General features: G+C 43.9%; 1 protein-coding gene and 1 pseudogene across 2 annotated transcripts; one reads left to right on the plus strand and one right to left on the minus strand.

Moving 5' to 3' along the window:
- Positions 1 to 17,957: 17,957 nt before the first annotated feature.
- Positions 17,958 to 31,649, plus strand: LOC311165033 (E3 ubiquitin-protein ligase BRE1A-like; annotated as a pseudogene). The gene is made up of 17 exons: positions 17,958 to 18,086; positions 18,203 to 18,370; positions 18,487 to 18,634; positions 18,765 to 18,970; positions 20,237 to 20,355; positions 21,181 to 21,339; positions 21,576 to 21,653; positions 21,974 to 22,112; positions 23,366 to 23,535; positions 23,731 to 23,866; positions 24,532 to 24,653; positions 24,964 to 25,352; positions 25,920 to 26,034; positions 27,315 to 27,458; positions 28,391 to 28,603; positions 30,500 to 30,625; positions 31,599 to 31,649. The product of its transcript is annotated as an E3 ubiquitin-protein ligase BRE1A-like (transcript).
- A 2,891-nt stretch (positions 31,650 to 34,540) lies between these two features.
- On the minus strand, positions 34,541 to 102,991 carry GRIN3A (glutamate ionotropic receptor NMDA type subunit 3A; the record flags this gene model as incomplete). The annotated part of the gene is made up of 9 exons (XM_084225264.1): positions 34,541 to 35,980; positions 39,310 to 39,383; positions 40,125 to 40,289; positions 51,084 to 51,235; positions 53,345 to 53,460; positions 55,236 to 55,381; positions 70,572 to 71,619; positions 77,311 to 77,915; positions 102,299 to 102,991. The coding sequence occupies 9 exons, from the start codon at positions 102,989 to 102,991 to the stop codon at positions 35,644 to 35,646; spliced, it is 3,336 nt and encodes a 1,111-aa protein (XP_084081390.1). The 3' UTR covers positions 34,541 to 35,643.
- Positions 102,992 to 144,179: the final 41,188 nt, after the last annotated feature.

Below are 144,179 nucleotides of genomic sequence, written 5' to 3' on the forward strand. Positions count from 1 at the left end.
AGGACAAGCTCCCTCCTGCCTGGAGCCAAATGCGGGCCTGTGCCTTGGGCTGCCTTTGCCCAGTCTCTTTTTCCAAGCCTTTGACTCCCAGGCTTCTGCCCCAGCCCAGGGACGTTTGTTATTTCCATCCCCAGGCAGTTTTATACAGTGAACCATTGTGTCTGTACCTAAGAGGTGAATCATTAGGATTGTGGTGCTTTCCTGTACACAATGTCCTGTTAAGACCAAGAAGAAGCTGCTCCTGCAGCTTGGTTTGTGCCTATTCCCACACCCTTTATCCCACTCTGCATGACTAAGGAAAGCCTGTCCTTTCCCTTACTAAGTTCAGGCTACAGCTGAGTGGAAATATGTGTTAAGAGTATAAATGCCAGAATCCCCTTACATTTTTCCCTTCCATTCCTCGGCCACGGTGCTGCCTGAGGAGGTTCTAGAGATGGACCACAGCTCTCAGAAAAATAACCTCAGATGGATGTTTCACAGACAAGACAGGTCTGTTACCCACAGCTGGACACATCTGTGAAGAACTGAGTGCCATGGCCTGTCATACACTCGTCAGAGCTTCAGGATCAGTGAAAAAATTGGGGCAAACATTGATGTAGTGTCCTAGGGTGATGTCATGATGCTTGTATCCCCATCTGTGTGTTGTGTTTATGCTGGATATTCTGTTCTGTGCCTTCAAGACTGGCTCTGAAGAATGAATGCTTTGTTTTGGTTTTGCTGTCAGCCACTCCCCCACAGCTGGCGGGACACACAGACAGGGTTGTACATCGTGTGGTTTTTGCTTTTTCCTTGGCTTTTTACTTTGCTCTTGCTTCTGCTTTGCTCTTGCTTTCTGCTTCTGCTCATTAGTTAGTTTAGCCAAGCAGGCCAAATTTTCCCTGGACTGTTTCTCCTTTCCCTTTTCTGGACCTACCCAAACCTGCTCCGCACTGGGACCTGGGAAAAACCGAGAGTTTGCACTCTGCGGCCTGCAGCAGCTAGCCCAGCGCTGGAGGGACTGATACCAGAGGAGCCAGCCCAAAGAGAGACTTTCTGAATTTGTCATCTTTCTCAGAGTGGTGAAAGAGCGGTGTCATCTGCTATTGTTCATTTTGTGTGCTGGGGGGTGCTTGGCCTGTTAATGAAACAGGTTCTTTCCACTACTCTCCAAGGAATCCTTCCCGAACCGGCTGGGGGGAGGGCCTGTGTGGGTTTTCTTTCTGGAGGGACCCCCTTTTGCAGGTTTTCTCCCAAATTTGCCCTCAACCAGGACACGTCGTCACTTATCATGGAAATGAGACATGCCCCAAAGCCAATGTCAGTTTAAAAGGGAAATTCATTACAGATTGCTGCACTACACAGCTTAGACACAGTGGCCACTGCCTGTTACGAGATGGCCACAGAATGGCACCACTCTGCTGACCCTCCATATGAACAGAGAAATGTCCATTTCAGCTGCCAGAACCGAGTATGTTACAGGTTTCTAAGTGCTGCCTATGTATCTCTGTGTGCGTCTGTATGAAAAGAACCAACCATGGACTGAATTATCTGCGTATCCACAGAGCAGGAGTTGTGTGCTCAGTGGAGTCCCGGAGTTTTCTCAGCAGCCTCTGCAGCGAGTTCTGAGCCAAGGTGTGGCTCTGCTGCCAGCCCAAATCTGCGCTTCCCTTGCCCAGCCTGAGTGCAGGTGGGGCATGTGCTGGGCATGGCCGGAGATTTCCATGGCCAAAATCCTCCAGCATTTCCATCCGCTCAAGGCTTTGCGTAGCACAAATCACAGAACACCCATCGCAGCTGACAAATGGCATTTCTTGCAGATTGCCACAGCTGCACTGCTGATCCACAAATACACGAGAATCAATTTCAGCTGAAAAATGTCATTTATTACAAATTGCTACGCCCGCGCTGACAATACAGAACTATACAGATCTCAATTTAGGTAAAAACAGGAATTTATTAGATTATTAAACCCTGTCTTTTTAAAAATATACAAATACCAAGTTCATTTAACAAAATTTGATTTATTGCCAGCCTCTACTATACACAACTCACTATACACAAAGATCAATTAGGCGTTTAACAACTTAATTTATTATATATTACTACAAACTTACAGTCCATATAGAAATACAGAAATATGCATTCCCTCTCTAAAAAGCCCTACACTAAGAATTCAATAGTTATGCAACTATACCCTCCATATCTTCAAATAGAATTAAATACATATGTGCACATATAGAAATACATATACAAGTATAACAATCTATAGATGTAAATATAAATGAAATATGACATAGTACATATAATATACATGTAAATATATATACACATATGTAAATATATATATGTACATATATATATACATATATGTCTCAGTAGATATATAAACCAAACCTATCTATAACTATACAAACATCACCTGTGTCAAGCTAAATATCCACCCAACTGCATCAAAACAAACACAGAGCTATACACCTGGACACATATTAAATATCAATAAATATACAGAAATAGAACAATACACATATAAAAATAAACCTATATCCCAATACAAATTCTAATATACCTATTTAGAAACTACATACCTACACCCGCATCAATATAAATAGATATGTACACAGCTGTAAACCGAGATAATAAAACTAAAAACAGATGTAACAACATCCCTGTATACTTAGATATAAATATACATAAATGTAATTACAAACATATATGTATTTATATGCATACCAATACACCTAGCATACAACCAATATTCCTGTAAAAATAGCAAGGTACATATAAAAACACCCATGTAATTATCACTGCCTACGTGCAAGTCCGTGTATCTTTTTACACCACACGAAGCAGAGGGATCCCATCTGCCCGATCTTCAAAGCCTCTCCCTCGGTCTCCTCCTCCCGGGCAGAGCAGCTCTCCTGGACAGGGACAGCAGATGGGACATCTGGCAAGCAAAGGGAACACTGAGTGAGTATGGGGACGTTTCCCTCGGCAGCAGCTGCACTTCCATCAGGGAAGAGGAAATCTCAGAGCCTCCCCAGGAGGGTCAGAAAGAAAAAGCAGCCGAGCGGGCCAGGCTGTGGTGAGCGCAGCCGCGGCGGGACCGTCCCGCAGCCCCGGCAGCCCGGCACAGCCGGCACAGCTCCCGGCCCGGCCGGCACAGCTGCCTTGCCCAAGGACAGCCCCTGTGCCGGCCGGGGCAGCTGCGCTGAGCAGCCCCAGCACGGGCAGGGCCCGCTCCTGCCCCGCCGGGCAGTGCCCACGGCCACAGCCCACGCCGCCCTCAGCCCCACCCTGCCTGCCCGGGCCTGTGGCCTCACCCAGGCTCTCTCCAGGCTGGCAGCAGCAGGTCCCCGCTCACTGCTCTTGCTGCTGGCCTTCAGCTTCTCCCTGCTGGCTCCCGTCAGTCTCCGGCTGTCCTCAAGTTTCTTCCTTGCAGCTGTATCAAAAGTGGAGGCTCTGGAATTGGTTCCAAGGGCTGGCAGAGCTGCAGTCCCGGAGCCCTCTGTGCTCCCTGCTGGCCCCTCCATCCCCTCAGCCCCGCCATGCTCTCGCTGAACCCCCAGCCCCCTTCAGTTTCTTCAGCCCCTCGCAGTCCTCTCATCCCCCTCAGTCCCTTGTGACCCATCCTGTCCCCCGAGACCCGCCAGCCCCTCAGCCTGTGCCCCACTTCCCTGTCACCTCGGTGCCACCATCGGCCTCGGCTGCCCCACAGCCCTCAGCCCCAGCAGCAGCTCAGGGTCCCCGTCCCTTGAGCGCCACCGCCCCCTCAGCCCCCTCAGCCCCCTCAGTCTCACCGTCCTCCAGCAGCTCCTCAGGGCACAGTGCCTGGGGCCAGCGGCAGCTCCCAGCGCTCCAGGGACAGCCGGGGCTGGAAGTGCTGCTCCACCCGGCCCGGCCGCCAGCTCGGAGCCAGCACAGGGAGAGGGGACCCAGGGGGCACAGAGGGAAAAGCAAGAGGTGAGAAAGGCAGCCAAGGGAAAGAAGAGGTAAAAAAATGCAGCCTAGGCCTACACAGCTCAATGTTTATATCTAAACTTCCACAAACCTATAACTAAATAGCTATGCATATTTATACATATATATATAAAAAATATAAATATGTTACTCTATGCACATATAAATGTAAATCTCAAAATCTATAAACATAGCTACATATATATAAAAATATAATTCCATCACATCTATAATGATATAGATTTAACTATATAAATATATATGCATATATCAACCCACATCTATAAATTTATAAATAAAACTATGTGTATGTATATATATATATATATATATAGGAATCTATAAATCTCTGTATAAATGGAGGGATTCCACCTGCCCGATGGTCACAGGCTCTCCCTCTGATCCTTCTTCTCACGCAGGGCAGCCCTCCTGGCGAGGTAAATCAGGTGGATATCTGGAAAGCAAAGGGAACACTGGGTCAAATATTGGCCTCTGTACATCTTTCCCTTTGGAAGTAACTGTCCTTCTATCAAAGACTGAAAAAATGGCCTGAAATGCAGATTCTGACTTGACAATTTCAGACCTGCTTTTCAAAGAAGAGGGATCTTTCTGAAGTTTTGAAGAATCCCAATAAAGTCTCAGCACTCACAGTGCAAAGGGCACCCAGGAGAGCTTGAAACATGCACTGCCCCAGCTGGCACAAAGAAGCCCAGCCTTGTTCTTTCTCTGTGCTGACACAGAGACCTCAGTCCTCACTGAAATGGCTGAAGCTGAAGGTGCTGGGAGCTGAGTTATGAACCAGCTCCATTACCTGGCATCCACCAACTGCCCTCTGCAGTGAGCAGCAGCTGCTCCAACTCCACCATCAACTCTGGGATTGAACAGAGCTCCCTACCTGGCCTGCAGGTAGGGAGCAAAGCTGCACCAGCTTTGCTCAAGAATGCAGATCCAAAGTGCTCTCTCTCTCCTTTAGCTCTCCCTAAATTAGGTTAATTTCAGTTTTTACTTGAGCTACTGGATTTGTGACTGATGATTTCCTTGGCCACAAAGCTTCTGCTGCTTTTATTTTTAATGTATCTCCCTACACCGATCAGCAGACTGGCACTACATTGATTTAATGCTTGGAGACAAAAAGCTCAGACTTCTACACTGAATATTTGCTGGGGTTTTCCTCTCTTGCTTCCAGAGTCACTCAGTGTTGTCTCCAGAGCACTGACACCCTGCAGCAAACTTATCCATGGACATCAGCACAAAGCTGGGACACCCGGCTTGCTGACACAAGTCCCACAAGGTCAGGTTTATTCCCCGCTCTCTTGCCACAGCAGAGGACTCAGTGTCAGAGCCCCTGCAGAAGCGTGCAGGGCAGGGCTCAGGCAGGTTGTGCCAGTGCAGGATTTGAACTAAAGGCACCAGGAAACACCAAGCCTGCAGACAGGAACTCAACCCTTCTCATCTCCCTTCCTGCCAGAGGCTCAGAGCAGCCATCTCACACCTCTCTAAACCAAAGGGGGCTCTGTCCTTACCAAGCTCCTCGGGCTCCTGGGAATTGTTCCTGAAGCTCTCAGTGCCAGGCAAAGCTCCCTCAGCTGTAGCTCTGTCCACAGGCTCCCCTCCTGAAGACTCAGGGGCAACAGTAATATTCTCCTTGAAAGAGAAACAGAAAGGAAGAAACTCATCTCACCAGTTACACAAAACACCTGGTCCAACAACTCCATGGCTCACACACTTAATCCCTTGTTCCTAATAAGAACTCTGGGCCCCAAAGGCCTTCAACAGACAGAAAGATTTGACTTCTCAAACACAGTCCAAAAGCTGACAAAGCTGACAGTGTTGAATGTGGGGGTGACACTGAACACATGGAATGGCTGCTAAGGAGGAGTCCTGCCAGCTCCTGGCACAGGGATGTGCCCTTCCCTCCATAGCCCTGAGCACAGCAGTCTCATCCAGGCTGCAGCTTGTCAGGGACAGCGTGGGAACACACATCTCTTCCCACAGAGATGCCCAAGAGCAAGGTGGCTGAGCTCTGCAACATGGACAGCAAGACTGCCCAGTTTGCCCAGCTGAGGATTTCCCAGAAGGAAACTGCACTGCAGGCACCAGCTCCCTGAGAGGACAAGAAAGCTGCAGCTCCAGCCCAGCCCCAGCCACAGCTCTGGGAGCACCTACACGCACGGCAGGGCTCACACAGCAGCAGCAGCTGCAGCCCAGCCCTTGCTTTGCCTTGGCCTTCCCACCAAAAGAGGCACAGCCCACATCTGCTGCTGGAACAGAGGCACCTCTGGCATGCACCTCGCTGCATGGGACGCTTGGCCTTCAGTGCCAGTTCTGCAAACACTCTTCTCTTCCTTCCCATCAAACAAAACCTCTTAGAGCCTACAAAGCTTCCACTTCCTCACCACAAATGCCCCTGCACCAGGGATCCTTCCCAGGAAAACAAGCATCCCAACTTGGCCAACAAAGGCTCACACCTTTTCATCCTTACTCAGGGGGGAGACATTTTCATTCTCTCTTTTTTAGGAAGTCTTGCTTTACCAAGCAACTTCTTCCCTGTCCATTCACAGCTGAACTCAAGAAGCTTTTCCTTTTCAGCCATGCAACAACATTCACAAGCTCTCAGTCCAGCCCCTTTTTCCCCTGTCCAATGCAGTTACCTGAGCAGAATGAGCAAACATCTCCTCCAGCGTCTCAAGCACCATGTCCAGATCTGGCGGTGGCAATTCCTCTTCCCCAGGAGTTTTCCACAGCCAGCTGGGAGCTGTCCATGCTGCCAAACCTGCACTGCCAGCTGGAGTGCTGGGGGCTGAAGTGTCTGGGGTGGCTGCAAAAATCCAAACAGGCTCAGGCTCAGTGATGTGTCTTTGGGATGCAGAGCTCTAGTGTTGCCTTGGATCAAACATCACAGGAAGCACACAGCAACCTCAGTTCCAGAAATGTATTCAGACTTCCCAGGGGATTGGAGGAGTGAGTTCTTCCTCTTAAAAGTATTTCTTCTAATTGACATGTACATAGATGAGAGCATGGATTGTAAATGTGATATAGATTTACACACACATGAACACCTTATAATCACAGCCTTTTGCATCTTCCCAGGAGCTTTAGGATTTGGCTGCTTTTGTTTCTCATCACAAGGGATCATAGGAAGTGGATTCACCCAGACACACATACTAAAATTAAACTGGGAGTTTTTTCTAAAATCAACCTGATGGGTGAGGCCATATTCTGCAGCTGCAGCTGTTGTGGGGCACACAGAGCTCATTTCAATGGCACAGCTTGAACTGCAGAGCAGACAGTCTTAAACATCTGCAATATGCTATCACCATCCTAGTCTGGCTTCATTCAAAGAAAGGGGAGAGTACACCTAACACTGACCACCTGATAGGCATTATCTTTCACCTTGCCCTTGTACCCCTATTGAGAGGCTGTCTGGAAAATGCCCAGAACACCCTCCAAATCTTCAGCAAGGAGAGGAAAAACAGGCAGAGAATCTTTCTGTTTTCAAGGTCCCCCTTCCTAGGCGACTTGATACTTTCTACCTGATTCTCACTTGAGATCTACCCATGCTAGAGCACTGCAGGAAATCTCTTTAATGGGTCATTAACCAGGACCTGCTTGGAAAGTAAGGGTAGAAACTCTTTCCCTACCTGGTGGGCTGCAGGCTGGCAACTGCTGCTCTGAAGATGTGCAACTGCTGCTCTCTGGAGAGGCCATGGAAGGGCTGTGATGGTCTTTGGGAACCAGAGGAACGATGAGCTCAGGGTGGCATTTAAGCTCCATGGGAATCAGCGGAATGATGAGCTCATGGCTGAATTGAAATTTGCCTGTGCCTGGTTCCTCCAATGAAATCCCAAGAAGTCCAGATGAGGCAAAGACTTTCTCAGGTGATCTTAGTAAAACATTAGACTCCTGAGCACCTGTACTTAGTCTGGAAGGGCCTGGAGGCAGCTCTAGATCCTCAGGTGAGGCAGCAGCGAGGTCCTGGTAGGAGAGCACTGTGTAGCAGTAAGGGAAGGAAAAAAGAAGCAAAGGGAAGGCTGGGTCACTATTGGTCTTTGGATGCGTTTCCCTTGGTAGCAACTGTACTTCTCTACGGGAAGAGAAAAGCTCCCATCCTCCCAAGCAGGTTGAGAAAGAAGAAAAAAGAGTGAAACATGTTCTGGGGCTATTCAACTAGCAGTTCCCTGTCTACTGAGCTCTCCCCTATTCGTTCAACTGTCTGGGAAAACTGTCCTGCTGCTGGTCCTTGGCAGCAGGCAACTGCCAGAAACCCAACTGCCAGGTCTTTTCCCCACTGCCCCAGAGGGACGGGAGGCTCCCTCTAGCTGGGCGTGACCAAGACCGAGCCCTCGGCTCACGCACTCACCGAGAGCTCCCCAAGCATCCCAGGGCAGGGCAAGGAGCAGCGCCAGCCAGGGCGCACGGCTGGGCCAGCTGCAGCCGAGCGGGCCAGGCTGTGGTGAGCGCAGCCGCGGCGGGACCGTCCCGCAGCCCCGGCAGCCCGGCACAGCCCGCACAGCTCCCGGCCCTGCCGGCACAGCTGCCTTGCCCAAGGACAGCCCCTGTGCCGGCCGGGGCAGCTGCGCTGAGCACGCAGCCCACGCCGCCCGCAGCTCCCACCCTGTCTCACCGGCTCTGGACGGCTGCCCGGCGGGGAAGGAGGGAACTGCCCGCTCTGTGTGGAGCTGCTGGAAGCGGCTGGGCTGGCGGCTGCGCACCTCCAGCCCCGCCGCCAGCCGCTGCCTGTTGGCCCTGGTCAGGCGCTTGATGTGGAGCAGGAGGTCGGGGCGGTCGCGACGAAAGTTGGGGTTCCTGAAGTGGAGCCAGCCCCCAGCATCGTCCGGCTCGTCTGAGCCAACCCGGCCCGGCACCCTGTGGAAGCCGTAGAGGTTGAGCTGCCGCACGAAGCTGCCGAAGTGCGTGGCTTGGAAGGAGTCCGGGGCCGGCCCCGCCCCGTCAGCGCCCGCCCCTTGGGCGTAGCCCGAGCTGAGCAGCTCTCGCTCGAAGAGGCAGCGGTCGATAAGCAGCCCCTGGGCCCGGCTGTCCCAGCGCACGGAGCGGACGCGGGGGCTGTTCGCCAGGCGCCACAGCTTGGCGGGGAAGGTGCTGGCGCTGAGCCCGGCGGGCAGCGGCAGCTCCGCCATGGCGTCGATCGCCGACTGTCGCCGCAACGCCCGCAGCGCAACGGCCGCGGCTGCGCCGGCGGCGCGCGGCCTGAGGGGGGCGCTGCGCTCGGGCCCGCGCGCGCCCAGCGCGGCCCCGGCGCGGGCCGGACTTGGCGGGGACGCGCGCGGCAGAGCCGGGGATGCGGGCACAGCGCGGGCGGGGCGGCCCCGGGACCGGGCGGGCTCGGCTCGGCACGGCCCGCTGCAAACCCCCTCTTTCTCTGGCTGCAGTCATCCTTCTGCCTTTGCTCTGCGGCACAACACCAAAGCACCAAGAGAAGCACAGGAACTTTCAGAAAAGTCCAAATTGAGGAATCCCATCGGAAACTCTTGCCTTTTGTTTACTGAAAGCAAAATCACTCTATGTTCTGCATAGCCGAAGTCCTGAAAAAGGTCTTAGTCTGAATAGCTTCCCTATTTTGGTTGGGGTTCCAACAGTTCCTCACTTCCAAGCAGGCAGGTCAAATGGGAGAAGGGAAAATGATGAAGAAACTTGAAGACATTCTTTTAGACACACTTCAGCCCCTCAGTGTATTTCCTGAACTGAGGGGCCCATTACTGGACACAGCACTCGAGGCATGGTCTCTCCAGTGCCAAAGGCAGTGGGACAATAACTGCCCTGGCCCTGCTGCCACACCATGGCTGGCACAGAACATGCTGCCCACATTCACCAATTCCGACGCCCTTCCTGCCCTGCTGTCACGAACCGTCCTTATTGACGGATTCCCTGATGATTCATTTCCAAAGGATTTCTCAGTACAAAATACCAACATGGCAAAGGGGTTTGCAGTAACAATCAAAACAGTGTACATTATTGAATGATTAGAGCAAAAATGCATGTGAGGGAAAAGAGGGAAAGCAGGGAAAGCATATGGAAAAGTAGGGGGGTAAAGAGAAAAGAGGAGGCTATAGCTACCACCCGTGGAAGCGACAGGGTCCTTCGGGGTCCAGCCGAGGTTCTGTCAGTCGAGGAGTCATTCCAAGAGCGGGGAAGATCTTCGAATTGGACTAGCTAACCTGGGGGATTTTATCCTATGGAGGATTGCGAAAGAGGGGAGGAAAGTAATGCAATAGTTTCTTTCTTGGTCTGGTAGTCTCTATAATCACTACACGCAAGCAGACATCACAGTCTGTACCCGCAAGCAAGCATCACGGTCTGTTCTGTTCCCCCTGCCAGTTCCTCCCAGGTTTCAGTCCCAATCCTAGGGAAGAAAAGGAATAAATATGCGAGGGTTTCAGTCCTTGGAGAAGAGGCTTCTCCCATCTCAGTCAGTCAGTCACAGTGATTGCAGAACAGAGTAAGGGTCTTCTGTTGGGGACCACCCAAAAGTAGGAAAGAGTCTATCCAAGCTGAGAGGCAGGGAAATTCCAAGACTTGCTGTAGCAAAACGGGTCAAGGTGCTCCTTTGCACAGTTGGCAGGCTGGGAGTTATGTCTCGGCCTTGTAAGCTTGGCAGACTTTGGTCAAACCCAGATATCAAACAGGATCTTTCGGTGGTCTCAGTTTCTGTCCTTTTTCATGACAAAAATCATGAGACAAATGAGAACTATTTCGGACAGACTCTCGCACCTGTCCAGCGGGACACAGCTCCATCCAGGGGCCGGCAGGAAGGCGGCTGCTCTGCCGGGGCCGCGTGCGTGCAGGCAGGGGCGGCTCCGTCTGTGCCGCCATCTTCGCTGCGAGTGCCGGTGGCGACGTCGGGCGGGGGCAAAGCCAGGGCAAAGCGGTGCCGCCCCGACTGGTGAGGGTGGAAGGGCGGCCGGACGGGGCGGTGGCGGGTCTGTGGGGAGGGCCGGCGCCAGGGACAGCCGGGAGGTGGCCGTGTGGAGGATGGAGGGGTCGCTGGGGGCTGGAGGCAGCACAAACCTGCGGAGGAGGGACGGGCCCGCGGCGTGTCCGGCTGGTGCTGTGGGAAGATGCCGGGGGCAAGGGGGACTCCCGCGGGATGTGGGAGAGCGGAGGAGGTGTGGGAGCGGTTGGTGGGTGTGGGAAGCTGAATCGCAGAATCAGTGGGGTTGAGATCACCCTGTGCAACCCCCCTGCCAAGGCAGTCACCTCGAGTGGGTGACAGAGGAACACATCCAGGTGGGTTTGGGATGTCTCCAGAGCAGAGGGGGAAACTGGTGTCAAGAAAATCCACAGACGCCAGGGTTTATGTCCAAAAAGGACACAGAGGAGTCCTTCACCTTAGTTTGAATAAAGAGAGAGCGTCCCCCGGTGCACACGGCCGTGGGGTTTTCTCTCTCGGTGTTTTGGAGGGTGCAGCCTCCTTTCATCCTGAACTCTCGGCCACATGTTGCCGTCTGCCTTTGCCCTTTCTCTCAGGTACGGCCTTCCCGAACCGCCTACCCCATATTCCCCCTTGAACCTCCTGTTCTACCTCAAAGTCCCGAAGTTCAGGCTTGTGCAGACCCACTTGTCTGTCTTAGGAGCCAAACTGTCTGAGCTCTACAACAAACCTGCTGCTTAAAGTCAGCCACATTGACCCTTTTCAAAGAATATTATCACCCATTCTGTTGTTTGTAAAGACATTAGCAGGGATCTTTCAGTTCTTCCTCTACTTATTTCTCAATTTGTCTTTACAAACTGTAGTTATTATTAACCCTTTTTCACAACATGAGCATTTGAAACATCCCCTGCTGACTTTTCTATGTCTGGTCCTTGCACCAGATGGGGCAAGTAAATACAGAGAATAAAGTAGATAATAACAGTTCATATTAGCCCATTAATCACTAGAAGTCCTTGTCCATTGTCAAATACAAAGCTATGTTTCGTGTCTGGCACAGAAAGGAAATGTGTGTAGTTGTGATTGCGATATGTGTGGACACCAACCATGGGACGACTGCAAATTCTAATAATAACTGAGGAAAGTAAAGCATGGAAGAAGGCCTCTGAACCTAGCCTGTGTTTGCAATTAACCTGGATTAATTTAGGAGCATTTGAATTAAAGCATTCGGGATGTTGCTCTTTGCTTGTAGTCAGGCCTTAAAGAATGCTGTAACGGTAACCTTTTTAGGTATAATTTTGGAATATTGTTTGTATCCTTGAAACTATAGCTTTGGAATGTATAGAAAGGAAATGTGCTTATTTCACTCCTTAACAAAACTGAGAAAAACAGCTTGAGAAAGGAAGAGGGACATCCTCTCAAGGATTTACAACTCCAAGGGAAGCTGGACATCACTGATAGTCCTTGTAATAACAAGGGGGACCCACATCTGGGGAGCTGAACTTCACCAGATGGGATTCATCATTGTTCTTGCGGAAATTGGACCAACATCTCGGAGGCAGCCACCACCATCTGGGGATCTTCCTTTTTTGGGACACATCCTGAGAAAAACTAGATCACAATAGTGTATAGAATTGTGATAAAAACAAGTAGAAATAGAAACTGCTGAGAAAGCTTATGAGTACCCCTATAAATACCTGTAAGCCCAAATATCGGTGTGCAGTTGGAGGGAAAACTGCCTCCACTGTACCCAGCGCTGTTTTGCTCATACTTTATCATAATTAATTAATAAATTGATTGTTGCTTGAATATTGGCCTAGTCAAGCTTCTTATTCATAACATCCATGGCTACGGATAGCTAAAGTCTCCCATCCTTCTAGCTGAGAAGTCCAAATCTCCAGGGCTTTTGAGACCTTGACTCAGGTGGGATGGGTCCATCTGTGTTCAGCTCTCCTGGCTGCTCTCTCTGCAGTCCCAGTTGGATGTTATGAACAGCAAAGTCCAGAGGCAGAGTCTGTGCTAACTGGGCTTCCTGTCAAAAGAGATTTCACAAGACACAGTGTCCTGGCCATATACTGGTTTAAATATACATCTTCTTCTCCCTGCCACTTTGAAAATGAACAAGGTAAGAGTCCCAAACAATTAAAAGGAGAATAATTGAATATTCCTTTGGCTTTGGCTCTTATTCTTGCCAAAGCTAATGGCAAAAGCTGTACCCATGGCATCTTAGTTCTGACACCAGCTTCAAAGGGTGTTAATTCCTCCATTCATCCTTTGTACTTGACCTGAACGCTCAGGGTGCCAGGGAATATGGGGGTCCCACTGAAATCTCAAAGCAGCCATAATCCCTTGAAGGATCCCTGTGTAAAACGAGCTTTCCCGGTCCAAGTCCACTGCCTTCACAATCCCATATTCAGAAACCATTTGTTAACTAATTGTTATGAATAATTTATGTAGTTGTTGGCTTTTGCTGTTATTGACTTCAGTAAATTATTTTGACATAGTACAGTTTTTAATCTCTTTTTAACTGCTTTTGATACAGTATAATTTATCAGCCTTTTATGGTTAATACCCTAATCCCTGTGTGGATTGTATATCTTGGTGTGATATATATTATAGCTTAGGCTGGGACAAAATACTATAATAGAGGCTATGTAATGTGTATTTATTATAACATTAACTTTTGCAGAAGTAATTGTAGCTGTGAAATAATAACTAATGCCTTTATTTTTGTAACTAACTGACAAGTGGTGAAATATCTAATGTTGAAGTACTTGTAAAATTGGCTAGAACGTCTGTATGATAACTTTGAAAAGAACCAGGCAAGTAACACCGAAAGAGCAAGGAGAAATCTACCACTGATAGGCTATCAATAACTCTAACCACACACCAGGGGGCCTCTTGAGGAAGTAAAATACAAAACTCTCAAAATCACATCTGCATTGTGGCATGTACTCTAAGAAGTTGAGGTCAGGGGTTGAACTAAGATAAAGAATTCCCAGAACATGTAAACTCAAAGGAATGTTTGAATATGTGTAATTGTCATGAATGTGCATTTGACTAATGCAATGAAAAAGTATATAAGAAGAGTTGTTGTAGTTAACCATGTGCAGCTGGCTATGCACCCAGTGCTGTTACTTTTGCTTTATCCCTTACTAAACCTTTAAAAATTTTAAAGAGCGAGCCTTGTTTCTCACAATGATCAAATAGTTGCTGAAGCTGCTAGAAACTCCTCTGGCCACCCTGCCAGCTGGTGTATCTCTACCAGAGGGATATCTAAGCCCTCTTGCCCAGGGCAACTCAGTAAAATATGTCCTATCCCTGGAAAGGACATAGAGTGCAAGGGCACTTCCCTGCCTTGCAATTTCCTTTCTAGTCTGGCTATTAACTTTAGCCAAGCACCCCTCATTAGCTCCTTTTGTTAAAACAAAAAGACCCAATGCAGTACATCTTGAAGGATGGAAAGTCCCAGTGACTCACCCCATGAAAGTCCCAGTGACTCACCCCATGGAGCCACCCCAGCACGTGCAGGGTCAAAGCTCCCGGCATCCACTGTTTACTGCCCTTCTTTAATCAGTTCTCTCTTTCTTGTGCCCCACCCACTACCTTTAATAATCTTCAACTCTTCTGGTGGAAAAGACGGCACCAGCACCACCACTTCCCCCCTCAGGCAATAGCTCAGTCACAGGGGGCAAAGGGGGGATCCCAGAGACCTCTGGCAGAAGCGCTGCTTTCTGAACATCTCCACTGAGCAGTTGATTACCTGTCGTCTCTTCTGAACATCCTGCCTGATGTCCCTTAACTGCACTTATTTCTACCTCTTTAGGCAAATTCACCATCTCCAATAAGTGACTAATTGAGCTCTCCAGAGGGAACTGTTTTTCCCTGCAAGTTAACAAACCTCACTCCTCCCAGCTTTCCAAATGCATGTAAAACCCACGTGCATATGTGGAATCTGTAAATATTCTACTGCCAAGCTAAGGGTGAGTTTGGAATTACAGCTAAAGTGTGTGCTGCTGCTAAGAGAAGGAAAATGGTTCCATGACAGTTGTCTTTTTAAATTTGAGGTGTAATTTAATATTTCAGTTAAAAGATCCCCATATGTGCTTTTTCAATAACTCACTTAGAAATAATCTTTATACTATACTATATACTATATGTATACTATATACAATACTATATACTAATGGGCACTGCCAAGCTGAGATGCCTGTGGAATGCTGAGATTTGGCAAAGCAGTGTACCAGCTTCATCTTCAAAAGGCAATGGTCTTGTTCTTTCAGTAGAACTGCTCAATTAAAGCAGATAAGAACTGGAAGGTTCAGTTCCTAACCCCTGGTTTGACCGTAAATGCCATTATGGGCTTAAATGGTACAGGTCGGGTTTTCCTGGAATGGTCTGCGCTTCATTCACTTCTGGTTTCATTCAGTCTGGCACAGCCTCAGTGACTGTGGGAGAAGAATGCAACTCACCTCTAGTGAAGAGCTAGTTGGTTCCATTTTTCATCTCCAGCTGCTCATTCATTTTGCAAAGTTTTTAAAGAGATTCTTGTAGTTTTGCTCAATAATATTTTAGAGAACTACAGAAAATACTGTTCAGACATGAAAAAAGCCTTTTTTAATGTTGAGGATGATCAAGCAGTAGAGAGGCTCCCCAGAGCTATGGCTGAGTTTCTGTGCCTGGAGATGCTCAGGCTGCCTGGACAGGGCCCTTGGCAACCTGCTTTGGCTGAGCCTGCTTCATGCAGGAGCGCAGGGCAGGTGATGTCCAGTTCTCCCTCACAGCCATAGCTGTTCTGTGATTCTCTATTAGTCTTGTTATAAATAAGAAGCTTGACTAGGCCAATATTCAAGCAACAATCAATTTATTAATTAATTATGATAAAGTATGAGCAAAACAGGGCTGGGTACAGTGGAGGCAGTTTTCCCTCCAACTGCACACCAATATTTGGGCTTACAGGTATTTATAGGGGTACTCAGCAGCTTTCTCAGCAGTATTTCTACTTGTTTACATCACAATTCTATACACTATTGTGATTTAGTTTTTCTCAGGATGTGTCCCAAAAAAGGAAGATCCCCAGATGGTGGTGGCAGCCTCCGAGATGTTGGTCCAATTTCCGCAAGAACAATGACGAATCCCATATGGTGAAGTCCAGCTCCCCAGATGTGGGTCCCCCTTGTTATTACAAGGGCTATCAGTGATGTCCAGCTTCCCTTGGAGTTGTAAATCCTTCAGAGGATGTCCCTCTTCCTTTCTCAAGCTGTTTTTCTCAGTTTTGTTAAGGAGTGAGATAAGCATATTTCCTTTCTATACATTCCAAAGCTATAGTTTCAAGGATACAATCAGTATTCCAAAATTATACCTAAAAAGGTTACCATTGCAGCACTCTTTAAGGCCTGACTACAAGCAAAGAGCAACATCCCGAATGCTTTAATTTAAATGCTCCTAAATTAATCCAGGTTAATTGCAAATAAAGGCTAGGTTCAGAGGCCTTCTTCCATGCTTTACTTTCCTCAGTTATTATTAGAATTTTCAGTCATCCCATGGTTGGTGTCCGCACATATCACAATCACAAATACACACATTTCCTTTCTGTGCCAGACACGGAACACAGCTTTGTATTTCACAGTCCAGAGCTTTTCAGACTGCTTTGAGTTAGGAATAAGATCTCTTCAAACATGTTTGCACCTCTCCTGGTACACAGCAAAACTCTTGGAATGGGTCTTTACCAGCCTTGGCTCTGAGTTGCTTTTCAGTTCCGTAGGATCTGTGAGCTGTCTACGTGCAGGGCTCATTTATTTCCAGGGCGTTGCTGCCCTCAGCTTTGACTGGCTTTGGGTGTGGATTCAATAGGAGCAGTTTGGTTGTTGTGCAGTGAACTGGTGCACATACACACTGTCTCAGTTGTTTGCCAAAGTCTAACCTGGTTCATTTTTGTTAATGCAGAAAAGCAGAGATGGAGGATCTCATCTGGAGGATGAAGATTTTTTTTTGCAAAGAGCATGTTCTAGATGTATGGTTAATTCATGCTATAAGTAAGTATGTGTGTGTATAAAATATTACATGAATCCACTGTGTGCCCTTGACCACTCTGGCTGGGAGCATAGTCCTATTTTTATTCAATCAGTTCCCAGACCTAAAGATAATATCAAGTCCTTAGCTTAAGAATAAAGCCTTCCTGGGCCATGAACGTCATCTTCCTTGAGATGATTAAGCCTTTCAGGAGAAAGGGAGCCAGGAAGAGATTACGTCAGTCATCCCGAAGCACCTGAAAGCTGTACAGACATGAGGCATGCCTTTTGGTATGGACTCAGTTATACATATGAAGAAACACAAGGGACATCCTGTTATTCAGGCCTCAGGGAAAATATTGGGGATATAAGCGGAGGTCGGGGTGAACCACCGGGGAGATGCTGACACACTGTCAGTCAGATCCAGGTTCACCCAGCGCCAAATTCCGGAATTGACGCTGTCTTGGCTGTGGCGGATTTTTGATAATTTGTAATTAATATAATAAATCTTTGACAATTTTTTTTTTTAATTTGGCTGTGGATTCAATAATTTATAACAAGCGTGATAAGGTACAGTGCTTCAATTTTGACATTACAGAGCAGTGGATATTTTCCCCATCACTGCTTGCAGTGCAGATCCTGCTGGTGTCTTTTACTGCTAATGTTGGACCAGAATATGTGAGTCAGCACAGGCTGGCACAATCTCCCAGTTAGAGCACAAGAAGTAGATTTGTTTCTGTTACTTTGCTTCTTGTGGGATCCTCAAAGCAGCAGCTGGGCAGAGGTGCAGTATTAGAGATGTGTGCACCCTTTAAGTCAGCCTGTGCCAGAGGATCACTGGCTTGTCAAGGGTTATTCCCAGCTGCAAGGTGACTTTAGTGATTTACAGTCCTCCTTACCTGTCTTCTACTTTTAATCCATTCCTTCCAACGAATATTTTTCAAGATCTTTCTGGTTCCATGATCTTCTCTGTTTTGGGCATTTTGTTACTGTGATGCATCACCATGTTAAAAACCCCAAATCAAATTGACTGTGTGGATGTGTATTTGGCGTTTTTTTTGATAGTGTTCTTTAATGTTCAGGAAGAACTTGGGGAAGGTGGGAATCTGTACACTTCAGCCACCATGTCTGGAATTGGCAATAAAGGGACAGCTGGAGAGCCTGGCCCTTCTGCACCTCCGGAGAAGAAGGCAGGGGTTGAAGATTCAGGCACCACTGTAGAGACCATTAAACTTGGTGGTGTTTCTTCAACGGTATGTCTTCCTTGCATACCCCTACTCCATCTTTTGGTTTTTTTCATCTGGAGGCAGAAATGTCTCTGGGGTCAGGATGAGCCCTTCAGTGACCTGGCCTGTGTGCCTGTGCCCAGGAGGAGCTGGACATCCGGACCCTGCAGACCAAGAACCGGAAGCTGGCAGAGATGCTCGACCAGCGCCAGGCCATTGAAGAGGAGCTGCGGGAGCACACTGAGAAGCTGGAGCGTCAGCAGGCCACCAACAATGCCTCTCTGCTGATCATCAACTGCTACTGGAATCAGGTTGGTTACAGCTTCTGTTACTTCATACACAGTTTTCTTGTCTCCCTGTACCAATGCACTCCTTTTGTTCACATCCATGCTTTATCTTGTCTTGCCTTGCCTGTCCCATCATTCAGTTTGATGAAAATATCCGCATCATCCTTAAACACTTTGACCTGGGCCAAGGTCTTGGAGACCTTTTGTGTGAAAGAAAAGCACTGGTGGTGCCAGAACCTGAACCAGACTCTGACAGTAATCAGGAGCGCAAAGATGAGAGGGAGCGAGGTGAGGCACCTGTCTGGGGACAGTGGGTAAGGTGGATTTCATCTGTGGACAAGGCTGATGTCTATTTCTAAAGGCTGACAGAATTTTTTTTTTTTGTGATTGTAAAGAGCAGTGATATGCTACCTTCTAGAACTCACTTTTTTCCACCTCTTTATGTTCCCGGGGGAAGGACTGGAGCCAGCATTCTCCTTCCTGGCCACTCTAGCCAGCAGTATGAGTGAGGAGATAGAATCTTAGCTGCAGGAGCGTGTGGAGTCCTCCCACTGTGCTGTTGTCCAGATTATGACAAGCTGCAGGAGAAGGTGGATGTGCTGTCTCATGAGCTGAATAGTGGAGGTATGACCAAGGTGACAGGTATTTAAGAATGCTTATCTGCCCCCACCTTAGACCTGATCCTGCATTGTAGACATTGAGGTCTAGTCCTTTTCAAGTGCATTTATTTTCCAAAATGAATTTGTTTGGCTTTCCAAACTCTTGTTATCAAAACCTCTTCTAAAGGACCATGTGCCAGAAGTGCATTGTATCTCTGTATTTGAATGCTGAGGGCTCTGCCCAGCATGTTGGGTAAGAAGCAGCTTGTTTCTGCCAGTACTGTGTTCATGTGCCTGAGAAGTCAGAGAGCAGTTGAACCTTCTCAGCCAGGTATCCTCAGCCACCACATAAAAGGTTTCATGCTTACAAGTGAAGAAGTGAAATCAGCATTGTGAACTGATGGTGGACTCCCTCTCCTTTGCGGTTTAGTAGAAGGGGTAGGAATAACAAGCTGCTCAGTTTCTACTGAGTCCTGAGCAAAACTGTACCCATCTCATGGCGTGGTGTACTTAGTGTAGCTGTCGGTTTTGAACATAGCAGAGTCTGCAGAGAAAGCCAAATGACCATATTCTAAAAATTAATGTAGCAGATTCACTTTAGACTCAGATGACTGTTGAAAAAACATCATTAGCTTAAGGTTAAAATTTTAATATTTTGAAAGAAACCTTGGGTAGAATATCAGCTCATGCTTGGTGTGCCTTTTGTGTGCTCTGACCCAGCCTGGTGTTGGTGTAGGGAAGTGTTGCTGTCCTTGGCTGGCAGTCATAAACTGTAGTAGCTTTGACACTGGTGCCATGTGAGCCTGCCCTCAGGTGCTCTAGTTTCACCTGTCACCCTGGTATTGTGGTTGTCACATGGTGTCATGGTGTGTTGGCCTGGTGTGTCAGCCTGGGCCACCTGTCTCTGCAGGTTTATGCATGAATTTGGGCAGCATTCAGGTGTCCCTGGTTCCAAGGGCATGCTCTGGGTTGCTGGCACAGACACAGCTGAAATGATCTCTGGTGTGAGGGGATGACCCCGGGTCAAAAATGGGCAGCACTGTTAAACTGCAGAGCCTTTTGCTTATGGAGTACAGGTCAAAGCTCTCTATGGATGGAGATCAGGCCCTCAGGAAACACCTGTGGCAGAGGTAAATTAAACTGAAGTTAGACCCAGAAATCTCCATTTCTCTTTTCTTATTTCTCTCTTTGCTGTTCAGGAATTAAAACAAATTTTCCTTGGTTTAATTCCTGCTGTTCAGAAATTAAAACTAGATTTCCATTAATTTCCTTTTCTTTGTGCACCTTTCAGATATTTCACTGATGGAAGAAGCGGTAGTGGAGCTGAATACCTACCTGTCACATGAGAATGGACGGCTGCAGGAACTGGCTGATGTTCTTCAGGAGAAGCAGAGTGTCATGTCTCAGGAGGTATAAATAGGAGACAGAAAGAAATCTGCTTTGGGGTCCTGCTTACCATAATTTATGGTTCCCATAGATTGGAAGGCAGTTCATTTCCTTGGAGAGGCACAGGAGGAGCATGGATTGAAAGTTACAAAAAGCGTTGTCGTTGTGGAGAGCTGTACATCGATTTTCTGTATAAATCAGATTGATTTGCTTGTTACATCACTAAAAGAAAGGATATAAATAAGTCAGTGAACTGAATGGATTTAACTTTTAAAGAAGAGGGGAGAGTAGAGAAACTGGGGCCTGTGATGCTGAGGTGGCTGTGTAGACACCTGGAACAGTCAAGGTGACATCCCTGTCATTCTCAGTTCCTTGGTTTCTCTGTGTAATTTGACAGTGTAATGATATCAGTTACAGCATGATCCCAGCTGTTAAAGGATTCACATTAGTAGCAGCATGTATTTGAGAGATTTCAGTTCATTTAAAAATTGTGTTTATGCTGGTCTTGCTCAGCATCAGACCTCTGAGCACTTAGGTGCTCTGTGGAGTAGATGGACATAGGAATTGAAAAGATTAAAATCCAAAAAAGCTTTGAATCAGCTGAGGTGGCTGCCTCTGTATTCTGCCAGGTATTACCAGCTTCCGGCTCTTTCTCCATTTTCAGTTTTGTCTGAATTTTGTTGCTGTCTTGAGATTTAGCCAGTGTAAAATTCAGTTCATGGAATAGTCTGTCACCACAGCAAAAGATGAAAAGCACATGATGTGAATAAGAGAAAAATGACTCCTGAGCAGCATCAGGAAAAGTTGGTTCTATGCAGTGTGCTGGCTGAAGCACTCCTTTGATTGCAGTTCTCCAAGCTGCAAGAGAGGGTGGAGACAGCAGAATCCCGGGTGTCTGTCCTGGAGACCATGATTGATGATCTTCAGTGGGACATTGACAAGATCTGCAATAGAGAGCAGAGGCTCAACCGCCACCTGGCCGACGGACGGAATGGACAGACGGACGCAGTAAGTGCTGGCCAGGAGACCTGGGAAGGGGGGGTGGTGGTGGATGACTGTGTGACATCCTCTCTGGGACTCTGCTGTGTGACATCCTCTCTGGGATTCTGCTGTGGGACATCCTCTCTGGGACTCTGCTGGGAGAGCTGAGAACCTGCAGTGTTCCTTCTTTGGTCCTGGACCTGCTGCATCACTCTTGTTGATATTTCATTGGGTCTTGAGGAAATCTCTTGCATTTTTTGCAGGTAAATTCCAAAGGCTACAAGGTGTATGGAGCTGGGAGCATCCTCTATGGGGGAACAATCACCGTTAATGCCCGCAAGGTGAGCTCAGGAGCTTAGTTGTGGGTGAGGGGAAGAATAAATTCAAGAAGAACAAGGGCCACAATTTGAACAGAATTTAGATACTTTTTTAGATAATTTTTAGATCCTGTGCCACAAAGCTGGGTGACTCTGGGCAAGCCATTTTGTCTGTATATGAGTTTTCTACTTAAGAAACACCTGGTGGAATTAGACTCTGTCTGGCTTGGTCAAGTTACCTGACTGCTCAGTCTGTAGCTGCTGTTACTGCATGAACAGATAGTTCATTAGCACTCTTGGGAGACATATTAGCAGTAGGCTTTGCAAGCAGTTTATCCCAAGAGTTTGAGGAGATGAATGCAGAGCTGGAAGAAAATAAAGAGCTTGCTGGGAATCACCTTAATGAATTGGAGGAGCTACGTCAGGATCTTGAGGAAGTAACCACACAGAATGAAAAGCTCAAGGTGAGACATCTGCAGCTGTGTGAGGATGAAGGTGTTCTGTGGGATGGGCTGCTGTCAGCTTTGCAGCACAGTGCTGTGCTGTGTCTGCAGAAAACGTCATTGCAGTGTCTGTTCTGAGGCTGCTCCTTAGCTGTGTGACACTTTGCTCCAGGTGAAATTGAGCGAGTCCGTGGCTCCACTTGCAGCTCAGTGCGTTGGTGACACCGTGTGACCACCACTGGAAATTGTAATGGCTTCCTGCCCTTTTCCTGTCACATTCTGGTCTTTTGAGTCCATTTTAACTATGTCTGGTTAAAACTGTTTTCACCTCTAGTGATCCCTCCTCCACCTTCCCCACATTCCCCACACCCTGTGCAAGTGGAAACCAGAGAACAGAAACAATCAGGGAATTTTTGTGGGGAGAGAGGCTCTTGAAAGAGTCAAAGAATTTCTGTCCTTTCCACTGTGGGGGATAGGAAACATAGGAAACAGCCCATGAGTTTGTGATGTTTTAAAGGTGGTAGCAGAAGAAGCTGTGGCTCTGTGATAGATGAGTATATGGTGGGGAGAATAATACAAATTTCATCTTAGTGGTCAGTGCCAGTTATAACAAATGTCTGTCTCGATAACCTAAATCCCAAGGTGCTGGAAACTGTCTTGAGGCACCTCTGAATTCTGTTTATCCACAAGAGTTTGTTAGAGAGAAGTGGTCTTTAGCTTACAACTTCTTTTTCCCCTCTAATTACTTCTTAGCTGAATGCATGTATATATCTGTCTGTTTCTTTGATGCTAGTCACAATCATTTGCTAGCTATCTTTATAGAGAGAATTCAGTTCTGTACCTCGGGGTTTTATAAAATTTCTCTTTCTGTCAGTCATTGTGTCTTACTGGTAGAAGGCTAACATAATGCCTACTTGCATGTGCATTTTCTCTGTTCTCTCATACTTTTTTATGTGTCCATCTTTACTCGTCTAGGTGATTATGATTTATCATGATTTTCCAAGTTCATATCTTTGAGAGAAACTATTTCAGGACCCAAGAGTCAAAAACTTCTGTCATGTGGTTGTGTGAGAGAAGCAGCCTAGTGCACTAAGAGAACACAGACACTTTTTAGGACTGGTACTGAATCATATCACTTGGACCTACTTCACAGCAGTGCTATTCAAGTTCTACCTCTGTCTTTGCTTGTGGTAGCTCGATTTATTATTCTGTCTTGAGAGACAGAAACCAAATGCAAAGGCAAGGAGATAAATTTTGCTTTTTGTGGCATTTTCTTGTGTCCCAACCAGGCAGGACAGGCAGTGGAAGAGGCTGTGAAGGAGACCCCAGAGTATCGCTGCATGCAGTCCCAGTTTTCTGTTTTGTACAACGAGGGTCTGCAGCTGAAGGCACACCTTGACGGGGCCCGCACGCTGCTCCACGGCACCCGCGCCACGCACCAGCGCCAGGTGGAGCTGATCGAGGTAACACCTCTGCTCCCCCAGCCTGGGAGCTCTGTTGTGCCACCAGCCATCACGGCTGGGTCTGTGTGCCTCTGCAAATGCTCAGGAAATAAACATTTCTGGTAATAATTCAGGCTCTGGTGGTACCTGATACTGATGAGGTGAGAGATACTCCAGGATCAAAGCACTGAGTTCTGTTTCCTTTTTGTTCCTCAGAGGGATGAGGTCAGCCTTCACAAGAAGCTACGCACTGAGGTGATTCAGCTGGAGGACACCCTGGCACAAGCCCGCAAAGAGTATGAGATGTTGGGGATAGAGTTTGAACAGAGACTTGCTGCCAATGAGCAAGCAGGTATGGTGTTCTGCTGTGCCTAAAACAAACACCACCTACCCACCAATGCCCATTAGGGGCTACAGTGCACAGGGACACATGGGTTGATTCTTTTTACTGTTAAGTACTTGTTCTGGCAGGTCTCCTCATCTCAACAAACAAAGCTCTTCATCTGTTTTATTCGGAGGCCAGTTCCATGTTATCTGACTTCTTTCATAAGATGCTGCATAATAGATATATTTTGCTAATGATTTGGTTTATGAGAGGGTATTTTGCATTATTAAAAATTACTTGTTGGGGGACCATTAATTTCCAAATCTGTAAGGACGATCTAGATAGCAAAGCCGTATTTCTTAAATTTCATCAGAGGAAATAAAGTACTTCTGAAGTAGCATTTAATTGGGATTTTTTTTGTAACAGGACACATTTCCCTTAGGATCATGGGTACAAAAAGAATGTTAAATGGGAAATTAGAATTGTGATTTTGCAAGGACTTATGGTTGAGTATAAAACTGGCATGACTTTCCTTCTGCAAATGTTTTGTGTTGCTCTGTTATGTGGCAGAATGGTGATAGTCTTATTTTGTTCTTTGTCATTGTCACTTAGCTTGTTCTCCATCTCCATGAAAGTTCTCAAGAAGGCTGACAGAAGTGTGGTTTGTTGCAGAGGGGTTTCTGTTTTTGCAGGCCCCATTCATCGGGAGATGTGTCACCTCATCAGCAGCCTCCAGAATCACAACCACCAGCTGAAGGGAGAGGTGCTGAGATACAAGTGCAAACTGAAAGAGGCCCAGTCTGACCTGAGCAAGGTAACAGAGCAGGAGATGCCAGAAAAGAGGGGAAAGTGCTTAGGAGAAGGGGGAATGCTGTCACCCTTGCCAGGAATGCCAGCCGTTCTGATACGCTGTGCAGGATGCAGTGACATTTTCTGTGGAGCTCTGCGCTCTGCTGCTTCCTTTGACCAAAAGAATGCTCCTCCTTTGTAGCTGTGTAGTGCTCCATGAAAAGGGGGCATGGAAACATGGATCTGGAAAGAAAAGGGAGAAGGGGTAAGGAAGACTCCTGGCTAAGAATTAAATGTTTGTTTTCTTGGTCATCTCTCTTGCTGCTCCACGCCAGATCCGCTCTCGCAGTGGCAGTGCTCTCCTCCAGTCCCAGTCCAGCACTGAAGACACAAAGGAGGAACCTGCAGAGATCAAGCAGGAGCCTGATGATCCTTCTGCCCAAGTGACTGTTCCCAAGGCTGCTTCTGAAGATGTTAATGAGATGAAGGCCAGGCGAGATGAAGAGGAACGGGAGCGGGAGAGACGGGAAAGGGAGAGGGAACGAGAGAAGGAAAAGGAGAAGGAGAAAAAGTGAAACAAAAGGAAAAGGAGCGAGAGTGGGAAAAGCAGAACCAGGAGGAATCAGAGAATGAGAGAGAGAGTCCAAAGAGAAGGAAAAGGGAAGCATGAAGATGGAAGAAAGAAGGAGGCTGAAGTGATCAAGCAGCTGAAGGCTGAGCTCAAGTAAGAGTTCCTGTTTCTCCCTTTCCTGTGGGAGCAGTGCCCAAGCCTGGGGTGTTCACGTAGTCTTGCTTTTACGGGATCAGCCTCACTGGAGTTTGGAACTAAGAGAGTTTCTTTACACCCTCTGTATCTGATTGTGATGTGGTCAGTGAAGTAGCCTAAAGCATGAATTACCAAAGCGGATACTTCATGGTGTGGGTCATGTAATGTTGATTTGTTGCTGTCATAACCATAGCATAGAAGTTCACAGCAGCAGATTGTTAATAGAGGACACAGCAGTGTTCCCACTCCTACATGGTTCCCAAAGCAGAGGTGGATAGTTTGTAGCTTACTGTTAGGGTACCTATTTAATCTCCAGCTCACTTTTTGCATTTCAACCCATGTGCCTGAGCATGTTTTATTTCTAGCCTGTATTCAGCTGCTGTTCTATATTACCAGGCTAAGATGACCCAAGGATGACTCTGTATCCATGTGGGAGAAGAGAGAATATTGCCAGGCTGTGGTGCTGGCTGTGTAACAGTGGCTTTGCTGCTGTGTTCTCACTGTGGTCTGTCTCCCTTTCTCCAGGAAGGCCCAGGAGAGCCAGAAGGAGATGAAACTGTTGCTAGATACGTATTTCTCTGCCCCCAAAGAGCAGAGAGACAAAGTGTAGCTGATGGCAGCTGAGAAGGCAAAAGATGAGATATTTCTAATTTCTCTTCCTTTTTTCTTTTTAATGTGCTACTTAAACTTCTTTTCAGATATTCTGCGGCAGAACCGTGTTGTTTCTCTCCTCAGAGCTGAGGATTGTCTTCTCAGCTTTGTCACTTAGATATTGGAATGGTCTGGAGATAAACAGGGACTAGTTGCTAGTGCAGGCACACACACAGAGCAGTCTGTAGGTTCATAAGCACAGACCCATTTGCAGATCCCTTCAGTTGCAGCATGTCCCTCTCTTTGGGACCCCTGTGGTTCCAAACCCCTCTTGCCTTCTTCACAAGCAGGTCTCACCTATAGGTAGCATTCCTCTGTGCAGCACACACACATGGGGTAAATTGTTAGATTACATGGTGATACTTAGGAAAATGTGTAATGAAAAGATACAAGAAGATAGGACAGGACAGGCTGTGATGATCATAGGCAAGGCTGAGCCAGACAGATGTGTACTGACTGCCCGTATTTTCCATGGGACTGGCTCCTTTTATACCCTTCTCTGTCTAGCCCCAATTTGTTCATCCTTAGTCTCCATTTTCCTGTACATTGCTCTGGATTTGAGCAGGTCTTGATTGCCACAGCTATCCCAGTTCAGGAGCCATTCCTGCTTTACAGTGTCATCAGTTACAAAGTCCCAGCTGATCTTCCTTGAGGTGGTTCCTGTAGTTTCTTGGAATCTGTTGTGACTGGAGAGGTTTGTTTCCTCTCTTTGTATTTGTTTTGTCAGGCTTGTGTCTCTGTATATTTTATTTTGGGTTTTCTTCTTCTCCCACACTCAGATAACCTTGATGGAGTAAACATTTTTACACTCCTGTGTGCTCTCATCAGTTAGTGTGACTGACCAGTTTTCATTCTCATCACTGCATTCCATACCATTTGTCTGCCAAATTTGTATCTCTGTATGTTTTATTTTACTTCCTCCTTTTCCTGTTATCTCCTCCTTGTATGGAAGAAGGTCCTTGACAGATGGCCTTCAAGGAGCAGATGCTCTCTGAGCACATATCCATACATGTACAATTGCAAGAGACTGATGTTCCTACTCTGATAAAAGATGCTGTGAAATTTTATAAGGGGTGAAGTCAAGATCTTGGGCCTGCAGCCCATCTCAATGGTACATCTGCCTGTAATACTCTGTCAAAACAACCTGGGTTTTTTTGCCATGCTTTGAAGGCAGTCCTGAGTGTTTCAGAGAATTTTGGAGAAAACAGGCTCTGAACAATGCTCAGGGCATATCTTGTGTTTAGTGTTGTTTCTGGTTGGTTCTTGCAGCTTGAAGAACTGAGGCAGAGGGTGAAAGAATTGGAGGACAAGGAGGGAAAGGAGAATAATGAGGATGAGGATGCCCTCTGCAAGATCCGAGCAGTGGAAGAACAGATTGAATATTTACAGAAGAAACTTGCCATGGCTAAGCAGGTGAGAAATTCCTGATGAGTTCTCTTTCAGCTGGGGCAACTGGAGGAGCTGCCTTCAGGTTACATCCAGGAAGAGAGAAGGAATTTATATCTGTGTGGGCCAGAGATGGGAGTTTGGTGCTTGTGTACCAAAGGGGAAGAAAACTGAGCAAGCAAAAGAACCACCAGCAAAATAACCTCCTCCACCCTCAGCTCTGGGATGTCACAGACAGGCCATGGTGGGAAATGTTTGATAGCAATTAAACATTAAAGAAACAGTTAAACATGTGGCCTTGGTGAAGCACACAGAGGAGAATTGGCTTTATCACCATTAGGGGAAGAGATTATACAATTTCTTTTTAAGAGTTACTGCCTCCTCAGTTCATCTATTGAATATGTTTGCATGAAGTGGTACATACCTTCTGCTAAAAAAGGCTCAATCCAATGAGAGAGCAGAACCACCTCAGCAGGGTGGAGGCAAGCCAGTGAATTGACATGTGCTTTCTTAGAATCTGGATTGTTATTGTAGAACAGAACTGCTCTACCTTGTCAGTGCTGAAGTGGCCAAAGTGAGTTTAAGGAGTTTGGCCAACTCTGTTAGTTGGAAGCTGTTGAGCTGTCCACAGGTAGAATTTTTGGCCTGGTGTATCTGGCAGCTGTTCAGCTGCTGGGAATTGGGTGTTGGTTTCTGCCCAGCTCTGGCAACGACTCTGTCAAACCTGATTCTGCCAGACAAGTGACAGGTGACCATCTTTTCTCTGCACCTTCAGAGTATCTCCACTGTGGTGCAGACTTGTAGGGAATGCATTTTTCTGGTTGTTGGGATAATGGTGTTCCCTGACACCAAGAATCTTCCTCCATCTTTGCTAGGTTTGGTGTCTCTGAATAAAATGTTCAGGCTCACTCTAGGGGGTCCAGGGCACAGTTTGGCCGGAGTCTGTGATTCTTTTGCAGGAGGAAGAGGCCCTGCTGTCAGAAATGGATGTCACAGGCCAAGCCTTTGAAGACATGCCAGAGCAGAACACCCGCCTGATGCAGCAGCTGTGGGAGAAGGATGATGCCAACTTCAAACTGATGTCAGAACGTATCAAGTCCAACCAGATCCATAAGCTGCTGAAAGAGGAAAAGGAGGAGCTAGCAGACCAAGTTCTGACACTGAAAACACAGGTAATAGGGAAAAATGAGAGGGGACAAGAGAGCTGGTGGGGAGGTGGAGGTGTGGGTTATCTGTTTTAGGCGGCTGCACACAACGATTTGCTCTCTCCCCCCCTGAGGGAAAGGGGAAAGAATCAGGAGGGACAAAGTGAGAAAACAGGTGAGCTGAAGAAAGGCAGTTGAACAGTTAAAGCAGAGATGTCCATACAAACAAAACAAGAAATTAATTAATAGGTTACTTCCTGGGGCAGGCAGGAGTTGAGCCATCTCCAGGAAGGCAGAGCTTCATCAGGCCTTATTGTTATTTAATAAATGCTGCAGCTCTGAACATCCTCTTCTTCTTCATCCACTTCCTTCTTTCCACCAGCTGATATGCTGAGCACAGCATTGTAGGGTATGGAACATCCCTTGGGGCCAGCTGGATCAGCTGTCCTGGCATCCCAGCTTCTAGGGCACCCTCAGCCTACCTGCTGGTGGGCAGCATTAGACACAGAAGGTCTTGTGCTGTGTAAGTACTGCTCAGCAGCAGCTAAAACAGTGCTGTGTTACTGACAGTGTTTTGCTCCAAAATGCAAAACATAGCAGCATGGGAGCTGCTCTGAAAAGAATTAACTGTCCTCACCAGAATCAGTCGAGGATGGAGTGTTCCTCTCACGAGCTTGGGAATGCATCAGGATTCAAAGGGGGCTGTTATTGTAGGAAACTGAGGCTGCTGTATGAGCATTACAAAGTCCCACAGGTTCACTGCTATGGAGAGCAGATGGGTGAGGAAAAGTGGGAAGTCCTTTTCCTGTTGGGGTGGTACTTCTGCCTGTAGCTGTATATATTGGTAAGAAGCAGGAGGAGTTGGAAACCATGATTCAGTCTGAACTACCTCAGACATGGGCACAGGCTGGGAGAGGAAAGCACTGAGAGCACCGGAGCAGAGGAGGACTTGTGGATTCTGGTGGATGAGAGGCTGGACCTGACCCAGCAGCACACGCTGGGAGCCCAGAAAGCCAACTGCATCCTGGGCTGCATCCAAAGCAGCATGGGCAGCAGGCTGAGGGAGGGGATTCTGCCCCTCTGCTCTGCCCTTGTGAGAGCCCAGCTGCAGTGCTGCATCCAGCTCTGGGGTCCTCAGCACAGGAAAGACACATGGCTTGGAGGGAGTCTATAGGAGCCTGTAAAGATGATGAGAAGAACTGAGCACCTCTGCTACAAGAAAAGGCTGGGAGAGCTGGGCCTGTTCAGCTTGGAGAAGAGAAGACTCAGGGGAGACTTCACTGCAGCCTTCCAGTACCTGAAGGGGGCTTAGAAAAGTGAGGGAGAGGAACTTTTAATGAGCATACAATTACAGGACAAGAGGCAGTGGTTTTAAACTGAAAGAGGGCAGGCTTATATTAGATGTTAGGAAGAAATTCTTCACTTAGAGGGTGGTGAGGCACTGCTAGTGGCTGCCCAAAGAAGTTGTGGATGCCCCATCCCTGGAAGTGTTCAAGGCCAGGCTTGGATGGGGCTTTGAGAAACATGCCCTAGTGGAAGTTAGCCCAGGGAGTCTGGGACTAGACGATATTTAAGGTCCTTCCAATCCAGGCCATTCTATGACCCTGTATCCTGTCATCCTTGGAACCACTGTGAAACTGTTCACTGCCTTACAGCAAGTCTTTAAGCCACTGCCCAAAAATTAAGACATCTTGGTGGCAAATATTTGACTCCTAACTTTTAAAATGTTGACCAGAGAGATGTGGGTACAGCTCTCTGGATACAGGCACTGCTGTTCAGGGAGAAAAAGGCAAGCTGAAGGTGTGCTCCCTGGTGATGGGAAAGCAGGGGTAGTTTTATCCCAGCAGCTGGAATGACAGCTCTGAAGACCCACAGAGCATGCATTCCTTGATTCCTTCTGTTCCCTCTCTGTCCCTTTCCAAGGTGGATGCCCAGCTGCAGGTGGTACGTAAGCTGGAGGAGAAGGAACACTTAGTGCAGAGCAGCATTGGAAGTGGAGAGAAGGAGCTGGGGCTGCGAACGCAGGCCCTGGAGATGAACAAACGCAAGGTGAGCGATGCCTTCCTTTCCTCTTGGGCCGTCAGGGGGAGCTGCTGCCCTGTGGAAGGCTCTGAGCTCTCACTGGCATTACAGAACCTGGTATTCCCTGGTTTTGGATGAGTGTACCAGCAGGCTGAGGAGTCCTGGAGAGAATTATGATTAAAGTACTGGAGACTGATGTTTTGCTTTGATAAGGAGAAGCAGGTTATACATTTTTCTGTGTAACGTGTGGTGAAGAAAGAGACAGCAGCCAGATGAACTGGAGTCAGAGCTTTTGTAGCAAAGATGTTGAAAGCAAAAGGAAATACAGCTGGGGAATGTGAACTTTTAACAAATTCCTAAGATCAGTAATGTAGGTGTGTAAAATAAGACTAAGTCTTATGCTGCCCTTGTTGTTAAAGTTTAGTAGAAATGCAGAAATTACATTAAAACAGGCAGAAAGGAAAGCAGGAATATCACTGTGAAGAGGAGCTGGGGAGAATTCAGCAGAGTCACCTGTGCTTAGTATGACAATTCATGGTATTTAGGGCATTTGGTTATAAAGTCCAAAGAGAGCTGGTGAAGAGAGAAGATTATTAGAAACAGGTATCTTGCAGTTCTATCTATTAACAGCTATAGAACTGCCTCTGAACACTTTAAGAGAGAAGATGTGGAAGCTGGAAGGCTGAAAATACCTTAAGAAGAGATTTGGATGATCACTGGTGTTTTTCTAAGTGATGTGCTTTGCAGCATGCCAAGGTTTGGCTCTGCCCAAAGGAATCTTGAAGCTAAATGATTAGAACTTGTTGATAATAAGGTAAAAACAAGGGACTAGAAACCACTAGAGCTGTGCGTGTGTGTCTGTGTGTGTCTGTGTGTCCGTGTGTCTGTGTGTCTGTGTGTGTGTGTCTGTGTGTGTGTGTCTGTGTGTGTCTGTGCGTGTGTGTCTGTGTGTGTCTGTGTGTGTCTGTGTGTCTGTGTGTCTGTGTGTGTCTGCCCCAAGTGCAACACGGCCTTTGGGGCCAATGACTTCCACAGGATCCACATTGGCTGAGACCCTCTCAGAGCCCCCGCTGGTGCCAAGCCAGCTTCCCTCCCTCCCTCCCTCCCTCCCTCCCTCCCTCCCTCCCTCCCTCCCTCCCTCCCTCCCTCCCTCCCTCCCTCCCTCCCTCCCTCCCTCCCTCCCTCCCTCCCTCCCTCCCTTGTCTTCTGCTGCCTGAACTGCAGTGTCTCCTGGGAGGGGCCTTCAGGGTCTCAAAAGAAACACACTCTGGATCTTGCTTCCTTTCTTGGTCCTGTCTCTTTGGTCTTGCCCTCGGTTTTTGTGTGTTCTTCGTGCCTGAGAGGAAATTTCCCGTCCCTTGCTTTCACACTGCCGAGGTGGGAACATGCAGCTGAAGTGCTGCCTTGGTGGGATGGAAGCTGAGCTGCAGCAGAGATTAGTGAGAGCTTCATTTGAGGCCTCTGCTAATTAAATCCCATCAAGGAATGGCACTGCTCCTGAGAGGGAACAGTTTCCCAATTAACAGGCCCAACAGAGGCCAGGGAAATGAATCCATAGACTCAGTGGAGCAGCAACTCCTTAGGTACCATGTATCATCCTGAGCCAGGGCAAGAACCCGTGAGGGCTGGTGCACTAGGAAACCCTTGCCCAAACAAACACATCTAAATATCCAGAAGGGGAGAAAGGAGAGATCTTGGAGACCCTTAGAAAATGCCATTCCACTGACGAGCCCTGGTTGAGGTGCTCACCTTCCCCTAGGCTGAGGCATTGTTGTCACTGTCCTCAGAAAAGGACTTTCCGTGTTCCTTTGCTGCAGCTTTACCACAAAGGATCTTGTTATGCACAAATTCTTACTAAAGCTGTTGTTTGGTTTATTTTTCTGGTTCTCCTGCCTCTGGTACTGTCTGTTCTCCCATCCTTTGCCCTGCCCAGTTGTTGGAAACTTTTCTCACAAGCTTTAAACTGCAGTAGAGACGTGTGATTTCTTCCTTCCTCTCTTTTCAAAATATGCTCAGCTACAGAAACTTTTGTCCCTTTGGCAGTATCCCCAGCTTATTCCTGACACAACAGGAGGGCCAGGATGCTGCATTTTGTCGTGGCTGCTGAGAATTTTGGCAGGGGTGTCATGTGGCTTGGAGTGGTGTAGTGTTTCCCCTGTAAACCTAATGTGCATGGAAGGTGCAGCTGTCAGAGGTTTGTCTCATGGGTGTCCCTTCCCTGAAACATGGAATCTCCTGCCTTCCTCCATCCCCTCCCTGCAGCAAATACCAGGTACAAAGTGAAAGGAGTTCATCACAGGCTCTTATACTATTCATTATATGAATAAAGCCTTGTAAATGATGAGGAATCCTGAAAACTGAGAAGGAACACGGCATCCTGCCTTTCCAAGGGGAACCTGGGCTGCTGAGAGCTCCTGCCATGGTGTAAGAGCTGTTAGAAGGAATGAGAGTAGAACCCGCTCCCCTTTCCCTGGAAGTTGCTCCTGGGATTACAGGTTTTGGCAGCAAGTTGGCTAAAGAATGGTGTGGTAATGCTGCTGGTAGATTTTGGGGAACAAATGCTTCTTCATCACAACAAGGACCTGGCTGATGAACAAACTGTCTGCATCTTCAAACAGCTTTGCTACAGCAGCAAGAGTTCCTTTTACAGCTGTGAGCAGCAACCTGAACAGCCCCAGCAGAGCTGCAAAGCCCCTCTGTCCATCCCCAGTCTCTCTTGTATCACCTTTCTACTGAATTGAACTCAGTGTGCACTCTGCCCAGGTTGGCTTCCCTCTGCTCTTGGCAGGAAATGGATACTTCAAACAATCTGCATTGGTTTCACAGAGGAGTTTTTAGAAACTCCTGTCCTCCCTTAACAGGAAAAATGTGTTGGTTTTGTTCTAAAGTAACAGCTTATTTCAAGCTCATTTCTCAAATAACTGAGTTTCTCTGTGCTTTTAATTAAACCACTGAGAAACAGAATGTATGGAAATAATTAAAATTTATCAGGACTAGTAAGTATTGGGGCAAAAAGTAAAGTGGTGATGGTATTCTTTATGAAAACGTTCTCTAAATTCAGTGTCTTAGGCAAGAAAGAAAAGCCTCGTCTCCAGTCTCCCGTGCACCTTCTGCCACAGCAGATCCTCCCCTCTGCTGCAGTCTGCAGGCACTGGTGTGCCTGTGGTGCTCCCCTTCCCACAGCAATCTCCTGTCTCCAAAGCATCAGGCTGGAGCAGTGGCTGAACAAGAAAATAACATGCCAAAATATGTCTCTGTTGGGCAGCAGTAACTTGGGTCTTTTCTGAAAAGACACAGTTGGCGGTGCAGTAATTCACAGGCAATCCCTATTCTGCATTTGACATGGGAGGAGCTCCTCAGACAACCACCAGAAATAACACTTGCTTAACAGTAGCTATTAGGTGGTTGACATTTTTCCGTTTATATTTTTGCTCTTAAATGAAATCAGATTTGTTGAAGGATTTGGTTTTTGGAGCTTTGAAGCAAAACATATTTGTTTAAGATATGATTAACATTTTCATTCTGGGCTCATGTGTGTAGAGATAAGGACATAAAAGCCTTCATAAAAATACTTATAAAATTGGACTGAAATATTCTTTCCTGGTGTTTTAACGAAAATAACAATATTCTTCTGTTCTAAACAAGTGATGTTGGAGGTTGTGAGGTACCAGATGCTACACAAAGGAAAAGCTCTCTATAGAAATCTGATTATCTAAAGGGGAGAGGGAGGGGAAGGGAAGGCAACAAAAGTAATGGAGAACACTCCGGGCAACCCCTGCAGGTGACTGGAGGTGCAGGGAGGGTAAAATTACTTTGGTGATTTATCTGGGAGACCATAGTTAAAAGACAGCGTTACAAACTTTCTTTTTCTCTGTAATTTGGGATGTGTTGAGAAGTGGTTTTTAAAAATTAGTAGAAACCCTATTTAAAAAACACAGTCAGTTGGGTTGATGCAGTGTTTATTCAGATGCTGAACAGCTTACCCTTCCTTCCCCTCATCACCCACAAGGGAGAGCTCCATTCAAGTACATTGCCTCTGAAACCACAATTCTCATTCTTCATCCACAGGGTGGTTTTGGTGACTCCTTTTGGTTTGGATGGGACCTTGGTATCTGAATAAATCATGGTTCAGAGCCCCTTTAGTCACCTCATCTGTGAGAAAGGACCTTATTGTCATCTTAAGACAGAGAATATTAAGGGAGTAGTTTCACACTGGCAAATATTTCACTTTTTGAGGTAAATACTGATTTACAGTAGTGCCCCCTCTCCTTCTCATCCTTGTCCTGTGCCACTGTGAATCCATCCCTTCAGCTGTCAGTGCAGTGTTTGCACGGCTTCTCCCTGGGAGGGGGTGGAAGCCCAGCCTAGGCTCACAGGCAGACAGAAGTGATGGTTTGGTTTTTGCCAAGTTATTTTAAGCTGGGTGAGTTCCTTCACCACAGCCTCAGAGCAGCCACACCTCCATTTGTGCTGACAGAGCTGAGGGAGGGAATGGTGCGTGGTGGGTTTGCCACCGGGAATTTGTCTTGTGAGCCTGTGCCAGGAGGGAAGGGACTGCCAACACAGAACAGCACCTGCCATAAAGAGGCATCCGTGAGGAGCCTTCACATGAACAGAGACTAGACCCACACAGAACACAACAAAAATGTACCAACAAAGGGACATACTGCCAATGAATAGTTTAAACCTTTTTTTTTTGGTATCTTTTTCTTTTTTTTTTTTAAATTAATGCACAGAAAGGGCTAAAAAAGTGAAACCTCACTGTACTGTGAAGTGGAGAAACGAGGAACTCTCATTGGGATGCTCCTTGTCTCTCCAGTCCCTTGGGAATGGCTGGTGTTTTTCAGGAGAATAAGAAACTTGCTGTGAAAGGAGGAGAACTCAGGAGGGTGGCAGTGGCTGTGGGCTGCTGCAATTCTGCTCTCCTGAAGAGCTTATTGCCTGGTTTATTTTTGCACCCCTTTCTGGCATTACAAAAGTGTGTTACAAATTTTACAGAGGAAGGGGAGAAAGGAAGAAAAGGGGAAGGGCACAGATATGCTGGCCTAGGGCTCTGCAGTTCTGTTTGTCCGTGCATACTCTTCCAGCTCTGATTTCCTGTCCATGGCAAGTTGCAGCTCCTGCTTGATGACTTCGATCTGCTTCTCCAGCTCTGTCAGCTCTTGCAGCACCGAGGTCCTCGCAGTGTTGAGAGACTCTGCTTTCCCGTTGGTGGTCAAGGAAGGTGGAGTCTCTCTCCTGCCCTGTGGCAGGGGGATCTCCTGGTGCTGATGGACTGTCACCTCATTTTGCCCCTCATCGGTGCAGATGTATTTTTTTCGGTGGCAGTTGCCCAGGTTGGCTGTGTTCCACACTGCATGCTGGCTGTTCCCCACGTGGGCCCTGAACAGAGAGAGGAGAGTTAACACCACATCAGAGCCTGTTTTTGTCTGTGTGCAGACCTCCACTTTGAGCCATCCTAGTGGAAAAATATAAGGCTGCAGTTGCATGTTACATAGAAATATTATTCCTTTATCCCTGAAATTATGTTTTCTTGCAAAGCACAAATCATGAATTTAAATTACTAAATATTTGCGATTTAACCATAGCAGAGGCTAGAACAGAACCCTGAATGTAATCTTTCCCAAAACTTTTTTCAGTAATGAAATTATTCAGCTGCAGCTCAGGAAAATCCGAGTCCTTCAAAGCCTCTGAAATCTTTTGTGGTTGCAATGTGCAAGCTTATTACAGTGTTAGTCCTTTGTGTGTTACTAGTCTGTCCTGGCTTGGGCATTTGCTCTCATAGAGAAGGAAAGAGACTGCCTAGAGCTGCTGTGGAGAGCTGAAGGGGGAAACATTGTCCCTTAGTCTTGAAGTCTTGTTGGGGAGCTGCTTGTGCTCTGGGGGACGGACACCAGTGATGTTTATCCAAGCCTTGCAGGTTCATTGCTGAGCTTCCTGACACACCACAGAGACTTTGGGGTTGTCGTATTGGCAAACAAATTTCAGTCTGGGGACTTTTGGAAATGCTTCAATTACTCTTTCTATTTTTTTGCTTTCCACCAGAAATATTGTCATCATCTATCGCTTCCAGAGATTCTTTTCCTACTTTTTGGGGAACTTCCTTTTGCTGCTCTCCCAGATCAGGCCAATTCCCAGGGCTCCTTCCCAAACTGAGGTGTAGCCCATGGCCTCCACTCTCCAGCTGGAACAGAAGGAAGCACAGAGGTTGCTCTTGTGGGAGAGGAGCTTCTCTTTCCTGCCTGCTTTCCCTTTGGGACAGGTGGGTGTGTGCTCATTTGATAAAGGCAGGTTTAAACTCTGAAGCAGTTGTGTTTCAAACTGCTCCCTCCTCAAGCTCTTCTGTGGGCATCCTTGGACAAAAGGCCTCTTGGTGGGAGCTCCCCGTGGGCAGGTTAAGAAAGAAGGTTGATATTTCAGGGTTGTGACTGCTGAAAACAGTTGGTTGAAGGGGTGGATATTTTTCTCACCTGCCCGCCATACAGGAACTTGAAAAGTGAAAATTTTGTTCAAGAGGTGGCAATTGGGGGTGTTTTGCAAGAGATGGGCTGGCAGAGAGGAGAGGCTGGAGGGGAGGTTTCAGGCAGGAGCAGCAGCCCCTGCCTGGATCATGCTCCAGAGATCTCAGGGAATTCCAGCAGGGATGTGTATATAGAGTTGTTTATTTTTGTGCAGATCAGCTATATTCTCATATTTCAAAATAAAACATGAGAAGACTTAAAGTCTGGGCAGTTGATTTTAACAAATGCCAGTCCACAGTTAGCACCCCAGTTTCACCAAGTCAATAAACCATTTAAAATTGGGCTACTGATGCCGAGCAGCTTTTGTAGTTTTGGTGACCTTAAGAAACCCAACTGATTTTCCTCCATGAGGATACCAGCAGTAGCATGATGCCAATTTTTTCCACCTCTTTTCTGTATCTTTGGTGCTTTTAAGTGTTCCTCAGGGCTCAGCAGGAATGAAAGCACGTGTGATAATGTAAGATATTTGAGAGCTCTGTGTTGTGCTGATGCCTCAGGTTTTAGCTTTTATATTTTTCAGATTCTGTTCTGCTTTAGGGTGTAAGTCTAGGCTTCATTTTAGGGGATTGTAAGCTGTCTTCACAAAATAGGTAGACAAAACAATTCCTTCTCCATCTGGGGACCAAGGACAGCCAATCCAGACCTCGGGCCCAAGAGCATAAACAACAGTGCACTGAAGAGAGAAAACAAGAAGGATGGGAGTTCATGGGCTAAAGTTGTAATTGGACAATTAGCTCCAATATGCTAATGGACTGAAACTTATAAAAGTATGAGAGTGGTCCATTTTCGTGGCCATTTTGGGTTGTGCTGCCCAAGGTGGATGTGTTGGAGGCCTCTTAATAAATACCTGCTTTATTCTTTAGCTCTGTCTGGTCTCTTTTCTAGGTCAGCCTTCACAAGGTATCAGTGCCTTGCCACATGAGCGTTCATGACAAGCTGGACATCCCACTTGTGGCTCTGTCCATTTGAATTCATCCCAATTCTGTGCAAACAGCAGCCCTGAGATGCTGAGAAGAGCAAGCACAGTGGGTGGGTGTGCATGCACGCAGCCGGGGGCTGACTGCTGTGTGGGCAGAAGGTTTTGGACTGCTGTACATCTTCACTCTCCCGAGTTGGAAGATTATTTGCATGGATCTTTTTCTTAGCCATTGCCTGGGGGGCTTATGCACCATCTGCCCCTGTTCCACCCAACAAGGAGGGTGCAGCAGGAGGAAAAATTTGCAGCACTCATGGCCTCTCCTGCTGCTCACAGATCAAAAGCCAGGAGTGGCTGTGTGCAAGGAGGTTCCATACATGGTGTTCTTTGATAAGATGAAGGAATGAACATAGGAGATCAATTGCAGGCATTTTTAGACACTTGCGTGTATAAAGGTGGCTTAGGAGCTTAGAGATCCTTACTCATTTATATTTGCTGCCTTTAGAAGAGGAATATCAAAGAAACACAACATACATTGACAGCTGAGGGTTTCAGTCAGGCCAAACATCCAGGAACATTCTGAAAGACCTTTTGTATTCTATACTCTGAGCCTGAACTTCTCTGCAGAGAAGCAGTGCTGCTGTCTGTGTCCTTAGGGAGTGCACCAGTAGGACCGAGTTTCTGAGCACGTGCACAGTTCCAAGAAATGCCTTGTGCCCCTGGAAGCTGCCCATCCCATTGACTCCTCTGCAGAAGACACAGGCTATGCATACAAGGCCAAGTTGTTACCCAGGTCTTTTTCCCTCAGGACTTGTTAGACACAATATTTTTTCAAAGGACTGCATTTGCCTCTCCTCAGCTTTCTCATTTAAAGAAGAGAGCTGAAGGAGTTCCAGGCATGTGAGTGCCTGATCTCTCTTTCCCTCTGAAGGCTCTGCCTCTCAGAGCCCCGGTGACCTGCCAGCGCTTCGGCACTGGAATCATTCATTCCCTAAACTTCATTCCCTAAACACAAGTGGGCTTCAACTGCAAAGCCTCTCTTTGCAATGGGAATTTTTTTTTATCAGGTGCATGCAAAATCATGAAAGAACAAGATTTCTAGATTTAATACTAGAAAAAATCATTAATTTCTGCCTCCCTCATCTGTCACTTCTATCTTGTTTCCTTTTTTTTATTCTATTACCTTTGGGGCATAACTATATATCCAAACAGAAGGCATTTAATTTCAAAGTAATTTTTATTGTTTGTGTTTTAAGGCACGGAGAACTTCCTACCTCTTTTCTACTCGTTTTTTCTTAGGCTGATGTTTTTCCTCAATAAATGAACTGTTCAGAGCACGATGTAATCTCTGGAGGAAAAAGAGGAACATAAATTAGTAAAAGTGAGATTAAAAATGGCTCCACAAATAGGTAAACAATTTGGGCTTTGTCTGATGGACCTGAGCATAAATTATCTTGCACATTGAAGGATACAAGCAATTGTCTGTGCTTTGTCATTACAACAGATTTATTTTCCCGTACTTTCTCAAAGAAGGGCAAGGTGAAAAGTTGATTAATAGTTTGGGAACAATCCTTGGAGTTAAATTAAATTTAAAAGATTTCTTCCTCTGTGCTGTTTTAAAGCAATGGAAGTTCTTCCCTTTTGTGCCTTTTGCTGTAAAGTAACTTCTTCCTTTAGAGCAAACACCCAGAAAAATTCTGTCCCATTAGTTTCTCTAGAATAATGAGGGAGGTTACCCAGCATTTCCTGCATGCCTCACAGGTTTGGGAACCTGTAACAGTGAGATGAAATGTTCTGGTTTGCCAGTTCAGGATAACAACACTGTTGCTTCCGTCATCCAGAAGAGCTGAGCTGTGAGGCTGCAAGTGCAAATGGAGGGTGTCCCTCTGTAAGCTTTGCAACTGAATATTTAAATAATTTCCTCTGTGCTTCCCATTCTATCCTTAGGTCAGCCTCTTCAAGCTCCAGAAGCTGCTGTCACCATACAAATGCCAACTGTCAGTGCTCTTACAACATTTCATACCTAGTTCTTGTCCAGGCTTTCTTAGTCAGCCACACAACTTTCACAGGGTCCCTTCAGAACACATACCTGACTGGTGTGGAGCCAGTACTTCATCTTGGATTTCTTCTTGATTCGTGGCAGGACCAGTCTGTACACGATGTGTTCCCCGATGGTGGTGAGAATGGACAAGCCAAAGCCAACGCACAGCATCACGAAGAGCCCTGAGAAATGCTTTATCCCCATCTGCAGTGTCTGTGAATAAAATCAAAAGGAAAAGTTGAGGCAGGAGATTGTTAGTGTGCTGAAGCAGAGGCTTTGTTTTTCATGTGGAAATGTGGGCTGAGTACAAGAGTGGTGAAATAATTCAGAATAGTATGGACAGAGTTCACAGCAAAGCCTTTCTGTGCTGCTTTGTGTTCAGCCAGAGCAAAGGATCTGTCATGGGAAGAAAATCAGCCAAACACCAGGGAATTTGAGCCATTCCCCTAATGAGGTGGAGTGCTAAACATGTGCAAGAATACGGTGTTTGCAGTGTCACTGCATTTGTAAAAGCAACTACTGCTTGATAGAATGTAGTCAATGAACTGTAAAGCAAGTCCCACATCAGCAGTGAGCTACTGTTCTATGAGTGTTCGTATTTTCAGGGAATTGATTGTGAACTTTCCCTTTTTGCACTTTACCCTTGATGGAGGGTCATGGAGAAAATGTGAAATAAGTAGCACAAACATGGCACCCCTCCATGCCCTACATTAACAGGACTAAAACTGTTTGTTAGGAACCCTGACTGCAGCTATGGAAAACAGGAACACTCACACCTTTTTCTGCCAACCCACCCTTTTCATGTAGGATAGGAAGCCTTTAATTAATTTGTCCTATTGGCATTAATCATGTTTGAACACCAAGAAACTGTGTAGAGCAGAAATCTGTACCACAGATACCTGCACTGCAATGTGGGGTTAGGTGTGCATGTATACCTTTATTCTCAGGCCTCCATAACTAACTTTAAAAATAACTAAAATCCCTTGTGGAAAATTACTATGGAAATATTTCCAGGAATACAAAATCCAGTTGTGTCTTTCTATTAAAAACAATGTTACTCACCAAGTAAATGAAAAAAAAAAAAAAAAAAAGGAGTAGAGTTTAGGAAGGGTTGTATGTCACCTGCAATGCTGCTACCCTGGACCTGTTGTGTTCCTTGTGTTCACTTGCTCCATGGGCAGGGGTGGGGATTGTGCTTTATTATGAGTATTTCCATAAGTTGGAAAAAGAAACTGGAATTAGTGAAAATATGCATCACAGAATATGTGTGAAGTCTTGTTCTAAGGCCATTTTAAGCCACAGAGCTCGTAACTGATGAGTCCACTGAACCTGAGGGCTTGGAAGTCCCTCTGGGTACTTTGGTTGGGTGACTGTGAGCTGTATTTCTCTCTTCTGGTTTGCATATTGATTTCTGGTTTGCACAGAAAACTGCTCTTTAGAACACAATGGTATGAGATAGCATATCATGGGTTTTTTACAAGAACAGAGCTGCAGCAATCTAGCAGAGTGAGAACTTTCCCATGCTGGCACTGGACTCTTGTTTTGGGGATCCTCTGCCAAAATCAACCTCCTTGTCCCGAAGCACACTGAGCAGAACTTTCGAGACGAGAATTTTTGTACCAGTGAATAAACACTTCAAGGGTGTTGAAGAGTCTAATGGAGGTGTAAAAGCAATTTCTAAAGAAACTGCAGCCTGGAAATCATAAGAAAGCCATAGCAAAATGGCTCTGGGGTAGAAGCATGTCAGAGTTTTGATATGGAAACTGCATCAATTCAACCTCAAGGGAAAACTTGCCTCTCCACATCACAATTTCTTACTGACCTGCTGTCTCATAGTTTTTCCTTTCAGTTAGGGGCATAGGAGGGTGACACAGAGATTACAGATGGTAATGCTTTACACTGCTCAAGCACCAAAGTGTTTGACTGTAGGTCTGGCAGTGAAGCTCAACTTTTTGCCCAGGTAGAATAAAATAAGAATGAGGTCCCATGTCTGACCTTTCTTCTCAGAGGTCTCAGAACTAAGGCCTCAGTATGGCCCATCTTTGAATATGACACGTCTGAAAGCACCTGCAAGAAGCAAAAAACCTGCTATCCCAAACAGCTGAACATGCTGGTTAAAGGTGCTTTTGCCAGTTCTCCAGGAAGCTCTAGTGCAAATCACTCCCTTCCCAGAAAAGGTTCAACGGCAAGTTTGCAACAACTTAGAGATGCAGAGCTACAGTAAACATGAGAACAAACAGAACAATAATTAAAAGGGTATGTGTTTGCTCAGTTATCTGATGAATACACTTACCTACCAATGCTCCCAGGCTCCAGCTGTTGGATATCACAGAGAGTAACAGCCTGTGGGTGGTTCTTGCTATGGGAACTAGGTTTAATGTAATATTATAAAACCCTTGCCATTCAAAACAATAATAGAAACCCCTATTGCAGTGGGGGTTCCTGAATGCCTGGGGTCAGTGTTTGATGCCACTCCACCAAGGCTACAGAAAGCACACTTGCTATTACATGAAAAATAACTCCCTCGTCTTCAGCAAAGCCTCTCTGATTTATGCTGATGAGGGTCTGGCTCCCTGTCCTGTCAGCTCTGCAGAATTGTTTTCTACCTTCCCTGGAAGCAGGTGAAAGAAATTCCAGCACTGTCATCCCAGATGAGTTTTTCACCTGTAATGGATGGCTTTTGAAATTGTCCCAAACAAGAGATCTTTTCCTAGCAAAGGAAGTGCCAAAACAAAGCATCAATAATATTTCATCTAGCAATGAAGAAGGTAATGCATTGGAAGAGCTGCGTGATAAAGCCTGCACAGTAGAAGGAAATTTTTGATACTAAATTAAGAGGGAAAACAAGGTAGGGGAGAAATAATTAAGACAGTGTGGAGTGTATGGAGTGATTATACATAGCAGTATCAGCACATTCACAAACCATTGTAAAATGGCTATTTATCAGCTGCCCGTAATTACTGTAGAGAGACATATGTTAAATAGTACAGGAAATCATCTAATAGATGATTTCATTTTCAACCTCTAATGAAAGCTCCTCTCATTAGAGGAGCAAGCTCTAATACTTATTTTGTTGCTCTTCATGTATTTTAGGTGCATACATAGAATATATGTGGAAAGAGCAGGAAAAAATGATTTCTCTGCATTACTGCTTTCCTCTCTGCTCAAAGATTAGGGGCCAGGGGAGTGGGTGTGTGGGTTGGGGGTGGCAACAGAAAACAAACTGGTGGGTTTCTCTACTGCAATATCTTATTTTTGTTTCCTTTTATTTTGTTTTTTTCCCAAGGAATAAAAGCACACTGTGTGGTGTATTCTGTATTAAGCCAGGATAAAAATGCAGTCCTTGCTCCAAGTTTGTAATCATAAATCCAGGAGGTGGCTCCCTGCATTTTAGGAGAATGAACTCAGTTATGGCCATGTAATAGTTCTGGAGCAATAAGCAGTGTAGTCAATCCTGTGATAATTACTGCTAATGGGTGCTAAGCACGACAGTTGCAACAGCCTCCAAGTTGTTTCCCACTGGCAAATTGGGAAATTGGCATTTTCTAGACACCAACAAATACAACAGAAGATATGTGCTTTTTTTTTACAATACATCCTTGAAGAGACTTTTCCAGTTTATCAACCCATATATACAATTGCTATCTGAATACTTCCTATTGTTTCCACTCTAGTTATGTGCCTTTTTTTTCTTTTTTTAACCCCAAATAGAAGTAAAGGGATGCAGAGAAGGAGTCTGACATTTGTGTTCACTTTGGAGCAGGCAGCAGAGACAAAAACAGCACTTAGTGATTTCAGCAATTGTTTTCATGGGTAGAACTCTTGTTTTACTCCCTACTACAGGAGACTGTAAATGCTTTACTCTCCCTGGCTGCACTGAATAAGTCATCAAATACTCCTGTAGTCCAACTTTGACTAATTAGAAGCTTGTAAAGATTCTTGTGGATAATTTGCAAGATAATTTTCTTGGCAGCTCAGCACAGATCTTGGTGCTACATACTGCTGAACCCAAATTCTAAATATGGGTATCATGTGTGTGTTAAGTATAATAATAAGCTGTATTTTCTTGACTACATTTTCCCTGTAAGGATTTTTAAAAGGTTTGCTGATGTTTGGAAGTTCAGTTTTGCAGCATCTGTGCTGATAAGGAATTAGTAGAGATAAATGGATATGAAGGGTAGAATTCTAAACTCGTTTACACATCTCAGTAGGCTTGCAAAATCCTACTGATGCTGATGCATTTATTTAGTCAGCTAAGTGTTATTAAAATGTATCCCTCTCTCCATGTTGTGGCATTTTTTTGTAGCTGCAGAGAGACTTCTTTTTAGACTTGATTTTCATTCTTATGGCTTTCTGTGCTCTCAAAGAAGTAGCAGCTTAAAAATAATACATATTTAATCTCTTCAGGGGGATTATCCTTAGCAAAGACTGATGACCATGGCTTTAGACTTTCAAGTGACAAATTTCAAGATACTGTAAATACTGTCTCATATTGGCAAGAGAAGTTTCTTTCCCTGCTTGTTGTGAGGGCTTTTGCAAAGAGCTGGGAAAACAGTTTTGTAATAAATGTTTTATTTTCTACTCATCAATTTTCCAAGCCCTGTCAGTATCTCTTCAGACAGTCACCTTTTTCTTTGTTTGTTTTCGGTTTCAATGGATGAATCTAAATCTTTTACTCATTTGCAGGACACACCTTCTCCTGACTCTGTTAACAGAGTCAATACTCATTCACTCCCTTCTGCAGGACTGTTGTGCAAAGTATTTTTTTCCACAGTGCAAGTCCAGAGCCCACTGTCTCTTCCCACACTGAGATGAGCCCTTTTCAACGCAACATCTGTCACTTTGTGAGACCCTTTTTGGAAACATTCCCAGTTCCTCCTGTGGGCAGAGGCCACCTCTCCCCCGCCAGACAGCATATGTGCAGACTGAGAAAAGTGTCTTGGTACAGCAGAACCTTTTTTCCCTGTTCTTTGTGGTTGTTTTTCATGCTCTTGCGACAAGGTGCTGTGAAAGGTGACTGATGGCAGCTGCTATTTATGAGCACAGGGCAGTTTGTTTCCTTTTTGGAAGTGTCTGCATGGTCTTTCCTTGACACCTGCAGTGCACCAGGGACAAACATAAACCAGAACTTCAAGGTTGGAGAAGTCACTGTTGAGTTGTCAGGTGATGGGTGTAACAAAAAAGGAAACTATTGGTTGACCTTTAAGGGGACTAGGAAAAAGAGCAGAAAGGCACAATTTTCTGGATGACAGCTGGGTGAAATCATGGCAAGATGAATGAGGCACTGTCTGATTGTGCCTCTTGAGTGATGCTGAGCCAAAGATCATCAATTCAGGCAAAAGACCAGTGAGTTTGAGCAAGCTCCTTCAGAAACTTTAAAGCTAACATCAGTGGTGAGATCCATCAATGGATCTCACCACTGATGAGAGATTAAAAGAGGATTAGTCACCATCCCTGAAGGGATTTAAAACAACTACAGATGTTGCACTTAGGGACACAGTTTAGTGGTGGACTTGGCAGTGCTGCATTAATGGCTGGATTCATTGATTGTAGAGGTCTCTGCCTACTTAAATTAGTCCATGATTCTAAGACAATTTTTTTTTTTTTTGTGCTGTGCAGCTTCCATCTGGATCAGATGGAAAGCTGTGGTCAAGGACCAATCCCCACTGTTAGCATGGACCTGTCCCTCAGGGAGGAGGTTCACAGCACTTTGCCTTCCACAGCATCACCACTGTCAGGGTCAGTTTGGGCTGCAAGGGTCTGTGTGCTTTCATATATTGTTATTTTAAATGTCAGGTTAGATACCAGTTGTGTGAAGCATCAGCAAGTTCTTGATATTAATAGCTGAGATAACGATATGTGGCAATATATAATTTTTTTATTCCATGTGTTGGTTGTTATCTGACTGAACTGCCAGTCAACATGGAAATCAGTCTAAGTCCTAGAGTTCCAGCTGTCCTGTGATCGTTATGAATATAAAAGGAGAAATACAAACCTTTCAAGTGAAACAGAAGATACAGTTTCAACAGTAACATTTTTTAAAACATAGCTAAAAAGCTGTGAAAGATTGCGTCCACTTAATTAGCTTCTCCCAAAGCATGGACCAGGAAGGGCTCTTCTTTTTTGTGCTGTCTTGATAAACCCTGCCCTGATCATTTCTGCCTGGCCTGAGCAGCCAAACCCACTGACTGCAGGCATTTTGCCTTCCAGGGATACTCCTGCCTGCTGCTCTGCTGGCTGAGTTCCAGAGCTGCTTTGCTGCTAGGAGCAGAAAATTGCAAAATTTTTGATTCTCAAAAATCACAGAATCATAGACTGGTTTGAGTTGAGAGTGATCTTTCAAGGCCACCTGGTCCAACTGCCCCACAATAAGCAGGGCCTTATTCAATTAGACCAGCTTGCCCGGAGCCTTGGATGCCTCCAGGGATGGTTGAACACTTTCAGGGATGGGGCATCCACCACCCCTCTGGGAAACATTCTGCTCACTTTCTGATTTTCCACCCTCTTTGTAAAAACCTTCTCTCTGCAGTCTCTTCTGAGCTTGGGTGGAGCTAATGGGATGGAAAGGCAAGTCCCGAGAGCCTGGCTCCTGCTGAAGAGGCAGTAACAGTAGGGTAGAGGAAGAGCTGAGTGTACTGCATGCAAAATAAAAACAAATTACATTGGTTATGCCCAGATATGATGTGCAAATATAACTCTGTCAATCCCTCATGCCTCCTGCACCATGTTTCACCCTAAGCAGGAAACTCAGCAATTTGGCCACAAAGGCATTCCTTTGAAACTAAAACATGGCAATTTTAAGCCAAGAGTACTCAAGGAATATTGCTAGAGGCTAGCACTCACCAAGAACAGCCACTGCCACCCACAACTGCCTGCAGTGGAGAGGGTAAAGTGCAATTCACTGCAGTGCTCTTTCCAAGACTGGGTTAGCTGCATGCCCCATAAATGATCCAGTGGGTGCTGGTCAGGGTCAGACACCTTGGGTAAGTGGTTTTGCAGGAGAGGTTGATACAAACAGCAGAGTCAAGCACTTCTGACCTCTGTGATATCAGAAAAGAAACCATCTTTATTGGTTTCCCAGCTTGAAGAGCTGCAAGGTTTTTACTGCAAACCTTCCAGCCCTAGGCTGAATAATTTCTTTCCAGGACAACTTTGTTTTGAAATGCACTTTAGAATAAGCAAGGTGCTCATCCACTGCCAGACACAGACAGATGGGAAGAGCTAGCATTGAGTTCTGCCACAAGAAATATAATTTCCCAGTGTAAGATTACTAAAAAATGGTGAGTAGGAAGATGGATCTCAAAACAAATCTATAGAAAAATTAACTCCAGTGGGCAGGAGTGGCAGGTAGATATGAATCAGGCACAGCTAAAGAGGTAATGACCAAAATGGATGATGGATATCCCCCAATTTAAAGGCTATACTGATCAGTATTTCACCTACATATATTCCCATTTTGGCATCATTACTCTTGGTCAACAGGTGCAGCATGTCTCAGACCAAATTTATCAAAACAGCACAGAAGAATACAAAGCCTTGCTGTCGAAAGGCAATTGCTGGTATATAATCCAGCATATATAATTGCTTTGGTATATAATCCATGTGAATGACTACCCACTGAGAGTTGAGACTTTTTCAAAAAACGAATCATCTGCTTCTGTGTTGAGCATTGTCTGCTCTTCAGTGAATCTGCAGAACACTATTGTTACTGAGTGCAGGGAGTAAAGTTACAGAGATTTTTGGGCTGTACAGGAGTGAATGACACAAACCAACATAAAGGTAAGTCCAAGACTAATTCCCATGCTTCTGGCTGTAACAGTGGGGAACCTTACTTTGGAGAGTGTTTCCTGCTTGGCTGTTAAGTTTAGTAAATTTCTCCCAACTAAGAAATCACACATTCTAAAATCCACAAGTTCTTGGCCAAAATGAATGGATGAAGAAGAGGGGATGCATGTAGGAGATGCATTAAAAGTGAGGCAACTCAGGGAAATTAAGCTCTGGACTTAGCAGATCTTACCTCACAAATGACACTGACTTGCAAGGCTGCTTCTGCTCCCTTTCTGATTGCATAAGGGTCTTTTCCTTTATGACTTTTTAGATTCAGAGAATCCCAGAATAGTGTGGTTTTGAAGAGACCTTACAGACAGTTTCAACCCCCTGCCCTGGTCAGGGATGACAACCACCAGACCAGGTTCCTCAAGCTCTGTCCCACCTGGCCTTGGACAATTTCAGGGATGGGGTAGCCACAGCTTCTCTAGGCAACTTCTATCAGGGCCTCACCACCAAATGTTTGAATTTTGACTTTTATCTCCTCTCAACCTGCCACTTTCAGTCTAAAGCCATTCCCCTTATCTTGTTCCTCCATCCCTTCTCCAAGTCCCTCTTCAGCTCTCTTGGATCCCAGTTAAGCACTGGAAGGGGCTCTAAGGTCTCCCGAGCCTTCTCTTCTCCAGGTGAGCCCCCCCAGCTCTCCCAGCCTGGGTCCAGAGCAGAGGCCCTCTGATCACCTTTGTGGTCTCCTCTGGATTCCCTCCAACAGTGCCACATCCTTCTTATGCTGAGGATCCCGGGGCTGGATGCAGCTCTGCAGGTGGGGTCTCACCAGAGTGAGCAAAGGTGCACAATCACCTCCCTCCACCTCCTGCCCACACTTTTAGTGATGGAGCATCTTTGGCTTTCTGGGCTGCCAGAGCACATCACCAGGGCATCTTGAGCTTCTAATCCACCAAAGCCCAAGTCCTTCTCCCCAGGGCTGCTCTCAATCCATTCTATATTTGTGCCCTGCTTGTGTCTGTGCTTGGCATTGCCCCAGCCCAGGTCCAGGACCTTGCACTTGGCCTTGTGGGACTCCATGAACTGAGTCCTTCAGTTCACACACCTGAACCAACTTGTTGGACTTCAGTTTCTGAACAACAAACTCAGTTGTGCACACTGAGTTAGTGCAACTGAAGATGGAGTAAGGACTATGGTCAAACAAGCAGCCTGGGAGCAGCTACACCTGCCCTTCTTTCTGGACTTCACAGGGAGGTTATGCTAAAAGATTTAATTATGTTAAAGCACAACATGTCCTCCATCTGCCACACCATGCTTAGGGCCTCCCACAAATCCTGTGGTTAAAACCTATTCAATAGTGAAAAAAAAAAAACAAACCCAAAGGAATTCCATGGGACTATTCACAGGGCAAAATCTGAATTTTCTTTTCGGACTGTAGCAGATTTTTGCCCCACCTCCTCTCCCTTTGGTGGTAGGTCTTGAAGAATCTTGTGTTGATCATGCACCTCTCTTGGTAACATTTTGAACAAGGACCCCCATATATGTACATCTATTTGCAATTTTTGTAGGTAGGTATTGCTCAGGTTCTAATGCTTCTGCAGCCCAGGGTATCATTTCATGCCCCTCCCAGGAGATCTAAGCACCTCACTCCACAGACTTAAAGAAGCAACCATGTGTTCTGAGAGTAAACTAGTACTAAATAAAATTGTACTTTTGACTGAAATTTATTCTGTGACTAAGAATAGAGAGCCTACAGCCCAAGATGAATGTGGGGTAAGACATTATCAGAGGAAGCTCCTTTTGTCACATCACTAGGGAATTATTAGGAAGGTAAGTTTTCTCTGCTGTAAGGGTTTTGAGTTTTAAGCAATGTTGAGGTCATTTATAACATTACCACCTTGTAAATTCCTGAGACTTAATTCAAAAGACTTCTTAAAATGTAGAGTAACAAGAAGTCATTGAAGGAACTGCTATTTTAAAAAGATAATTTCCTTTTTAGATGATAATACAATCTTTAGATAAGCTAAATCAGAAAGAGAAGTGAATACACACTTCTGTTTAAGTTTGCTTTCATGTGTTGAATTAATCACATAAAAAAAGAAAGAAAAAATGAGTAAGTTGGATAAAAATAAATTGAATTTTCTTCTATGAATGTCTGATATTAAAATATAATTTATTTCCTATTGACACAACTGTAATGAAAAAGTAAAGAATGTAGTAAGACCTGCAGAAATACCCCAATAAATTATGTATTTAAAATGCCAAATAAAGATTTGCTTTGTAATATCTCTAAAAAATGCTAACTTTGTAGTGATTTAGTCAGCAGCCAGAGGTTTGCAGCTGACCATTGAAAAGTGGGAGTCAGGCCTCAGGAAACTGAGCTTCTCTTTGATAGGAGAATGCTGCCACTTCCTTAGGGAACACTGAGTGTGTGTTTGGCATTTGGCTGAACAGTCTGAGAAGGAGACAGCAGATTCTAACTGGTTTTTACCTGTGAGAATACATAACCTATCCCTCCTGGAAGACCTTCAGCTAAAAGAGTATGCTATGAGCTTCACACATTGCTGATGCTTTTGATTCTTCAATACTTTATCTTATTTTTTCACTTGACAGTCTAGGCAACTTGAGGAAAACCTGCTATTCTGGCAAGAGTTATCCTTTTCTCATAAATAATGGCGTAAGTCCTCTGATGTGGCACTTGGATGTGCCTTCATGAAGATTTACTTCCATTTTCTCATACATCTACATGAAGTGAGACCTACTTCCCCTCTCTTCTTGGCATGGTGTCTTAGCAGACCATTCCTAGCCTGGACTCCCATCTTTGGTACAGGCAGCTGCCACCCACGTTTGAACGTGGTCAGGGTGTATTAAAAATTGGGGATGTCCTGAGCTCCCCCTCTCTCTGTGGATGGTGATACACACCCAGTTGAATGGAATCAGAATCGGACAGGTTTGCTATGAAATACACCAGGTCATGATTTTTGCTGCCCTCTTCATGCCCTGCTTGTCTCCAGAGGGGCTCCCTGGTGCCTCGCTCAGCAGCACAGTCCCGCTGACGCGCCCCTCCTGCTCTGCCCTGACTGCTGCCTGGGTCAGCAGCTCTTGCCTTTGAAGCCTCCTCCTTCCTTTCAGCTGCCACCCATCCCTGCCAGGGTGGGATGCCATCAGGAATGAGGGGAAAAAATGGTCAGCTTGCACAAAGCCTCGCTTGGGTGACGCGAGTTCATCCCTTACCTCCGTGACGGCGAAGCTTCGTTTTCCACAGGGAACAACCTTGTACCACTTGTCGTGCAGAACATCCATGAAGCCGTGGGATTTGTACTGGCTGATCAGGTCAGAGATGTTTGAGGTGAGCGGAGAGTTGGGGGGAAGACCAATGCCATATCCTGGAAGGGAGAACAGTGCAATCACCTCTCTCTTTCTTGTCTGGTTTCTGCTGAAGTATGTTCACTTCAGCATGGGAGAGCAAGCTGGCACTCTGTTTCAGCCAGCCAGCTCAAACCTGGCTCACTGTGGTCTGAGAATGCTGAGACAAGACCTTTTTTGGTGCAAAATAAAGTCACCCAATATAAACAGAATACGCAAATTCAACATTATTACGGCCAACGCAAGAAATATGTAAAACTGGAGATTCCAAAAACTTAAAATGGAGACAATGGATTAATAAATATTTTCTCTAGAAACACAGACCTTTTCATGCCCTTGTCATGGATTATTTCAGCAATGCAAAAGAGCCTCAACATTACATAAATAATTCTGTGATCCCCTTGCATTGTTAGAGCAGTGGATGTGACTGTGGTGTCAGATGTGACATTTTCTTTCTATGCATTTTCTGATGAGGAGCTGTATGCACATAAATATATACAGGAGCCATCTTCATTGTTATCACACAGCATTTTAAAGACCAGGGGCTATGCTTTCAGTTCATGCACTTCTGCTCTGGCACAGACAGGGACTTTCAGATACTAATAAATGCAGTTTTTAGCCACTGTGTTGTCTTTCACCATGTTAAAGTGTGGGTAAAGGACTTCATGTAAGTGAAAATAATTCAGTAACTCTGAATGTGGTACTTTTATTTGCAGAATCTGGGGCTTGACTTTAGAAATTCTAAACAAATAGAATTGATCCCTCGAAGACATGCAGTTGCATGCCAATTGCCTGCAGAGATTAATTTCTAGTCCACTGTGGATTTTTGTTTTTCAGTTCAGAATTCAGAATTTCAGACTGTCTCCTTAGAGACACCCACAACAACACAGGAAGAAAGAAATAAACTCTCACAAACAGACAAGTGCTGAATTTTACAGGACAGTGGCTCACTTTTTAACAAGTGATGAGGTGATAACTGTTCCTTCAATGCTTCTCCCTTGCTGCTGAGTTTTTTACATTGTGCCTGTAATTCCACCTGAATAAATTTGCTCACATCAGAGGACTTGTTTCAGAGTTAGCACAGCTAGGACTCATAAATATCACATTTTCAGCATACTTTTTTTGTAATATGTGATGTGAAGAAAGTCCACTCATCCAAAATCATACAGTTCAGTGTATATTTGTTTGTTTCCTTTTCTATATTGAAACTGTGAAAGCTTCTGGTTTTATTTCAGCAGAGCTGACCTTTCTGAGAGGGATTTATCAGGTTTCTGAAGGAGGTTGTTTTACTGTGTGATGGGAGCAGCTGGAGCTATTGCCCTTGGAGGGGAGGAAAGTGGAAGCACCAGCCCTTTTCCCTGTCCATCTATCACAAAAGTGGTTTCTAAAGTCTGCTGCCCATGTGCTTATCCATGCTGGAAGCAGCTTCACACCAGCCTTGCTTCCAGGCTGCCTTCTGGGCTGCCCTTGCTAATTTCTCAAGGCTGCAGGAGGCCAAGCACTAGGGCAGGCTCCCTTCCCAATTAACCATAGATTCAGTGGGAATCTTGAGCTGACCTTTAAATTGAGAACAGGATTTGCCTGTTGTAGATGAGAGTGAAACTGCAGAACCTCATTTTGAACACGTTAGAACTGGGTTTTGAACACATGTCAACAAAGAGCTGGCAGAAAAGAAACCTCATTTCAGGGGCCTCTTTATTTTATGGTGAGCAGGGAAATGGACTCTGCCTCCTACTTGTCTGGAGACACACTGTCTGAGCACTTGGAATAATTTCTGTATGGAGCATGGCAACAGATCATGGAATCACAGCATGGTTTGGGTTGGAAGGGACCTTAAAGAACATTTCATTCCAATGCCTGCCATGGGGATCTTCCACTAGACCAAGCTGCTCAAAGCTCCACCCAGCCTGGCCTGGAAACAGGTGGTAAAAGTGATATGAGATTCAAAAAAACCCAACAAAACCAGAAGAAAAGGCCGGAGCTTTTGTTCTGTTCAATCACTGAGGATTTTGTCATAATTCTCAAGGGGTCCTCAGTTTCACCTCCATATTTTCACTGAGAATACCACAGCACAAGAAAGCAAATTCAGCACATGAGGAACAGAGGTGTGTTATAAAATGGGTTATTACCTTCAATGGCAAAGGGTTTTCCCACAGTTAGGAGCTTGCAGTCAGCATCTATTGACACTTCATAATCTAAGAGTGCTTTATCCATGATGAAGGCATCAAGTTTCTCTGGATCATGCCTGTATTCAACACCAAAGTCAGAAACACAATCTGAGTCAGAAACATTGTCTGAGTGACACTGAACATTTGTCTATGCAGTTTTCTGGAAAATTACTGTATGAAAACAGGGATGCTATTTGCACATCTGCACTTAAATTGAAAACTGATTTGTATTTCAAAGGACAGAATTGTGCATAAAATGCAAACTCTGTGCATTAAAAGCAGTCAGTGTGTTTAGGACTTGTTTTGTTCCACAAAATACTATTGTTCTGAAAGACAAAAATCACTGCAAAATGTTGGACTTTGACTCAATTGAAAGTGGCACAAGGCTTTAATGGAGAAGATCAGAAATTGCTAAAGTACTGTTGCTGTCTTTGTTTCTTTGTGATGTTAAACTTGGGGGATTTTAGAGCAAAAAACCAGAAGGATAACTTATTTAAAGGTATTTCTCCTCTTTTCTCCTTGATTATGAGGTAAATTATTTCCTTCACCCAAGGAAGGAAATCTATATTTTCCTTGTGTTGTCTTCATAAACACAATGACTGAATTTTACTAAAATGATCATTTCTGAACAGCAGGTTTGAATAAAAATAATGATATAAAAGAACAGCTGCAGTGCCTCTTCTCATCTGACCTCAGGACTGCACCCTCCATTCCTGTCCCCTTAAAAGTCTGGGTCTTTTCCTGATGGATTACTTCACTGATTTTAATCCATTTACTCCAGTTTGACCAAAGAACTGACATGGGTCTTCATTATCAACAGGATGGATCTGGGGAAAAATATATGAACAGGAAGAGACTTCTGGGGAAAAGTTCTCAGGCCATCTGCCAGGCAACTTTTAAGATAAAATGAACAAATGATTTCAGGCTTATTACCACCTCCCATGTTTCCTGGAAGAGTTGCGTGACTCCCAGACTGTTAAGCACAAATATCTCTGAGGCACACTGACACCATGATTCCCTAATTACTTAATTAGTAATTACTTTATTATTACTTTTTTTTACTTTTTACCAGTCTAGCGCTTCTTTTATTAATTTTAATGATAAATTAAGGTTCCTCTCCGAGAATCTCCTTTCCTCCCACCACACTGAGGAAGCTCATTGGCAGCTTTTGCTTGGACTGGATGTTTTTTTCCTGAATGTCTCTCACTGCCTGATGAAGGGCTCCCAGGCTCAGGAACTCGCCAGGAGTTTGTACACTGCCCTCGCCTGATGGCACCCCCACAGCCAGGGGACATTCCTCCATTCAAGGGGATGGTCTGCAATGCGTTTCTCCTAGGTTCTCTTTGTGTACAAAAACAAGGGCTACCAGAAGCAGCTGGGATACACTTCTGTCTTTTCAAGCAGAGCACAGATCATCAATACTTTGCTTCATGCCAGACAAAGCAGTATCATGGCACAAGCAGTACTACAGACCAATGGAAGCAAAGCTGATGATTTTTACCCTCTATGGACAAATGCAGAAATAAGAACAAGACCCACCATACAGGTTGATAAAGAGGTGGTAAGGGTTTTAATGCCATAAATGGGTATTAATCCATTGAAATCCCGTGTTTTGTGGGACCCTCAGCACTGGGAAGGAGAGGATCAGTGGGACATGGCATGCATGGAGGGGTGATATTTTCTACATCTGTCTCTCTGTCACTATCTCTCTCTCTCTCACACATCTACTGTTAAATAAAACCCGTACTATTGACTTTAGCCTCATTTTCCCTTAATCCAAGCACCTCCCTTAACAGCTTTAATAACCAGACCATGACCAGGGGCCGGGGGTGGTGCTGTTTGCAGGGCTCACTTCAGGAAGGCCACGCCGTCGGTGGTGGCAGGGACGTTGTAGCGCCGCATGTACTCGTGCATCTCGGGGAAGCTCTGCCGCACGTAGTCCTCGGCGCTGCTCTCCCGCACCGTGCCGAACCGGAACCCCTGGGACGGGTGGTGGAGCTGAGGGAGCACAGCAGAGGGTTGGTTAGCAGGGCCATTTGCCTCCCATCACATCTGGGGTGTCCTCAGGAATCTTCGGCGTTCGGGGGCCCGGGTGTGTTCCTGCAGGCAGCTTCCCACCCCCCAGGAAAAGCCTGGAAAGACTTACCAGGTGGATAAATAGCCTGTCTGTGTACACTCAGGGTTTTCTTCAAATACTGAAAATGACCCCCATGAGACACCCTGAACACCCAAATGTAGGTGTTTTTTGGGATTATTTGTCTCTAGAACAGACAATGTTTCAGGAACTGTTGCGAGAAGCCATTGGGCTGGCTACAATCCACCTTCTGGGCTCTGGGTACCCAGCAAAGGACACACAGCCTACATCTGTTTTGTCAGAATGCTTTACGTTGTCCTTAGGGATGAAATTTAGCCTTCTGCAGAAGGGTAGCATCCTCAGTTCATTTCTAGAAGACATATCTAGACATTTGGCAACCAAAACTGTGATATGGTGTCTAGACATTTCTAGACACCATATCACAGTTTTGGTTGCCATTCCTCACAGACAAACTGAGGACTGAAAAGTCACCAAAAAGTCACCTTTCAGTCTCCCCTGGCAGTGAGGAGGGAGAATTCCCCTTTGCACAGCCCAGGCTGTAACCATGGGTATACACACAGAGAGGCTTTTTGCAGTTCTGTGCCCTGCCCTTTTCTGAACTGACTCCACAGTCTCTAGCCCCAAGAAGCCCAGTTCAGGTTTCACAGACCTCTCCTCCTGAAGTTTCTGTTTGCCTTTGGAGCATTTAGTGACTCCTGGGGGAAGTCTCAAGCTACCATGGAGGAGTCAGGCAGCATTTCCACTACACCAAGCCCTTCCTTGAGCTGGCCAAGTGCTGTCAAGCCACACTAATTAAAAAGCCTTCAGCAATCCACCAGCCTCTAACAGGCCAAGTTTTCAAAGCACAGGAAGCCAAACAGAGCTAAGGATGAGGCAGTCATGCTGTATTTGCTTCCCAGGAAGCTCATGGACATCACAGCAGCTTGCAGAGATGATCTCATCACAGCCATGCTCTGCTTGGCAAAGACCAAGCAAAGAAGCATTCTGTCAGTCCATCTGGCCTCTGCATTGTCATCTGAGCAGAACAGAGTGCAGGGCAGCACAAAGCCATAAAAAGACCTTTCCCAGTCTTCTCTTCAAAGACCCCATGGATAAAAGAGGGTCTGTTGTTTTTTAAAGAATGGCAAAGGTAGGATGCAAACTCACTGTCACCCAGTTTAATCTGAAAAGGAACAGAAGAAGGTCTTTTGGATGGTGTTTCTGCTGTCATGGAAGCTATGGACATTCTGTATTTCTGTAATTTTCTGTAAAAATTACCTGAAATTGAAAATTAAAGTGGGCAGGTGTTACCACCTTGTGGTCTTCTGATCTGGTCCCTGTGTTGCAACCCAGGAATGAGACCTGCAACTAATTCCAAGTCTATGGGTATGGAGGGAGAGTCCTGTGGTTTTTGTTTTTTGGGGTGTTTTTTTTTGGTTTTTTTTTGTTTGTTTTGTTTTGTTGTTTTGTTTTTTTGTTTTGTTTTTTTTTTTTAATGTTTTCTGGTGTAGATGGCTGTGGGACAAGCAATGCAGGGTGTGCCTCCATCTGGAGCTGGCCATAGCGCTGTGCCAGAAGGACTGTGGGCACAGAGGGAAATGTTCTTGCCTGGGAGTGTGGGAGCAGCATTCGGGTGCCAGAAGACATAAATAACAGGAGCTGGGCTGTGACAATACATCATGGAGACTTCCAGCACAATGCTGCCAGCCCCAGTCTGGAGACACTGAAGACGACCTGCTTAAAGAAGGAACTTGGAGTGAGGTTCACGCACTCTCTGTCCCAAGAAGATCATCTCCACAGCCAGGACTAATTTTTGTAGGTTTTCTTTCTTGGCAGTTTCAGTGAAGAGAATGAAAACCCCATTAAGACCCAACACTGAACCACACTGGCATTTTGCAAATCAGCTTAGGTGCTTGTTGTGAAGTTAGTGGCCGACCTAGTGATGCCAACTGCAGTGCAGCATCTGGGCTGCAGATGAAGTCTTCACTGGAATGCATCTCTCACTCAGACTGTCACCAATGTCTGCATTTGGCTAAACTTTTAAGCCTGAATGAGAAAGGCTGCTACAAAAACTGTAAACTGCACCTCCATGCAATTTTCTATCCTAAATCCTTTACTGAGAACTGCCCACGCTTTGCTTTGTGTTGGGCATGCTGTCAAATTTCACCCCAAATGATGACAACACCGGAATATTCATTAGATCAGAAGTCCATCTGGCTTAATATCTTGTCTCCAGCAACACCATATGCTTGGTGGGAAGTCTTGGGAAGTCTGTACAAGGGAGTTGTTCAGCCATCCCTTGTATCCAGTACTCTACCTGCTTCTGGTAATCTCTGCTTTTTCTTAAGCATCATTATGTGTCTGCAGCTTTGTATGTGATCAACTCCTTTTACAAAGGACAAATGTTAACAGTTGTTTTAACCCTCTATGTCTTTCAAGGATTTCTATTTTCTTCTTAGTGCTGCTTACCCACAGGAGGAAAAGGTTTGCTTGCAGCTCTGTGGATTGGCAGTGCAGAATGCTGCCAAAAGTACTTCACTGATGATTGGCTTAGAGTGCTAAGGGTTACTTGCTTCAACAGAAGATAAAAACTTCAGGATGTAAACAAGACTCATCACTTGTCATTGCTGCTTTCTTACCTTCTGTAGTCCTCTCCTGGGAAGATTATGTGACAAGATGGAAACCACAAATATCTGTGTCCTGACAGGATAGGTAAATACCATAGTCTCGCTCTGAATATTGCCTTATTAGTTGCCTCTTTTTTCTAATCTTTTCTGTTTCTCATGCTCTCTATCTTTTGTCTTACGTTTTGAAAGCCCTATACTGAAAGAGTCTTTCTGTTTTCTATAAACCAACAATGGAATGTTAATGCCTAGGGCTTCAGAGAAATCATAAGGTCTGAAAAATCAGCATTTGAAGAATCAAGAATGGATTCTACGTTTTTTTTTTTTTTAACTTGTAATTCAGGGGAGGCAGTTACTTACATTTATACCAGTAATTGCAAATATAAGGACCAGCTTACTGGAAGAAATAGCAGTTGAAATCAGAGTAATTTATGCTATGTGGATTCTCTATTTCTGTGTATATACTATGTTTCTTGATTCAACACTCGGTGTCAGAGGCGAATAATCACCACAAAGCTGGTAAAGGGCACTAGGAAATGCTGACACTTTTGTATCCAGAGTGCCTGGAGGTTTGCTGGTGACTCAAGTACAATTAAAAATAAATGAGTGCAATAGCTGCAGATCCATCTCCAGACATGAGTTTTCTAGGCACTTGGTTTAGACAGCCTTACAAAGTCCCTCCAAATTCAGATATCTGTGCTGTACGAAGTGGAAAGAACAGGTTTGTTCAGAGCTGGACGAGGCTCTGAGGTAACAGTGAAGTGGGGTTTTTTGGCACTCTCAGTCCTGAGAAAATCATCACCACAATTATCCTGGCTTGACAATTCATTGAACAAGACGTGAGGATTGTCATGGGTACAGATATTGCAAAATAGTGGTATCTCAAATAAGGATATTGCAATTTCTTCAACTATCAGATCATTGAATCACAGAATCATTAAGGCTTAAAAGACCCTAAAGATCAGACCCCAACCACTAACCCAACACTGCTGAGCCCATCACTAAAGTATGTCCCCAAGAGAACCTCTACGGGCCTCTTAAACTCCTCTGTGGATCATGACTTCACCGCTTCCCTGGGCAGCCTGTTTCAATGCCTGACAACTCTTTTGGTGAAATTTTCCCTGGATCTCTCTTCTGGAGACTCATTAGCATTTGTCAAGCAACCAGCCCTTGGAGTGTTATCTAGCAAGGCCACTGCAGCCAACTGCAGTTGGCTGTGAGCCTCAGCAGGGAAACACCAACAGCCTGGGCAGTACAACAGCAAGGGTAAGAATATGTCAACTGAGTAGCTATGATAAAAGCTATTAACTGCTAATGTATTTTAATATTTTATTTGTTAGAAGCTAAAAGAGGTCAAAAACTTATTTAGTGCTGGGTTAGTGGCTCTCCAAAAAAGGGGTGACAGCTCCAGCAGCCAACAGTATAGTTTTTGCATCTCAGATAGTGTAGATCATAGATTTCGTATCAGTGAACTGTTTTATACCTGAAGCGATTGTGTATACCACGAGGGGCCATTCTTTAGGTACACCCCAAATTTTAGAACCAGCTCCACACTCTACTGTGAGGAAGCTGTTGCACGTGAAGTTGTGATGATGGTGATATCCCATTTGGACCTGGTTTAGTGTTTGGGGCAGACTCAAGAGATGAGTGAGGCATGGAGCCAGAGGGGCCTGAGCACTTGTCTTGAGCACTGAGTGCTTGGATTTTACAGGTTCAGGGCTGTGGAATGCCAAGACCAGAGGATCTTGCTGCACAGGACAGGGATGGATAGCTCAGGAGCATGTTCCATCTTCTGTGAAGGCAGAAATCTTGAGAGGAAGGACTAGGACATGCTGCTGGGAAGCAGAGGATGAAGATGCAGGAGAAAGGCTAAAGAGCTGTGATTTCTGGAACTGGTGTCCCAGTGAACACTGCTGTCCCTGTGACTTCTCAGGACAGTATCTACTGTAGGACACATGGATTGTGCCCAGCATTTCCAAGAACGAGTCCCACTGCTGAAGAAAACGTATCACGGGTAAGGAAACAACCAAAAGGCACTGTGTAAGAAAACAAAGGAAATGTGAATGCTGCCAAGCACTGAGGAGGTGAAATGGCTGGTGGGTCCCTTGAGACAGGGAGGCCATGCAGTGTTAAAGAAAACACCAGAGCTTTACAGCACATCCAACTTCTCTGAGAGTGCCAGGACAAGCTTTGGGACTTCTCAGAGTCTTCTGTGCCTTGCATAACATGGTGCTCCCAGACAAATGATGTTTGTGCTTCTTGCTGCTGAAAGCAAACACTGCAGCAACCAGCTCCCTCAGCTTGGCCCCTTACTTCCAGAGCTCCTTGGTTTCTGTCTGCTGTTGTTAAAACATCTGCTGAGTGGGAAGTGAAGAACTTGTTTTATTTGGGAAGATGTTGAGACAAATGGGGCATCTGCATGCATCTATGGCTTGGGGTGCCAATTATGCACGAAAACACCAACATGATAAACATCAATGTGATGAAAGCACAGCAGCAGAAACAGGAAAACACAATCCTGAATGACAGGGGTTTTGCATAACTTGGCACATTCCATTTTATGTAATGCATTGCCATTGCACTCAGTGCTGTCAGCTGGGGAGAACACCTAGATGCCAACTTGAAAGGAAACAGGCCCAGAAATCTCCAGTGCAGGTTGGGATTTAAAACTGAAAATGCAGCAATTAACCTTGGCACACTCAAGGCTGTGGGACTGTGGGGTTTTGAGGTCTTTCTAGCAGGTTCTGGCTTTTGTATGACTTTTCAGTGCTGCAAAACCAAATTATTTACCTCAAGGACTTTTCTCCTCTTGATGCCCTGGTTTAGTTTAGTATCATTTTGAGGTTTACATCCCATTCAGTTGCCATTTATTTTTGCAATAAGAACCCAGGTACAGAAAATCATGGCCTCAGGTCCACAAAAGCAGGCAGTACTATATTTCCTGCTGATCCCATGGAGTTTGAGCTTGCTAGGACCTGCGAGGAGACAAGGAACATCTAAACAGAGCAGCTATTGGGAAGGGAAATGGTGGCTATTTTCTGCAAGCAGTGATGTAACTGAAATCTAGAAAACTGATTGATGGGGTGCAGCAGCTGCCTCACTGAGTCTGGCTGAGAACCCTGCTGTGAAATGGGACTGGAGGAAAAGGGCTTTGGGAGCTCCATTTCTAATCATGATCTCAACTCACGAGAAGCATTTCATCATTCCTTCTCTTGTTCTCTTCAGTGCCCAAATTCAACTCCATGGACTATTTTTTGCTGGAAATGAGAAAAAGGCAACCCAGTAGGTAGCTGAGGGCAGTGCCAGTGACCGCTCACTTCAGTGACAGAGCTAATGTGGATTTAGATTTTACCACTACCTATAAAGGTGTTTTAAAATTTAAATAGGGCATAGAAATGAGAAACATGGCTGAAAGCACTTTCCTAACTTTTATAACAGCTTCTGAGGACAAAGGTTTTAGTAGCAAAAGGATTTAGTAGCTGGCTTCCACAACAGTGCTGGTTACCTATTATAACACCTAGTGCAGGGCTAATGGGCACCTTGTGTATCACCAGAATTGCCAGCATGATCTCTGCCAGGCAAGTGCTGCAGAATCTGAAAAATCTGCTCAGTTTCACTTCCCAATCACTAGAGAAAGATATCATTAGTTAAAGGACTGATGTGGTTTTAGAAATCTGCTGGTTTACAATGACATTTCTTTCTCTGTCACATAAAGCAATAGTATTTTACTTCACCTTATGTAACCCACACATTTAGGTGGTTTCCCAGCCCAGTGAGAAAATATAAGTCATATAAACCAATAGATTTCCCATAGCCCAGTGAGAAAATATTAGCAATTGGAAGTGATAAGCAAAGTTTCAGGGGAAAATGAACAAAACAAATGAAATAATAGTAATAAAAAAAATGCCAACCACAAACCAATATAAAACTATTCATGGGCTTTTCCCTTCTTATCTGCAGGAGTTTTTGAAAACTAACTAGTGAAACTAACTAGTGAATATTTATGGGGTGCAGAGGAAGATGAAAGAAAATTATTCACAGTGAAACACATGAATTTCAGATTTAAACAGATGAAAATTCACAGCTCAACTTCTGGAAGTGGAGGTTTTGATCAGGAACTGTCCTACGTGCTCAGGCTTCGGCAGCTGAGCCGTTCCCAGGCCCTCCAGGAGAGGGTGTCTGCAGAATGCATTTGAACCAAGGCTTTCGCTTTCGCTGCTCTGCTGCGAAAAGTGTCGGCGGAGCTCATTCTTTCCTTGTCAGGATAATGACAGATTTCCTTAAAACTCTGTCACTTTGAATCCAGCTCAGACAGGTCATTAGTTGGCATAAAACCTGACAGCTGCACTGAAGTCAATGAGCAGCTCCAATCAGGACACAAGTGCAGAGTCCACTGCTGGCAGTTTATTCTCTTCACTGCAACAAGGGAATGCCTGGGAGGAAACTGTGACTTAGGTCTCTGCTCAAAAATATGAATCTTTGTGTTCATGGTCCCTGTGTGAGCACTGATAATTAAATGTAAGATCTCCCCTGCTCCTTTGTGTATTGGAAAAGCTGTTCAGCTCGGGGATGAGACTGGGGACTCAAGTCTGTGGTTAATTTCTGAGGGTTGCCCTGATGATTCAGGTGCTGGGCAGTGAAAAAAGCTCTGTAAGAAGAGCACTTTGGAGAATATGAACTTGCAGGTGTGTTTATCTTTGTTTCTTAATAGCATTCTAAGAGTTTTCTGGACAGAGGGATCTCTAAGCTGTGATTTATTCTGGGTGAGCTGAGGACTGTAAGGGAGAAAGTGTAAAATATTGTAAGGAAAAACAAAAAAGGGAAGACTGAGGGAAAAGAAGGGATGTAATTCCCAAAAGGCAGTAGATCACCGCCTCCAATTCCACTTCAGCAGAAAGCAGCTGTAAAGATGTTCCAGATGGACTCACTTCATCCAGCATGTTCTTCTGCTTCCTCCCTGTAAAACATGGCTAATGCACTGTCAGGCAGGTGAAATCCTTTTCAAATTAAAAGCAAGTGAAGAAGAGCTGTGTGGCTGAGAACATGTTCAAGCCACCAAAGAGATACCAAAGAAGATTTCTGGTTAGAGAATTCCTCTTGTCCTTCCATCCTGAGTCTCCTGTCGCGGTGAGGGAAGTCTTGGGACTCTTAATGTAAGAATCAGCAAGCTCCAACTTTATTGATAAGCACCAGACTTTTATACACAACCAGTAATAAGTTCATGCATATTCTGTAAGCTAAGCAATCTGTTGGTTATACTACAATACCAGCTCTTCCTCATTCCTGAGAACTTACATTTCTGCTTCTCACGTCTCATCCTCATTACTGTTATCGTACTACTGCTACACTCAGGGACACAAGTTCTTGCAGGTGCAGAAACTCAGATTAGCAGGATTTGGTACTTTCCCAGTCCTTCCTTGGTCAGCTAACAAAAGTATGTCAGAGTGACCTCTACCCTGTAACCATTCCTCCACAGTCTCCAGCCTCTGGATGAAAAGCTATCACAGATTTCTACAAGCATCTGAGGGCTGAAGGAGGAAATCTTACGTGGCAGCAACTTTAGGTGTAGGTAGTTTACCATCTTCAAAACCATTCTCTTTAAAATCCTTTTTTAAAAAAAATTCTTGTGCTCCAGCTGTTGCTGGTTGAAGGTCAGTCCTCCTACCCCCTGGCCATGTGGCAACTGTCCCCTGGCTGCCAGGGCTGGAAACAGCCCTCTGCCTAAACCTGTAAGGCTGGAATAGTGCCCTATGCTTTCCAGGAAAGGAACAAACAATGGCTGGTGTTGTAAAGGGGTTGTGAGTGACCAGGATGAAGAGGTTTCCAATTGGCAGTGGTGGAAATGCCTACCTGCACTGCCCTCATTTCTTCAACACACTATTTGCAATTTGCTTTGGGTTAAAGAGCATCAGATGAAGGTAAATCAGAGGGAGTCCTGTGTTATGGACAGATCCAACATGGGAACAGAAAGGGATTTTTTCCTTCTTGGAATCAGTGAGGAATGTGTTAAGCATGAAGGGTAAACAAAAAATTAAGGCCATATTTGGATACCCTCGCCTCTTGCACAGTGAAATATAGATAATTAGTATCTGATTTTACCTGGTGTTCAGTCAAATCTTAAGGCACTCAGTGAAAACCACTATTTCTTCCAGAGGACTTGGATTGTTGTCATCCCTGAAATCCAGTGGATCAGTGCAGGACTTCTGTGTCAAGGAGGGTGAGCCAGACTAGCACTCTGGCCTCTGTAGATCACCATGGCTGTGACTTTTGTGAACAGAAATAAACATTCTCCATGCTGCTAAGTCAGCTACACAATGACATTCCACCTGTCAGGCAGTAGGATCAGCTTGTGCACCTTCACTGTTCTCTGCTACTTTTTGGCAGTTACTTCAGTAACTTCTTGTAATTCTCCACTTGCATTATTTCTGGCAAGGGTCTGAGCCCCACCTGTGATGCAGGTGCTATTTCTGGTGGTGGGCTCACTTTCCTTTTTTCAAAATATGATATGACATTTAGGTATTTAGGTATTTAGAATAAGAAACTGACACCCACATAGATGGGAAAATGCTAAAACACATTAATTCCTTCTGGTGCTTGAAGAACAGCCTTCCTGCACCACACAGAATGAAGACAACAGGACCTCCTCTCTTCCACACCTACCCCTAAATTCTTTGTCTGAAACAATGAGGGGAGGTGAAGAGTGGCCAGGGCAGCTGGTGACAGAGTGAGGCAATGTGTGAAGGTAAAGACCTCAAGCAGTAAGGGTTAATATGCCAAGATAACAAAAAGATAATTGTTGGCAAGAAGGCATAAAAACCATGTTTCATTGGGAAAGGAAACTTGATTTGCAGAGCACTGCAGGCATTGTCTGATAAAATGGGTATCAGCAGAAAGAAGCAGATCTGAGTTGGACAGATTCTGCACCTCCAAAGCTGTAACTTTAACAAGAAATCTTTAATGAGGTGATGGGGAAGCTAAACAAGTCAAGTGTTCACCACCATAAATTGCATGGGGAAGCTAAAGAAGTCAAGACTGCACCTCCATAAATTGCAGGTGCCTTTCATTCCTATAGGAGACAGCTCTGCAATTCTTTATTCTGGCTGGAGCTTGATACTCAATTTTGCCTTTGTCTAAGAATTTTTCACTTTCCTCTCTGTGACACTGAAAGTCCTTTTGAGTTCAAATCCTTCATTGACTCATTAATACTCAGAAAAGCACCATGTATTAATTAGCAGGCTGTGATGCTGGGAATCATGACCTTCCTGTGCCCAGTAACTTCCTTCACAGAAACACAGCCTCTGTAGTTTCTTCTTTTAGTTGTAAAAAGAACCCTGTGGTCCTGTACAAATACTAAACCCCATGGCAGCAGTAAGATTTTTTAAAATTCCACTGAGTTTGTAACTTGATTTTTTGCTATACAATTTAATGCATTTAATGCATATTTAAATAAATGCTACTTTATTATCTATTTAACACATAGCAGTTCAAGTGGTGCCCCTTATAATGATTCATCTCAGGCTGCTGCAGTGAAAGACCACAGCAGTAATTTCCATTAGTGTAATTCCTACAAAAATTCCTTTTTCAGGAAGAAAATTTACCAATAAACACACAACAGTTGTGGCCTCACTCTAAAAATTGCTGAACTCGATGGAAAATATCATTAAAAGAAGGAGTATTTGAATCATGCCTCTAATGAGGCACCACCTATACAGTAGCTTGACCTTCTTTTTCTGTGATTTGGTGTTGCTAAAGCTCATCTGCAGTTGCTTGCCAGTTTTATTTCTGGACAGTTTTAATACAAAAACCACAAAGTATTCAATTGATATAATAAGGGCCATAAGGCCTCTAAATTAACTGAGATGCTCATAAATCAGAAATGAGAGCTTGCACCCTCATGTTTTATATATCTAGATACAAATATCTGGGTGGTTGCACATACTGAATTCCTGATTAACAAAACCTCAGAAATGCCTTGCCTGGCTCACTCAAAGTGCTTAGTTTTGTAATAAAAATATGGCCACCTCAAAAGAGCAAGTCTTCAGGCCCTGAACCAGGAGAAGAACAGAGATTTCTGGGGACTGATCCCAATGCACACCAAGGCTGTTTGAAGTACTTGCTGGGTGGAAATTGCCAGAGTGACTCTAGGTGTCTGCAGTGTATTTCTTGGGGCACTTTTTTCTTTTTTTGTGAGTTTTGGAAATGCCATCATTAATGGCAGAGAGAGAGAGGCACTTTGAGGGAACAGTTTAGGTGATCTTGTCCTGAAGTCAGTTCCTTAACAGCAGCCCACCTGTACAAAATATAACTGTAAAGGTATAATAGACTGATTAATAATATCTTATCTCTTTGTTGCAGGCATGTAAAGTTACAAGAGACAATGCAGTGAAATTGCTGGAGATGGGACCCAAAGGAGTAGCCCTTTTTTTGGTTAAATGAAGCTAAATAGTTTCAATATTTTATGTCAAAATATATTGCAGAAAGGAACTTTGCCACTGACAAGGGATGCTTTTGAAGGTAAAGTGATGCAGAGTTGTAAAAAAACATAACCAGAGTAAATGGCTACTCAAGTGCGTAGAAAAGATGGGAAAGAAAAGCTGTCAAGGTGTCACAAAAGCCACAATGGGATAGCACCCAAAACCCTCATTAAATTGTTGAAAGAGCAACACTTTTTGCAGAAAGAAAGGCCAGGTGTTGGACTACCTTATGGAAATTCTGCCCAGCTCCTCTCCCTACTGCTGCTGTTTGCTTCCATCTTAGCACATTTGAAATATTTCTTCTGTCCTATGGGCTTCCAGAGATCTTTAGCCTCAGATAACCTGAACTACCCAACACACTCAGGACACCATGCTGTATCTCCAGTATGAGTTCTTGCATGAAAAACCCAAAAGCCATTCAGGTCCTTTTGCTGCTAAAAGAACTCCACCCTGTGGGGGATCCTGCAGAATCCCTTGCCATGAGTTGTTCTGCAGAGTAAAATATCTTCTTTCTAGGGCTTACACAAGGCTGCACCAAAGACTAAAACACATATAACTGAGCACCCTGGTGGAGGGCATTCCTGCCCATGGCAGCTGGGTGGAACCAGGAGGTTTTTAATGTCTCTCCCAACACAAACCAACATCCCCAAGGCAAGCTCCTGGTCTGCATGCCTGGAGGAGGAATATCTGAACCTTGGAAAGAACTCAGCTCTGGTTGTGTACCTGGCTGCCAGGCACTCTGACAAAGAATAATGGTATAATATTTTTGTGCAACCTCAGAGGTGACATTAGGAGAAAAAGTGAAATGAGCCTGTGTGATTCAGATGAGAGAAGAGATAAAAGTAGAGGAAATGATACAAATACAATGCTTTTTCTCTATGTCCTCTGTCTGTAGACAAGCTTTTAAACTTCTTTGCCATATACTGCAGAGAGCTTCTTAAGAGGGGTTCAGGACATGGACTCATGTTCCATCTGGGCAGCCAGCACATTTATCCTGTAGCTATCTGGTCTCCTTGTCCTCAAACACGAGGCTGAATGTGTTCCAGTGGACACAAAAGCTGTATTTGCCAGTTTCCACTGGCAAGAGATGATGTCTGAGACCTGTACAGTTAGAAAATGAGGGGGGAGGGGGCAGCTCTGGCCCAAACCCGCCCATGTCTTAGGAGAATTAGATTTTAAGGTGGCAGGACATTGCTTCAAGACCTCTACAACCTATTGGCTCCTGTTGTACCTCCCAGGAAAGAGGACAGCCACCTTTGGTGGACACTGCAGGAGTGTGGCTTTAGTGACCTGGCCTGGTTACGATTCTTACACAGAAAATACATGGCAGGTTTCCCAAATTCAAGACATATCCCAGTAAATTAATTCTCATTCCTCACACTGCTTTCCTTCTGCTCTGGTTCCTGTCTCGGTGGCTGCTCCTCCTTTCAGCAGCTTGATGATATTTCTATATTCTCTTCTATATCATTAGTGCATTTAAAGGTCCAACTGAGATAGCTCTAATTCTGTCCTTCCTGACTGTTCACAACCTTAGATGGGATTTGCCATTTATGGCTGACAGCCTGAAGAAATTACATGTCTTACATCACCTCGAGAAAGCTGCTCCTCTATTTTGGGCTTTGTTTCTTAAATAAATTTCAAAAGCACAGTACAAAGGGCACATGCATACTGAAAGAAGCAGAAGGATGTTTAGAAGTATATTTAAATTAAAAAGGTTATTTCTCCCTCTTGCTGCCTTCTTTGTGAAATGAGTCTCCACCACTAAAAAGAAAGAGGTAAACATATCTGGGAAGAAAAACCCAAGCATAACATCTTTTAGTCACATAAAAAAAAGCTTTAAGTAACTAACTAAAGTGGTGCCTGTAAATGGGTGACTGCTGTGGCCCAAATATTTCTTAAACCTAAGCTGTAACTTTTAGAGAGAACTTTGAGTAGCCGTAGCTCAGGCTCTTGTGTGAGTAAGGCTAAGCCAGCACTTTCTATTACAACCACTCTTTCAGGCTAAGACTTCGGAGGCAAATGCATGAATGACACACACAAAACTACTCTGCAGCTCATGTAATGGCAGGCAATCTTCTTTCCTAGAATCTGTGTTGTCTTATTCCTATGATGGGAGCTGGTAACTACTCAGAGGCTTAGATTTATTCCATAAAGCAGGGAAGTGCTTTTCTAGGAAAGGCTAGTAATCCCCCTGAAGTAATGGAATCACTGGGGCTACTAACCAGGAGTTATCATCGGTATTTCTGTTCTGGACCAAGATCTGTGGCTGCAGCACCTGATGGGCTTCAATGTTCTGCACTAAGTTTCAATGGGCACAGCTTTAGAATAATTTAATTTTCCTTGGAGCTGCAAGAATTTCCCAACACCTGTTTTAAAAACACCAAATGTGGTCACAGCAGTAATACTGAAAAATAGGATGTAATCTGATGCAATTTGATTTGATGGATGAGGAGATGCCCATGCAAAGAGTAGAAGACTAACCTCATTTTCAAACCAACATTGTGGCTTCACACAATGATGTAACAGAGATATCCCTGGAACTGGGGAAATTCAGCTGAAAGCTCTCATCTGCTTCTTCAGAATGCTTTGAGGAAATCATATATAATGGACTTCTATGCCTCATATTGATGAAGATATTAATGCAATATTTATGATATTTTTTGTTGGGAAGGGAATGGCAGATTATTAGAAGCAATTTGCTTTTAGCCACATATCAGTTTTAGAGCGCCTTGGGTCAGCCACAAAACTGTTGTTCTTTGCTTATATCATATTTGGTAGAACCCATCCAGTTAACACTGCAGGGAGTGAGTCAGGCACTTGCACAGTTAAAACTGTCTGGTCATCAGCCTGACTGCGAGGTTTCACTAATGGAACAGACAGAGCCTGGCCTTTGCTGTCTGGAGGGGCATATGTACCATTTATTCACATTTACAGAAGCAAGATGTATGCCCTGTTCTTGTGTTATTAAAGTTACTTTTTCATAGTGGAACAATCTATCAGTTCAGTCCCTTGAGACAAACACATGGTGGATGCTTTCTGTACCAGCAGTTAGGTCACACAAAACTGTGGGTAATACAGTCACACCTTCACTGCAGAAAGTGCCACAGGAGCATGGGAAATCTGCTGCTGCCACTGTGTCCCCTGGAGTGGCTGTCAGGTGCAGAGGATCATCTGGCGTCACCTGCAGCCATCTATTCTCTCTGAAAACCACTCTGCCCCTTGTTTTCCTGATCACTACTTAGTGACAAATAAATTAAGAATAGTCTTAGAAAAGGACTGGACTAAAATTCCAACTGAAGACCTCTTGGGAAGGGGGAGAGAGCAAGAGGAGGAAATTCTGGCAAGTCGAAGCTCTTTCCAGATGGGTTATCTACAACATGCTCATCTCCTCCCATGATGGCTCCCCAGCAGAAACTGCACTGCAAATCAAATGCCTGACTACTTGTAAAGTGAATTCCACTGTTTTGAAGCATAAGGCAGGATTTCTCAAAATATTTCAGTTTTGCTACGTTTCATTTAGCATTCATGGGGAATTTTGCCAGCACTGCCTTTGCCAGCAGCATTATGACCAGTGAAATACTTGAAAAATCCTACGTAGAGAGAATCTATGGTTTCATCTTGTTCTGTGCAGTTGTTTTGTTTGAGTAGATCTCAGGATGGCCTGAGTCATCCAACTGATTTAAACAAGTCTAATCAAAGGAAACTTGGAACTGAACTCAAATCCTTAATCTGCATGTAGAACCCACTATTCTTCTCTGCAGTGGACAGTACCAGAATATTTCACCTTTCTCTTCACCTTCAATCTTTTAAATCCTTCTCCCTACACTCTTATGGGTGTTTAAGGGTCCTATCTCACTGAACTTTCCTCCTGAAATGGCACCAGGTTGAAAGTAATTGCAACGACACTTTTCCACAAAGATTACTTTCTGATTTTGTTAGAAACAATGAATTATGCTGCAGTGAATTCTGAGTGAAGAGAAGAAAAGGCTGAGTTAACAACAACAGACATGCTTTACCTTTGGGTCATGTATTCCAGAAAGTTCTTCATAGATTTTCTCTCCCACCATGACAGCAGCTAGGTTGGCTGTGTATGTTGACAGGCAAAACAAGCAGAAAATAGCCCAGAGATTCATTAAAAACCTTCCAGTCCAGCACTTTGGGGGTTTGATGGCAGCTGTTCTTCCAAAGAGGATCGCGTAGCAGACATTGAGGGCAGAGGAGAAGGAGAACACTTTGTTCCTGTTCCTTCCCCTAGGGGTCATTCCAAAAGGACTTTTCCACTCATACAAGGTGAGGAATACAGCTGTGATGTGAAGAGCAACAAATATCCCCAGCCACATAGTCCAGTGAAGTGGCCACATAAAGGCTCCAATAGGAGCTGCAGTGTCTTTGGTCCTCACCAAAATCCCCAAGCTGGTTGAAAAGAAAGGGCTGGTGAAATCAATCACTTGGCTTCGGGCAGTGTTGATGCTGAATGATGTCACTGCCATGTGAGCTGTACCAGCAAGAAGGTCTCCCACCAGCCCAGTCCAGTGGCCATTCTTCCAGGCACCATATTTTCCATCCCCAACAATGTACAAGTCAAAATCAAAATTCATATCTTCGGCCAGCTTCTCCAGCAGGTCAATGCAGTAGCCATAGCAGCACTTCTTCAGCTCATTGGGCACGGTGTCGTTGCCCCCTTGGAGGGTTTCAAACAGGTTGTCCAGCACACCTGAATCATTGGTCAGCGGGTCCAGGCACAGCTGCCCTGCTGGGCAAAGACCTTCATCATCAACATCCCTTGTGAAGACAAAGGGATGCTCGATCAGAGTCACCACCCTCAGGTGCAGCCGGGCAGGGTGTTGCATGTGGCTTTTATGTCTCTGTGCCTGTTCTGGCCATATCCCATAGTCCATGATGATCTTCCCTTCTTGCCAGCTCCCCAGGCGTGTCCACATCGGGTTTCCAACAGGGTCGTGCTGCAGATTCCAGATGAAGAAATTATTTTCTGAGCTGACAATGGATGAGCCCTTCACCTTAATGTGGCCACTGAGACCATCAAAAGTTGTGTTGGCTAAAAACCTGTTGGAGAGAGAAAGCAGGGGAATCAGAAGCAGACAGGTGAACCATGAATTTATGTTGAAGGGAGTAGATGGGGATGTTGCTGAACACCTGGACCATTAACAGAACATAGATTCTATGGTACAATGAGCCAGCCACATAATTTATGACTAAATTATATGGGGATGCTCCCCTACGTATCTAATGCAAATGAAAAGTCCTTGGGAGAGATGTATTTTTTTACTCTACTAGAAAAAATAAGCACAAGAACAGTAATTTTTTCAGTTACCTTTGCCTCACAAACTGATGAAACACAGGTTAGTTCTAAGCTGAACTCACCAGATCCGCTGTCATTTTCCTAGATAAAAATACATATGAAAATGGAAGAGTGGAAATTATGTATGAAATGTCCTTCCAAGAAAAATGCTATAATCTCAGTAAGATCTAGCTTACATAAGAGAGGCTACTGAAGTGCTGTCAACAGCTTTCAAGCATTCTCAAGTGAACCAATCTGGATTCAAAAATGCAAATTTGGCATTGGTAAATCACTGTTAGACACTTCAGAATAAAGTAAGGGAAGAAAGTGAAAGATGGTTGCTCTAGGACAGTCAGTTTCAATTCTTAAAAAAAAAAACCTGAAAAAGCAGTTTTTAAAAAAAATGCGCAAAAGCAATGTTCTTAAAAGTGCAGTGCTGCCATTGAAGCGGAACTCATGAAGTGTGCCAGTTTTGCACTGCACATTTTGCATTGAGAATTTCGGGCTTTTACTATTCCAGACACTGACAATAAAGTTGCGTATTTCCTTTGTATCGGAAGGCAGTGTTTGCTAGTAGTTGTCCTCTGTGCCTGTTGAATTCAGCTTCTGGCAAGCCATCATCAAAGAGGCTAAAAACGACATGGATAAAGGAGATGAGAACTCAGCAGGAATTAAGTGTTTGAAGCAGAAAATCCTTTTCAGTGTGAGCACCATGACTAGCTGAACTGCATGCAGCTAACAGTGGAGCTGCTCTGCTTTTGGCAGGGGGTGCACAAGCCTTAAAACACTGGTTCCATTAAAAACAACTGAGTTAAATTGTTGCCAATATGGTGCAAGGCAAGTCATGTGCATTATTTTTCAGTAAGAGGCATTCAGAAGGCAGACTACTCAGCTGTCGTGGTAGAATATAGCACTTCACATTAATCCTGAGAATTGGATGAAAGTAAGCGTTGGAAGAAGTATAAAGGCTGTCATTCCAGCCTCAATAAGGAAGACATAAACTTTTAAGTAGAGTTAACTGTTTATCAATAGTTACAGAGGATAAAAAATAACCTTCAATTGATTTGAAAATGATAAATCAATTGCAAGTGTGTGTACGTCCATACTTCTGTTCAGTCTCTAGACTTTGTTCTGATGACTTTTGATGATTTTTGATGGGGTTTCAGCCGTTAAAACTCTGCACTGGTTAAGTCTCAGGGTCATATAAATTTTAGCCCTTTGCAAAGGTAAATTTAGGAAAGTAAATGCTTTAGTTTTGCGTGTGGTTGTGTCTGTAGCCTTCTCCAAGGCAGCTTCACAGTTCTTGAGCAGTCTCCTTTGAGTAGGTTGAGTTTGGAGAAAGATGACACAGACAATACTCTCAAAAGCAGATGATCTGTACATGTGCTAGCTTGGGTCTGGAAATCACGTCTAAAAACACAGATAGGTGTTTCTAAATATAAACGTATATAAACGATAAATGCAGTTTTCATGTTTTAAATCCTTTACTATTTAGTCCAGTGTTAAAGAACACCATAGCTCCAGTAACCAGTGGTATCTGCCACAGTTTGCCCACTCCTTCCCTCCTAATCCGTGCTTCCTACCTGATGGTATAACTTCCCTGTTTGTGTATGTAAACACTATCAAGACAAAGTTTATGGGAGCAGGCAATCTTTAGCACTAAAGGAAGGTTTATGTGCCCATAAACTTGTTTGGTTTTTATCTCTCTTCTACTTTATCTCCCTCAGTCTCTGTAAAAAACTGTGCAACTTCTTTACAAGCCTTGCTGGGTATACAGGCAGAAGCCATCACTGTGACAGCAACAGTAAAACCATTCCACGTGTGTAGATGGACCTGCGTGAAAATTTTTTTAGGAGATGCGCACAAAAGACTTAGCAGTTCACAAAAATGCCAAAAACGGAGGGAGACAAGTCCTCAGGTGGAATAAGCTTGCAAAGTTCTCATGAATTTAGCTCCATGTTGCTAATAGAGCATGATCTGGGCATGAGAATGCTGCAGAGCAGGTGCTTTGGGAGTAACTGAAGCCATGGAACAATGCATGACATTGATTTTCTGAAGGTGGAAGGAGACCACTGGCATTAATGCTGTTCCCTGACTTGTACAGTAGAAGTGAGCACCCCCAGGAGGGCAGAAGGAGCCCTCTGGACCTGTCCTGTGGTTCTGTTAGGAGTGGGTACCTGAGAGAGATTTAGCAGCATTTGAACGCACAACTTCACCACCTCATGGAGTTAGCGGCTTACCTTTGCAGCTGATTTGCATGTTCTGTATTTTTTTGTAGTGACAGAACAGGAGTCAAAATAGATGATGGGAACCATGCTGGAGAAGCATTTTGAGAACACGTTGTTTTATACGCAAGCAGCTGCGGCTGCTGAGCATTTGCATGCACTGTGAGCAGCACCAGTGAAACTCATGCCAGCAACTTCAAGTGAAAACTCCTTTACTCAATAACTTCAGGAAACAAGTAAGAGGCTCTGACTACACTTCTTCAGCTAGAAATCTCCAGTGTGAATCTTTGGGAATTACAAGTGCTGGGTGCTGCACAGACACGCTGGCAGTATCCGAGCAGCACTGTTTCAGAAGGGCTACTGACAGATCTGTATGGAAAGACAGCCTGCACAAATTGCAGAAGGTGAAGGGCCAGATCCTCAAGTCTGACAGCTGAATGAATTTTCTTGATGCTGTGTCAATATATGGGAGCTGACATTCACACTGACAGTCTATGACAACTGCATCAAAGCTTTATCAGAGTCACTTCAGTTTGAGCAGTCAGTCCAAAGCGTGTCATTTGCTCATTTCAGCTTTGTTTCTCATGTGCTTTGTTACAAGAACTACTCCTTAGACCTTTAGCAGTCCTATCACTCTCCAGCAGCAGTACCTTTGTAGTATATTTAAGAATGTATTTGTAGTATATTTAAGAAATTATTTTCTCTCAAGCTTGATGGTTGGGTCATTCCACCTCTCTTTTTGGGAAGCTTTCTGGAGACAAGAACTAGAATTGGCAGAGAAAAAGAGAAGGTTCTGGGGAGAACTTTACTAGCCTTGCAGTCCCTAAAGGGACTCTAACAGAGCTGGAGAGACTTCTTACTGATAGGACAAGAGGAAATGGCTACAGACAGCCAGAGGGCAGGGTTAGATGGGATACTGGGAATAAGGTCTTCCCTGTGAGGGTGGTCAGGACCTGGCACTGGTTGCCCAGAGCAGCTGTGGCTGCCCCATCCCTGGAAGTGCTCAAGACCACGTTGGACAAGGCTGGGAGCAACCTGGGATAGTGGAAGGTGTCCCTACCCAGAGGAGGGGGGGGAATGATGTGATGTTTAAGGTCCCTTCCAACCCAAACCATTCTGTGATTTTATGGATCTATGAAATAGCAGTTTGATGAAATTACCCAAGAAGCTGAGTTAAAGCCTTAAGACTAATTAAAGCTATAAGACAAGATGAGGCTTTGAAATTTTAATGCCTTATTCCATCAACAAGGCAAGAATAGATGAGGGAATCAATCTCATTGTAAGAGGAATAATGGACAGTGACTTACAAGTAAAATCTTCAGGGGGTTGTACTTCTACACCCCTATCCATGCAGATACAAGCATGCTTTGCCATGCACTAGCTCATTTTTCTGCTCCTGGGTTCACTTAGATGTCTGCACAGCCAAGGTATGAGATCAGTGCTGGCAGAAGCAGCTCTGGCTGTGCCAGAGAGTGGGGCTGCTGTTCATCCACCTTTTGCAGAGAGGCGAGGTGAAGGCACTGCTTCTTCTCCCTCATCCCCTTCTCCATCCCCATGCACGGCAGCTACAAGGCTTCCCACCGAGACACAGGGGTTCATTCAGACAGAAAAATGCACTCATTAGGAAAAAGCAGTTAAGCACCAGACCAAATTTTCATCTTTGGGGGCTAAAAACGTCTGAAAACCCTGGTGAGATGGGCCAGGCTGGTCACAGTGAAGCCACTCATCAGCATGTCACACCTGAGAAATTAATGGCAGCACTCAGAGTTAATAGTTGTGCTGCTGACGCAAACACATCAGCTCTGGCTGTCAGGTACCTGTCTCACTCAAACTCTGCAAAAACAACTGCACTGACTTAGGACAAGGATTTCTCTAACCTGTTATTTTCCCTTTAACAGGGTTTGCAAGGAAATGTATAGGGAAAAAAACCAAAGCTAGCATATAATTCTTTCCTTCACTTCCACAATACCTTTACCAATATGAAGGCAAAAGAAATTTCACAGATGTGAAATTGCATATTGTCTCCCAAAATATAACAAAAGCTAATGGTTCTCTGTAGAGAGCATCAATGATGAATTGTTTTTCATGAATACATGTGTTTTATTTTTGTTTTTCTTTTTTTTAATCTCTTTTTCAAACCTCAAAAAGCCTATTCATAAAACTGCTGTCCTCTCGTTACTCTAAGAAGGCTTCTGCTGACTTTTACTTTTCAGTTAAAATATCCAGAATAATGTGGTAAAATAAACATCACAAGTCACCGGGGTATTGTGAGCGTTTATTTCCCAATCCCTCTTCCACTCTTTGGAAGCAGAGAGTTTTTGACTCTGAATGGAAAGGGGGACTAAAGAAATGTTGGGGTCTCAAATGGTTGTGTTTTGAGCAGTGCTCTTAATAATGTATTCGGTATTGTGCAGACATATCTAAGAAAAAATTGTTTTTCAAAAAAAGCCTCAAGATTTTTTATCCTAACTCTGTCCAACAAAATCTTTCAGTTGAAAACCAGATGTAATGGGGGAAAAACATGCAACAGCTGCTGGATGTAGATTAAGTGATGAATTAATGTAGTTAGCCAAGACATTTTTGCTTGTTTTTGAAAAGAACCATGCAAGTTTCCCACTCATAAGTTAAAACTGTATATTTCTAAACGGTAGTTTAGAAAACTACACACAAGTAGTTTTTGGGAATAGCTTCTATATAGTGACATGCAGCAGAGACAGCACTTTGTACTTTTGAGTGCTCTCACTAGAAGAAACCCTCTGAGGAGACGAAGATGCATCTTTTTCCCCTCTTCTCCATGGAAGCATAACATCAAGGGGTACTACACATCTTTATATTGTCTGAGGCTTAGACTGTGCAAACATTCTGTGTTTTGTACACTCAGAATCTCAGAGAATTTGACAGTAGCCCACCTTACATAAATAAATATAAATACAAGAGCACGGTCTGTAACCTAGCCTATTTTTACTATGTCACCTCTGCTTCTGTGGAATAGTGTCTTCTTCTACCAGAGTCTTGAAGTTCTGGCTTCTCTCCCACTGTGGTAAAGTTAAAATTTCATTATCTGCCCATAAGTAAAGAAGCAAGAGAAAATACTGAAACAAACGTTTTTAGGAGGGAGGGTAAGCAGCATGATAGCTAACCCACAGAGAATGGTGGGAGGGAGAGGAAAATCATTTTTCTTGCAATACAGCAAATATTACCTAAGGGGGAAAAATAAAGGGCAAAACTTACTTTGACAAATACTGGCCTGAAGTGATATTCCTCTCTTCTGTGTCCATGCAGTTCATCGTACTTGGAATGAGAGCCAGTTCAGGCTGGATCATGGTGGCTGCTGCCACAGCCCTGGCCACCAGCTCCATGGCATCCTGCACGTAGTGCTCAAAGACCGACTGAGTTGTCTTGCCGTGAGCAATGAGACCGAGGGGCAGACCTTCTGTCCTCAGCTCTTCCACATTCTGTGAATCCCCAATAATCCAGTGCAGCTCGGGAGGCATCACACCAAACTGCGTGGTTATCTCAAAAATCCTCCGCGTTTTCTCCATGTCACACCCAAACATCACCATGGTCGACGTCGTGTCTTTGATGCTCTCCAGGTAAAACTGCAAGTAGTTCAGAAGGTCACTGGTTGAAGTGAGGTTTGCTGTGATGTTTATAATGGACCCCAGGTGGAACTTGGAGCTCTGTTGTGTGAGGAAGAGAAAATCTGTGATGTTCCACTCCTCCTGGCACAGCATCAGGCTGAAATTGTACCAGTTGTTCATCGCGAGGATCGAGAAAGTGACATCGGCATCGGAACTCAGCGAGTTTTCTAAGCTCATCTGCAGGTGAAGGGGGTTCTGTGGTTATAAAAATGAAAGACAATGATCAGAAATATGCTGGACACAAGCTAATGAGTCTGACTAATTTTTATACTCTCCTTTGGTTCAAAGTAACCACCTGCCAATTAACAGAACTGTGTGAGCAACAGGAAAATTTACACACACTCAGCTTAAATGGACTGTGATTCATGGGCTTCCTCTGCTAGTTTGACTCAACTGCAGCAGTCATTAATGAGCCTGTTTCTGAGAATATGTTTTTCTTTCTACCCACCTGTCCTTTTGGATTTCAAAGCATTCTCAAGCAAAGATGTCCCTGCACCCCTAACAGGGATATGAGAAGGTATTTCCTTACTGCTCAAGTTCAGCCCATTTACTGACCCATTTACAAATGGATGTTGAAAGGTTCATTGGTAAACAATAAAAAAAAGTAAGGAAAACACCTCAGTTCTTTGATTATAGCTCTTTTTTTGTGTTTGTGTAGTTGAGGGGATTTTTTACGGACAAATGAGTAACCTAATAAAATGGATCATAGTCTACCACCAAGGCACATCATGTACTGCCAACAACAAAGGACAAGTTACTCAATGCACAAGAGGCTAAGATATGCAGACTCTGATTTCTGAGCTGGAAAACATTTGATAAATAAACATTTCATACTCATTTTTTCCATGTCATTGATGCTATTATGGAACTTGATCCATTATGTTTCCCAAAACCACTGTCCTTGGCTTATCTTTTCCAGAAAAGGAAGGAGGATTTGAAGCCAACTCCACTGTTCTTTTAAGGTGAGTAGTTCTTATTATTTTATCATTCTTTTACTCTCATTCCTCTCTTGTTCCTGGTCTTAAAAATATTTTTTATTTGCAGTTTTAATAAGAAAGAAAAAAAGTTAAAAATCCAAGCATCTTCTGGAATTTGCTATGAAATAATCCTCTGCCCTACAAAAAAATGTTTTTATCAGGCTTTCAGCTAGCCTATTATATATTACTCCAACTTTTGCTTTTTAGTTGAGAACTTGACAAACTTCACTGTAGCTTTCCTAAAGAAGTTGTATCACTTTACACTGGCATTCAATTCCAGCCATGAGACTGTCCAAAAAATGTCACGTCTGTTCCAGTGCACCTTTTGGTCTGTGAGATCTTTGTTGTGACTTTATGTCAGCATTTGCCTGTATTCATGTCCACTCAAACTGTTTATTACCCTACACACGTACCTGGATATTATCTTTTTATCCATTATGTTACTAAACACTTTAGGTCTGTTCATCCTTCTCTCATGTCCTCAGTAGTTAATGTGCATTTATGTGAGGGACCAAACCTTTTCAAAGAGAATAAAAAATGTAATTTTGGTTTTAAAAGTACTTTACTGATAATAACAGGCTCCAGTTTCTATGGATTTTAGAAACATCATTCTGAATTCAGAATAATACGATAATGAGTCAATTTACCCTAGTTTTATTAAATAAAACCCTGGGGTCTCCAACAATGATGTAAGGGGTGAAATCATAAAAAAACACCCCAAACCCTGAAGAGCTATGTATTGGTTATAAGCAGCAAGCCCTCATTGTGCTAATTTGCAGCTACATGAACTCATCATTTGTTTTCCAGATAGTTTAAATTCAGAGCTTGATAAAAAGAATGCTGTAATTGAAGATGTTCTCAGTTCTTTTTGTTATCTCTTGGGTTTGGTACCTGTGGCCCTTTTTTTTTTTTTTTTTTTTTTCACCAAGTCACAAGAACAAGCTTATTAAACAGAACACTGTCCACAATCAATGCACATCATGTACTGCCAGCAAGGCACAAGAGGGATGATTCTTTGATAAAGGACAAGGAGCTCACCTGTGCAGAATTTCTGAGTTCTGAGTTGGAAAGCATTGCCTACTAATTAAAACCCATGATAAGTTTAAGAGGGAAATAAAGCACTGTGCATACTAGGCTTGGGAAGCTGGTTTGAATAAATAGTCCCTGCAAACTGAATCACAACAAACTTTTTTTCTGAGGTTATGAGCTATTCAGGTAAATTTACTCCAGTGTGTCCCACTGCAAATAGATGGGAGTAGAAAGGATTTGCCCTGTCCTCTTTGTCCAAGATTAGGGAGAAGTAGAAATATTGTCCAAGATTAGGGAGAACAATGATTCACCTCCCATCAGCCAAACTCTGCAACTCTGCAAGCTTTAGTTAATTCGTGTGTTAATGCCAGTGAGAAGAAATGTTTTTCAGTATACACAGAACACCCTCTGTGCACATGCAAAGGACAGCACACAACCTGACCATACCTGTGCAGGGAGCAGCAAACACCTTCTGTATTTCTGAAGGATAACATCTCAAGCACAGTACTATGGCTATCATGGGATGGGCACAGGGATCAACCAAAGAAATCTACCGGGTGCAGAGAAACAACCAGAGAGCGACAGATGTTTGTAGTAACAGCTGTGTCCATACTACTGCATCAAACAGCCCAGGAAACAGAAAACAAACTGGAGCTTTTGTACAGCTTACCCTGTCCTGGGTCTGGTGTTGGCACCTTCATACCCTGCACTGACTATTAGGCTCCCAGCACATCTGGGGAGTAAGAGTATCCAGAATATCCCAGTAGGGATGAGACTGCGTGAGCACTGTCCCTCCACCTCACCCAGCAGGTTCAGCTCTTTGAAGATCTCTGTGTCCTCATGCCAAACCCAGTGCACATAGGCAGTTTCACAAATGCAAAACTGCTTCTGCTCCTCTACAGAACCATTCCTCCTGTACTAGAACACTCTGAACTGATGAAAACCCACACCCAAAAATCACTGGGCATTACCCTGGGCCCCCCCAAGCACACACAGTCAGAGAAAAGTGAAACTCTGCCACAGGGCCAGAAAAATGGCAATTTTTCTCAATTTAACTCAGCATCGCAGGTGAAGGCAGTTTCCACCTGACTGGGAGCTCTCAGAGCAGGGCAGGACTGTCCTACAGAACCACAGCCTCAGTCCTCAGGAGCTCCAGCACTGCTGGATGTGTCAGCACGGTCCAGCAGCCCATTCCCATGCTGAGACACTCTTCCTGCCTGAACAGGGGTGTTATTTGGGATAACCTGGCTTGCACTGAGCCTGCGTGTAGAAGGGCTCCTCAGAGTGAGACCATCTGTGCTTCAGCCATCACCTTCAGGAGCCCACAGATGCACTGGCAAAAGCACTTATCATCACTGTGATTTATTAGCTGCTAAATTCCCTGCTAAGATGCCTGAAAGATAAACATTCAGCCCTGGAAAAGCAGCAGTCTTTTCTCTACTAGGAGTATTGGACTACAAACCTGTCTTCAGAATTTTTCTGATACAAGAGCGTACATAAAATTTAGTCACCAGGCATTACTTCTGCTAAGGTTTCAGCTAATTGTCTCTGCACAGCGTGAGAACACCCCTGTAGGTGTTGGGAGGAAGAGTAATCAATGTTTCCTTTGTACTGGGACTGAGGGAAGGGAATGCTTCTTTGGAGATGTTTGGATTTAATGCCTTCTTAATTATATTTTGAAAGGTTTATTTGCCATTTGTATGTAGGTTGCAGTTGAAGAAAAATACACAGAAGCCACATTTCAGTAGAGAGCCTTTGATATTACAGTGTTCTTTATACTTTTACATATCTCTTGTTGATTTGTCTCTCTTCAAAGTCAACAATTACTGCTTTTTAATGAAGAACTTCTACAAATTATTTATGAAATCATTCCGTGGTAATTGCTGAGACAGTGTAATTTCACAGAGAAGGTTTCTGACAACTGAAATGATAATTTATATGTGTACAACTTTGTGGTAATAACAGAACAGAGATTTATGAGATTTCATCTGTGTATTGAACTCTGCTCCACCCTTATTAAAGTTCTTGGGCGAACTGTTTCTTTACCTCCCTTTGAAATTAGCACAGTTCAACTATTTCAGTTAAAATGACAAAACTAACATGGGAATTCAGTTTAAACGTCTTTAAGTTTGACTTTAAGCTGCCATTGAAGACTGGTGATCTACACCAGTTTTTCTTCAAACTACACAAATAGACAATTTAACTTTATTTGAATAATGCTAATTGCTATCTGTTTTTAGTGATGTGTTTACACAGTGCCGTTAGCAGAAACATCTTCTGTGTCCACGAGTCCTTAATTTTTTATTGGACGTCACTAACTCCTGCTTTATAAACTAGCCACGACCACCTGACTTCACTGTTTACTCGGTATAGAACAGGCCTTGAATCCTTAATTTCTGACTAACTGCCTTTGGATCAGATCCTGGCAGTCTTTCCACTGACTTTCAGCGGGCTCTGGACCAAGCCATTCATGGAACATTAAGCTGTACACGGTCTGATGTGTCTCTTCTCCTGCCCATCAGCAGAGACTGTAACTACTGATTTGCTTTTTGTGTCCCAACCAGAGCAGTTTTTACAGGTTTTTCCCATTGCCTGAGACACCTGAGAGAGCAGGTTCATTTAGCAGCTGAAACACGGTTTGCATTTCATTAATGCAGCAATTTCCCAGCCTCCATTTCATCAGTCTGCAGACCCATCCTTGTAAATCTTGGGAGCACAAGTGCCTGGAGCTGGGCTGACTTGCACCCTGAAGGATCTGGTCATTTATCCCTTCAACCGAATTTGTAATGCTAATTAGGCATAGTCACGGTGACATTTTATTTGACATTCTAATAGCTTCATTAGCAGAGTTAAAAGCATAGATGTGAACATTGTTTTGCTAACTGTGTAAAAGTAAACAACACACAGAAAATATTATTCCCCTCTGACTCTTGGGGCAAAGGCAGTACTTACATATATATATATAAAGTATATACATTTTTGATAAGAAGCACAAAAGAGAAAACAGACTATGTCATCACATCAGAGAAAGTTCCACTGAAGTAAAAACCCCTCCTGGCTTGCAGTGCCACTGTGGAGACTCACAGCTCTAAAACAGAGCTCAACAGCAGCTGTGAGCAAAGTGATGCCACAGATTCAAAAAACAGGAGGATGTTTTTTTTACCATGGTTGAAATTAGAAAAATTTAGGCCTAAAGCCCAATTCCTTAAAGTCTATGGGCACTTCCTCATTTCATGCTATGAGAAAAGGTGCTAGGAAATGCTATTTTAATTTTTTAATGTGTGCTGCCTCTGCTGAAATGGCAACACTTCAAGGAGGAGTTTGTGCTGGCAGCTGACAGACTGGGAGGTCCTGTCCCCCTTCCTGACCAGGTGCCCCGGGGTGCCTGCTCTGCCCCACATCCCAGCTCTGCCCCACATCCCAGCTCTTCCCCACATCCCAGCCCTGCCCCACATCCCAGCCCTGCCCTGCCCCACATCCCAGCCCTGCCCCACATCCCAGCCCTGCCCCACATCCCAGCCCTGCCCCACATCCCAGCTCTGCCCCACATCCCAGCCCTGCCCCACATCCCAGCCCTGCCCTGCCCCACATCCCAGCCCTGCCCAGCCCACCCGCTGCTCCGCAGGGAGCTGAGCTCCCGTTCCAGCAAATAACCTGCTCTGCCCTCAGCACTCTGCTGCTTCTGCTGTGCAGGCTTCTGGTTCTCTGGGGAAGAAAATCCCAGACCTGCTTGGGACCAAAAGCCAGTGGGATGATGTCAGAATTTCCTTTTTTCCTTCTCTTGTCCATCTGTCTCCTTATACACCCTTGTTTGACCAAGACCGTAATTTCAAATTGGTCTAAAGACCATTTTTTTGCAGAGGGTTTAAAAGCTCTGAAAGAAAATCTTTCTTAGACCAGCCAGAGCTATCCTGATTCCTGCAGCAAAAGAAGCCTGGCATCCATCCAGGCAATGCTTACATGCAAATCCTAAAAATGCACTGACTGTTGATTTTAAAAATCACTATACCACAGGAGTTAGCTTAATTTAAATTTTGACTTAGTTTGTCTTGAAAATTATTTCTTTTATTAGACCAGACAGACATGACTTGAGGTCGCTTTCTCTAATGCTACACAAAAATACTCTGAACTAATCTGAATATATACAGCTCTCTACAAGGTCATGGAGGCAATGTAAAATATGAACTTTCAGCTGCTCTTGGAAAGTGGGGTCCATTATTTATCTGAATAGCCACTTATAAATTATCCTAAGTAATATTACTTCAAAAACTTCAAGGTGTTCTTTGCTGAAAAAAAAATTCCAACATTCAAAGTTCAATGAAGAACATTTCATACAGATCCAAGAGAGAGAACAGTTTTCCCTTCCCTAAAATTTCCCTTTTTAATTTAAAAAAGGGCATGTGCAGACAGACTGGGGGAGCTGTGCTGATTCTCCGTGACATTTCTTTAAAATGGCAGTACAGTTTGGGTGGGAGGAAGTGGTGGGTCCATATCTGTGGTGTTCACTCCCAGGTGCCACAGAATTGTCATCAGAGCCTAAAAAGCCCTTGCAAACATTTGAGCAAAAGCTGCCAGGAGCTGCTGGGTGTGGAGGGCAGAATGGATTACTGAAGGGGTGAGGATTTGCCAGAAGGAGCTGCCCCACTACAAGTCTTCCCACACCTGTAAGGAACACAAACCACTAAGAGCATCTTTTGGGGTTTCTTCTGATTGCCACTATGGGACTGGATAGCTGTAAAATGGTGTTGAGCAGAATTTAATCCTACCCTTAAGAAGAAACAGCATTCTACTGAATCAAAGGCCTTCAGCAGACTGTTTAGTGATATCTGAGTGCTTTTCTGTAGAGAAGCATCTCACAAGCACTGGTGCTTTGCACATCCTGACTTTCAGTCCACATGGATCCATTTCAAAAGAGTTCTGAAGCAGGCAGTCTTGAGCTTTCCCATTTGGTATTCATGCAGTGAACAGGGGAGGGGCTTTTCCCCCCAGATTTTTTGTTCAAGCAATTTGGCTTTCGACAGCAGCAGAGCCAAAACAGTAGCAGCAGGTTGAAGCAGATACTACAAGTTCCTTGGGCTGGCTGAAATTTGTCTCCTTGCTCCTCACATCTGAGGTATGACAGAGGAAGACTGTTGTTGTAAAGAAATTTTGGTAACACACTAGTGCTGCTGGTTTAACTTGAAGAAATCTATTTAAGCAGATACAAGGCTGCTCTGTGTGAGTGTGTGTCTGCTAATGGAAGGACACTCCTTCCCCTTTTAGTGATTACCTACCACCCCAGATCAAAGATATAGCTGTGACCAGGCTGCAGAAATAAAATGTGAGTTGGATTATGGAGAAGTAAGAGTTTGAAGACTGATGAAATAAAAACCAAACAGGGTTATATTGAAGGTCCCCAGAAGTGGCATCACAAGGTGATGGCAAAAAACACCACTGCCAGCACAGAATGGCACCAGGAGGTGCCAGGGCTAAAAATCACCACTCACCAGTGCTCAGCTACTGGTCACTAGGAGATAGCCACCCTGAGAACTGAGTAGAACAGGATTTACAGAGAACAAAGGACAACTACCCAGTGTGTAAAATGGACCACATACCACAAATGTGGACATAAGGTAGACCTGCCAACAAATGAGGAATGAGCAAGTAAATAAATACAGTAGGCATGCAGGCAGCATTACCAAATACATAGAAGAGACCAAAAGTGGGAGAAACTCCCAAAATCAACATAATGCTCCCGGCCTTCAGAAATCCTGGAACACAGATTACTTGCCAGTCACAACCCCCAGCCCCCAAAAACACACAGGCACACCTGCTCTGTCTCTCTAAAGATCTGGGAACCCAGAGGATGATCCCAGAGATGCAGGGATTCTGACTACAACATTTTGAACTCTGTTGTTACTGAGGATGAGCTGTGGCACTTGCACAATTCCCCTGCATCACTGAGACCAACAATATCACTTTGCTAACTGTGCTGAGACCTCGATTAGGCTAACAATGAACTCCTGGCTTTGCACACAGAAAGGGTTTCTACAGCTCACATTAGCTGAGTGCAATATTTGCTCGCATGCCTTGCTCTTGAGGACCCCTTCTAACACAGCACAAGAGCTGACAGGGAATTTGGCAGCCAGGGCTGTAATTATGATGCACATTGCCAAGCATTGCTCCACACTGGGCTCCTTGGCCCGTCACCCCTGCCAGGCTCCTCAGTGCAAAGAGCTCTTGAAGCAGTACTCCCATCTTTGTCCTGTTTCAGCAGCTTCCACCTTCCCATCAGTAAGATGGACATCCTGCAGCACATTGCTGGAAAATCCTGCTTTTTCAGAGGCACGACAGGCTGTGAGTAGTCTTTCTGTATGACTTAACTTTTTTGGCATAAGCAAAACAGTGACTGAACAAGAAGAAATTAATTCTGGAAGGAAATGGAGAATAAGAGAGAGGGTATGGAGAAGACTGATTCATGCTGGTAAAAGAAGTCTGGTCCCATTTTACAAAAGCAGCTATTGCCCTTTCTGAGACGCACCTGGTGTACGCACACAGCATTTAATCCAATTAGATTATATCCACCATTAACACCTGCAGCAAGGAATAAAACCTGATGGAGCACCATTTTCACTCACCAGTGCAATTACAGCATGGCTTGAAAGTGTTTTCAACCTTTCCTGAGCATCTGCATTGCCCATACCCTCAGCAGCTCTGTCCCTGAGAAGAAGTTTCCTTCTTCTCTACAGTTTCCTTCTTCTTCTGCCTGTCAAAGAAATACCCGTGCAGTGATCCACAGGGCACGCCTGGAATGATAGCTGTATGTGGCAATATACAGCAGGGGAAATGAATGCTGACCCATGTCCCATTCCTCAGAAAGGCAGCACCAGCTCATCATTGCATCCTCTTCTGCTGGGCCTTGCTCCAGGCATGTTTCACAGGATTAATTTTAGCTACAAGGGCATTTTGTTCTATATTGATTTTTTTGTATGAAAGAAAGCTGAGAATTAAGCTTGCAAAGCCTGATCTCTTAGCTCTATTAAATGAGGCCAGGGTAGATTAAGTTAGTAGTTCATCTTTCTGAGGCTAGGCATTAAAAACACGGCTCTAAGGTGAATTCTTGGGTGTACGTGGCTTGGCTTAAAACCAGGATCAGAATTTAAACGGCTTCACTTGAGGTTTCTTATTTAATACCCCAAGGATTTAATTAGAAAGATGGGAAATTAGAAAAAAAGAGTTAAAATTGACTCTCAGGGCACAGGATGAGAGGGAAAAACAAAATCAAACGTCTCTTTTAAAACAAATACAGTCTCCATGTGAGGGGATGCAGGCAGCTGACAAAGGGGATGGGCCACTGGGATGTGCTGTCCTGAGTGGACTTGAAATGCCTCTTGCTGCTGACCTGAAGCCCACAATGCTGGCCAGGGTCAGAGGGTCCCATCCTGCACGGGCATCCTCAGCTCACTGGGTACCTTCCACTCATCAGGCAGTGATGCTCCCTTCCTCAGCAGGGGCAAACCCAAATAAACTGGGAGCTGTGCTGTTTGTAAGGTCCTCAGCTGCAGACTTACTGCCTCTCAACAAAAGACAGGAATCTCAACTTCTGAAAATGCACCAAAACCCAGTGGCTTCCACCCACTGCAAATGCTTTAACCACTGCTCCCTACCTTTAATTCCCAATACTGACTTAAAACACTGTCATTAACAAACAAACAAAAGCCTGAAAGACAAGCCAGCGTGCAGAAGCTTTGTGGTTGTGTTTTGAAATTGCTTTTTCCGAGTGTGCAAACCACAAAATGTGCACAAAATTAGGCAAGATCCCGTAATCAGGAGGCGCCCACCCCCCGCCCCCAAAGGCAGAAGCATTTGAGTTTCCAATAAAGTGTTATAGCAACGACCCACTAAAGTGTGTGACTGCACAGAGCCCGTTACCAGGCACACAGGAGAGGAGGAGGAGGAGGAGGAGGAAGAGGCACCGTCTGGCTGCTGAATATAGAACCTGAGCAATCCAGTTTGAGATCCCTGCCTAATCTCAGTGAGCAAACCCCTTTGTATCCCACAAATCCATTTGTGGGATGACCCCTCCACAGTGCCCCAGGGGGACACATCACCACAAGGCTTCTCACCCAGCCTAAGGCTTCCAGCAAGATAAATACTTCAAGCCTTTCACACAGCCATGGATCAGATGGGAAAAGGGGGGAAAACCAGATTAAGTGATACATCAAGCCTTTGCCAGAAGTGAAATCTAAGGCCGAAATCTCCACTTCTTTGCTGTGCTAGACACAACTGCCTCAATATATAAAACCTACAGGAAGTAACATCAATTTGTTTTATGTGTTGTTAAATAATTTGAGCATTTGCACCATTATACTTCTCTGCTGCATTGGTGTGTCCCTCCAACATCCCACTGAAAATCCCTTCATCAGGACCCCATGTCTATGGGTATTTTGGTATTGTGATTTCCTCATTAGTTTTAAGGGGATAAGCAAGTAACTAATGGTCCACAGTATTCCAAAAGAGTCCTGGATACAGCCACAAAACAGGATCTTGCTGTAGTAGGTGCCTCAGAGGGCAGAAAATGGTTTACAGCCAGTATTATGGGAAGGTTTGGGAGAATGTGTCAAAAACCATCAGCCATCCCAGTCTCACTCTTGGATTTATAATGTGCAAGATCATCAAGTGAGCATTTACAGCTCCTACTTGTGACTCAGTCTTCTGGGCTCATCTAAATGCCTGACAGAAAATACACAACACCTTCACCTCCCTACTACACACAAATACTTGCATGACTACTGCTACCAGTTTGGTTTCATTCTGCACCTATCGTAGTCATTTGGACCAAGAATGAAGTGACTGCACAAGATTTGTAAGCAATGTCAAAATATGAATCATACATATTAATCCCTCCTTTGAATCATGTTTAGCTTCAGTGGAGCAGTGGTAACTGAGGCTTTAAGCAATGTGTCCATCCATAAATAACTCAGCATAGTGCTCTTACCAGGCAAGACCTTTCATGGTAGGGAACTTCAATACACTCATAGGAAAAAGATACCAGAAGAAGGTGGATAAATTGTTGAGACACAATTAAATTCCAATTTAACTTCTCTGTAAACAAAGTTCTTCAACCTACCTATTTATGTAAAAACTTATGTGTACTGATACCTTACATTGCTTGAGGGAAAGGGAAAAAGACTGCTGTGGCAGGTTAACAGGGGTTGGCCTAGTTTATCAGAAAATAATGAAAGTAACAGCAACAATTTAGTACCCTGGATGTTAGGGATGGGAAGAATGCTTTGCAGCATGGAAATGATGGAAAAGGCCTACAAAATCTAGTTTTGATACTGGTTATATCTTCTCTGTTACAATTCCTTAAAATTTCCACTGTCTCCATATCCTATTATGAAATAATATTTTATAATATCCCTTAAAAAATAATGTACCTCCTCCTTGGAATTACATAGGGTTGAAAAACCCTGTGACAGCTGAAAAGCTGCTACACTCATTGCAGAGCACCAATTACCCAAGAACATTGGGCATTTAGTTAACTTACTAAGAGCTTTGGCATCTGCTTGGGCTGCACATTTCTGTGAGTCAAAAGGCTCCCAAACATTCTGAACCAAATGAATCAATAAACTCTTGTCTGTGCTTGAGATTCCTACAGATGTACAAGATCTTTCTCCCTCATGGCTCAGCTCTCCCTGCCCTGATCCACTGGATGATGCTACGGATGCTATGCTCTCTACAAGTCAGCTTTTTGACCCTGAAGACAGCTAATAAACTATTCCAGCTGACAAAGAGACTCTCAAGTCTCAGAAATGCCCTCTGAGAGTGTTTTGATGCACTTGGGCAGCCAGTGTTTGGGTCTGTGGGTCTTCCGGGTGTAGCTGGGGCAAGCGGCACCTTTATTTGTGTCACTGAGAATCTGGGAGCGTCAGATTAATAATGCCTGCGTAGCCTGCCCTCCTCTGCACTTACAAACTTGTAAGTTAACTTGCAAGTGACTTAGCTACTAAAAACACAGCAGCTGTTAGTCCTCTTAAACAGCTCCTCAGTCATCAGAGCCACCATCGCCCCAACAGCTTCGTCAGCCCGGTGTCAGTCCAAGACTAATTAACACAGTCGAGTCTAACACTACAAGTTCTACGGGCTAGAAGAAATAATGACATTCATGAATTTAGCAAACGAGACAGAAGTTATGAATTTAATGATCTGGGAGCCAGTCTTGAGTTATGCAAAACACACTGAGTTAGGTATTCACAAAATTGCTCCAGCGTAATTGTCGGCACGTGGATTGTTTGCAAACAGCTTGCACAAACTACTTAGTGTTAATCATTTGTTCCGTGACATAGTTAGTCATGCACTATTTCTGCTCCTTGAGTGGGTGATTGTATCCTCCTGAAGGAGAGGGTAAGAACCAGCGAAAATGAGGCGCACCCCAGGAGTTTAACACGGATAAGCGCCTCCGACAAAATACGGGAGTGTCACGTCTCACTAATCTCTGCAAGATGTTTGCGTCTCTCCATCCCCATGCAAATAATCCACCATGACTCTGCAGAGTCTGGTGAACCAAAGCCCGGGGACAAGGAATTCGCAGCGACTATTTCTGGCACCGCGATTCTTTTTAACGCTCTGAACAAGGGGGAGTGTTGCAGAGGAGTATCTAATTCCCCCAGACAACCTGAGAGGAAGGGATGACAGATCACCACTCCTAAGAGTTTGGCAAGAGCCTGCAAACTGCTGTCGCTCTCTCTGCAGGAAACGGTACTGCTTCAGGGAGAGAGAACCTCCACTAAAAACTGCCACAGAAAGAAAGTATGTTCCCTGAAGACACAGGAATGTTGGGATTTTATTTCTTTCCACATTTCAGCTTTCATTGTTTACGTGATGTTACCACTTGAGTGCCAGTCTTGATCAGTCTGATACAGCATCCTAGAATGGTTTGAATCGGAAGGGAACCTTACCACCCTGCCAAGGGCAGGGACACCTCCCACTACATCAGCTTGCTACAAGCCCTGTCCAGCCTGTCCTTGAACACTCCAAGGGATGGGGAATGTCCTACAGTTATTACAGCCATGTGCAGAATTACAGTTCCACGTGGTTCAGTCACCTGGGATGGAACTAAAGAAGGTGAAAAACTATAACCTGAAGTGAATTTTGTTGCAATAAAGCTTTGATACCCCAGAAGTGCTCTGTGAGGTATGTGGCAAACTGGAGTGAAACAGTCAGCCAGCAGTGCGAATAAAAGCAACAAAGGGAGACTCAAGAAACGAGGATCTTCTGTTAAAGGATGCCACAGCACCACACAACATTTTCACTGGCAGCCACATCAGTGTCACACTGGGCAGTCATTGTTTACAGACAGGCTACATGTCATGTGCAATTCCCTGGCAACTTTTAATCTTCCAGAGGAGACTTCTGACAAAGCACAGGAATTCATCTGGGCTTCTTCATGCCTGCACTGGTAGACCAACAGCTATTTCAGTACTCAGCCTAGCGTATTTTCCTGTGATTTTAATTGTATTGAAGAGGAATGAATTTCCCATTTGAGTCCCCTGCTCAGTGGTCAGACTGCAGACTCATTTCTCCTGATCTTACTGACAATAATAAGCCCTTTTGCTACTTATTATTCTCCAATAAAATTGTAATAATTTTGTATGACTCTCGGAAGACATGCCTTTGTTCTCACAGTGCTGGCATAATATGGATCCAAAAAGATGGATTGTCTGAATTATTCTTGATCATAGTTAGTGAATTGCTTTCTATAGGATTTTAGGCAAAGTGGGAACCCACTGGTGAAAAGAAGTTGAATTCAGGTAAAATTAAAGGTTAGAGTTGACAGAAGTCTGAAGTTTGCTTATGAATATATTTTTAGTATCACAGCAACAAACCACAGATTCTATTGGACTAGTTGCTCATTCAAAGCAAAACAATACCACACTTAAATGAAGTCTCAATGCTTTTTTTTTTTTTTAATGATGTTAACTGCATTAGACACAGCATGCAGGCACTCATACAGCTGAAAAGATTCACTTCAGCTGTTCTTGTTCTCCTCAACAGGAACTTTTTCCCCTTTTCATGAACACTTCAGTAATCAAATTACACGAGGACAAACGCTTATAGAAAATGCACAGCAAAACCAAACACTTGAAGTATTTGCAAGTTCCAGATTCCATGTATATCACCAATTCCTGTGTTTATTGGACTGGGGGGAAAAAAAATCATGAGCTTAGTTAAACAACCAAAACTGTATCTCAAACTGGTCCTTACTCAAAGCCACTGAAGTAAAAGGAAGTACTCCCATAGATGTTTTGTAAGGCTCTGGGATGCTGCCATTCCTTTGTTCTGGCTTGTTCCAGAAATTTCAGGTGGTTTTCAGGCAGAGAAATAAAATGTCTGTGATTATCAGATGTATAATTCACTGTGAATTCTCACTTCATTTTCCTCTTAAAGTACAGTTCTGGGCAGAAACACAACGGCAGCATGAGCTGGTCAACAAGCTCCTATTCCCTGTCAAACAGAGCATCTTTCTTCTGCTAATCATGTGGCACTGCTGCATCCCACCATGGGTCTAAATTTGCCACTTATAAACCTGTAAGGGTTGTGAACACCCCAGGAGGACATCATGGCACAGCTCACTTCCACATAACTGCATGTTACATATTTATATGCACTGTCAAAATGGTGGGAAGATACAAAACTGTGTTTCACTGGAATCCAGCAGGCTGAGCTATTTATAAATAAGTGCCTTATTTTTGGTGCTCTTCAGTGCAGATGAACAGTGAGTGATGAGCAATTTATGTTGCTGATCATTTGTATCACAATAGAGCCTTGCAGTCTTTTTCTGCAGTTCCTAGACTCTGTAAGTTTAGGATCTGTAGTATCCCACAGTGGAAGACAGGACCTCAGAACAAGGACCAGTGGGCAAGATAAAGAAAGGATGAAATGAGGATGCCACACTGAAAGTGAAAGAGTAGATAGATAACAGAGCATCTGAAAAAATATTTGAGCATTCCTGGGGATTCTGGGCATCAATATCCAAAACAGACCCACCACCCATCTATCTCTCAAAAAACAAACTCTCATTGTGAAGGAATCCTTTCCCAAGAGTACTCCACACGAAGGGATTTTCAGTTTAGACAATGGAAGAAATCATTAAACAAAATATGGCTTAATGAACATGAAATAAAAGTCATTAGAAGGATGACATGCTCTGAAGAAATCTTAGGGGTATAACTGAAGTGAAAAAGGAGGTTTTAATTAACAAGCTTGTAAGCACCCTGTACTCTGTAAATAATTCATGTATATAAAAGGATGATCATAAGGATGACTGAATAATCATCATTTTGGCTTCCCTGTGTTGACTGTTGATGTAAGATTCCTAATCAGATTCCACAGAAGTATTGTTAACCGTACCAGCCTACCCAGGATATTTCTATGCTGATACATTGTGATAGGAACTTTTATAGAGGTGATTAATAGCTATTTTTTCTCTCCCCGTTATCTCTGAGGAAGAAACACTTATGCCATGTTTTACCATTTCCCTGGTCATGAACTCTGCAGCAGACACTTTCTCAGACCACAGAATCACAGAATAATTTGTGTTGGGAGTGACCTTGAACACCATTCCATTCCAACCCTCTGCCATGGGCAGGGACACCCTTCCACCAGACCAGGCTGCTCAGAGCTCCATCCAACCTGGCCTTCCACACTTCTAGGACAGAAGATGAGGCATCTAAAATTTTTATGCCTTGACACTTAAAATACCAATGCTTTTTGGTTTAACTATTTACCTGTGTTTGCCTCAAGGCTGACAGTGGGTATCTATTTGTTGCCTCTGTAGGTCATCACCTATCACACACAAAACAAGCAGAAGAAACCCAGGCACATAAACCTTTCATCTTGCTGCCCTTCTAAGGCAGGGGTAAAATCAGCTCTATAGTATTAGCACACTAAAGCAATGTAAATCACAGCTAAAAAACTTTCAGTATATTCTCAAAGGAGGGCAGCTCCAAATAGAGGTCAGATCTGGTTTTCCCTTTTTTGATACCTCCACAGAGTACAGAAAATTCTTAAAAACAACTGCTGCCTTACAGAAAGCTGTAACATATGAGTGAGCCTTACACACTCAGAAAGTGATAAATAATTATCCTTTCACCTAAAATAGCACCGGAAAATTATCAAACTGTGAACTCAATGACACTAACTTTTCATCTGATTTGCAAAATAAAAAGATCTTTTTAAGCCAGTTTGAGTGAGTATGCTATTAAAATGAGTGTAATGCAACTGCTTTATCAGTAGCATCATTGAGAGAGGCTGGTGCATAATTCAGCTGCTCTTTCTGGTTATTATTTGCTACGTCTAATAGCTCTTTCTTTGCAACAAATGCAAAACTTCATTTTTAAAATCTCAGTTGATGCTTGAAGATCTGTCTTGTCTTTTGACTCTGTCTCAAGTTAGAAAGTCTTGTAAAATGTCGTATAGACAGAATGGGCAATCATTTCCTTCACAGTCTTAAAGAAGCTGGAAGTGGGATAGCATGCCTTCAGGGAAATACTAAGACTTTAAAATATGCCAGTGCAGCACATTCATAGATTTTTATAATCCACTTCAAATACTTTCCACATTGTAAAACAGGCTTCGGAAATGATCATCATAGATGAAAGCGAGTGAAAAAAGAGTAATAAAAATACCATAGAAAGAAGAGGAAAAAATGGTGGCTGCTTCTTTTGAGCTCCCCAACATTTTATTTTTCCTGTATAATAATAAGAATCAAATGATCACAGTACTTTCCTATTTGCTGTGGTTCTGTGTCAGCTGAGGGGGCACCTGTGCCTACCTGTGCCCTCCTCCTCCACCCCCCCATCTGCAGTCTGCAGCCACCCAGGCCGAAACATTTCAGATTAAAATTAATTACCCAGCACTAAACTGCACACCAGACCCTTCCAAACCGCTGCCAACTGCAAACCTTCCCATCAGCTTCTGAGGGCTCTCCCAGCTCACCATTCCTGCAGCAGGGAGCATCTGAGAGGTTCAGCATCATCTCCCCACTCGCTGACAAGGCACTCAGAGCTTGCAGAGGCACAGGATGGCAGCCTGGCATGGGGGTGGCCCCTGCTTTCTGCTTGCACCAGCAGGGTATTTCTGTGCTCCAGGGATGCAGGATGCTCATCAGTGCCTGCATGGACCTACACTGCAGGGAAATGACACACAGAGCTCAGGTCTGAGCGGTGAACATCAAGCCTGAACAGAGGGATGCTCTGGAGCTATATCTGCAGCCAAATCCAAGACTCAAGGCCAGCTGCACACAGACTTTTGGTTGCAATGCCCCACAAGGGCAGCATGTAATGTTAGAATGGCTGTGGCATGCCTGTCTCAGTTCTTCATGAAGAAAATCACCAAGAGCAGTGTTATCAGCTTGCTGCGACAGCTGCGAAGCACTTGGGGCCAGGCTGTGAACTTCTGAGTCACGCTGATGAGGAGCCCCTTGAACAAGCAGCTTTGCTCGAGTGTGACTCCCTTAATAAATGAATCATCTATCAGCGCTGCCTACTCAAGCTTAAATCCTTCTCCCAGTTCTCCTGCTACTTCCACCATCTGCACATCCTTTCCCTGTGGTGGTGAGAACCAATTTGGCTGACTGATAGGGTTTTGGGGAAAATGTGGAGTCTTTCAGGGCCAGACCAGAAGTAAATTATAGTCACTAATGTCCAAAGCTCCAACCCTTAAGTCTCTGTGCCCCAACCAGCTCCCATTTATTAGGAAATCCCTTTTGGGTACCTATTGGTAGGATGCTGCATGCATCCCAGTAACCTGGTGCTCTGAAATCCCAACCAGTCTGACCCTGGGTCCCAAACCATCATGAGGGACTCCAATCATAACTCTCAGCATGAAGTTTGCAAAAATGCTTCCATTAATCACACCTAAATACACCAAGGCCTCACACCCTTTGCAAGACATCCCTCTGGCAACAGCATTAAACCATTATCTACCTTTGACATTAATCCCTGTTCCCAACACTGCATCCCAGATGCCAGCTTAATCAGTTTCCTGAGAAGTCTGCAGGAAAGACAATGCATTTTGGGGTGGCGGGGGGGAATGCTTTTTTGGGCAAGCATTACTCACTGGAAGTAACTATTCTTAGACAGGGATCAAGACAGCCCTGTGAATTCAACCCTGATTTGGACAAGCCATTCTTCTCTGTGCTTGGTGATTCCAGCTCTTTGTCCAGTGCTTTCCTACAAAATTCAGTTCCCTTGTTTTGTGCTGCTAGAACCTTTACAAAAAGTAAAGACATAGGGAAGGACACCTCTTCTTTCTCTTCTCAGTTCAGCTTATTTTCTCCTTCTCTTCCCCTGCGTCACTGACATGTGATGTTTCCAGTTTTCTTGCTTCCTTTTCTTGTTTTCTTCCTCCTCTTTTCTCTGGGTGCTTTCAGCTCTTCAGAACAAACTCTGCAATGCACAGCTATTTGGATTGCAGTGAGACCCGATGCTCTCTCTCATTCCATCAAATTGAGAAGACAACCCTTCCACTGTTTAAAAGCCCTTCAGTGAGACCTACAGAAACAGGGTTTGTAGTCTGAATCTTTACTGGAAGTCAAATTTAGGTCTTTTTAAAAGAAACTGCTTTTTCCAGTTTTCTGCTGATTACAATAAATACGTAAATTCTAGACATGTTATGCCTGGTTTTCTTTCATATTAAAAATTGATTGGAAACCCAGAGAGAAAAATAATAGAACATAATATAAACACTTTATTTAAGAACTTAAAACTGTAACTAGATCCAGCACAGTCTTAAGTCCTAAAACTATGTGTTTTCATTACTTCATGGGTTTAAATAGTAAACAATTTATTAAATATACTCTAAATGAGAACTTTTTAAGGTAGCATGTGAATTTAATCACAATAAATAAATTGAATAACACATCATAAGATCTTTTATTGATTTCTAGTTTCTAGAGCTCTACTTCCACTGGCTTTCATGGGCAAATTCTTGGAGAAAATTATATTGAATACACCAACTTACTCTTCTTTGTTAACAATCTGTTCAGTACAGTAACTGATGTACTCATATAGAATCTGACAACAGGTTGTCTTTAAATTTGCCTATTCTAGGCAAAATTATCATTTTTACTTAGTCGATTAAGCCAAGTATTCTTTGAGTTTCTTCTGATAATGCCTGTCCTTCAGCAAAGTAGTAATCAATGATTTAACGCTGTCATTTATAATCACTCATCACTGACAGGAGTTTAAGCAGTGCATTATGAAAGACCTAGCAGCAAGGAAGACATTGTTTTGTGAACACCCAGAATAGAAAAAAAGAGCCAAACCCAAAATAAACATCATGTATGACACTGAATTTGATGTTAACTCAGCTTTTCTGCATCAAAGAATCAGCATGAGATAAGGAATGGGAAAATCTTGTTACTGGCCAGCTCTGAATGAGTGCTATCCCAGCAGACTTCTGGCTCTTTCTGTCTTCAAGGGACTTTAAAATTAAAGAACCAGAGGAGAACTGAAGTTAAACATTCCCACCACTTTCCTGCATTCTGAAAAGGGATTTTCTACAGGGTTGATTAATTGGATCTTCCTTAAATTCTTTAACTCCAATAAAGAGACTAGTTTGGGTTCTTTCCTCTTTCTTTGCTCCATGCAAAGATTTTTGATAGAGCAAATATCACTGGGTTCCCTGGCTGAAAGAGAAGCAACTGGGCATTTGTTTGCACATCCTCTCAATTTCTGTCCTCGATTCCTCTCAAGACCCTTCTCATAAACCCTCCTGAAGTACACAAAAGGCAAGTGCCACACACTGTTCACTCAGTGTCAGGTGAGGAGGGTCGCTGGCCACAGGGGAAGATGGAACACATATTCCTCATCTACACAGAAACTAGCACAAGCTTCCAATATCTGGACTAACACAGATCAGCTGTGGCAGCTTGAATGGCCAGAGCCAGCAGCCAAACGTGTGTGTTGCATTCTCTCCCTGGAAAATGGCATGATTAGAACTTCCTCCAAAATCAAACACAACTTTTCTGCAAAAATGAGATCCTGTCTCTGAGGAGGAAAGAAAAAAAGTGTCTCTGGTCATTCATCTGGGCAGAAGCTTTCCCACATCTCCGTCCCTTTGCTGCAATTTCTGCCTGCCCTCACTGGTGCAATGCACAGTCTGTGTCTTGCAGGTCAGTATGACTTCTGAGGACACTGTGTTCACAGTGGTATTCCAGTCTGTTTCCAAAAAAACCTGTAATTCCTCATCCATGGTGGTCTGAAATATCTATAAATTAGGAAGCTGTTTTAAAAAAAGTGCTTAATTCCTTTAAAAACAAAATAAAAATTGTTTATAGGCAGTTTCTTTTTACAGCATCTGTTCTGAGGCTGAGCTTGCTTTTCACTGGAAAATTCAGTTTAATCTGGAACTTTGATTTGGTTTATTTATTCTTTTGACCCCTTCTGAAGTCACAGCAGTAATCAGCAGCACTGCAGTTTCAGTTCCTTTAAGAAACTAGGTAAAGCACAGACTGGCAGAGACTGATGCTTTGCAATTACTTTATTCAGTTTAGTTACTCTGAGAAGATTCCTTTTCATGTTAACAGACATCAGAAGTCCTGATTTATCTGAAACTCACAAAAAAACTCCTTTGAATTCAGAGAACACTGCTGCAAACATGACCTCCCCTGTGTTTCTGATACTATCACCAACAAAATGGATATTACGAGCTATTCTTCCCAGACTCAGCTCTGAGCTGTACTACTAGAAGCAATATCACTGTATTTATTCATGCTTCATGTTCCCTGGATCTTTTCCCTGTTCCATCCATGGGAAAATTATTAATGACGTTGGCAATCTTGGAAACAAAAGATAAAGTGCTTCTCTTGATACAAACATACATAAGGTGACAAGCCTTGCCTCAGTGGCATCAGTGCTTGTGAAGATGCTTTCTCCAAAATAATGAGCTGTCAAAGCTTCACTGCAATTTGCATTTGTGTTAGTAGTGAAGAAATCCAGTGGGGTTTTTTTTCCCCTTCCTGAATGACAGTGTTAAATTGTTACTTTTGCTTACTGAGTGTGAAAATTTACCGAAATGACAGTAAAGTGGGAAAAGTAAACAGCATTTTTTCAGGTCACAACAGCACTTGGATATACTGTTAGTATACATTAACAATTAAATCGCAGATATAAAATGAAAAAAGTGTGTCACACTTTACTCTCTGTAGCCTCCCTTGAAACCAAGAGACTCCTGAACCTCCAGAATAAGCTGTTGCTTTGTGGGAGAACGAGTGTAGTACCACACCTTGTGATGGCTGTTGCCTTGTGATCGCTCACGGCATGGGGAAAGACTTCGCTCTCTCTTTTTTTTTTTTTTTTTTTTATCCTCAGGGTGGTAGAATTTAATGAGAAATTGATTTTTAAATATGTTTGAACAACCACAGAACTTTTGAAAACACTGTCTAGGTATCTTACATGACGGCAGCTGCCCATCTGTGGTGCTGTGTATTTCCTCTCATGTTACACGTCTGAAGCATTACTGTCATCAATCACCACAGATACAACAGGCAGTATTATTGAAATGTATTTAATTTCTGGATCTTTGCCTTCCCTTTTATTCTAAGCATTGCTTTTTTCCATGTTAGAGGAGATTTGCTCCAAGATCAACACGCTTTTGAATTACAGTGAACATTTGCCTGTTATAAACTTCTGCATGAAATAATGACATTAACATTCAGCAGCAGTACAGGACATTGCATGTGTATGTTCCTGTTCTGTTGTAGTGTGGAAAATGAGACTTTGCTAGACATTACTACCTTAAGATCACCCTAATAAAAGATTTCAATATTGAGGAGAAGCAGTATGACAGAGCATCTAGTGAATTCTGGGTTTGTTACGCTTGCCATGGTCTTCACATGTACACAGTACAAAATGCTCTCCAAGGGTAAACAAGTTTTGGGTCTGCTCCTGTGCCTGTGTGGAAGGAAGATCCCTGCAGGCACTCCTAAGGGCATGCTGCAGTGGTTTTGTGGGAGGGAAGATGCTCTGTCCAAGCATCAGCAGGAGGGGTAACACCAGGGGAGCCAATTCAGAAGCAGGGTTAGAAATCAGTCTTTTCTTCTCTGGATATCTGCATGCTCGGCCCATCAGTAAAATCTGCCTTGTCTACAAGGATGTCATTTACAAGTGCCTCCTCTGAGATGGCCAGTCAGTGGAAGAAGCCAGTCTGCAGCTCCAGGTCTGTCAGACAGGAAGGTGACAGGCATGTGGCATGTTCATGTCATGTCAGTGCTGCTGTGGGACTGTGAGCAACACAAAATCCCTGCCTGCAACAGAGACTGCCAACAACTCCAGGGGCTCCTGGGTCCAATATGCTCTTGGAAATCCTGTAGCTCTGGGAGTATGCAAGGTAAGGCTGCTGTAGCACTGCCTCCAGCACTGGCCTAAAAATGGTACGTAGTAAGTGAAAGGATGAAAAAAACAGTGTTCAGAAAGATGTCAGCCCTTCCAAGACAACCTTGATAGACTAACACACTTGAATACAAGTAAGTGTCTGATGGCCTTTGAGAAGTCAGAGTTTTTTTAAATCCACAGATCCTTGAAAAGTAATTTTTTAAAAATTTGGCCCAAAGGAAAAACTGAGTCTGTTCAGCAAAGGTGCAGTGCCAGGCATTGGATTCACTGTCACTGAAGACAAAGCCAGTTAAAGTCTGCTTAAGAACAAAGTCCTCATTTGGACAGACTGATCCTCTGGGCTCCCTGCTGAGAACAAATTGAAAGTTGAACAGGAGCTTTGAAGTCTGTGGAAAGCAGCAATGAAATCTAACCCTGTGCTGCATGTGTTGAACACATCTTGTGAACTCAGGCAGCTTTGGGTGAACTTAGACCCTTCTCTGAGATGGAAGATAAAATAATGCTAACAGCCAGAGCAAATCCTGGGTTCAGGATTTGGCCCTCAGGGAGCTTTGGCTGTTGCCTCCAGCGCCATGGTGACTGCAGCTGCAAGGCTGGTAGATGTAACAGCAAACTTGGATGCTACTGGCACCATCAGCAGCAGAATTCAGCAGCACTGATTACCCCTGAGCTGCGGCTTAAACCTCGAGAGACCTGAGTTACATGGGTTTTGCTGAGGTAGAGAAGCCTAGCTGAATTAAAGGGGCTACAAAAGAGCTGGAGAGGGGATTTTGACAAGGACACAGAATGACAGGAGGAGAGGCAGAAGCTTCAAAATACCAGAGGGCAGGGCTGGATGGGATATTGGGAGGAAATCCTTGTACTGTAAGGGTGATGAAGCCCTGATTACCCAGAGAGGACGTGTCTGCCCCATGCCTGGAAATGCTCAAGGCCACGCTGGATGAGGCTTGGAGCAGCCTGGTCTAGTAGAAGGTGTGGAAAGGGGTGGAATGAGATTGTCTTTAAGGTTCCTTCTGACTCAAACCATTCTGTGATTCAGACCAGGATACAGCAGTCACATCTTCAGTTACAGACTAGGAACTGCCTGACACAGACTTTTCCTACCTTTTCTGTCACAATTCAAACACAGAAAAACTGAAAAAAAAAAAACCCAAACCCACAGAAATTAGATCCAGGCTATGGTCTGTACTTGTTTTGCAAAGCAAGTTCACTAGGCAATGTTTTTTTCTAATTACATTTTGAAAGCAAAGTTGAGCTGCCTCTTTCTACATAAAACAACTGTTTATCCTGTACTTAAAAGGCAGCTTTACCATTTTACTTATGTCTTCCCTTGCATAGGGTTTACAGAATAGAGCATTTTCTTCCAGCTCTTTTACCTGAAGATGATTCCTGACATCAAATGCAGTTTCAAAATACTGTACCTATCACCTTCCTCCAGAGTGTGTAACACTGTTACACATCTTTGCGTGATAGAAAGTTTAGCTCCTGATGCCACTTCTACTTGTGCCTAAGAGTTCTGCCAAACATAAAGAATTACATTTCTACTATTTTAGCTACATAACCAAGCAAACAGGACGGGCTGCAGTTTCCACTACTTTAGTTAGGCAACTCGAATTAGCAAAAAATCTGATCTAGTACCAACGCATGAACTACAACTGAAACTGAACTGTAGAAAATCCTGGCGCTTTAGCTCAGCTCGATGCAAAGTCAAGTACACTGAACAACTTCCCTGAGAAGTGTCACCGGGTGTCCAACCCATACACAGACCACAGCATTAAGACCCAAAACAAACACCCTGAAAGCCGTTAGGGGTTTTTTCGTTTTGCCTTTTTTTTCCTTTTCCCCCATAACAACCTTTTCTTGATATGCAAAGCATGTCTGGACCCCCCTTCTGCTCTCGGCTCTGCAACTTATCGCAGTGTATGGCTTCGGGCTAACAACTTCGCTTGTGCCACCGGGCTCTCGTCTGCCTTTCCACAGAGAGGATGCTTCTCCCCGGCCACCCCGGGGCTAAAGGAGGGAGGGACCGAAGAGCGACGCCGGCGGGCCCGGGGTCCGAGCGCTACTCCCTCGGTCAGAATCCTCCTGTCGAGACCCCTGCCCGGCTCCGACGCCCGTCCCCCGACCCTTCCGCGCAGCGTCCCCGGGGCGCTACCCTGCCCTCCGCTTTCTCCCCGTGTCCCCAGCGCCTTACCAGGCTCCGCCGGGGGAACTCGCCCAGCACGATGCTGACCACCGGGATGCGCAGCGCCGCCGAGATGAAGTCCAGCTCCAGCATCTCCCCACGGCTCTGCGGGAAGGCGAGGATGGCTGAGACCCCCTGCACCACCACGGTGTGGCAGAGACTCTGCAGGAAGGAGACGGGGTCGTTGCTCCAGGAGGCGCTGGCTGAAGAGAAGGGGAAGAGGGGCAGGTCGCCCAGCCCCGCCTCGATCGCCATCACCACCTCCAGGGACAGGTTGTAGGGCAGCAGCCCGGGCACGCCGTTCAGGTTGGCCACGGCCATCAGCAGCGCGTCCCGCGGCGAGGGGGGCGGCCGCCGCTGTCCCCCGCCGCCCCCCGCCCGCCGGCCCCGCGGCCCCTCGGGGCGCCCGCCCGACGCCTCCCCGGACCAGGCGGCGGCGGCGGGGGCGGCCCGGGGCTGCAGGTGGGTGGCCCCCACTCGCACCGTGTGCCCGATGCGCCGCAGGATCTGGCAGGGCTGCGGGTGGGACGCGGAGCCGGGCACCGCCGCCAGCACCAGGGCGCAGGGCGGCAGCAGCAGCAAGCACGCCCGGCCCAGGACCCCGCGCACCCCCGGCCGACACATGGCCGGGAGCCCCCCGCCGCCGCCTCCCCCGGCCCCGCCGCCCGCATCAAGCGCCCCGCGGGCGGGCGACAGCGGCATCAGCCGCGGCGGGCGAGCCCCGCGCAGAGCCGCCCCCGCCGCCGCCCATGGGGCCGCCGCCGCCTCGCCCCCGCCCCGGGGCTGCGGGGAGGCTCAGCCCCCGGACCGCCCCCCTCGGTTCCGCGGGGCCGGGGAGGCACCCGACCCCCGCCGCTCGCCCCGCCGGCGGTGGGATGCTGCCCCGCCTGGCTCCCCCTGCCCGGCCGCTCCTCCGCAGCCCGGGCGGGCTCTACGCGGCTCAGTTCCGCGCTCCCCGCTCCGAGCCCGCCGGCGCGCCTCTGCCCGGCTCCCCGCCGCTGCTCCGCGCTCCCGGCTCCGCTCCCCGCCTCGCAGCGTCTCCGCCCTGTAATCCCGGCCCGGCTCCCCGAGCCAGCCCCCTGCCCTTGTCCCCCCGCAGCCCTCGGAGCGCTCCCCGCCGGCTCCGGAGCCGGGCAAAGTTGCCGGTGCGGCTGCGGGCGGTCGCTGGGCTGCGCTGCGCTCCCGCCGGGAGGGACGGCGAGCGCCGGCCCCGCTCGGCTCCTCCCCGGGCCGCCCAGAGGGGAAGGGGCTTGGGGGGGGCGTCCCTTTGCACCGCCGGGGGAGCATCCCGGGACGGCCCCCACGGAGCCCTCGGTCCGGTGCTGCCGCGGGGCACACCCCCCCTCACCCCGCCCGAGCGGCGGAAGAGTTTTCCGTGACCCGAGGGCTGCGAACCGAAGGTGGGGCTTCGGTTCCCCCTCGGATGGAGCGGAGCCGTGTGTACCGCTGCCGCTTGTGGAAAGCAGCGCTGGCAGTGCCCGGTGCCTTCCCGTGCGCTGCTGCTTCACAGGGAACCCTTTTCCGACATGTGGGACCCGAGATCCTGGTTCCGGAAACATGGGGCACTGCCTAACATGGCTTTTAGGACAGAACACCCTTGTCCTAAGAGAAATCAGGACAGAGCACACAGATCTGAAGGGATCAGGGGAAATCCCCGTCCTTGTTTTACTTCTGGTAGATGTGTTTAATCCTGGGCTGTGGGAGCTGTGCTGACCCCAGGTCTGAGACTCTAATACTGTGCTTGGGGCATTGACACGTTCCACTCCTGCGGTGGAGCGCCGGGATCTCAGAGGAATCCCTCTCCGCAGCCGCGCTGGCCATCGCAGGAATCACCTCACGGGTCCCCTCGGCTGCGAGGCGGGGGCTGCCGGCTTGAGTACACCTGGATGTATTTTCTGACTCCTGTCTTCTTTCCCGGTTTGAGTCCTGGGTGCGGTGCAGTGTCCTGCATGGGAGGGTGGTTTGGGACATTCACTCCTGGAGTGTTTAGAAGTCTTTTGGCAACTCCTCCATCAGTTTACCCTGACCTAGTGTTTTAACTTATGACCTTCTCTGAATATTAACTTTCTTTCCCCTTTCTTTGAGGTTTATCTTCAGAGATATTTATGAAGAAAAAGAAAATAATAGAATCACAGCATGGTTGGGGTTGCAAAGGACCTTTAAAAGGCCATCTACTCAAACCCTCCTGGCACAAGGGTATCAGGCTGCTCAAAGCCCCATTCAGCCTGACCTTGACTGTTCCCAGGGATGGGGCAGTCACCACTTCTCTGGACGACCTCTGAAAATGTTTTACAACCCTTGCTGAAAAAACTCTGTTGTCCTCCCTTGGTTTTTCTTTCATTGGTGCACACAAAATCTGCACAGAAATAAACACTTCCCATCATGCTGCATAAAAGAGGAGGTCACTGCCCCCCAGTATGTCTGAACTGTGTGTTTTCGGATTTAAATTAATCTTTCTTGAGTGGAGGTCACCAGAGGTGTACAAAGTCTTCAAAGCAAGGACTTACCCAGGTCTTGGGCAGTCGTGCTGCTGTTTCTAAGTCCTTTTCCCCATCATGTCCTTATCCCCAGCATGCTGATATCACACCTGCCTGCTGTTACCTTCCCAGCGCCCTGCAAACTAGTGTTTCTCTCACACTGCTCTCTCTAAATTGGTACAAGGTTGCAAAATTGGCTCCCAGCGTGGAAAATACAGATGGCAGCATGGTGGTCTGCGGGCCAAGAGTGCACCATGTTCTACCTGTAGAGGTGAGCTCATAGTGTGCCTAAGAGTTAGCAACAATTTCCTATTTCTCCTTTTCTTTTCCCTTTGTTTTTTCTTCTAGTCTTGTAATCACATTTTTATTTCTTGTCTGGTCAGCCTGGCTTCTTCCTGTCACTTTTCCTTGTTTTCTTTGAAGGAATGGATGGATTGTGTTAACACAGTGTTCCAAGTCTCCTCTGTTAGCAATAAGGAATTATTGGCTGGGAGAATTGGCTTTGGGTATAGTAAATCTCACACAGTGTGTAGAAAACTTGTCTCTTTTCCTGAGCCACAGGAGTTACCTTTCAGGTAGTGAGAAAGAGATCGTTTGAGATTTGTACAGCTCCAGAGGTGTTGTCTTTATCTGCATCCTGCTTGTCACATTGGAAAAAAAAAAAAAAAACTGGTAAGCACATAAATTTTCTGCTGCATAGCTAGATAATTACAAGTTTTCAGGTGGGAATTATTTTTATAAGAAATGGTGACTCTTCTGTGTCCTAAATTGTCATTCATTTAAAGCTTCATTATATGAGTAAATCTTTCTCTGGCTTTTGGGCACAGGTGACACTAATTTAAAAAAGCACATGCTTCAGGAAAGGTAATCAGCCTTATTATTGAAAGAACTCTAAAAATTACACTAGAAGTCAATTAATAAAGTGAAATAATTAATTCAATATATATTTTTTTCTTGTTTGCTTGCCATTTTTCTAGTGAGTTTTTAGTTTGTTGAAGTTTTGTTTTGTTTAGTTTTGTTTTATTGGGGTTTTTTTTTGCTTGTTTGTTTTTCATTTGTGGATAATTTATGACCAGATTGTGATATGATTTTCTTGGTCATCAGCGCTACTCTGGGGATTATGGCTGTAAAGAATTTGTGCTCTGGATTCAGTTTTAAGCAAGTCATAGCAAGTTGTCACTGTTAGAAACCTGAACAGTACAGAGTGGTCAAACTTTTGTTTGTAATGCTTGTGACCCAAATGGCTCTACATCTTCAAAGTATCTTTTCAGCTTGATTATTTACAGCAATAAATAAATTATGGATTTGTCTTCTCTGAAATTTGTGCTTATTTTTACTCTTTGATCAAATATTTCTGTTAATAAAATTCTCTGCAATGCCCCTGATTTAACAAAGTGCTTGAACACAGGCTTTGTTTTTCAGCAGACATTAAGTACTCCTTAAGTACTGCTCTGTGAGAGGCTGGAATGTTTCCAGAAAGTGCCCTGAGAAAGGATATAAATGCCACCAAAGTTTATATATTTGGAAAGTTGTGTCATTATTTTTTCCTGCTTTTTTTCCCCCATAAATATTCATGGGCAAAAGAGCACAATTGTTTTAGTCTAATAAAATAGTTGGAGACTGCTATCAGTTGCACCCTGCTTTTTAGAAGTACTGCAGTCCCTCTTCCAGGGCCAAAAAAAATACAGAATATAATTTTGGACAGAGTTGTTGACTTTTTCCAGCTTCTTGCTGAGGATTGGCTGCCTTCAACGCTCCTCCCTCATTTTTGCCTTCTCACGGTGGTTACTGTCACAAAAATGTCCATTCTGCTCTCTTTTTTTTGGTTTTTTTTTTTTTTTTTTGGTGTTAGTTATCCAACTGAAACAAGACCAGGCAGACCCAGGCAAGTGGGTTCACCTCCTCTGAGCTGGTTGTCACCCTGTGTACCCATGAGCAGAGCAGTGCTGGTGGCATTGATTGCTGGAGAACTGCGGCCACAGAATTTATCCCTCCTTGATCTGTGTCTGAGCATCACAGTTAGAGCTGGTGAAAGCCCTTCAGCAGCACAAAATGCAGCAGGGAAATGTGATTAACATCACCACTCGTGTTTCTCTTGCTGCTCTTTCCGCTTGCTTGGCTCACTGTCATTTCTTTGAAGTAGGGTTGGTTTGTTTGCTTTCTGGGCTGCAGAACATTTGTCCTGTGAGTATCACAGTGACCTTCTACAAAGCTTTTTTCTTCTGAGCAACTGGGTTTGTTTTATATAGGTTATCACCGTCCTTCTGTCCAGCTCTGTGCTCTCCTGCTCCCATTGCTGAAAAAAACCCCAAGGCCTTGCAGAGCGTGATATTACTTAAATTCATGCTCATCTGCCTCTTTTTTGGCTGCTCACATCTTCTTAAAGGCCCAAGTCACGAGCTGAGATGCAGGACATCTCACGCTGTCTCTTTAGCCTTGGAGTGGGTGAGAGACTTATTTTGGGTCAGCCTGGAATGATTCCCCCCCCACCCCTTTTCATAACCATAGTTAGAAAATGAGAGGGAAAAATAAACTGTTCAAATAAAGTTAATATTTTCATTTACTAGGAATGGAGTATTTTGCTTCTATTTAGGTGTTCCAATTTATGTAAATGCAGATTCCAAGATTTCAAAATGCTGTTTTTCATTTGAATTGCCACTGGAAGGGAAAAAAAATAGTAATCTGGACGTTCCCTACTTTCTGTCCTCCACACTCTTCCACCAGCCAGGAAAAAATAAATTTGCAGACACTTTCAGATATCTAAAACTGCATTAAGGATGTTGAGTGTTATGTTTGAGAACCTTCACCTTGCTGTGGTGGATCATCAGAGCGCTGACTGCTCCAGCCTTGCTGTGGATGGATGCTGATCCCTGAAGGAGTCAGGGAAGGGCTGAGCTTACTGCGTGCAGCAAAGGCTGTGCTCATTCTGTGTTATCTCTGCAGATGGAGATCTGCATGGCTGACAGCACGAAAGGCTGAGCTAGCTGTGGGGGGAGGTCCTGTGAAGATAAGATGTGAAGAACAGAGCAAGGCTGTGCGACTGAAAATTTGAAGGATAGCACAGCCAAAAAGTGACTTTTGCCTGTCTTTTAAAGTTCTCATCCCTGCATATGCTAATAATCTTCATGAGGCAAGTGCTACCACATATGTGAGTAAACTGCTCACCTGTCCAGCCTGATCCTGTTTTTGTAAGGTGGAGGAGGGGGTGAAGTTTGGGCTGTATATCATCAGGAGGGTAGAAATTTCACCTCGCTAGGAGGGAGCCCCAAAACAAACCAGATGGAGACAGATGACTGGTTACTCTGCTCTCCCTTTTCTCAGGGGAGGGAACCTTCTTGGTAAGCTTCTGTGTAGGATTACTTTTAGCCATGTTAATACAGTGTTATGGTTTTTATTAGAGTTCTCTCACAGCTGGGATGTTTATCCATGGCAATTCTGAATCTGTTATTTCTTTTCTTTCAATAAACCGCGCTATTTGTGAATCTGTGATCATGACTGTTCCTACTGAACGTGACCAGGCTGATGGTGCAGAATTGCTTTTAACCAAAACTGAAGCCCAGGCACACCCAGCCCCACTGATCTGAAAGAAGGTTTATTTTCTGCCAAAATTCATAACTTAACACTTAATGCTTGCAAATATCCTTCTCTGGGCAGGCCTGGTGTCAAATCCAAACAACTGCTTTGAAGTCAAATGGATTTTCACCAGTGGGGGCTGTGTGCAACTTCACTGCCTTGCAGGAGAGGGTGAGAGAGTTCTTGCTACCTGAACAAAACTTCCACTTTGTTTCTTTTGGCAGTATAAATCCAGACAGACTAATCCTGTCAGAAGATGCTCAAGAAGTGAGTGGGGAAAGCAGGCAGTCAACCACATTGTCTCTGTGGTCCCTTTTGGCTCCAAGAGCAGCAGGGAATCTTGTAACATTGACGGGAAGTGACACAGAGCTCACCACCCCCTCTGGCTTTGACGGACCCCTCTCTAAACCTAACGCTACTGTGGAAAGACTTCAATACATTCCAAGTACCCATAAGTTGAAAAAAAACCAAACCCCCCCCCCAAAAAAAACAAACCCAAAACAACAACAACAACAACAAAAAAAACCCCCCCCAAAAAACCAAACCAAAAAAACCCCACCAAAAAAAAAACCAAAAAAACAAACCCAAACCAAAAAACCCCAAAACTCCGAATGTCACTAGTACTCAGTCACAGCTTCATTCTACCCCTGGGACTGACTGAAGGTGCCTAAAGGAGGCACAAATATACTCTGTGAGCCCTGTTTCCACTGCCAGGATGAGGGAGGAAGTGTTCAGCTGCACGCTCTCTCTGTCAGTGTGAGTGATCCAGTCAATTGTTTTTATTGCTCTCTGTCTGAGGTGGCAGTGTATATTTTCCCAAACAACTAACTGGAAAACCATGTTGAGATCCCCACTTGCCACATATTTTGTTCATGCTGTGTGTTTTGAGTTTGACGCACAGTCACGTTTTCCTCCTTGCCAGTCGTTTTTAATACTCCCTGTTGTTCTCATCTTGGAGGTGCATTAATCCCAGGCAGAGGAACAACTGGAAGAGAAGCCACTACAGTGACTTGGTTGATTAGTAAACATCTGGCTTAGTACCTTGATCCTCTATGTGAAGTTTCTGTCTGTGCCTTTAGTTATTTTTGCTTTTGAATCTGTTCCATTCTGTTGTATCTTCTGTCTTGTTTGTTCATATGACAGTGATGGAAGCAGCTCCAGGGCTGTGACCAGTCCAGACAGGATTGGTCACAGCAAGGTTTGCAGCATCGTGGTGGGTGGCACAGACAGTCTTCAGAAGGTCCTGGTCTTGGGCAGGTGGTGATCTGGGAACCCAGGAGGTGCTTGGGTATAAAGGCTCTGTCTTGGCTCTTGAAGTCTTGTGGAACCAACTGCACAGGAAAGAGCTGCCTGCATATTCCAGACCTGAAGGTAAAGCAAAGACCAGGCCAGAGCCCTGCTGGGGAAGAACCAGCTTTATTCCAGGAAGGTGCTATCCCCAATATCCACAGCCGGTTGTTGAAGAAGAAAAGTCATGCCCACTGCTCATTCTCTGAGCTGGCACACGCTGGCCCAGGGCATAGAGCTGGTTCCAGGAGTGGTGTGCTCTTGTGGTTGTGTCTTTGCTGTGAGCACATCAATTTTTTACCTGAATTATTTCAGCAGGCAGGCTCACAAAAAAAGATTGCTTCCCCAATTTTTTTTCCAGTAGGAGATCTCCTATCATGGCCCTGCTCAGGACATCCCTCATGAAAACAGGATGCCATTCCATGGACTTTTGTAGGACCAGACTGGATTTAATGCAACTTTTCCTCTATGTTTTTCCTTCTTTATTTCAAGATGACAGTTTTAGTGCTTGTGAAAATTCAGGGAGGTGGGAAGAGAAAAATAAAAAATCTGTTTGAAGTCAGTGTCAAAATTGTTACCAGAATCAATGTCATTTGAGTAGTGAGGTCAAACAAACACCTCACAGAGCAAACACAGAATTTTGAAAAAAATATCAATACTGCTTTGCTGGCACCATGGTGCCTCTGCATTATATCTCCCCCCTGCTCCGAATTCTGTGGCAAATATAAAATTATTATAGGCTGTGTGCAGCCCTTGCACTGCTCTGGTTGGCTTCAAAAGGCCACTTGGTGTAAACACTCAATAAAGATGAATAAAGACTGTTTAACTTTCAGGGAAAGGCTTCAATTTCCACAAGGTTGGGAGGGCACCCCACTGCTGCATCACTCTGGCAGGATCACAGGCTTCTTACCTTTTGTCCCCTTCTGCTCCCTCTGGCTTAGAGGTGGGGGTAAATAGGGGGGGGAACAGTAAAAAATCACAAGGGCTTATCAAAGTTGAATTATAAGAGTGGTGAAAAAAAACAGGAAAAGATGGAACAAGCAAGCTAAGGGAAAGGCCACAACAGCACGTACTTAAGAAATAATTTATCCAATTTGTCCAGCTAAACAATTCTGTCAAGTTTACTGAGGGCTGCAAAATTGGCAAATTGCTTCATCTCCTCGGAGAAGCGTAGAGGAAACGTGGGCTTAACCCTTCTGTTTGCTGCTTTAGAAACCAACCTTGTAAACCCTTCCTCACATCACGTGGGGTGACTTTGCCTAAATTACTGCCTTTAATGAGGATTTCTGGTACAAGCAAAAATGGATTTGGGCAGGAGTCAGCCGCATTCTTGGAAGTCTGCAGGCGTGCTTGTGCCTCTGGGCACTGTCTGGAGCTGTGAAAATGCTGCTTGCCAGGGGTGCCACCTGCAAAGAAATATAAGTCCCTGTGAGGATCTAAACCTTGTGCAGAGCTCCCTCCCAGCCTCCCAAGAGCAGAAAATACCTCCTTGAATCCAGTGTGTCCATTCCAGCCTCCAGACAAATGTGGCACCCACGCCTGTGGATTGAGTCCTGTGTGGTTGTGATGTTGAGAACAGGCTGCTGATCTCTTCAGTAATTTGCTTTCTCTGCTGTGGTCTAGGTTACAACTGAATCTCCTTCAAAGTGGTATCAGAAAAACATACGTGACAAAGAAAATGTCTTAGAAGGGCAAATAATTCTGAAGTTTGGCAGGATTAGGCTCACATAGGAGATTATGCTGGCAGAAGGAAAATGTCTGTAAAATGCTGACACATGAGATAAAGTACAAGTGAGAATGGCACTCACCCAAGGTTGTGGTTTTAGGAGGAAATAAATGAACTGGATATGTGGCTTTTGTTCCAAGGAGCCTTTAAATAATGTGAGGCTGGATGCTCTCCTGGTAAGGTGGTGCAGGAGAAGCAACCAGACATGTAAATATGACAAATGGTTTTTGTCATACTCCAGAAGCAACCTAAGAACTGAAGAATTTACAGAGGCTGCCCGATGAAAACAGAGCCTGAATCTTTACAAAGTCTGTTTTGGAAAACACAAGTCCCCTTTAACAACACACTCACAGAATTTCCAAGCACAAATGCTGGTGTCAAATTATTCCTGTTGTGCAAATGTGCTCTCTCGGAGCAAGATCAGGTATATTTAAAGTGGTGCTGGATAGCAGAGGATGGGTATACCATGTGAAAAGGAAGAATAGATACAGCTCAGGATTTATGATGTAATCCTGGGCTTTGAAATTGTGAGAGTGCTTTCCAGCTCTCTTGTACACTCTGTGAGTCCTTTCTGAGTTTCCATTTCTTGCAGTCAAACACAGAGCCCAGCCCTCCTCTGGCCCATGCCAGGGAGGCATGGGTGCTGCTGGGAATCAAACACATCTGAGAAAAAAGAGCACCACTTTTGCAGCACCAGAGAATCTTGAAGCCAACATCCTCTTGGCAATTTGCTTTAAGCACCTGGGAGCTCTGTGATGAAGAGGAAGAAAGTCGAGGTTTTTCTCTCTTTGCAAACCTGAAGAAAAGCTAAATGTCAGCTGTAGCTCATAGATGGAGATGCTAATGTGTGAATCTCCAGAAAAACCCCAAAGCGTCAGAAATGAAGGCATAATCATAACATAGTGAACTTACATTTTTGCGTGTGTTTATTGCAAGCTTGGGTGTCCCTATCCCTTGACAAAGGGCTATGGAAAAAACCTGCATTTTTGCTTTTCATTAGAGCTACTGAATAGGAAGATAAAGCAGTCCCTGCTCGCTGCAGGGAGATTGAACCACATGATATTTAAAGGTCCTTTCCAACCCAAACTAATCTGTGGTTCTGTAATTATTAAATAAGGCTCTTCAGTGAGCTCACCCTTTTGTCTTCTGTGTTTTAAAAGGATTTTTATGTGAGAGGTTGGTTGGGTTGATAAGACCATGGACAGTTTAGATGCCAGGCCTCCAGAAGAAAGCAGTTTTCCTGGTCATTTCCACTGCAGAGCTGCTTCTGTAACTGAGCTGAGAGTGAATCAGCTACATGCCTCCAGGAATAAAGAGATTGCAGACCACTGGTAGCCTGAGCTTAGCTGATTCTCTCGCTTCTAGAGGAGCAAAATTATGGTCAGTCCTTGCTGTGCTTTATCCCCAGCTGGCAGCCACAGCCACACAGCTCCCTGCTCACTCCCAGCCCTGTGGGATGGGAAGAAGAGTCAGGGGAGGGAAATCCCCCAAGCCCTCATGGGCTGGGATGAGAGCTGTTTAATAATTGGAACCAGGACAGTTCCCACCCCTTATGCACCATTTAGGTCACGCCTGGTATCACATTTCCTATTGCACCATTAACTTTTTGATCTTTTGATAGATTTTCTCACAACTATCTTTCCCTTAGTCTATGGACCATCTCTATAAGAGTCCATTGAGTTTATTTTTGAAAATGCCCAGAATATTTAATTCCTATTCAAGTTTATTTAATCTACTTTACTTAAATTATTGCCATTCCAGCCTGAAAATCCAAGAGTGCAGAGTTTGTACTGTAAGTGGGTAATCAGGGGCTTCTTTTTTCTCCTAGTAGCCCCAGTTTGGTGTTATTCCTGTGTAAACTTGTGTTTGTAGCACATTTAATGCTATTTTACACAAAGCAAAATTCACACTTAGCACACTTATTTCAGATTAGGGGAAGTCTAGCTATGGCAGACTGAATGCAACAACTTGTAATTTTCAGACTGAAAACCAGTCCAAACTGCAGTAAATCATGGGAAAAATGACAAACATCAGGGCTTAAATATATGCAATATGAAGCTTGGACAAAATTTTTAGCTTTTCAGGCTAAGGCAACACTTTCACAACTCTTATCAGCCACAGCGATGAAAGTATACAGCTTTCCAATTATTTTAAAATCCTCCTTTATGCCCAGAGCAGTGTGCAGTTTTAGCATGACAATGACATAGGCACAATAAATAAAGCACTGTAAAACCCCCCCAGTACTTTATTACTTCACTTGGTGTAGTTGTTAAATCCTTCTCATCTTCAACAACCCTCAAATCTACCAGTGCTCATTTCTGTGATATTCTCCGAGCACAAAGGTTATGAGTGTATTGCTTATTTTGGTTTTAGAATTAAAAACCCCAGGATTTTTGCTGCAGTACAGTGCCCCCCCAAAAAAAAAAATAAAATACAGGAGGCAAGGCTAGGCTGCTCCACGTTTTCCAATTTAAGTTGTACCATAGTTGGCATTTAATTTAATTTAAAATTAATTTAAAAATGTGTGTACCTGCAGAGAGACTCACAAAACACATTCAAAACCCCAGACCTGGGGTTCTCTTGGCCAGGTTGTGACCCAACAGGTGCCACCAGCGTGTGGGAAAAGGCTGATTTTGAGAAGCACTTGGGGGTCACAGGAAGAGTTGGAGCATGGAAAGGCAACCAGGACCCAGAGTGGGGAAAGTAAATGCAAACCTCCCATTAGTGCAGTTCTGAGTCACCTCCATCTCCACAATTACAGGAAAAAACCCCCACCCAGGAAGTTCAAAATATGCCTGCAAAGGGCATTTTAAAACTGCCTGTGGTCTCAATACAACCAGCATTTAATTTCAGAGATGAAAACATTTCACACAGCCAGCCTTCCCCCATTCACTTTTTAGGCTGTTGCTTCTGGCTGAGGCTGCTGTTAGAGCAAGAAATAAAACTGATTTCGCTCAGGAAGGAAGCGGATGATTTGGGATTGGCTCGTGGAACCGCCGAGGTTTGATCCCTGTGCGGGGCATTCCCTGCAGGGCTGGCCCCGCTGACCCTGTGGGTCCCTCCTGACTCAGAACATTCCCTGGTTTACACCTTGCCCTTGGGAAGGCGTTCAGGGCAGGAGAGGGGGTGTGTGGTGTGGTGTGGGTTGTCACCTGCTGGAGTCAGCCCCAGTTCCTTCCCTGCAGCCCCCGTCCCTTTGGCCACGGCTCGTTCATTGCAGCGGGGCTGGGCTCGGGTCCCCAGCTGTGGAGGGGCAGAGATGGCACTGCCAGCTGCCAGTCTGGTGATGGATGGACAGCTGGTGCAGGAAGACAATTCCCAGCCAGAACCAACCCCAGTGAGGCAGACACCAGGGTCCCCTGTCCTCCCCAGTTACCCACCAAGCAAAATCAATCTCACAGATGGGTTTGTCTTTGCCGGAGGCAGGAATAACCCAGGCTGCTTTCCCCAGCAGATTTTTAATGTGTGCTGCAGGAACTTTATCCCTTTCTACCTTACATAAAGGTTTTGACTGGGCAGGAAACCAGAAGAGTCCTTTACTCAGTTTTCATAAAAAGATTCAGACTCCCAACGAGGGCCAAGTCCTGCTGAATTTGTGCTCTGCTTGCCCCCAGCAAACTGACCTCAGTGGGAGCAGGGTGGAGCGAGGCAGCACTCAACAGGAGCAGGCAGTCTGTCAGTGACATTAACAGCTGGCCACCTGGGCATTGGCTCCTAAATTAATGGCAGAAGCGTTTTTATAGCTGACAAAGGCTGAAGTGAAAGAAAAATTTTGGAGTCTGTTCAGAATGCAGATCATATTTAAGTGCTCAGGATCTCCTACCTCAGAGTTTTTCTGCAGGCAGCAGGAAACTCCTTGGGAACATCACTTGGGGAGATATTATTTTAGCTGCTGAATTTCAATATGAATGGGAAAGATGTTCTAGATTCTTAGAGGCATTTTTGCTGTGGAGGAGGCATCTTTAATTGCAAGCTGAATTATTTCCCACATGCACACAAGTTGTTCATGAACTGAACCTGAATAAATATGAAAGGATGACAGCACAGCTATAATGTAGCCACACACATTAGTTAAATGTCCCAAAGTCCCCAGCTGTTGGGAATATCTCTTATGGATCTGTAAGCTGGGAGCATACAGCTGCTTGGTTGGGCTGGGAGTTGAAGTAGGGGAGAAGACAAATACAGGAATTTACCCACTAAAGAAATAATAAATAAAAAAGGAGTATCTGATGTGGCTTGGATAAAATATCTAATGAGGAATCATAAGTATTTTGGGGTGGAGAAAAGTGAGCGCAGGAAATCCAATATTCAACAGCCTCAAGACAAATTGACATGATCTGAGTCTACCAAAAATAACAGGTGGTGGTTTCTGCAGTTAGTATTTTGAGAAAACATTTGTTTGGTTTGTTTTGGTTTTTGTTTTGTTTTGTTTTGTTTTTTTAACTAAGCTACTGGTTTGTTTACAAGCGTGGATTCAGTTGTGCGTAGCAGAGCTCTTGTACTCCAACCAAGTGAATTATGTGTATTTTGCCCCCTGAAATTACTTACAAATGTAAGTTTATTTGTCTTGGATTTGCTTTGTTCTGCAGATATCCTACCAAATTAAGAAGAAAAATTCCATAAGGACACTAGACTTCTTTGAATACATTTTTAAAAAGTAAGTATTTTATCAGTTCAGAGTCCTAAACAATATTGGTTAGTTGGAAACTGCACAATTGTGTCCTGTGTTCTTAGAGTGGGAAGAAGAAGCTAACATTCCCTTAGTCTCCCTGCTAAATTCCCCCCTGGCTAATTAAATGAATAAGTTCTAACTCAAATCTGTGTCTTCCAGTCAATGTTTTGCAATTAATAGAACAAGAAAGTTGTCCTGAGCCCTGTGTGCCTGATGAAACCTACCACGAATTTGAATTCTGTCCAGCAGCTACTTACAAGAAGCTCCTTTTGATAGATCTTCAAGCTGAGACTGCATCTGACAAACTTTTCTGGGCAACAACAAACATTCCAGAAAGAAACATAAGCTGATTGCAGAAAATAAAAGAAACACGATTCACTAAGGCTGCCATGAGTTATTCACTGATGACTAATAACAATTTAAAACCCTCAGAATTATTTCTCTGGATGTGCTGTCCCTGCCTTGCTAACAACCCACAGCTGATAAGGAGCACTGCAAGTTTGTCAAGGAGCTGAACCTGTCTACAGGAAGAAGTTGAATCTCTTTAGCCTAATATAGGAATTGTTAGTTACAGCGGTGCCAAACACCCACGGAAACAACCATAATCCAAAATAAGCACTATTCAGACTAAAATAGGAATGCTTTTATGCAGTGCTCCAGTCTGGCTTAAGTAAGTCCTTTAGGGGAAAAAAAAAAAATCACATTTTTGTTTAAAACAGTACTATTTGCTCCTTGTTCAATGCTGGTATTCTTTTGTGAGCTAATCCACAAAACTTGAGATTGTGATGAAAATGGCCACGTTTACAGCATTTTAAACAAAGACAGAAGTACATTTTTCGGGGAAGTTATATATTGCATTTTCTGTGTGGAAAAAGGTCAAATTCTAGGCTGGTCGTGAACCAGAGATTTCTGTAAATGGTGTTACTCAAAGGAAGCCAAGAGGAGAGTGTGACCATTGTGTCTTTGTGAACTGCAAATTGAATACTGAAGAGTCAAGGAAAGCAAAGAGTGTGACTGAGCTTATTCTGTGTGTTTAAAGTTAGCTTGGATACGGATGAATCATATGTTAATGGAATACTAGACCTAAATGAGTTTTTGAATATAAAGCCAATAAGCATTCAGCAGAAACCAGGTTCCCTTTGACTATTCCAGCAAGAAGTCATCAGCTGTGGGAGGAATAAGCATATGAGTGTAGTAATGCTTTAATCACACTGAACACATTAAATTATCTCAGCTGAAGGCCTTATCATCCAACCACATAACTTGTACTAGCAGCAGGGTACTGGCAGAATTAGGCAAAGTGGGGAGAGTCCATGATGGTTTATTTGCTGTTCTCCTGTGGCTGCACAGATTCATGGCATCTGCTGAGGACTGGGTAGTTTTAAATATTAGAACCCTCCAAATGGTATTCATACACTGAATTAAGAAGGAAGAGCAAACACTGAGTTCTGCTGGTACCATGCCAGGGAAGCATATAATGTAGAACATTCTGCAGAGGACTGCCATAAAATCAGTGAGCATTTGCTGCTCAAAAGTTGTCAAAATACTCTTGTAAAAATAGACTTACTGTGAATAATGAAAAATACAGGTGAAAAGTGTATTCAGCTAATGAATGAACAGAAAGCCAAATGAATTAGAAATGCTTTAAATGCCATTTTTCTTTTTATTAGATATGGGGCAGCTTTCTAACTCAATCAACAACTATAAATAAGGTGGAGATTCATTTTTATGTCCTCGTGAGGATCAGGAGTTTAGAAAAGATAATAATCTTTTGTTAGGGATTCAGAAGATTCTCAAATCTTTAGAAGCAGCTAGCTTCCAAAAGACTGCAGGTTTTCCTAGAGCAGACATTACTGGAAACAGATGGCATTTTGGGGGGAGGCTCTTTGACTCTACTGGGGGCTGCTATTGCATTTGAAAACTTACAGTGATGGGGAAAAAGATTTGAAAGGGCGAAAATTTGCAAATGCTGCAAACCATGACGACCTTGAACCAATCCTATGATGGTGAATTAAAGGAAAAGTTGCTCTTAGGTCATCCCTTTTCTAATTGGAATGGCTTCCTTGAGGAGGGGCCATGGAGTACCTGGTAAAGGCACAGCTTTCTGATATAATCAGCCCAATGTTTTGATATGTGCCCCTGTGGCTCAAAGTAAGGTCACGTGAAAAATCCCACAAATCTGAAAGAGTAAAAAAGTTTACTCATCCCCTAATCTGCTTTTCTTCACACAGAAATAGAATAGATAGTTTTGCTCCCTGCTGGTGGTTATACCTTTGTCTCCTGCTGCTAGGTCCTGCAGGAGAAGGGAGAGCTCCAGAGGGGCTTTTTTGAGGCCATTTGATACCTTAAGGGGACCTGCCAGAAGGGTGGAAGCTGACTTTTTAGTAGGGCCTGCAGTGCCAGGACAAGAGCTAATGTTTTTGATCTAAGCCAGCCTAGATTGTTTATGAAGAGAATGGAGAAACACTGGCACAAGTTACCCAGAGAGCTGATTCCATGCCTGGAAACCTTCTGGGTCTGGTTGGACAGGGGTCTGAGAAACCTGGTCTACTTGTAGATGTGCTTACCCATGGCAGGGGGCTTGGACAAGATGACCATTAAAGGTCCCTTCCAGCCCAAACTCTTCCATAATTCTTCTGTGTTGACAGTTTTTTGCATCTAGATGTCTGAACGTGAGATGTAGATTTTGCAGTTCAGTGGTGGTATGAGCGAGTGAGTGAGCGAGCCAATCAATCAATCAATCAATCAATCGCTGGTTTCACAGGCATTTCAGAATATTGCCTTATTTTTACCCCAACTCAGAGGAGAACTCAGTAACTCCCTGGTGGTGGGCAATTATTTTCTCACTGAATAGAAAGTATGTCAAAGCACAGTAGAGGCTTGCTGCAGCTGAGCTTGTCAAACAGTTGTATCCTTTCCTTGTTTCTTTCTCTCTCTTGCCTTGTTCTGTCACTGTCAAATCTCCACACCCTGAGATCTTTCAGCACTTTGTCTAAAATTTTTCTGCTCCCTCCAAGTGCCATCAGCAGTCACTCCTCAGACAGTCATGTTTCTTTTCCTGTCCTTTCTGTAATTCATACATCCATTGTCTACCATGCTGCAAACCTTGAGCGAGCTAGTAATTCTACTCCAAGTGACCTGAGAGGGAAGTTGCACAGATGAGTATGTGCACAGTGGATTTTTGCTGCTCTGTGAGGTATGCCTGAGAAGTTCTGGAGCATTTCTGTGTCTGAAATACACCACACAAATTATATTTGCAGTCTACTAACACATTGTGTTAGCCATGAAAGATATATGAACAAAATCGATCCCGAGCTTATTGCCTCACAAAATGGCAAAAGATTGGATTCCTGATGTAAATATTATTTATTTCTAGCCTATTCTGGGACCTGGTTAGGCTTGTCTAAGCAATTTTCCCCATGCTGTCTCAGTCTTCTTTAAAACTCCAGTACTTTTCCTTTGCCTCACTGCTTCTCTTTTTACTTAAGGATCTTCACAGCATAGAAACCAATGGGAAAATTGCATGCCTTGAATTAATTTCTCCCACTCCTTATTTTCAAGCAGAAACTGCTTGAGAGGGTATTCCTTGTGCTGGGTTATTCAAGGGGCTGAGGATCAAATTCCCCAAGGTGCCTCGAGTTACTTGTGCAGCTCTTACATCCCAAGAGATGTCACTACTCATGAATCCTAGGACTGAAATGAGAGTCTCAAAAACAGTTTTCTAATGTCCCCAGAAGACATTTTTTCCCCTCATTTTCATGACAACAGCCAATGACTGATGGTTGTCAGTACTGGGGGGATGAAGATATTTTCCTTCGTTATGGAGAGGCAGTAGTGGATACTGGGTTGTTTAATAGGAGCAGGCCTATTTACTCGGGAAATTAATTAGAGGAATGATGACTCTGCAGGAAGAGGCCTTATAAGGTTTGTACTTTAGTAGCAAGAAAAGAGCTGCAAATGCTAGCATTAGACATTGCACTTCCTTGTGAGTGTAGAGTTTGTCATAAGAGCAGAAAGCCTTGAGCCAAGAGGTTACAATCAGAATTTACACACCTGGGCATGTGACGAGGCAACACTTTGAATTTACTGTTAAGTACATAAACCCTAAGAAAACTTCACGTCTTTTCACAACAGCTTCTGAGTTGGATAGAACCTCTTCCAACTGCTAAAAGGTTTTTACTTAAAAGTCAGCTTTCAGACACTCGGATGAAAAAATGTCAATATTAATGTCTGGAATTTCATAACAGAGAAATGTTTTAAAACATCAGAACATCAGAGCTTCTGGGATTTAGTACACAGAAGATTTAAGATTTTTAGTTTGGGGGTTTTTGGTTGGCTTTTTTTTTTTAAACTAAAATGTTTTCTATTTTATTTATGGCACTTTGTGGAAGGATTTCCCAGTTATGAAAGGTTTGTAGTGGGTTCATATTATAATACTTTATTTTTACCTTTTTATGTTCCAGACCTGATAATTTCACTTTCCTGCCTTCAAGTTTAGTGCCAGTGTAGCTAAGGGATAACATTCAGCCTCTGATCTAAGATGGGAAATTACCCCCCAGGAGTTCAAGAATCAAGGTGGAACACTGAGAAAGCAGAAGTTTGTAATCAAAAAGGAAATGAAATACAAAAAAAGAGTGAGAAAAAAAGGTGAGAATATAACCAGTTAGGAAAGCTGCAATACTGATTTTTTTTATCCTAAGCTTAAAGACAGCAGCTACTTCTGGGCAACAGAAAACTATGAAATGCCAAGCAATTTTATCTAGACAACCCTGATTCCTTATTTTTAGCTGAGGTGTTTGGTTCTAGTGACAAGGAAAGAGCAGCAGATGCTGCATTTCTGACTTTAGGAAGGAAACAAGTACTGGTGAAGGGCACAGTGACCGTGTGAAGACCAGGAGTTTTAGCTCCTGGAGATAGAGGAGTGAAAGGAGGGCAAAACCATTCCACTTCTGAGAAAAAAAACCAGAAAACTTGCAAATCCCCAGGATATGTTTTGGTTGGTTTGGGTTTTTTGTTTGTCTGGGGTTTCCTTTTTTTGTTTAGATTTGTCTCATGTCCTACTCCTGTCCAACCTATATGCCTTAGTCCTTCTCTAACCACCTGCACAGGCACTGCTGGCAGAATTCATGTTTGATGGATAGATTAGATTTGCTCAGGACTGGAGTCAGAACTCTTCTAAGTATGAGTTTAGGGCTTTTTGAGAGCTAGGTTCACCTTTGTTATTTGAGTAAATTTAGCTCTTACAGGGCCTGAAATAGAGAGGATTATGTCTATTTCATGGGCAAGAAATACCATCAAAGCTGATTTGATCACGGGCAGGACCCGAAGCCTCAGCTCACTCAGGTGATTATCCTTGTCACAAGTTGGAAAAGGAATAGTCCTGTGGACTTCAATCACCCTCTAATCCCACCCCAAGGGAGGAGGTGTTCAGAGGAAGGGCTTTCAAAACCTTGACTTTTGAACCATAGCCTACTCCTTTCTATAGGCTATAGGGTTTTATGCCCTTATAAAATTGTTTCAGCTATTTTCATCATCATGATAATGCACTATGAAGTGGGATTTCTTCTCCAGTCTGAGGTGAACCTTTAAAGAGACACTCATATAATTTTGTTGATTTTTATTTCTCTCTTTTGTTTATAATATGTGAGGATTCCTGAATTATTCTCTTCTAAACAACAAAACAAGGAAGTTTGGAAATTTATTATGTTGTAATTTGCGTAGAGCTTTAACTAACTACTTGGCCTTTATCTGAACTCAATTCTCTTGGGAATTGTGAATGAACAGGGTATAGATTCCTATTTCCTTTTGTCAACAGGGATGACCAAAGGTAGTAATTTCTTCCATCTGAAGGTGTGGAAATCATCATAATCCTCTAGCTTCTGCTAGTTCAATACTATTAACCCTCAGATGACAGAAGCTAATAAACTAGTTTTATTTGTCTGTAACAGATACAAGAGATTCTGAACGGAACTTCCTTCCGAATAGAACTTGCTGAATAAGGGAAGCTGGTTTATGCTTCTTTGCATGGAGTCCTTTTAATCTGTTGAGAGAAACACTTTTGTGGGAAGAACTGAACTTGTTTTAAGGGTGAAATTTGCAGCTTAGAATGCTCACAGTGAAAAAAAGGTACTTAGCATGGTCTGTGGTAATTACCTGAGGATCTAATTTTATTCGGGTCTCCTGACACTAACTTCTCGTGGTGTTGCATCCACATAAATCATTGTAGATGCATCCACATAAATCATTGTAGATTGCTTTCATTCCAGTTTTTCTTTGTGGGCTCCATCTATATTAAGTGACAGAGTGAACTTTGCCATCCAAGTTTTTTGTGCTTTTGCAAATTATATTGAACCTACTATTGCTGATCCCTTGCTTGTCCTTCTTTAAGTCACCTGAACCACTCACTTGCAACAGATGCAAACAAAAAGTGAGGATTATTAAACTGTGCTTTAGTCGATTTCATAAACAGGAAGCTCTTTCAGAACACATCATCGGCATTAACCTTTTGAAGAACTATGATAATGACTGTGTCTTAGAGACACCAGGGTCTTCAAAGAGAAAGCGTTTAGAGAATATAATATTCACCATGAGTTTTGGTCCATAAGCTGTTATAATGCCTTCAGAGGTAATCACTATAATTTTCCTTCTTTGTGAGAATTCTAAAGAAAGTTCATTCATTCCTTGTTCTTGCAACAGCTCCAGCTTGTAGGACAAACCCCAAATCTCTTTCACTTTTCTGTATTTTCTATTTCCTCCATACCATGCCCTGTTCTAAGAAACTCTCATCTCAGATTCTTCTCCCCACCCTTCTTTCCTGCATGTTGGGTCTGGATTTGGCACTGCAGGAGGAGTCTGCCTATTAATACTCAGATCAAGTGCTTCAAACACTCTGTCAGCTCTCCACTGCTTCCTCTGGGCAGGATCTGCCAGGTGGGATTTCCCAGGTCTGTTTTGGGGGAGGGAATCCTACCGGCTACTGCACACAATTCTTCTAATATCCATGTGTCTCAAGCAATCTGTTTTTTTCTCTGATATTTTGCCTCGTGGAACATTGGCAAATGGAGGGAAAGGATGCTGATCTTTGAGCATCAGCTCTTCCCTGAAGGTCGGACTCAAGCAGACACTTCTGCTCTTCATGATGGATCATGTTTCAGGATCTCTGTTATACAGAGCCAGACATAAAACAGGCTCTGAAAGGCTTTAGTGGTTTTTTGGTGGTGTTTTTTTTTAATAGTCCATGTTATTTTAATTTGTCTAAATGATGCAAAGCATAATTTAAAGACAACTTAAAGGTAATTTTTGAAGGTGAAAAAGGTGACAGCATCATGACATGCTGTTGTCACGGATAGCTCAGTTCCTTTCATTAACCCACAGCAAGAGAAAGTGAGGATCATCCTACAAATACACAGCCAAAGTTGATGCATTACAACCCTATGACTCACCAGCTTCCTTTTCCTTCTCAAAACTGAATTTTGCATTGAAATCCTTTTAGAAAAATTCCTGTAGGCAATAAATGAGGGTGTTCTTCATCAATCTGTGATGGGTTGGATTTAGTGAAGCCCCAACCCCAGACAGTCATTCCTAGCAGACTCAAGTCTGACTCATGGTTCATTACTGCTTCTTGGTTTTTTCTCTTGTGTCTTGATTTGCCACTTTTTTTCCTTTGATGAGTAAATGAATATGTCAGTGAAGAAACAAATCCAGTCTCTCTCTCTCATTGAAAAAGAGATTTGTGGCTGAGGGGCTAGGGAGTAAAATAAGAACTGAGGATTAGTGACTGGTTAACCTGAAGGTCCAATTTTCCAAGTCTGAATACTGAGCTATTTCAGAAAATGAGGTAATATTGATGTATCTGATGTGGGACACACTAAAATGGAGAGTTCAAAATTACTAATTGATTTTGAAGAATTGGATCTTTACTGAAAAGGCCAGCATCTTATGGCCTAAAAAAACCAATAAGAACTAACAAACAAACAAACAAAAAAACCACAGCAAACAAACAAAACCAACCAACCACAAAAAAACCCCCACAAATAAAATAAACCAACAAACAAAAAAACCCAAACCAAACAAACTAAACAAACCACAAAAAAAACCCCAAAAAACCCCAAACCAAGCAAAACAAACCCAAACCCAAAAATTCAAACTAAACCATCAAACAAAAAACCCCATACCCCAAAAAAGCCCTAAAACCACACAACCAAGCAAAAAAGCCCAAACAAACAAACAAAATCATAAACAAAAAAAACCCCACAAAACCAAAAACAAAGCAAAAGAAAAAAATGAAAAAAGAAAAAAAGAAAAGAGAAAAGAAAAACAAGATTTCGACTTTCCCATTATATAGCACACTGACAAATCTAGATTTTTTTTTTCTTTTGCAGGCAAGCACAAGTTTAAAAATTCAGAATAAGCATGTGGAGTTTTTGTAGCCAGAGATGGGGCTGACTGCTTGCCTGTGCTAGCAGTGCAAAAGGGATGGACACCAGGGGAATGGCATGCTCTGCCACTGCAGAGGCAGGGAGGGCACTCCTGCTTTTTTGTTCAGAGTCTGTGGACTGAGAATTGCTCTGTCTGCTGTGATTAACTGAGTGAAATAAGTAGTTCTGTTGCAAAGGGGAAGCCCTCTGGGCAGTGCTGAGGTTTGCCCTGGGCCATAGGTGATCTTGAATGTGAGACAGCAGGTGAAAAACAACTCTCAGATAATTTAGAGGATGATGACCCGTTGCATTCACCATGCTAAAAACTGCTTGTAAATCAAAACGCCCCCAAAGTAGATTTAATGGTCTGACATCCTTGTCTTCATTCTCAGTGTTTTGTCCTTTACTGAGTTGCCATAATTTGTGGAATTATGTGAGAAAGGCATTGCAGACATCAGGTGTTACCCAAACTAGTACTCCTTCCACAAGAAGCATGCTGCCTTCCCTACCAAAGTCTCCAGAAGTGGTACTGCCCGAGTGTGCTCAGCACAAGCCTGGTGGCAAAATGATGGAAAAGCACTGTAAATCTGTATTTTTCCATCATGAATTATTCATGGCTGTTACTCAAGTCACAAACAGGAAACTCGTGTATGAAGTCAGCTTGACACAGGCGTTCCTTTATGAAGAGAGCTCAGTCATGTGAAGGTTTGCCATATGGTCCCCACCAGAAGAAGCAGGGATCCAGAGCCATATTTTCTCCTGGTGTGCACAGGCCTGGATGCACTGACTTTAATGAAGCTGCAGTTTACATGAAATCACAGTTTGCCCTCTTTTCTTTGAGAGGTTTTGTTGTTGTTTTTTCTCTACTGACCAATTTATTCTTCCTTGATTGGTTAGAATGTGGTTAAACTCAGGCCCATAATGTCTCCCCTACAATTGTTTTGGGGGTTTTTTTTTGTCTCTTCTAATCCATTACAGGGATATTTCATGAAGGATGCTGGATATTTTGTGCTTGGCTTGAGATTCAAGAGGATTAAGATGTTTAAACAATGACAAGAAAAGGGGCTTGAAAGTATTACTGATATGGTCGTAATGGCTACTATAACATGTTCAGATTAGGAGGGACTTGTTTCAGAGGACAAAATACCTTTTAAATTAGCAGTTCCTGTACTAAAAATGAGCAGTGAGTTATCACAATGTCTTCTGTTTGCCTCCCTCCAATCTTCCAGCCCTGCCTGGTGCCATGAGTTTATTTCTTAGAGGATGCTCCACTTCTGTACTTTCTCCCTGGCACAGGTTTCCTGCTCTTTGTTACTTGAGCACTGTGAGGACAGGGTGGCTTTTTGGGCCAAATGAAGGGTTTCTCCCATCACCTCACAAAGGTGGGCAGTGGGCAGCATGCTGAAAGCTCTGGCTGCAGGAGCCCTCTATGACGAGTCAGTGCTGCCTGGACCCAGATTGTGCCTCCAAAAGCCAGAGTATCCAGATTGTGTGCAGATTAGTGAATTGTAGCAATTTATGGAAGGCCTCATAGTTTGGAGATGGAGATGCAATTAATAATAATTTAACTTTCTTGGAATGTAATGGGACAATTCCACACATTTTCTATAGCAAAAGACTGAAATTCCTTAGTTAGTCCTTAGTTAAACAGGCAGGGACATTAAAGAATAAGATGCATCTAAATGCATTGACTTATGTGACTATGCACTACCATTTTTCCTGAGCTGCTGGTTGGACAAGACAGCCAATAACCAGCCAAATATATTTTAAACCATATCAGGTGATCAAGGCTCAGTAACATTGCTGCTAAATATTCCTGTCCTTGCCTAGGCACAATTGCCAGGATGCTAATTTGCAAAGCAGACAAAAACTAATACACCTAGAAAAATCTATGCTGTCTTTGAGTGCAGCTTCTTAGTGTCAAACATTTGTGTCTGTCCAGCTCTTAGCAAGCAGTGGGCTTCAAGAGTAAGGTTTAAGATAAACAGAATAATTCTCACTCATAAGATACTTTCTCTGAAGCACACCCAGAAAGGATTTTTGAGATAAGAAAGGCAGAACCACATGCAAAAGTGAGTCCTTGCTAGGGCTGCAGCCTTGTGCTATGTCAAGGAAGAGGCTGCAGGTGAGAAGAATGCAGAACTGAGCTGCATAAACCCCAACTTTGATGCTGGCACCTGGAGAAGGTGAGACCACAATGAATGGAGTCCTGGGAGGGCTTTAAATATCCTGGAGGGATTTAAAAGACAGGTGGATGTGGCCCTTGGGGGCATGGTTTAGTGGCAGGCTGGGCGTTGTTGTGTTCACAGTTGGACTCAGAGGTCTGAAAGGTCTTTTCCAACCCCAGTGACTCCAGGATTCCCAGAGTTGTCAGAGTCTGTGGCTCAAATTGCAGCTGCCTGGAGCACAGACCAGCAGGAAGGGCTGTGTGCTGGCTCTCACAGGTGGTGGAGCTTCCCCAAGTGCCAGGTGATCAGTGGATCTGGGCAGGCCAAGTAAAGGAAACAAAAGGATCAAAACTGGCATTAGTGAGGAACTGTCTGAGACAATTCCTAGCAGACCCATACAGATCCCTGAACGGGACAGCAAGGAGATATTTCAGGTCTTGTAACCCTGTCAACACCAGCAGCAGGTTAAGGAAAACATGGAAGGTAACTGTAGGTAACTGCCACACTGCTCTGATGCCTCAGACAGCTGGCACACCATCCATGCCAGGAAAACCTGACTTCTCTTGTGATACGACACCTTGCAATACTGAAACAACAGCAGTTTTGAAAATTTGCCTACAATTCCAGTTTTACTTTTCTTGTTTCTTTTCATTCTTGAATAATGTAGCTAACCTAATAATTCCATTTTGTCTCCCAGAAAAAGTATTTATCTGGATGTGTAGTAATTCAATATTGTTTTGCATTTTGCACAGACCCAGGGACAAACCAGCTTTACTATTAAAGTAGAAAGGTGCATTTCTTCTCCTCCTTGCTTGAATAGCATACCATTATCCTGATCATTTTAGTAAAATCTAAATAAGTGGGGCATGAAATAACCAGTTACATATTTGTTCCTGGTGTCTGAACTGGTTGAGAACATCCTGGTTAGAAAATAAGTGAATTCCTCACAATAAAGCAGTAAATCTACACATGAAATCTGGTTCCTATACAGTATTTTAGCCAGATGGATCTGTCTTTTCTTCTTTGACTACAAAAAAGATTGCCACAGTGCTGAGGGCTCGTTCCTTCCTTCAGGCTCTTGATCTGGCTTGGGCAGCTGTAAGGATTTGGAAATGAGAGCTGTGTACTTCCCTGTGGTGTGACAGGGAACCTCTTTCGTTTCCACGTGTTCCCTGTCATGATCCTGCTCCACCTCCTGATCCAGGCTGGTAGGGAAGTGAGCTCTGCTGCTCTGCTTGCCACTGCCAATCAAACATCTCCATTTGTGGGGGCAGGTAAATCCAGGACCTTCTTGGAAAATGTATTCTAATATAAGTGAAATACGGCTTCTTTGCAGTTCCATGGCAGTATCTAAACTGGTGGAAATGTTGCACATCATGCCTGTGTGGGTAATTCTGGGTCCAGCTTGCTGTGAGCAATTGGAAGCATATGGTGACAGCTTTTGTGTCAGAGTTTTACTTAGGAATCAGAAATCACAGCAAAAGTTAACAAGGAACCTCAGTTCACATCCAGATTTGGACCTAAATTTTGTGTCTGCTGTTTCCCTGCCCTATTTTCTTCATAGAGAACCGAGTAAAATGAAACTAAACAATAAATCCTGGTTCTCTGGGACATCTATTATTAGAATCAAATGCCTTTCTTACACTTTAAAATGCTTTCCTATACCTAATATATCAAGTGTACTTGGACTGAAGAAAACTCTTCTGTGTTCATAACAAATCAAATGGGCAAACAACAATACAGTATATACTCAGCCAAGATCAGGTGAAACAAAGTGTGATGGCAATACATGAAAGAATAAACCAGAAAACATTAAATTCTGACATTCAGTGAGAAGACAGTGGAAATTATTTGTCACCTTCTCCATGTTGCCAAAGGTCAAATGCCAGACTGGGCACAAGACAGAGACTGGTGTTATTTGAAGGAAACCAAGAAGAGAGTGTGACTGTATGTTTTTATGACCTACAAATTGAAGACTCTGAAGAATCAGGGAAAGGAAAGATTGTGATTCAGCTGATATTCTGGTAAAGCTAACTAAGGCCATGGTGGTTTAGGGAGTTTTCTGGTGGTATTTACTGGAAGATTTCCAAGGCAGGTGCTTTGGTTAAGTTCACCAACTTCTGACCATTGATGTGCTGCTTCATTCAGATTTCATGCTGAGCCAAAGACACAATAGAAGCATCTCATTTTTTAGAGTCTATTTAAATAAATGCCCTGCAAGCACCTGACTTAAGTGGAAAAGCTGGACTGCGACAACACAGTTTTGCATGCAAGATAGAAATTCCTGTATTCTTTCACCCTGATCCTTAAGACAGGATTTTCAGGCGAAATGGAAACTGAAAAATGTGGTGCAGCTTGTTTCCTTTGTTTCAGAGCCCCCAGTCTCATGAATGAGATTTTAAGTTAATACACAAATTTACTGCCTTTATTTCCCTACCCTTTTGGCTATAGACACTAAAAAACCCTCATACTGTTCATTTCAGATATGCTTTTTGTAGATCTTGGCTAGATTTGTCTGTCTTTTGGGCTTTTTTCTGGACTAAAGTTGGAGAGTTGAAATACACCTTCCATGTGAAACACTTTCCTTCTGCAATTCCCATGATTTTCATGAGGCTCCTGAGTGAGATGTGGGATTTTTAACCACAAGAGTCAGGCAAAGATGTGTTTCTAGAAATGCACTAGGAATGGGAACATATATTTTCATGTGGCTAATATGTCAGGAGCTGAGACAGCCAGAGGCCACTGGCCTGAGCAAATGAGCAGTGACTCATGGATGTTCACTGACATTTGTCATAATGTGAACAGACTTCTTAGGAATCCTTATGGTAAAAAATCATCCAGTTTAAAGAAAATGAAGATGGAACTAACACCTGCTATAACCCATGCCATTGGCTAAATGCAGTCCTATAAGGAAATTCTGCAGTGCTTTGACAGGAATAAAAAAAAAAAATACACTCCCACAACAGACATAATATGTCTTTTTCTTGCTGCTTATATCAACCCAGGAACCAAAGATAACTTCTGAAATCATAGGAGAAAAGGAATTCCTCATCACTTCTGCTTCACCTGTAATGTTTCAGTCTCAATATTTCCCTGTCATAGTATTGGGATGTAGTAATGGTTGTAGTGATCAGTTAAGCTTGATAAATACTCAGACCTCAGGATGAAAAGCACCCATAATCCTGAAACCAAATCAACTCACCACCAGAACCAGGGTCCACTTCTGGTTTTCTGTCCCTCTGATCTATTGCAGGAATTTGTCTCATAAATGTCATTTTGATAACACCATGTAGCTCTTGCTTTTGTTGCAGCTGCAGGTTGTTAAACCCACATATTTTAGCTCAGCAAGCAGCCAAAGCTTTGCTAAAAAGCCTTTCTGAGAAGCTCTGCTCTCGAAACAGATGCAGTGGCTGGCCTTTTAACTGCTTTGAAGAAAAGCTGCAAGTTACCCATTCTCCGAGAATTTTTTTGGTATTGGGGCTCCTTCCTTTGGGGTAGAAGATTGAGAGCTCTGAAAACCAAGATTTTTCTGAAGCTTACTTACATTTTTTTGTTGAAATGAAAAGGATATGAAAAGTAGCCTAATTTGTGAGCTTTCTAATTTTTTTTCCTTATTGAGAAGAAGTTTAGCTGTGGATTTTGAGAACTTTTTGATTTTGCTTTTTCAGAGAGGGTTTAGTCTTTCCAGTTTCTGCAGCATGAAAATGCAGACAGCGTGAAAGTTTCTCTCTTTTTCTCTTCCGTTTTGCCAAGCCTAAACGTAGTTTCTGTTTGCTTTGAATTTCAAATATGGCTACCATGAAAAAACTGTTCCTTTTGTTTCTGTCTTTCAGAAATAACTTTGCCTTGAACTGGCAGGCCCAGAAGCCCACAGAAAACTTGAAGTGGCAGAAGTGAAACCAGCAGGAAGCCATGATCCCTTCTTCTTTAATTTTCATCCCTTCATCACGCGCCCGAGGATGTCACCTCCCTGTGTTCTGTATGGTGACAGATTAAACCAGAAGAGAAGCCTTGCTCTTTGTAAAGGTAAAATTTTACAGGACTGGAGATGGATGGCAGGAGACAAGGCATTTTTCTACTCACCTTGCACTCCTCCCTCCCTTCCCATGGTTTTTGTGGGCGCAAGAGCCGAAGAGTTCACGGAGGGGCAGGCGGCTGAGAGGCTGAGATGTGCTGAGCAACCTCGTGTGTGGCTCCTCCTGACCTCCTGCAGCTGCCCCTCTGCTGCTTTCCCTGCATTTTGGCTCTGTGAGCAGTTTCAAAGGTTCTGCTTTGTTGCTCTCCTGTGAAATGCTCTGACATGTTGAACTGCTGCCCCGTTCCCCAGGCTCATGGAAGGAAGTGCTGGCGCTTCCTATCACCACACCGAGCAGATAAACAGGAGCAATAAAAGCAGGAGGGGACAATGGCCACATTCACTTCAGGCAGGCTGGGTTCTGAGTGTCATCAATTAGAGTGACTTATCCAGGGACAGCTTGTGCAGGCTCCTGCTGCTCCAAAGGCCTCTGGCACCATTTGTAAATTTCTGGAGCTTGAAGATATCCCATCAGAACATGTCTTTTCCTCTCTGCTTTAGGAGATGACCTTTTGGCTTGGTGGGGTCCCTGATAGCAGCATCAATCCTGACACCTTCAAAACCGCTGTTTCAAGGAGCAGAAATAAAAGCTGGTCTCTTAGATTTAGTTATTTTGTCCGTGTACACGTTTTGTAAGGAGGATAATAAATAAATAAATAAATAAATAAATAAATAAATAAATAAATAAATAAATATGAACATTTAATATCTGAATGTCTTGTACAGTGATTACATGATTAAAATTCTCTCAGAATATCTGTGTGCATTTCTGACTTGCACAATGCAGCCTTAATGGCTTCTAAGTGCTGAATTTTGTCACAGATGAAACGAACACAAGAAGCGCAAAGCTTGTTAACATGAGCCAAGCCTGCCATTTATCTGATATTTTCAGCACACTGAATGTGAATGGCAGTTTTGCTGCCATTATGGAACTTATTTTAGACATATCAAGTGCCAATTTTCTCTCAAATCATGAAGAAAGGCCACAGAACAGGAATTTAGTTGTTCTGTTGATAAAGCTCCTTTAGATCATCATAAAAAGGAGCTGCAACAAAGCAAGGCTGCTTGCTGCACACAATGCAGTAAATAGCAGTTCTGTCACAAATGACAGAATTAGAAACCAATTCCTGCTGATGCTTCTTATCTATGCACCAAAGTGTAATTGGATCAAAGTGCTGGGGGCCACAGGGAAGTACAGATACACAATTTTGTGACAGACTGCTGAGTCTGGGGTCTGCGTTAAGGCAACCGGAATGAGGAAGACCAGGAGGAGACAGGGATGAACACAGAATTTCATGCAGGGGTGGGACAGAGAACAGTAGCACAGGAGCACTCACTGTGTAAAAAAATCACCGATTCCTGCTTGTTTTTGGATTGGTCATTTATTTACCTTTTTGTCCTGCAGAGAGGCTGCAGGATGAGTGTTTGGCTGTCTCTGAAAGTGACAGTAACAACCCACACAATGTGCTCCAGACATTTCTCTCTCTGGTTTTCATGGTGGAAGCTCAGGACATCATTACTCTGGTGCTGTGGCTTTTTAAAGCCAGGTCCTGGGAGAATTGCTAGGAGAATTTAGAAGCCTGAGAGTGTTTCAGATGCAGTGCTGGAAGGTGATTTTTACTCTTAGTGGTATAAGTCAGGAAGCTGGCCTGGTAAACGACATCTTTGGTCATTTCCTCCCTCTGAAATTTGTCTTCACTCTCTGGATCTGCTTGTGTGTCTGTGTACACTCACACACAGGTGGCTGAGGTTTGCATTGCCCTCCAGTGGGAAGGATGTGTGAGCAGAAGGGAGAGAAGTGGAGCTGCACTCAGCATAGCAACAACATGAACTACAGGTTGGTACTGACAGCTCCAGCAGGATTTTGAAGAGTAAGGAGGCAGAAAGATGTCCCATAAGGACTGGAATTCCTGCTCCTGGGGAACCTGCCTGAAGTTTTGTCTTGAGCTTTCCTCTTGAGTCTCAGGCGCGAAGAATGTTTCAGTCTTCTGAATTCAGCTGCAGAAAAAAATTGGAGCTGAGCATACAGGAACCACAAAGAACCAAATAAACCAAACCCACTCCAGAGACCAAACCAATAACTGCAGTACCTGCTAGTTGGATCACTCCAAAACTCTCTGCAGCCTTCCATGGGCTGTGGCTGAAGCCCTAAAGTTGCTCCATAAATGACTATACCAGGTCTGATTTAAAGCTTTTTCTTGACAGGGTACACAGTTTGCTGTGTGCAAGAGAAACAGAAAATGTGATTGATTCCTGACACAGTGCTGTGGGGCTTTCACATGAGCTGCATGATGCAAAATCAGGGCCTGTAAACCTATTTGCTGTCTTATTCTGGAAAGATGTTGCAAGTGATGTCATGAGGGTCCATTGTAGCAGGGAGATAATGTCTTGTTTAAAGACTTACATGATAAAATGGAAATGTTGTGCCTATCCAGATGGTGTGGGGCTGGGAAGGGCTGCGAGCATGATGGGTAATGGGTTTAAAATTGAATAAGATTTTGATTAATTGCAGAAAGTGCATGGTATCAGCAAGATGAAATCTAGTAAGAGCAAATGCAGTGTACTATTCTAAATTAAAAGGAAAAAAAAAAGTGAACAAAGAAAAGTTGGGTGACAGAGATGCAGAGATCACAGACTGAGTCTGTATCAGCTGCGCTGTTGGGGAGGACAGAGGAGGGGAAGGCACTGTTAATTAAAATATCTCCTCAAAGGAAGATAAAACTTTGGATGTGGAAGGAAATAATGCCTGGGCACCAGTGAGGCCAGGGCCAGGCTCTGTGTCCCAGTGCAGGCACAGGAGTGCAGGGATGTTTTCTGCAGACTGGAGGAGGGAACGCAAGGAGTGAGGACAGATTTATGGAACAGGGCCTGCGAGGGAAGGTTGAATGAATTAGCTCTGTTCACCTTAGCAATATGAGGCTGAAGGGAGATGAAGAGTAGCTGTTTTTTAGAAGTAAAATACTGACATAAGGGACAGCAATAAACCATTCTGCACGACCTCTACTTGGGGAAAGTTAAAAGAAACTTCCAGTTTAAAAGAAAAAAAAAAGATCAGGTAAGAGGCTGGGTGAAATTTTTTATGCTAAGGATGGGTGATCAATAAAAGGAGCTACCTTGGAAAGTTAAGAAATATATTTTTCTGGATGCTTTAAGGAGAAATAAGAGTAATATTTTGTTGATGCTTAGAGTCTAAAATTACCAAATTATACCTCAGGAGAGAGCGAGAAGGGACTACCTGGAAATAGTAATCCTGTCCTGCAGAAATCTAGGGATCAGGGAAGTAGAAGCTGAGTGAACAGATCCATAGCCTCTGTCCTTCTGAAAGGACATCTGCGTTTCAAGAAATCTTGTAGCTTTTCTGGAGGCAGAGTGCATCAGTTACATCCTAAGGAATATTTTCCTGTATTAAGTGAATATTCAGGTAGCCAGAAACACGCAGTAGAGGTGTTCAGAAGTAATAAAGTCATGAAAATGTTGACAGATAAACATGATAGATATAGCTTTAAAAGTCAATTATTTTCTTTCTCATTAGGAAATTGCTGATGTTTACAATGAGGGTAGTAGGCAAGACAGCCTGTAAAAGGCAGCTCATATCCATCACATTTTTTACATTCTTGCATTTCTTCACTGAAGACTTGTCAAAATAAGATGTATTCAATCTTTTGGCAGCTGTGCTCTTCCGTACTCTGCATTATCTGCAATATTTTCATGCAGAAAAAGCTTTACTTTTCCCTTTTGGTGGTTTACAAGTCTGCTTTAATAGATCACAATTAATATATGGATTTTAAAACCCTGAAAGATGTTCTTGGCTTGAGGCAAAGGGTTGCAGTTGGATAACTTCTCTGAAATCCCTTCCAGCCCTACTTTTTCACTGATTCTATGTTTATCTTTTCATGACTCAAACATAAGAAATTCAGAGAATATTCCTGAACATGGGGTTTACAGTAGAGATGTATTGGTATTTTCATGTACAACATGGTGGGATTTTAGGCCTAAATAGAGAAAAAGACTGGGGAAATGTTGCAATGTTGCTTTTCTTCTGATTACAAATCCCTTGTCAAAAAAAAAAAAAAAAAAGAAAAAGAAGAAAAAAACCAAGAAAGGTGACAGGAGAAAGTAAAGGAACTCTATTAAGGTTCACACTATAGGGGAGAGGAAAATTACTTCTGCAACAGCACCTCAGGACACACAGGGGGCTGGAGACTCCTGTTTTCACTGAACCTTTTCTTTTCCTTTTTCAAAAAGTTATTAGCTGTTAATCAGAAGGAGTAAACAACATGAACTCCTTGAGCACTACTTCCATGTTGGGCTCCTCTTTCAGTGGAAGAGTGTATTGGTTCAACTAGTTTTAAAAAAGTTACACTTTGGATCTCTTTAAATGTACAGTTGTTCAATTTTCTTATTTAACTTGGTAGTGACAGTGAAAAGACAAGGTGTCAGAAATGGTTTCTGCTCTGCTTTTTTTGTAAGTTGAATTTCCTCTGTGAACTTTCCAGGCAAAAGCTCTAATTTCAGCAGAACTCCAGATCTGTACCACGCTGACAGAGGAAACATTTGATCTTCTATTAGTTAAATCAGACCTTTTCATCTTCTTCTAAAGGCAGATTAAAAAGATCTTCTATTTTGTTAAATAGGAAAGAGCTGTGAAAAAGAGGAATTTTATCTCTTGGCAACCTCCTTGAAAACAATGACCTTTTGTGTTCCTTTTATGGAGTTAAGTAGCCTTTCCTACACTTTCAGGCAGGGAGGAGCTCATGGACCTTTACACTTTCCTATACAACAAGAAATGAGTGTGGTGGCAAATGTACCTTTCTGGGGGAGTGCCTGGAATACAAATAGAAGGGTGGCAATGTCTAGAGAAAGTGAAATTATCTCGCTGGTCTCTGCACCTTTTTTCTAACCAGAGATCTGCAGACTCAGATAATTGTGCAAGTCATCATGGAAGGTTTTGGATGGACATTTTTATATGGATGGTTCCCTTAGCATAGGGACTTATATGTAAAAAAGATAATTCAATTTATTTACTACTAGTAATACCAATCCTCTTTTATTTTAGCCGCCAAGTTTTTTTATCTTTTGAAATCCTTGGATCATCATATTTTTATTTTAGGACAAAATTAGCAATTGGAGTGGTGTGCAAAGATATTTTTTCTTTCTAAACAAAGAAAAATGGAGTTAAAATCCTTGAAGTTATTTCCCAACAATGTCTGCTCGCTTATGTTAGCAGGAGTGTTTGGATTTGTTATTTTAGGGTAATTTTGTGGATCTCTCTTTGATGCTTTCCTCCCCACTGTGGGTCTGGCAGGTTCTCACCAGCTGGGAAGCTCTGCCTGTGGCACAGCCTGGCTGCAGGAAGGGCACAGATCCATCTAGCAGCTCAGAACAGAATTGTCTGGGGGGATAATAAGAGGTTTTCACCTTTGTCTAAGGGTGTCTGTGCCCAGCTGCCCATAACCCTGAGCTGACACCTTCCAGCTGCCACAGAGAAAAATTTGGGTTTTCTTTTGTCTTCTCTGCATTACGATGTACCAAGACCCAGAGCACTTCCTTATTTTCCTGAGTTACTGTCCTCAATCCCAGCCAGGCCAAAGCAAATCTAATTACATAATTAAAAGTAACAAACCCCTCTATTTGCAGCAGATTCAGACATAGCTGTGTCTACACAGCAGGCTCTTAGAAGGCAAAATAGAGCTCAGGATCAGGATTTATTAATTCCAATCTTTGCTATTAGGGCTCTGACCGAGGAAGTGGGTTGCTGAGTAGCTGAGCAACAGAGAAACACATATTGATAAGTGATTCTATTTGCAAGGTCGTGCAGATACATTTATTAATACAGCAAGGGACATTGTGGCAAGAGATGCAGGAATCTTACAAGTCGTGTTTAAGGAGGACGGGAAAGACAAAAATAAATAAGTAACAAACTCATTTTCTCTGTAGTTCACCTACAGATGGTCTGTAGTAGCATTTTTTTTTTCCTTTGATAGTTTTTAGTTATTTTCCTCTGTTTTTTGTTTGTTTGCTTGTTTGTTTTTTATACTTGCATGTCACTAGGCTTTAGTCCAAAGTCTATTTTTTCTGATTCATTGTCAAACAAAGAAAAAAAAAATGCCTTATCCCATAAATCTCCTCATGTTTTTAAGAACAGCAAGCACTTTTCTTGACAATTTTAATAAAAGGTTAATGTTTCTTCAGTTGTTTAAATAGTGGGTATGTGGGGGGCGGTTGAGTAATTTAAGTGTGACAGCAAAAAGAAGCATCAGCTAAAAATTCAGCAGTTAGACCTTCATCTGCCCCAAATATACTTTGGATGAAGAGGAGAATGGTATTTAGTTGAAACATTCTACCCTGAAAACCTAAAATTAAAAAAAAATAGTAAAAACATAAATCCAAAGATGCAACTATGAGAAAATTTTTTCTGATTGTGACAATGAAAGAAATACAAGAGAAAATTCAATTCAAAATGGTCTTTTAATAAAGGGAAATATTTTGCTTCTTTTGGTCTGATTTCTGATTTTTCTCCTAGCTGACCTTTGCTTCAGCAAGTGCTAGATATAAATTAGCAAAATGCCTGATAATAATAGGTAGAGCAAAGCAGTGTTCACACACTGACACTACAGCTAACATTGGATGAGAAGGTTAAATCAGTAAAATTTGAAAGGCACATTTAAAAGTGAAAATTCCTCTTTAGAGCTGTTGTTATGAAGGCATCATATTAGGTGGAAAGTAGTAAGACAAAATGAAGGTCTGGTCTGACCATGGATCCGTGCTTAAGAGAGAAAAAGGAGTACACTACTGTGCTTGCTTTGATATGCACAGAAATAAATCTGGGTATTTTGTTATTCTCATAAATCAGTAATGGAATTTCACATCCCTCTTTTTATGTTAGATATCCTTTTTGGAGAATCAAGTGCCATAAATCTGTACCATAATAATGAAAGGAATCAGTCCCTTTATTGGCTTGTAAAGAACTTTAAAGATATCCGTGATCTACCTGCATTCAGGAAATTATGAGTGAATTCTGCTGAGATGGGGGTTATTAGACAAGTAGGCCACTGATCTGTCACAAGGGGAAAAAAAAAGAAAAAAGAAATAAGAAAAAAAGCTGGGGCTTTCCCAAAAGATATCCTGGAAGGAGCATAAGGGGTCTGCTGACAATATTAGCAAGATGCTAAAGAATTCCTGCAATCAATGGTGTTTCTTCTGCTCTCTTGGAGTGCAAGCAGCAGCTGTGGCTCTGCTCACAGGAATTCTGCAGCAGTGAATTCCAGGGCACTGCTGCCAGCCCAAAGGCTGCACAAACACAAACAGAGCTTTTTTCCTGTCACGTCCAGGAGCCACCAGCTCCCAAAGCAGCTGTGGCAGTGACACCAGCAGGTACAGCTGGAAGAACTTCAGCCCTGGCAGTGACCTTCAGAAAAGATTAAAGGCCTCTCAGGAGCCCAGACGCTCCTGCCCTGGCATCCAAACCCCTGTCGGGATAAAATCCGGCTGTAGCTGACCTAATTAGAGGACTAAAATCTCGTCCTTTTGTTGGAAATAATATAACTTTAAAAATGTTTATATTTTATTTCTCTAGTCAGGCTTGGTTTGCCTTTGCCTTGGGGAAAGGAATCTTAATGTGTTTTTTCAAGGAATGTTGCTCCACTCAATGTAGATGACCTTAACATCTCAACAGACTGGGAATAGCCCAAAGGATAGCAAAAAAGATAACGACAATCAACAAAACATCAGCGACTATCAGAAAACATCAATGAATAGCTACCCCATCTACACTGCCCCCTGGCACAGCTGGAGGCACCTGGTTTGGAAAAGGCTGATAAGGAGATCAAGGAGTGTGGACTAATTAATATCAGAGGTGAAGAAATGCGGGTCCAACAGGAAACCAAATACAGACTCAACTTGGGACCAATGAACGAAAAACCAATGATTTTCTATGTCTGAATAAAGCTTGGAAAAAATCTAGTAAAACTTATGTGTGTGTGGAATGTTTTCTGTGGCACATCCTGGCCAGAATAAATTAATGCCTGGCTGTCTATCATTTCAAATAGAGTGTTACAGGTTTTTTTGTTTTCTTCCCAAGTTTCGGTGACACATTGAGATACCAGATTTAGTAGTGGTTAAGGGTTTCATTCTGATTTCATTTCTTTTGTGGAGTGAAGCACCCATGTGGAAGCAAGAAGACATGTGGCATGCCTGAAAGATGTAGTAGCTGTTATTTCCCAAATTTAGGACTGAAGCTGTACACACACAGTGCCCTGAAATCAGTTGGCTACTGAATGCTGCACCTAATTGAGGGAAATTAGGACACCTGCCTGGGGCCTGTTTTTTTACCAATAGATACTGACCTGAGATGTCCTAGGGACCAATTAGGAGACTAATTACAGTCTTTCTGTGACCCCTTGAATTTTCATGGGCAAACATATTTAAATCAATAGGTACTAAGATTCATGATGGACAAGGTACCTGCCTTCCTGTTCCTATCTTCCTGTTCTTTCCTTCCTTCACAGCTGCTGTTTCTTGAAACAAACAAACAAAACCCACTTGTTTTTTCTGTTTCAAAAGATATAATATCTTGTAAGATTAGTTTTACCAGTCCATATAGATAGGAGTTTTGTCACACATGTAAGCCGGCGGGCCCCAACAGCCTTGAAGGGTACAAATTTAACACATTTATTTCCTTCTGTGTGAGAAGCATAAAAAACATAAAAAACAATCCATAATAATCATAAATGAGCCTTCCCCAGGGCTCTAATGAGTAGAAACTGCTCTTTGTTTTATGCAGATGTCAAAAGAGCTAATATAGCAAATTACTAGAATAGGCATGTATAATAGAATTTTCATAGTCTGTTTACCTGTCTAATTGAATAAATGGACAAATCCAGACTGAACACTTTGCAACCTGTCTTTGCCAAAACTGCTGCTGGGAATAATCATCCCCACTTTATGTATGCTGTGTGGTTCAGCCTCTTAATATATGGTAAAAGGCTTGAAGTCAGTGGCTGAAAATAAAGAAATAATATTACTTTTGCGATTTGAAAATGATAAGAAAACATGACTGAGGAAAAAAAAGGAATTAGCATTAATAGTTTGAACCTTCTAGGTAGATGGTGCTATTAATTCTGACATTGTAATTGATGCACCGTTTATAGAGTTTTCTTTGTTTATATTCTGATGGACTATATTTAGCAAGATCTATCATCCAAAATAATCTTCTATTTGTCTTTCTTTTTGCTGTTGTTGTTTTGGTGTCAGAGGCAGTGTGCTTAGATATTTGAGACTCTTTGTGTTTAATCTGAGTAAGCTGCATACTGTACTTGGAAGACGTGGGAAAACAGCGTGATAATTCAAATTCAGCTGCTTTTAAGGTAACAGCTCATTTTTCTGACCACCGTACCATGTTTAGACAAGAACAAAGAACAAAGCACTGTGTGAAAACACAATGTATGAGTGCCATATGTGTTTCTTCAGCACAGTTATTAAAGCAACAATCATTTTTCTATCTAGGTCTCAAAAATAATATAAACCAGAGTTTTCTGTGGAGGGCCACAGGTGAGGAGGAAGCATCGGACCTCCTGATCTTCTCCTCTTGGAGAGATCCTCTGAATAATTCCACAAAGTAGTGCTTTAGAACTGGATTAAAATTCAGTGTGACTGGGTACCAAAGTGCTCTGACTGTCCTGAATCTTACATCTTGTTTGTGCAGGACAAAGACATGCAGTTGGTTTGCATGCTGGGCCACACCTGGGAGGGGAGAGCTGAAAATGGAACCTTTCCTCTCCTTCCCTGACCAAAGGATTTACAGCTCCATATCCCAGCCCTTTGGGGAGGCACCTGCTCCTCACCTGCTGATCTCCCCCTGGTTCCACCTTCTCAGTAGTGGGCTGGTGATGGCTGTGTCCCCAAGGACACAGAAACTTCATCCTGGTGCTCAGCCTTTGCATTCATGACAAAAAAACAGCCATATGTGGATTTATGGAAGAGAGAGAGCTCTCCAAAATTCCTTACTTTGACTTGCACTGTAGGCCATTATCACAGCCATTAGTCTCATACCATCAAAAGGGTGAGATAATAGATGAGCTGGATTTTGTCTAATCTGCCTTCAAAGTAATGAGGAATAATGACACTGAAAAGGAGATTCTGCGGAGAATCTGCAGAGCAGCCTCAGCTTGAAATTGCTTGAGAAACTCATGCCCCAAAGCCCAACTGCCTGCAAGGATTTCCCCATCAAGCAGCCCCACTCTGCTCCAGGTAATTATTAAGTTACTTTTGGTCCAGTGATTAAAATCAGATTTCCCTGGTGAAAACAGGAGAGGGTTAAAAACTGCTGAGAGATCTTCCTGTGTCACGGGGCAATAGGTCACCTGTGCCAGAAAGTGGAGTTCACACTGAGGTGGGAGGGCATCTTCAGGAGCCTGTGTGGCATCCAGGGTCACTCGGACCTGCAGCACCCTCTGACAGCACGTGTCACAGCTCCCAACCTGCCCCACCTCTGCCTTGCTGGAACCTCAGCAGGATGACTGGGATTCAGGAAAGTGAGCCTCCAATGTGTCATTTCTGCTGCAGTATTGAGATGGTGACAAATGTGTTATACAGAACCAACCTGGAGACTGAAGATTGTTTGAAAGTCATGAACAGAACATTAAGCTGAGTAAATGATGAAGTTGCTCTCCTACCTATACTAAATTGCAATCTTTCCAAGGTACACAGAAGGACTTTTAACATTCATGTTTCTGGAGTTATAGTTTCCAGATGTTAAGAACTGAAACACAAACAATCTTTCATTTGCTCTTGACCTTTCAAAAGTCTTATTAGACATCTGGTATGCTCTGCCTATCAAGTGTAGAAGAATAAAGGTGTCCAGCTAACACAATTGCAAATGCAATAACTGTTGAAATTTTTCTTTTCTTTTTTCTTTTTTTGTCAGGTAATTGGTTGCAGTGCCATCATGTTTCTGTTGCTTTGAAGCAGAAAGTTATCCAGAACTCACCTACAGACTTCACAGGATGAAGACTCCTTCATGTTGCTTATTCTCACAGGCCACATCTATTTTCACTTGCACAACTTAGCTCACAGAATTAGTTGTTATGTCTTTTTATTCTTCTTTTCAAGGGCATTTTTATATAATGCCTTTTTCCTCTTTTAGTAAGGTTTAAAGATGTCAATTTTCTCTCTGTATAGACCAAAGAGGAGATCTCTTTTCTCAAAAGAGAAGACTCTCCACTTTTCACAGAGGGAGAGGAACAGAGGATTTGTCAGATATTTGATGATTTGCAAGATATCATTCAGTATCTGCAAGGTGCTAGTGACCTCAGGTGTAGATGTAAGAACACACTAGATATTTTTACAAGTAATTAAGTAAAAGTTTAAGCTATGACTTATCGTGGGAACTTAACCCCTAACATTTCAAAATCCTTTGTTATTAACAACCTGCTTGTTTTTCCTAAGTGAAGCTTATCTTTGCCCTTGGGACAATCAAGTCCTTATTTTCATTCCCTTATACTCTCCTCCCATCCAAACGGATTTCTTGACTGTTTGTGGTGCATCTTGGAAATGCTCCTTGCTCTGACAGGGTGAAACAGTTTCTGGCTGCTGCTGCTGCAATCTGCATGAGAGAGGATTTTGTGGTGGTGTTGATGTTTTTGCATCACCAGCAGATGGAAAGGAAGCTGCATTCACAAAGCACTTTAAGCTACATAATGGCTCTTGAAAGCCAAAGGAGGGTGAGGAAGGGAGGGCACTCTGAGTGCTCTGGAGGGGCACATGATGTCTCTGCCAAATGTCATGCTGTGGAGAGGTGCCAGCTGAGCCGGGGTCCCAGGAGTGAGTGCCTGTGGGACTCACACTGCTGGTGCTGGTTGCTCTCCTCCTCACCCCACTGTGGGACTGAGTCCCTTGGACTACTCAGCGTGTCTGTCAGCCCCAGCTCATCCTTCTGGTGCTGCTGGTGGTGCTGGGAGGAGATCTGTGCCCTTTCTCCCTCTGCTGGGGCAGAAATGGATAGAAGAGAGGAGGCTGCTGTCTTCCCCTCTGTATGCAGGCAGTGAAATTACTGTCTTGCTCTCTACACTCAGTGGAAGAGAGCTATGACTCATTTCAAATCACAGTCCTTGAAGCGGAAGAAACAGAGTTTTTCCATGATGGCTTCTTTGTCTTAATTCTTTCCTTTTTACTTGAAGAGTCTGAGCATTAAATGGACAGTCAGATGTTTCACCATCTGCATAATGAGAGGAAGGGAGAAGGGTACAGGGCTTTTTTACCTGTGGGGTTATTTCTCTGGTTTTGGTGTGGAAGCAGAGCTCTACTTAAGATTCTGTGCTTGCACAAGGTTTCCTCCCCACTGGAGGAAACTGGACTCAGAGTGGTATCCTTAGTGGACAGACTTCCCCACACTGTGTACAGATGGGCAAGCTCTCCCTCTTTTAGAGTTTTCAGGCATATTCTGAAATAACAGTGTTTCCTGCTTTCCTGATTAAGACCGGGAAACAAAACTTGCAGGCCATGAGAGCAAAATTAAGAGAAAATACGTGATATCTTTGAACAGGGTTGGTTTTCAACCTCCACAAACAGCGCTGGTTTTGTACATGTTAAAGTCAAACTTTCCTTGTGCAGATACTCTGGTCTGGCTTGAGAACTGCCTTTGTTGCAAGGTGCTTTTGATTTGCAAAGGCCCTCATCTCTTTACCTCGATGCTGGCTCTTTAATCCTTCCTTCTTTTACCCCTACCTCCTTCTCCTCTTCCTGCCTTCTTCCTTCCTTGCCTCCTTTGCCACTTTTTCCCTCCTCCCTTTCTTACTTGCATTATCAGATGTTTCAATTATCAATTGATCAAATCCAGTTCTTGTAAGAACTGTGGTAGGTTTTCTCTTAGAGAAACTAGTGCCTGTTCAAAAGCTGTATTTGGACTTTCTCCATTTTGTATTTTGGGAACAGTGGACAACGTTGCTGGTGTAATGGGTACTTCATTTTCATGCCACTATTCTATTTCTTCATTATAACTTATTTCTCAGGTGAATTTTGAATCTCCCTTCCCACCTGAAGCTTTTCTTTGAATCCAATCCACCCTCAATGGATACCAGATTAATCATACAGAAATCAGCAGTGCCATGGTGACTCAGAATAGATGGTGCCATGATTCTGTCTGGGATAGAGTTAATTTTCTTATTAGTACCTGGTGCAATGCTGGTGTTGAATTTCATACGAGAATAATATTGATAACACACTGATGTTTTGGTTGTTGCTAAGAAGTGCTCACCTTAAGTCACAATAATTTCCCAGCCCTGACAGTGGAGAAGTGCACAAAAAGCTGTGAGGGAATGTGGCTAGGAGAGCTGGACTGGTCATAGGGATATTGCACACCACAGAATGCCATGTTCAGGGTACAGACTGTAGGGAGTTGGCCAGGAACTGCTGATCACTGCTGGAAGATATTCTGGGCATTGGTTAGTGGGCAGTGAGCAACCGTATTGTGCACCCCTTTTTTATTTTGGGTTTTGTC

Source organism: Fringilla coelebs (genome assembly GCF_963513975.1).
Source record: "Fringilla coelebs genome assembly, chromosome: Z".
In the NCBI taxonomy this organism is placed as follows: Eukaryota; Metazoa; Chordata; class Aves; order Passeriformes; family Fringillidae; genus Fringilla; species Fringilla coelebs.